General features: G+C 31.5%; 4 protein-coding genes across 8 annotated transcripts; all 4 read left to right on the plus strand.

Annotated features, from left to right (window-relative positions):
* Positions 1 to 12,155: 12,155 nt before the first annotated feature.
* Positions 12,156 to 23,589, plus strand: LOC107452846 (alpha-tocopherol transfer protein-like). Of its 2 annotated transcripts, XM_043047254.3 has the most exons (6): positions 12,156 to 12,314; positions 12,493 to 12,641; positions 15,425 to 15,661; positions 18,851 to 19,047; positions 20,703 to 20,810; positions 23,375 to 23,589. In XM_043047254.3, the coding sequence occupies exons 2-6, from the start codon at positions 12,515 to 12,517 to the stop codon at positions 23,540 to 23,542; spliced, it is 837 nt and encodes a 278-aa protein (XP_042903188.1). In that variant the 5' UTR covers positions 12,156 to 12,314; positions 12,493 to 12,514; the 3' UTR covers positions 23,543 to 23,589. The 2 variants fall into 2 exon arrangements, with proteins under 2 accessions (XP_042903188.1, XP_042903189.1); XM_043047255.3 differs by lacking the exons at positions 12,156 to 12,314; positions 12,493 to 12,641 and adding an exon at positions 14,586 to 14,701.
* Positions 23,590 to 29,792: 6,203 nt separating this feature from the next.
* Positions 29,793 to 58,572, plus strand: LOC139424818 (alpha-tocopherol transfer protein-like). Of its 2 annotated transcripts, none has more exons than XM_087163928.1 (6): positions 29,793 to 29,952; positions 32,427 to 32,577; positions 38,319 to 38,555; positions 52,147 to 52,343; positions 55,535 to 55,642; positions 58,390 to 58,572. In XM_087163928.1, the coding sequence occupies exons 2-6, from the start codon at positions 32,451 to 32,453 to the stop codon at positions 58,555 to 58,557; spliced, it is 837 nt and encodes a 278-aa protein (XP_087020054.1). In that variant the 5' UTR covers positions 29,793 to 29,952; positions 32,427 to 32,450; the 3' UTR covers positions 58,558 to 58,572. The 2 variants fall into 2 exon arrangements, with proteins under 2 accessions (XP_087020054.1, XP_087020055.1); XM_087163929.1 differs by lacking the exon at positions 29,793 to 29,952 and adding an exon at positions 32,138 to 32,265.
* A 5,809-nt stretch (positions 58,573 to 64,381) lies between these two features.
* Positions 64,382 to 87,098, plus strand: LOC107452845 (alpha-tocopherol transfer protein-like). Of its 3 annotated transcripts, none has more exons than XM_016069462.4 (6): positions 64,382 to 64,520; positions 65,395 to 65,544; positions 72,768 to 73,004; positions 77,607 to 77,803; positions 84,980 to 85,087; positions 86,811 to 87,098. In XM_016069462.4, exons 2-6 carry the CDS (start codon positions 65,418 to 65,420, stop codon positions 86,976 to 86,978), a joined length of 837 nt encoding a protein of 278 aa, XP_015924948.3. In that variant the 5' UTR covers positions 64,382 to 64,520; positions 65,395 to 65,417; the 3' UTR covers positions 86,979 to 87,098. The 3 variants fall into 3 exon arrangements, with proteins under 3 accessions (XP_015924948.3, XP_015924950.3, XP_015924949.3); XM_016069464.5 differs by having other exon boundaries at positions 64,393 to 64,520; positions 65,438 to 65,544; XM_016069463.4 differs by lacking the exon at positions 64,382 to 64,520 and adding an exon at positions 64,528 to 64,626.
* A 5,389-nt stretch (positions 87,099 to 92,487) lies between these two features.
* On the plus strand, positions 92,488 to 101,429 carry LOC107452842 (uncharacterized). Its single transcript, XM_016069458.5, has 4 exons — positions 92,488 to 92,620; positions 95,398 to 95,471; positions 97,341 to 98,009; positions 99,805 to 101,429. Exons 2-4 carry the CDS (start codon positions 95,408 to 95,410, stop codon positions 100,443 to 100,445), a joined length of 1,374 nt encoding a protein of 457 aa, XP_015924944.2. The 5' UTR covers positions 92,488 to 92,620; positions 95,398 to 95,407; the 3' UTR covers positions 100,446 to 101,429.
* Positions 101,430 to 110,805: the final 9,376 nt, after the last annotated feature.

The raw sequence follows: 110,805 nt of genomic DNA on the forward strand, positions 1-110,805 counted from the left end.
CAGTCGAAGACAACCTTAAAAAGCCCTCCTGTTGGCTTTAGATTTAATAACCAATTCTTCAAACAACTTAACTCATTGTTGGGGAGTTACTTACTTCGCTAATTAGAAGCTTGCTGACAGGAAATAGTGGCAATATTCAATTTTAATTTCATATTGCAATGAATTCAATTTGCATCGAAATTTAATTTTATATTGCTTGACGTGCTGAAGGGGACATATTTGTTTGTAAGCTTAGCATGAGCTTTTTTAAGTTACGACTAGGACTGGGCTATAAATCGATATATCGCGACATATCGATTTAACGCCTATATCGGCAAACCGATACAGCAACTTTCATTCCAAGCGATACATCAGAAATGTGATTTAAGCCGTCGAGTGAAGAAGACGATATAACGATATAGCGATACACGCAAGGACTTTCTCTTACGTTCCGATGCCAACTCGCGCTTTTGGAAGACGATATTGTTTCGTTATGTTGAGACGGCCTTGACTGATGAGCGGTAGAATCAGAATCACTTTTGAGACCTTATATCGTTATATCACATGTTCGTTTTCGCACCTTCGCGATTTGAAATCGTTTCTTGTAGATTATTTTCAATGGGATTAACTTCGTGATCGCCGTCGTAACCTTGTTCTGAACGCAATCTATTATTGAAAAGAATTTATAAAGAAAAGTTTCTTCATTAATTAAGTAAGTTTTTTATTTATTTTCTGACAAAACTTTTTTTATATTTTTAAATGTGAAAATTATCGGAAATCTAATTTAAGGCACCCATAAGGAATTAAATTACAAAGTAAATAAATTTGTTAGGTTATTTTTTTACTTTTTTTAAATTTATTAAAAACTTTTCGGATAAAACTTCTAATTATTTAATGGGCTTCTATTACTGATTTTAAATTTATAAATCTTGCGTTGTTTTTATTTTTAGAAACAAAGTTAAAACAAAACTTATTTTTTGGACATAAGTCAATAAACTTTATTTGTTCAAAAGAATTTGAAAAGTTTGCGAATTTTATTCATTTCTTTTTTTTTTTTTTTTTATCAATTACTACTTCGTTTTATTAGAGAGTAAAATCATTATTTTTTTTTAATTTTCGTTTTATATTATTAGTTAATTAGCTAAATATATTACCGAATATCACAATTCTTTTGTTTTTATTTTTAAGAATTTAATTAAGAAACTTTGCCTTACTTTGTTTTTCGTTTATAATTCGGTCATTATTTAATTTAATTTAATTATTTATATGAAATAATAATAAAAATAGTGTTTAAGAAGCATTTTTTTTCTAAAATTTATTTAGCTCTTTGTTTTAAGCATACAAATAATTTTTTAACGAACTTATTTTTTAAATTTTGTTCCTATGCTGTTAGGTAAATATATTGATAAATTTCACTTTTATTAATTTTTTTATTTTTAAACTAAGAAATCTTTTGTTATTTGCGTGATCATCTTTAGAAAATATAACAAAACTTGTGTTTACTTCTTCATTAAGAATTTGAACATTACGATCGAACTAAATAATTCTGTAATTATTTACGCATAATAGTACAAGCAAATATTGATTTGTTAAAAAAAGTTTCTTTTTTTAAAAAAAAAAAAAAATATTTTTAACACTTTGTTTTAAGTGTATAATGAATTTCTTAACAAACTTTTTTTTTAATTTTTTAAATTTTCTTTCAATAATTTCAGCTAGATATCTTTATAAAATTCCCTTTTTACTTTTAAACTGAGAAATCTTTCAGAGAACGAAAATTTTAAGAAATTATTACAAATCTTATGTTTACTTTTTAGTTTAAAATTCGAACATTTTTAATTTTAAACTTCGGCTTTTAGTCAATCTAACTTTTATTTTAATTAAAATATATTTTGAAATTTTGAAATCAGCTTTTGTTTAATAAAAATTTTTTTTTTTCATTAAGGGTGTTTTAGGGGTGAACTTAAATTAAGACTGCTTATACCTTATAAACGATAAAGAAGTGCAAATATTTCATTCTGTATCTACACACATTTTTTCAATAAATATTTTAAGTAAGATTTGTACATCTTAGTCAATTTATTTAATATCTTTCTTTAGCAAAACATATATATTTTCAAATTTATAAATTGATTTAAATCAATATGCGTATGAAGTCTTGATAGAAATCTGACTTTCTGTGCCTTAAAGTAAATGAAATTCAAAAATACTATATCGCGATACATCGCTATATCGCGATGCAAAACTGACGATATATCACGATATATAATTTCTAATATCGCCCAGTCCTAGTTACGACATCTTCAAAAGTACTTTTTAAGTACTTTTTTCGCAAATTTTTAATCAATTTTATCCTTCACATTACATTTTGCTTTGCTGCGTATAAACTACAAAACTAAAATTACAATGTGGTGTAGAAAAATGTGCAGAGAGTATAACGGGAAAAAAATTATCATTCGATAATTGATTGGAGAATAATTAACTGTAAACTTAAAGTAGGGGGAAAATGAGTGTTACACGCCACTCTTAGGGTTGATCACCTTTCTTACGGAAGTGCTATAGGATGAGCTATTCACTCCACTTTGGATTGATGACCTCTCATCTATAGAATGAGCGCTACTCACCACTTCCTCGGTATGGATGAGAGATCAATCCCACTGATAAGCTGTTAGTGGGGATGACGTAGCATGGCTCTTTATGTAGCATGGTTTGGACTAAACAAATGCTTCTTAAAATTTTTGGGTATTTATTTCTTCACATCTATGGGTATTTTTTGAAATATTTGAGGCTTACTTTGCTATCTAAATAAAGTTTCGAATTAATTTCTCATAGAAAAAGTTACAAAAAAAAATTAGCAAAGTATCCATCTTTATTTTTAAACTCATGCTCTTAACGTAGCATTGTTTGAACTAAAAATTGATTCTTAAAAATTTTGAGTTCATATTTTTTGTCATGTACAGGTATTTTTGAGAGAATTGACGCTCATTTTTTAATCTTAACCAAGTTTCAAATGAGTTTTTATTACAAAATATTATTAAAAAAAATTCACAAATTGTCACCCTTTTTGTCAATTATACATATTGTCTTAACGCATCATTGTTTGGAGTAAAGAAATCCTTCTTAAAACTTTTGATTACTCATTTCTTGATATATATGGATATTTTTGGAAAAAATGACGCTCACTTTGTAATCTGGAACAAGTTTCAATTGATTTCCTCATTGTAAAAAAATTATAAAATATTTGCACTGCATCCATTATGATAACTATATTAATATTCTTAACGTAACCAAATTTGAGCTAAATATATGCTTCTTAAGCATTTTGGGTACTTTTGTATTTATTTTATCTTATCTCAGGATATGTTTGAAAAATTTGACGCTTACTTTGTACAAGTTTCAAATTAAATCCTCATTGCAAAAAATTATAAGAAATTAACAAAATGTCCTTTATTTTTATATGTATGCTAATAACGTTGCCTTGTTTGGAATAAAAATTAAGATCATATATTGGACTAAGATCATATACATGATCGATATAATAAAGGGCACTTTGTGAATTTTTTTAATAATTTTTTGCAATGAGTAATTCATTTGAAACTTGTTTCAGATAAAAATTAAGTGTCAATTTTTATCAAAAATACCCATAGTTGTGAGGAAATAAATACTAAAAAAATTTTTTAAGAGACATTTGCTTAGTCTAAATAATGCAACATTGAGAACATACATATGGTTAACACAATGAAGTTTATTTTTCAAATTTTTTAAAATTTTTTGCAACAAGAAAAAAAAATTTGAACTTTTTTCCAAATTACAAAGTGGGTGTCTATTCTTTTAAAAATGCCCATATGTGTCAAGAATTAAGTATTCCAATTTTTTAAGAAGGGTTTGCCCACTTCAAGCAATACAACGTTAAGAGCACATTTAAAGTTAATTACACTTTGAGGACACAATTAGAGGACACTTTGCAATTCTTTCATTATTTTTGGAAATCCAAATTTTGGATTGCTCTGTAGACCAAACCACGGGAACCATATTTTCCAGATTGCGGCTAAACCCCTATAATTTGGGGGTCAGAAATGCGAATCCGTTGGAAAAAAAGGTATATTTATTCAGAGAAAATAAGTTTTTGTGTCTGATTTCGTAACTTAATATATTGACTGCACTTACTTGAAGTTGAGCTCTTCCCTGACGTTAGCCTTAATCGATCTTCTACCTGACCCTCAAAACATTAAGATTGTGTCTTAGAGTGAGAAGGAAAAGAAAATGTAAAGGCAAAAGTTTTTCAGGCTGGTCTGTCTTCCTTTTGGAGCACTGTACATATTAATTAGGCATCATCGATGAAAGGCGATTTCCTAGCGTTTTCCTAAGCGAATTTCCCATTAACATTTATCCATTCACTCTGCTTTTCATTACATAGCTTATTTTGTTTCAATTAATACATAACTCCGTACCTGGTTCGCATTAACCACAGTGCTGACGTAAAATATCCACAGTGGTCGATGGATCATGGGTTAGAGTCCCCTCGCCGTCAGGCTAAGCATGGGGAGTTTTCGCGGCTTTCCTTACCATGTAACGCAAATACTGGTTAGTTCCATCAAAAAGTATTCCACGAAGGCAAATTTTTCCCAGTACTTGATCCAAAAATTCCTTTGTCTTCTGGATTGGGTTTAAAACTACAAGGTTACGGTGTTGAACATTGGTAGTCGTAAAACCTCAATTGGGTCGGCTGTTCAAAGACGGTTGTAAATTAATACATATTATCAATATTAATTAAACATTAGTGTCAATAATAATAAGGAAATTTTTACTGTTCCCCAAATCAAATAAGTATCTTTTCTCTATTATTTTTACTTTTTAGTACATAAATTATTTTTTATTTACTTCAATTAATGCATATCACCAACATTAACAAAGCATCATTGTTGACAATGATAGTATGACGATTTCCAGACAAATAAATATCTTTACTCCACTGCTTTTGCTTTCTAGTATGTAACTCTTTTCTTTTATTTCAATATGCATATATTACCTAAATTAATTAAGCATCATTGGCGCCAGTAATAATTTGCCGATTTTTTTCGTTTCTCCTAAATGAATTAGTATCACATTCCCATTAATTTTTTCTTTAAATACATAAATACTTTTTTCTATTCCTTTGATTTTAAATAAAAAACTTTTTAGAAATACGTTATAAAAGAAATATTATAAATAAAAATTTATAATATATTATAATTAAGCTACTTGATAAAATATTTTATCAAACAACTTGAAAAGTATTAATTTAGTATCGTAGATCACACGTGCTACCACGTAATGTTGTTCATTGAATTTATCTGTCATAGCGAATAAAAGATAATTCGCGATCGCAACGCTCGAGTACGCCGTCTAGCGGGAGCCTGTAAATATCGGACATTAATTTATCACGTTTTCATTTAGTTCCATCAAAGTCATTGACTGAATCAGACGCCATTTTTTAGCAGCAAATAAGAAACAAAATTTCCCTAAGGAAAAGGCCGAAGAACTTGAAAAAAATCTCCAGAATATTAGTAAATCTTTCAGGAACAGAACACGCCTAACATTTGAAGAAAAATTCCTCAATAATTTGTAATTTCTATTATCAACAAACTTGCAACTGATGACTTCCGATTTCGGATACTGTTACAGATGTGTGTATTAAGGTAAAATGCATTTCTTCTGTCTTCAATTCATTACGAATTAAAGTGAAGTCAACATTGCTTTCGTCATTCCAGTGAATAAATATGAATTCAGAACATACAGAATTGTAATAGTTATAGCATATTCTTCTTCGTTATAGAATAGTATATATTTCTGTATCCATATAATTCGGAAAACAACAATAAAAAATTATTCAAGTTACTTGAAATAGTGCCATTTGTGCTGATTCTTAATTAATTTAAATCGTTTTCTTGGTAAGTTTTTTTTAATTTTGAAAGAATAAGTTCAACTAGAATTCAGCTATTCTGTTTTTAGCTACATATTCAAATTCATATCAATTATAAAATTTTGCTGTGTAGTATGTTATCTAAAAGTAATGAAGGTATAAACTATGTATCTATTATTTGCGAATAAAGTTTTCAAACAAGGAACTTATCATTTTGGAATTCTCCGGGAATCATAAATCAGGTAAGTGCAATGATTTTTACAATAAAAAATTTGCTTGTAAATATTTTTTTTTTCATTTGATGATGGTTCTCTACAGAATGGTTTTTTACGTCTGATTAAGAACTATAAGAATAATAAAAAAAGAAACAATATGAAAGTTTTTATTTCAATGTTAAGAATTCTTAAAATCGTTTTTTTTTATCCTAAGAATTCTTTATTTTCCGTTTTTTAGTTTACAATTTTTTGATAAAAATTGTTCTCAAAATACTTTTGAAAAATTAAATGGTATAACATTATGTGTTTATGTATACTTCTTGTATATTCCAATGTTTGAAATAATATGATTCAGAAAAGTATGGAATAAAAATTAGGTACTTACGTATTAACGCCACCGCCGCTACAGATTTGGCGGTTTTTAAATGCCGCCAATCTACACTTAAAATTTTTGCGACAATTCATAAAATAAAACACTTTATTTAAAATCAAAATAGTTAATCGGATTTCGGTGGAAAATGAGCCGATATAGAGTTTAGCATAGATTCAAAACAATCATATCGCCATATGAACTCTGATGAATAAGATTCCAAATGAAATAACATTTCCAAAACGTACGTTTACCAAGATAAAGTTTTATGTTGTGGGAATTGGTACATTTTCGTTTTTTCGGTAAAATATTTCCCTCCTGAAAAAATAAAATTGCATCTTGTTTTGTTTTTGGCAAATCCCAAAGACGAATATTCGTAGCACTAAAAATGGCGACAAAAAAGAATTGTTTTTTTTTTTTCGTCAGCATTCTTTATTTTACGTTTCTTAGTTTCTAAATAATGATTTTTATTGAAACTTGAAATTTTTTGATAAAAATTGCTGTCAAAAAACGTTGTTTACAAAATTAAATTTCATAAAATTATGAGGCTTATGTATACTTTTTGTTCATTTTAATTTTTGAACTAATATGATTCTTAAAACCATAGAATGTAAAGTTTAAATGGGCCTTTCATGTTATATCATTAAATTTAGTAATACTATTTCTCGGGCATTAGGTTTTAACTCTTATAAGAATATACATATTTTTTTCTGTTAATGTACAAATATTTTTCCGATGTGTTTTGGATGTTCCTTCTCTAATAAAAAGAGATACCATTTTGTTTTCGATTGTGCAAGAAAGAAGATCAAGCATTTTTCTTTTTTAAATTTAATAAGCCACATTAAAGAAGGAACGTTGCAATGCTACACGCTACATTAACGACGTCTCCAGAGTAACTGAATGACGGTTCATATAGAAATCGCAGGTATGCGTCTCATACAACAACGCCCCCTATAGTTCGTTGCGATCGCGAATTAAATATTTAAATATTTGCAAAAAATATTTTTTTGACTAAAGAAAGCTATAAGCTAGCAATAATCAATGATGTTATCGTTAAAATGTGTGAATATTCTATCGTTAATAGTTGAATTAAAAACAATGGGTAATTAAAACAATTTAAACCAATCAGAAATTTTCATTTCGTTCTTCGCTTATCCCACTCGAACGGTTAGTTGCAGAATGTTCGAATGCCAAGAGTTACCTTCCTCGCGCTTTGAACTATCTGTATGCCAAATTTCATCGCTTTCGGTCAGATGGTTGAGGAGTCTATAAAGGACGCAAACACAGAAACATTTTATATATATATATATATATATATATATATATATATATATATATATATATATATATATATATATATATATATATATATATATATATATATATCTAATATAAGGGCAACAACCCCTATATTTTGGTGGATTTATTTGTCAAGAAAGCAGGAATAATGAGAACATGTTGTGCACAAGATTTTATTTACTATATAGATCGTGAAGCCGAAGTCACATCCCCGCTCTCCCGGCTGGAGAGGGGGGGACAATGTTCCAGTCAGATCCGACGGAGTTTAGTTGGTAAACATTATACACCAAAAAGTCACGCAAAAACATTGCTCCTGCATTTTATAGGATGATTTTTTAGCTGTAAAGAGGTTCCAGTCATATGCCTTTTCTGTATTCTTACGCCTCATCAATTTATTTATTACTCAAAGCAAATCGTTTAATCTTTCCTTATATGGAAGTGAAAGATCTTAAAATAACTTCTCTTTTGAAGTATAAATCTAATTATTATTCATTGGCATGTTTTTAGCCTTGAAGTCCCAAAATAGAATTTCTACCCTTATCTTTTACTAAAGATATTTTATGAAAACGAATGAAGTTTTAATGCTTTTATTAATACAAAAGTATTTAATTTTTGTATTACATCCCCCCCAAAAAAAATTTTGGTAAGCCAAAATAAAAATTTTAAAATACTATGAATATATAAACTTTATGTTGACTATGACTGTCCTCTTTCTTACAAATAACCTTTTTTCAACATGTGAAAAAAAATTATTTACAGTCACAACAATAAAGCATAATAATAAAATTTATCTGTTTAGTGAACTAAACAGAAAGAAAAATTAAACATAAATTTATAACTTTTCTATTAAACTTTTCTTTTAAACTTTTCAAAAATTTTTCCACACAAAAATATACAAAATTTTTATGCAAAACGACCTGGACAACAAGTGTCATTTAATCAGAATTTAAGATTCTGTATGGTTAATGGGGGTATTTACTAGATGAAATTCTGTATTCCCCGTTAAAATGGAAGAAAACAGAATTTCATGAAGCACTGTGTAATTGAGAGATCCAGACTGGATAAAACAAAAATAGTTTATAAATTTTTTTTTTTCTCACTGTGTTGAGAAAAAAAATTCAAGTTTCCTCGCCAAACATCTCCACACGCGATTCGGATCTCTCAAAAATATTGGGATTACTTCTTCCTTTGAAGAAAGTAAAAACATTTATTTTGAACATTATTCATGCTTTAATTTTAACATTTGTGGGCTGTGATATTTCCTAGGCTTTGATACTTGTACTATTTCAAAATTTTGTTTTCTTACATTTTTATTTTATTTATTTATTTATTTTTTGTAATCTTGGTCATTCTATCTTCTTCCTATTTTTCCTTTTCTTTTTTGTTTTTGTCACCCTTTACATATTTTTTCGTCGGTATTAACCTGATAATGAACTTTTTGGACATTCTTTCTTTCTATTTTTTGATGTTTACTTTTACTGAAACATCCTTAACATTCTATTTTTCGATGCTTACTTTTATTGAAACATCATTCTTTTCTTTTTTCGATGTTTACTTTTTTGAAACATCTTTTTCACCATTTTTAACCTTAACATTTTGAGATTTCTGCTGTTTTATGTGCAAAGATAAGTTGTCACTTTTAGAATTAGCAGAGATGATCAGTCTCTTACCAAATAGAATAACAACTGGCCCGACACAATTAATAAACAAACAAAAATCTTTGCAAGTCTACAACCCTACTAAAGCATATGGTAAATCAGTATCAAGTATGAAAACTTAACTGAGTTAAAAATTTTCGCCTATCGTAATAAGGGAAACTCGCAAATTTTGTTAAGTGTTAACTGTCCTTTTGTTTGGGTAACATTTATTTCCTTACATTTTTTTTTATAGGAATATTTAGTTTTGACCAAGTCCGAAAAAGCAAAATTTTTACAAATTTCCTTAAAGTTTTTTTTTTTTTTTTTTCTCGATTTAATCGTGATAAATCATTTGGAAACAAAAGTTTAAAAAAAAACTTAATTTTGTTTGCCATTACTAATTTAATTGACGTTTGAACCGCAATTATTTCCTTCAAAAACATTTTAAATGCAATATGAAAACATATCATATTTTTATAAAAAATCAATATAAACACAAGAAATGCAATCTAACTCTTAAAAATATTCTATTCAATTATTCATAATAAAAAGTTTTACCATTACTCATATCTAATTTCAATAAAATATGAACACTCTACTCTCCAACGTCGACCTTCATCAATTTCGTTGAAGAGAAAAAAAAAATATCATAATTTAAAAATGAAACGAATATAAATATAAGAAATGCAATCCAACATTAATAATATACTCAATTATTCAGAATAAAAAAAATTTTGATCACTAAAATATGTAATCATAACAGTATCATAAATTTTGAGAGAAAAGAAGAAAAAAAAATTTCTATATCACTTTTTCTTCTTCAATATTTGGCGAAGAGAAAAAAAAAACATCATTCGCGCACTTCACTTTCTTTATCACTCGGTGCCGACTCACTACACGAATGTCGAACATCTAAGTAGACCATCGTAAACCATTCCGGAGTGTAATAACACTTCATCGACGATTAAATCCAAAGCAGTGGGGAGTCCAAGGGTGGTGAAATATTGAAGCTCAACTCTCTAGTTGCATCCTTCGCCTTCAGAACGTTAGACATAAAATGCAGCATACACAAACGGAAGGTAGTACACGAACGGAAAGTACCACTGGATGTAGATATCATTTAAACAAATGAAAAGTTTGACAATTAAAGAATTTGCCTTTTGTTGAAGATACTCGATAAATTATTAATTACCATGAGTTGCAGAAAAATTTGACTTTATGAATTTTCAACTGTCCATGCGAATGAGATATTCAATATTTTCGATGCATTTTTTCACCGCTGATTTTTCCGAAGTCCCAGCCGGGCACCGCTAATCTTAATTTTTGAGATAGAAATGCGTAAATTTCCTCCGCAAGCAACTATGCTGCCGACTTCTAATATAAGGGCAACAACCCCTATATTTTGGTGGATTTATTTGTCAAGAAAGCAGGAATAATGAGAACATGTTGTGCACAAGATTTTATTTACTATATAGATCGTGAAGCCGAAGTCACATCCCCGCTCTCCCGGCTGGAGAGGGGGGGACAATGTTCCAGTCAGATCCGACGGAGTTTAGTTGGTAAACATTATACACCAAAAAGTCACGCAAAAACATTGCTCCTGCATTTTATAGGATGATTTTTTAGCTGTAAAGAGGTTCCAGTCATATGCCTTTTCTGTATTCTTACGCCTCATCAATTTATTTATTACTCAAAGCAAATCGTTTAATCTTTCCTTATATGGAAGTGAAAGATCTTAAAATAACTTCTCTTTTGAAGTATAAATCTAATTATTATTCATTGGCATGTTTTTAGCCTTGAAGTCCCAAAATAGAATTTCTACCCTTATCTTTTACTAAAGATATTTTATGAAAACGAATGAAGTTTTAATGCTTTTATTAATACAAAAGTATTTAATTTTTGTATTACATATATATATATATATATATATATATATATATATATATATATATATATATATATATATATAGATAGATAGATAGATAGATAGATAGATAGATATAACATTTGATACAGTGAATATCTAATTGTATAAATTTGCTAAGTATTGGTTTTTCCGGTCTTTTTTTTATTTTTAAGGAAGAGTGTTCCAAGTGCATTTCGCATCCAACAGTCGACAACAACAACAATAAAAAACCTCTATTTTGGCAACATATTTAAACACTAATAATTCCAACAGTTTGGTTCAGTGTTGGGGATTTACAAACTTCGATGGCAACCAGTACAACTTAGTGGCAACCATTACATCAAACTCGATTATTATAAATAAATGTTACCTTAATCTTTATTTCCTAAACTTAAGAGGAGCTAAGTTACCGAATGCACAAATATGCCATTGAGAGTCATCAGCCACTTATTTCTTTAAAAGCTCAGCCACTTATCTCTTATTCCCTCTTACCTCTGTGCCGATAAGAGGGATGTTTCGAATATATCCCTCTTATCGGCACAGAGGGATGTATTCGAAATTGCTTTCATACTAAAGAAAAAACTTAATATCACATGAGATGGGAAAATTTAAACAAGATATTGAAAAAAAAAAAAGACTTCCTTCTGCTATTTTTTTCTTCTTATATTGGACAAAAAAAATTGTTATGAGCCGTATCACTGTTTTTTAAAATTGTTTTATGATAAATTGCACTTTAATGATGATAAAAAAAGACGGGGGAAATGCATACAAAGCTGTTTAATATATTTGAAATCAGAATGATTTTAGGAAAAAAATAAGAACGCTCTCACGCTTTTCGGATCAAGATTTTACCAAAACAATATCTTATGACGAAAAGATTACTCAATGAAACTGAAAGAAGAGGAAGAAAATTCGAAGTACGAAGTGAAAAATATTTATCATCAAACATTGTTGAAATCTGCAACGAAGTTGAATGAAAGCTGTAAAAATTATTGAAAGCGAGACAAAAGTAAGTAGATTTTTTAATACGCAAATAAAATTATTTTCCTTCTTTTTGCTTAAAGAAGCAAGCTCCAATTTTTTATAACTAACGAATTTTTTACCTGAATTTCTAAACAATCTTATGGCATGCAAGAATAGTAAGTTTTTTTGTTAGTTAGTAACAATCTGATCTTTTCTATTTAAAGGAATTAGTTAGATTTCTGAAACATGAACCTATTACCATATAATGCTGAACAAATGTCTAAAGAAGAAGAAGACAAGGCTTTAACTGCTATTAATGAATCTGAACTTTTAAGGAAAGCCTGTATGGAAACGCTTAAATACATGCTTAAAGGTATTGGTTCACGTTTATTATCATTTATACACTATTTACCGGAAAACCTGTTTTAGAAGTTTATGGGAAAGAAAGTACTTCTAAAACGGAAAAACTTTTTAACCGAATAGGCTAAAATTTAATTCTAAAAAAAATATTCAATGATGTATATTAGATTTATACGTCGTACTTGTTTACATCATTATATCATACACAAACTGAGCTTATACTTTTTGAAATTTACTTTGATATGAAAATACTAATTCGGAAAACAACAATAAGGAATCATCAGTACAACCTGAAATAGTTTCATTTGTGCTGATTATTAATAAATTTTTATCGTTTTCTTGGTAAGTATTTTTTAGTTTTGAAAGAATAATTTCAGCTAGAATTCAGCTATTCTGTTTTTAAGCTACATATTCAAATTCATATCGAGAGCTTACAATTATAAAATTTTGCTGTGTGGTATGTTATCTAAAAGTAGTGAAGGAATAATCTATGAATATATCATTTGAAAATAAAATTTTAAAACGAAGAACATTTCATTTGGAATTCTGCGGATTTTTAAAACAGGTGAGTGTTAAGATTCTTATAATAAAAAATTTGCTTGTAAATAATTTTTTTCTCTTATTTGATGATCGTTCTCTACAGAATGGTTTTTTACGTCTGATTAAGAACTATAAGAGTAAAAAAAAAAGAAACCATGTGAAAGTTTTTATTTCAATATGAATAATTTTTAAAATCGTTTTTTATCTTAAGCATTCCTTATTTTACGTTTCTTAGTTTATAATTTGTTGATTAAAATTGTTGTCAAAATACTTTTTTTTGACAAATTAAAATTGTATAACATTATGTGTTTATGTATACTTCTTGCATATTCTAATGTTTGAAGTAATATGATTCAGAAAAGTATGGAATAAAAATTCGATACTTACGTATTAACGCCACCGCAGCTACAGATTTGGCGGTTTTTAAGTGCCGCCAATCTACACTTAAAATTTTTGTGACAAATCATAAAATAAAGCACTTTATTTAAAATCAAATTAGTCAATCGGATTTCGGTGAAAAATGGGCCGATATAGAGCTTAGCACAGATTCAAAACAATCTCTATTTTCTTTCACCTGGTCGCCATATGAACTCTAATAAAAAAGATTCCAAACGAAGTAACATTTCCAAAACGTACGTTTACTAATAAAGTTTCATGTCATGGGAATTGGTACATTTTCGTGTTTTCGCTCCTGAAAAAATAAAATTGCATCTTGTTTTGTTTTTGGCAAATCCCAAACACACATTTTCATAGCACTAAGAAATGGCGTCAAAAAAGAATTGTTTTTTTTTTTGTTTTGTTTTGTAAGCATTCTTTATTTTACATTTTTTTGTTTCTAAATAATGATTTTCATTGAAACTTTAAGTTTTTTTGGGATATAAATTATTGTCAAAAAACTTTGTTTACAAAATTAAATTATATAAAATTATGAGGCTTTATGTCCTACTTTTTGTTCATTTTAATTTTTGAAGTGATACGATTCTTAAAACTATGGAATGTAAAGTTTAAATGGGCCTTTCATGTTATATCATTAAATTTAGTAAAACTATTTCTTAGTTAATAGGTTTTAACTCTTATACGAATACGTATACATATTTTTTTCTGTTCATTTACAAATATTTTTCCGATGTGTTTTTGATATTCCTTTTCTAGAAAAAAAAAAGAGAGATACCATTTTGTTTTCGTTTGCATAAGAAAGAATATCAAACATTTTTATTTTTTAAATTTAATAAGCTACAATAAAGTAGGAACGTTACAATGCTACACACTACATTAATGACGTCTCCAGAGTAACTGAATGACTGTTCTTATAGAAATCGCAGGTATTCGTCTCATACAACAACGCCCCCTATAGTTCGTCGTGATCGCGAATTCAAAATGCGCATAGTAACATCATAAGAAAATTTTCAGATAAAGATATCAAATATAATTGGATATCTGTAAGCGGAGTCACGCGTGTGCGTCGAACCTCCTTGGCTTCTGAATCGACAAGTGCCATGATTTACCTATGGTGCCATGATTTACCACTTGCAGGTATCCGATAATAAAAATTCCGTAAACAAAAGAAAAATGTTGGCCAATAACATTTGATCCATGAAGAGATTTTTACGTAACAACAATCGGAATACAGCGTCCAATATATTGGGCAACATTTTGTACAATTTTATCACTGAAAAATGATATTTAGAGATTTTTTGTTCTTTTTTTTATCCCTTAAAAATAACAAGTGTTACGCAAAACTATAATTTCATTTACATTCGTTGGTTAGGGTTTTTAATTACAATGAAAAATCGTGACAAAGTTAATAAGTTCGAATGAAGATTCCTTTTAGAAAGTTTTATGCCTTATAAATAGCTTATTACTTGAGTAAAGCGAATTTAGCTTCATGACCAAAATGTAATGAAATATACTATGAAAATAAATATCCTATAATTTGCAAGAAATTCTAAAACTTAAATACATTCTTTTTTACGCAGTAAAAAAATACAAAAAATGATAATTTAATTAAAATTAATTTACTTTTTTTTAAATTTTTCATCGCATTTATAAAATTAACTTTTCTTTAAGCAACGTATTTCTAGGTAGAATTAAGTTTTTCTGTCAAAAGTTTGTGTTTCAAGAAGTTAATGCACTTCGGAGATACATTAATTTATTGTAAGTAGTAAAAAACAATTTTTAAGAACTTGCAAGCTGGCTGATACAGAAATATAATTCAAAATGCACATACTAATATTAATAATGCTTTTTTTTCCTTAGCTAAAGGATTCAAACCATTTCCTGATGAGGAATTTCTCTTAGCGCATTTACGAGGGACTGAATTTGACTGCGACAGAGCAGCATACAAGCTTCTAACTTACAACGAAATGATAAGGAATTCTCCTGAATACTTTGAAACGAGTGTTTTGGATGCATTGACAAAATCACACCTTAATCCATTGCTAGTGTCACCCATTAGAATGAAAGACAACAGTCTCCTACTAATATCACGATATTGTAAGCATTCTTTTCTCCCTTAAAATATGTAATACAGTAAAAAAAAACTGTTTGTCCGTTTCTCATTTATACATCTTCTTTGTTTTTATACGTCGCTTCATTGCAGTCCAAGTTCAGTCTAGATTTTTGCATTATTATAATATTCCGTTCGTTTGTACGATGGAAATACATTAATTGTCTGCCAAGCGTTATTTTTTTCATGTCTTACTTAATAAAAAAATTTTCGAGAGCCACTAAGTGAGGCTCTAAATTGAGCTTTTATCCTCAAAGATTTTATGAATTTTTTTCCGGAAATCTAAATTTAAAAAAGAACCTTTCAAATACAGTAAAGCACCGTTTATATGCTTCTAGTTTCTACGCCGGTTTTGCTTGTTGATACGTGGCATTTGTTTACGTTAGCAACTGTTTTTCCCATTATATTTCGAGTAAGCCAAGCCCGTCAAGTACCGATTCTCTTAAGTGACACAGCCTATATTCTTCCTTTTTTCACAATATATTTACACAAATACTTAACACAAAGACGGGCACGGAGCTAAGTAGAACATAAACTTTTTATGCATCGAAGTTGCCAGGTACACAAAACAGAAATACTCCACGGTTACAATAAAATATATAAACAAATAATAAATCTAAATTAAGTTAAAGAAGCAGACGATAAAGAATTATATTTCAACTTATTCGATGTGCGATATGGCTCTGTGTTTAGTTAACTTATCGTTAATTAACATTCTAACTTATAGAGAGAAACTTAGCTCAACTTCAATACGCCATTTTGCTGATAAAGATTAGCTGGCGCTGACGTCATAGGTCACATGTGTGGGGTATGGGAGGTCTTCTTCTTCTTGAACTGCAAATACCCAAGTATAAGTATATTATCCAATAAAATACTTTTTTATATTAAAAAAATTTAAAAAGAGGAATGAAATTTTTTTATTATTTCTTTCATTAATAATCGTAAAATTAAGTTTTAGTGGTTTCCCACAATTTAATTTAATTTTAAATTTGTTTTTGGGTCATATACGTAAGCAATGAACAAATGAAATGAAACAAATAAGCGACATTATGATTTTTGTTGAAATGAAACCTATGAAAATTTTATAAACGTTGAAAGTGCTTATCTGAGAGATATATTTCATTTTTAATGAACGAATTTATTTATTTTACTTTGATTTGAAAAGCGCAGTGAGAAATATTAATAGAATTTTTTATAAATGCTGATTCTTTTCATAAATAAGAACTGCTCTTAGAAAAATATTATTTTTTTAAACAAAAAAGTTTGTTATTTCTTTTTCATTATCTTTTTACTTCAAATAATTTCATAAAACAACAGAAATATTAAATTAATAATAGATAATTATTATATACAAATGTAAATAAGGCTTTAAAAATCAGTACCAGGAGGTTAAACTCTCGGAACTTCTTTTAACTTTCCACGGAACCCTAGAGTTTCACCGAACACCATTAGAGAATTGCCCTTCTGAATGGTTCTTCGTGGTTCTACAAGTTATTCTTAAATGCATTATTAAAATAGTTCATTATAACCTTAAACCGAAAAATCAGTCACAGCTCAGCTTAGAGAGTTCAATTATTTGGGAAGATTTTTTTCATTCAAAACTATTTGCCAATACATGAAAGTTAGATAATGTATAAAATTATACAAGCCACCAAAGATCTAAAATTTTCACGTTAATGTGTTTTCAAGGTACAAAGAGAATAGCTATTTATTATAATTCTTATTCTGATACAATTGTGTGTTACCGGAGAAAAAAATTTTTTTAGACAAATATAGGTTAAAAAATTTTATATCAAGGAAAGAGTTTCAAGAATTTTAAAAAAAACAATAATAATTAAATAAAATGGCTTTATAAGAATTATAAATTAATCAAAGGAATTGTGGTTCCAAATGATACATTTATTTGTGTTATCAGTGAGTACAAAGTCTTATTTATTTATCCACGCAAAATGTATTACTTAGCTAATTTTAAGCACAAAATGCAATACTTAACGCAAATAATTTTTATCCTAATTTATCCTCAAAGAAATTTTACTGTTGAATAGTTACGATCAATTAAACGTATTAAACGTTAGATTACCTAAAATAAGAAAGTAAGTAAATTAGAATGTAAATAAAATTAAGAAAAATTTAAAAAATTTCGCGGAGAAATTTTAGGATCCTTTATCTAGAGCAGTGGTTACCAACTGGCGGCCCGCGAAGTCTTTTTTTGTAGCCCGCGAACTAAAATATATTGCTGTCGGTTTTTTTTCTTTTGTGGACAATTTTCATACAAAATCTATATGGTTTTAAAATACTTTTCATTCGTTTAAAGAAACTTAATTTCTTCGTTCCTGTAGAAATTTAATATAGCAACGATGAAAAAAAAATTTCTTTCTCAGGTTTTGCATCCAAGAAAATATATATTCAAATACAAAAATAATCGTGTATGTTGCTCTTTTTTTATTTTTATTTATTTATTTATTTTTCTTTTTTTGTATTTTCTGAATATAATTTAGCATGTGCGTATCAGAAATTTTCTAGAAGAAATTCTCCCATTTAACTTTTGGAAACCACTCATTTTGGACGAAATCATTTACAGTGGTCAAATTTAAAACGCATAAAAAAGGGAATAAACATCATGTTTTATTTAAATTCCTTGAATTGGATATCGCATGAGCAGAAAAGACAAAAAAATTTCAGATGCTCGAGAATTTTTTTGTTGTTGCTATGATTCCTAATAACTCGAAAAAAATCTTAATTTATCACAGAATTAAATTTAAGAGAAAAAAAAAACCTTGTCGATAAGTTTCTGATTAAGAGAAGATTCAAAATGATACGCAATGATATTATTTGTAATGCTTGTTATTTCGCTTCTTAATATTAAAAAAACTTTGATAAAAATCTGACAGTAATATTTAATGTTCCTTCAAACATAAAAGTATCCTATATAAAATTTTGATAAAGTTGTGACCCGCCATTTGACTGGTGTTTTTAATTGCGGCCTCCGGCCACATGTAAGTTGAAAACCCTTGATCTAGAGCTAAATTCATAAGAAAAATATTTTTAATTGCATTAATGTGTTTAAAACAATAAGGATAGAAAGGTCCAGTTTACTAGTATCTAATTCGAAGGTTATTAGTTTAATTAGAATTAGAAGGAATAAATATTTTATAGAGTATGTATATATATTTCAGTTGAAATCGATGTAGCTGAGTTACCTCTACCGGAAAAAGTATACCTGGATGTGATTTCTGGCTTTGACTTAATGCAAAATCCGGTCACTCAAATTTGTGGAATTACTGTTCTAGCGGATGCTGTTGATTTCACATTTTCTAAAATTCCCCAATACACTGACTACAAGTGGATTACGATAGGTGCATGCGTACTATTGGTAAGATTCTGAATTCATGCGTACTACGGGTAAATGTTAACTGATTTTATTTTATTTTTTATTCAAATTAGTTTCTTTGCAAACTAGAATTTCTATCAGTGAATAATAGTTAACATTAGAATGCAGTTAACACGAGAGAGACGGCTGGACCCATTTTTGTCTCTTTTTAATGTTCTGTAAGTCGAAAAATAACTTACTGAAAGTTTTGAGAATTTCTGCACTGGCCCCTTCTGACTTTCTTGTCATACAGCAGTGTTTAGTCTTTCTGGTATTAAATATTGAACACAAGCAAACGTTGAAAAGTTAATACCTTAATATTTGGATATTTTAACCACCAAAGTTTACGAATATATGACTTATATAACTTTCTAAAAAAAAGTTAATTGAAACTTTAGAAAGAATCACTTAAACATTTCAAGATTTATTTAATAACACTATACGGCATCAAAAATGTTCGATGCAAACATGGCTCTCTTTTATATTTTTGACCTAAAATAAAGAATTCATTTCCTGAATATCATGTCTAAAATTATGAATTATATTCCCGAAAATATTCCTATTCCACCCAATATGTAATTCCCCCCCCCCCCAAGATCGACATTTTAGATTGGCGACTTAAGGTATTTTAACAACACACAAAAACAATGTACCGGCAAAAGGGAACTTTCATTGAAAATGGAACCGTCACCATTTTGGCGCTAGTTTTGGAACAGTCACCTCATTTACCCTCCCGAAGTTTCCAAGCTCCAATTGCATTAGTAAGCTAAGTACCCCAAGCATTCACTTAGATTTCTGGATATCCTCAAATCTGGATATATATATATATATATATATATATATATATATATATATATATATATATATATATATATATATATATATATATATATATATATATATATATATATATATATATATATATATATATATATATATATATATATATATATATATATATATATATATATATATATATATATATATATATATATATATATATATATATATATATATATATATAAGTTCAAAATGAAGAATAAAACAAAGAAAAATTATAGACATATGAAAAAAAAGGGGGGGGGGAAATAATAAGTAAAAAAATAACAAACAACAGTTTATTAAAAAAAAAATGAAAGGTTAATTAAAAAACCGAAAAAAAGATATAATCTTTTCTTCAGCCCACACGATTATATTCGCAAAACAGAGTGCTTTCTGATATTGTATCAATGAAGCCAAAGCAAAATATATTAATACAATAGTGTGAGGAGCACTCAAAAAATTTTTTTATAAAAATAACAACAAATAAAATAGATCACAAAAAGTACAAATAACATGTAAAAACAGATAATAAAGAAAATAATAAAAAGAAAAAACATTAAAAAGGGGGGACTATTATATATATATATATATATATATATATATGCGTAATTATTAACTTTTTGTTAAAATTTTATGTTAATCGTATAAAAATTGAAACAGTTGAAAATTGTCTCCCACAAGGAATTATACATCATCGTCATTACAAATGTTAAAACATTTCAAAACTTTTCACATACTTTTAAAAAAAAATATGCATGAAAGCAAATATGTTTTTAGTTATTTACCTTTTGTTCACGAACCATAATTTAGCTTTCGCCTTTATTTTCAATTTTTAGAATTCTGCTGTGAGGATAAAGAAAATACACGTCGTAAATGTGTCTGAAGCATTTATATCTGTATACAACGCATTGATTCCACTCATGCCTAAGAAAATGGTTGATGTGGTAAGTGCAGTAAGGTGGTTTTTATCCCAAGAATTTACTTCAAAAAGCAATAAATTGCTCTAAACAATTTATAAAAAGAAAATCAGAGCATAAACATAAAATATATATATACCTAGACAACTACAATCGTTGACGGTGCAAATGGAACTGCATGTTACCAAAAAGAAAAGCGATGACGTCATGGAGAAAAAGTACTACGATAACTAGTTTAAGATAAATAAGTACAGTGGGTGATCGGTTAACGAACTGATCGGTTAACGAACAAATCGGTTAACGAACACTTTCACGAAAGATTTTTGTGTTCGGATAACGAACACATATTCGGATAACGAACAATTTCAAAAAAGATTTTTTGTGTTCGGACAACGAAAACATATTCGGTTAATGAACGAAACGAATTCTAACGAACACTTCTCGGCCTGAAAAAAATTTATATTAAACATTTGTGATCATTTTGCATACGAAATAAGATCACTGAGAGGAGAAATGTTTAAAGAAGATGAACTAACGACAGAAGAACTCCAAGAAATTTTGAATGAAGAACACCAAGAAACACAGCGAAATGTGTCTCCTACTCTTGATGTACTAATGATGAAAGAGGACCAATGCCGACATCTGCCATTAAAGATATTTTGAAAAAGTGGGAGGATGTCAGAGCAATGGTCTTAGAATGGCACCCAAACCAAGCTGATGTCAATAGGTTTGGGGATCTTTACAACGACAATGCTATTAGTTACTTCCGGAAAAATCCTAAAAAAGAGAGAAAAGCAATCGACATTGGACCGCCCCATAAGCATAAAATGAAATGGATTGATTAATATGCAAGACTATATGTATGTATAATTTTTTTAAAAACTTATTAAGAAATTATACATTTTTTAAAATTTAATTTTTAGGGTCTCCAGAACGAATTAATCGATTTCACATAGAAGTCTATGGTAAATCGATGATCAGTTAACGAACAATTCGGATAGCGAACATAGTCTTGGAACGGATTATGTTCGTTAACCGATCACCCACTGTATTCAATGAGCGAGTTCGAACTGCGAAGCAAACCGAAACTAACTGCAGAAGCAGTATCGGGAGTTTGGTGAGGGCAGCGAACATCATTTTGGTGTCCTTATAATTCTTATAAATATGACTCTTACAATAATTGGTGTTCTTATAATATAAATGATCCACAGAATTCAAGCCTAATGGAGTGTACAGAGCCTTTGTTGCTCAGAGGATAAAGGGTTCGCCTCCCAATGAGGTGGCCCAGGTTCGAATTCCATAGCCGAGGCCTAATAGGAATTCTGCACTTGACCCGCTCTAACCACAGTGCTGACGTAAAATATTTTCAGTCGTAGACGGATGATGGAAGAGAAGCCCCGTGTCGTCCGGCTAACCGTGTGGAGGTTTTTGGGGGTTTTCTCCTCATGCAACGCAAATGCTGGTTAGTTCCATCAATTAGTCTCTTACGTAGGCTAGTTTGCCCCAATGCTTGATCAAGGAATTCCCTTGTCTTCTGGTTGAGTTCAAAATGACAAGGCTAGGGCGTTGAACATTGATAGTAGTAAACTCAGAATTGGGGCAACTGTCCAACGCCGGTTATAAAGGTTTCTATTTTATTTCATAACCGTCGTTGAACACCCGATCCAATTTTGGGTTTACGTCTAATAATGCTTAACTCAAATATTACAAGGGATTGGTTCAAAACCCTTGTAATTTTGAACCAATCCAAAAGACAAGGAAACTCCTGGGTCAGAACCCCCGAAAGCATGATTTCTTAAGGGAACATGGAGGACTTTGTGACTCAACAGATTTAGCGTGCATTAGTCACCAATTACTACACGGGGAGTCTTCTGTCGACAGGTATTGATACCATGACCTTTTGGACATTGGCCCAGTGCCCTACCAACCAGGCTATCCCGGCCGGTGGTTAGGTTATAAAATATAATAAAATAACAGAGTGTACAGAGCTGCGGTGGCCCAAAGGATAGTGTGATTGCCAATGAAGCTGTTCAACGGTGATTATAAAATGAAATAAAACAAAGCGTACAGAGTCGGGATTGCTCGGAGGATAGAGAGCTCGTCTACCAATGAGGTGACCCAGGGTCGAATTCCAGAGGTCGAAGCAATGCTGAAGTAAAAAATCTTCTGAAATAGACGGGTCATGGGTTAGAATCCCCTTGCCGCCGGACTATCTGTAGGAGGTTTTTACCACCATATTACGTAAATGCAGGTTAGTTCCATCAAAAGATCCTCTACGACGGATAGTTTGTCCCAATACATGTTCCAGGGGTGTCTTTGTCTTCTGGGTTAAGCTCAAAATTACAAGGATACGGAGTTCAACAGTGAAAGTCGTGTAACCAACAATGGGCTGGCTGTCAGGGTGGGTTATAAACATTTATAAACAGAGTGTACAAATATTGAAGTCTGATAATATTTTTCAAAATTCCCTTTAACTACTATTTTGAAAGAAAAGTTAGACTTATTTTGTAAAACACTTAGTATTGTTTACTTACCTAAAATACTGAGTAAATGTTCAGTTGAATGTATAATTATGTGTCTTACCTTTTCAGCTTCAGTTTCATTCTGACAGCACTGAGTTTAAGGATCTTCATGAGTTCATACCTCCTGAAATTCTTCCTGAAAACTACGGAGGATGTTTAAAAGAATGTGAGCTTATAAGGTGCAATGATAATATACTACAAAAGGAAGATTTCTTCAGAAAATATTTTCCTCTTTAGCAAACGAAACAAAAATATAAGGAATAAAAAATGGTATATAAATGTCACTGTGTATTTCTTAATTTCCAAAATTGTCAGAAATTTGCTCTTTGCTTTTCTTTCCCATTTCTTTTATTTATTATTACAGTCAAACCCCGCTATAGTGAACATTCAAGGGACTGAAATTTCAGTTCACTATAACCGGGAGTTCACTATATCCGTTTCGCGAACAATTTTAACTTATGGTTCCGAACTCCTTCTTTTCATTATACATTATAAAAATAAGTAACCAATAAAATGAAATACAAAAATGAATGAAAAATAATCCGTAGTAACAAAAAATGCGTTAACTTGCTTTTATTTCTTATTAATCTTTGTCTGTGAACAAAAAAAATTAGTAAACTTTAGCTGATACAGGGAAAAATTTGTCCATACATCTGCCTGGGTAGGCCATTGTTTAGGGATGAAAAAGCGAGATAAAAGAAGTAAACAAGAAAAAATGCTTATTGCTGCATTTCACTCTATAGATGGTATAAGTATTTATTTTGAAGTAGACATTTCAAAATTATTTGAAGAAAATGAAGAAAAAAAACCAGTCGAAGACATAGAAAGTTTATAATATCCAACTTCCTCTCTTTTTTAGTTTACTATATCCACAAAAAATAACATTATGCGTGTATAGCAAGGCGAGGGACCGAACATTTCGTTCACTATATCCGAGAGTTCACTATAAACCGGGTTCACTATAACGGGGTTCGAAGTTATTTTAAGAAAAAGTTGCATAGGATCTCATTTGAAAAAGTTAAATGAAAAACTAAACTTATATCAAACTTATTAATTGCTGGATAAAATCAATTGCAAAAAAAGAAAAATTTACGATACGTAACATTTTATTAATAGGAAAAAATAATAATATAAATTCTACGCATTTCTTCATTTTGAAATGATAATCTTCGTGGATTATGGTTCTACATAACATTTCTGAAAAGATCGAGATTTCTCGAGGGAAGATCTTATTTCAGTTTTAATTATGCAGCGTTTGATTCAGTGGTGATCACATCGGATGAATGTTCTAAGTAACGAAAAAGAAGAGTGTTCCAAGTGCATTTGGCATCTAACAGTCGACAGCAACCTTAAAAATACTATATTTTGGCAACATATTAAGACTTTAATAATGTTATTGTTGTTACATATGGCTTTATTGGAAATATTAATCCATAAACAATGTTCAGCTTTAAGTGGACATAAACAAGGAGTAAAAAGGAACAAAATTACATTAACAAACAAAGAAAACACATGACAAACGCATATTAACACAAAAAGAACACAAAGATAAAATTAAAGTAAAAAAAATATACATATATATACACAGTGAAGAATGAGGAGTAGTCTTTACAGAGAGTTCATGTGATCTCTGGCATCCCAGTAAGGTTTACTGAGATCACCCCGGTCTTGAGATTGCTTGTCCAGTAAAGGGCATACAAGCAAGTGGTCTGAGTTCAAGGTTTCCGAATTGCAGATTTGGCACTCTCTAGATGGAAGGATACCTATTCTGTTGAGGTGGTCTGCCAAGCAGTCATGGCCTGTTGAGAGTCTGAAGTTTGCCGCAGCCTTCTTACGAGGACTGTGACAAAATTTCTTCCAACTGTTTTGGATGTTAAAAAACCTTAATAATGCTAACACTTTGAATCAATGTTGAGTAATTGCAGTTTCTATGATTTGAAGGTAACCAAGGTCTAGCCTTGGTTACCTTCTAGGTTCTTGGTTACCTAGGTTCTAGGTTCTTGGTTACCTAGGTTCTAGGTTCTTGGTTACCTAGGTAACCAAAGGCTAGCTTAATACTTATTTCCTAAACTTTAGAGCTAATTTACTCGAATGCACAAAAATGTTACTAAGATTCTTCAACCACTTTTTTCTGCAATAACTTTACTATAAATTAATCTTCTAATAAAAAATAATAATTTCAAAATCGAAACATAAATTATTTTAGGAACTTTAAAAAAATATGTATATCCGAAGAAATTATTTAATGAAATTTTGAGTTAACAGATTTCTCCGGTAATCAAATGATAGAATTACATGCTTTTAGTCTCACCTTTCTCGCTAATGAACTGTCAGAACTCTGTAACGTTTTCTATTTTTTTATTACCACGTTTATATCAACTTGCCTTCGTGTATGTCTGTTCGGATGGAATTTTGTAATCGATTTTAAACTAACTTCCCGACTAGCCATAGACTTCAAATTTGGCATATAGTTCAGAATTGGATGACAATGCATGAAAATGAAGAGAAAAAAGGCATACAAAGTAAAATAAAATTGAAATTAAAGAAAAATTTATATTTTCGCTATTGTCTTTTGTTGTCGATTCGATTATTTTAAATTAGTGTCACATGTCAGTTGAAAAGTTTTGTGTACAGTGAGTGAAAAAATTGAGATTTTGGAAGTGAGTACAAAAAAAAATAATAATAATAATAATGTTTTTAAAAACCACGTTTTTGTAGTGGAGAATAATAATTAAAAAAAAAATTGAAAAACGAAAAACGCGGGTCGCATGAAATACATAACAGTACATATACACATACACACATTTTCTTACTCATACACATGCACAACCACATACACATCCACATTCAGATGCAATTACAGATATACTTACACATATTCACATGAGCACACATACTGTTACCGTTATGTATTTCATGCGTCCCACGTTTGTCGTTTTTCAAATTTTGGTTTTTTAATTATTATTCTCCACTACAAAAACGTGGTTTTTAAAAATATTATTTTTATTTATTTTTACTTTTTTTACCTTTTTCTTTATATTAAGTCGCAACTTCAAGCGTACTTAGTTTTTTTTTAAATTTCTAAAAATATATATTCAGGTTGACCATGACGAAAAAATTCTGCATACTGCTCTGCCTGATAGTTTAAATCCATCATTAGAGTAGAAGCAAAGTAAGAATAAAATTGAATAGAAACTCCCAAATTCTCAAAAAAATTGGCATACACATTTTTTTCCTTTCTCTTTTAATTTTATTTATTTATTATTATATTGTTAATCTTAAGAAAATGTCTCAGCTGATAAAATAAATTTAAAAATTTTGTATCAAATTGTACACTGGTCGACAAAATTAAGAGATGGGAGACATTTTCCCAAATATCTCAAAAAATTCTGAAGATAAATAAATGAAATTTGGTATGGATATAGCTTATTCCATGATAATAAAGTATGCAAAACAAAAATGAAGGTGCCATTCACTGGCAAGACCTATTGCCAATAAATCCAATGTAGTCTGAACTTAAGGATAAAAGATGACAATAAAAGTGAGGCTTGTACAGTGTGTGTTGCCTCTAGTATGGTGTATGGTCACCCCTGACAGACAGACAGCATGCACAACGAGTATGCATGCTGTTAATAAGGGAGTTAAGGAGAACTTGTGGAAGACCCTCCCATTCTTCCACCAGAGCAATTTTCAACTCCAGAATGGTTCTGGGGCGAGGTTGGCGCATCGCAATAGCTCTCCCAAGAGCATCCCAAGCATGTTCAATAGGATTCAGGTCAGGGGATTTGGCTGGCCAATCCATTCGTTGAATATCCTCGCTTTCCAGATGCTCATCAACCATGAGAGCCCTATGTGGTCGCACATTGTAGTTCATATAAATGAACTCAGGGCCAACAGCGCCCCTGAAAAGACGCACATAGGGCTCTAGGACCTCCTGCCTGTACCTCTGGTCATTCACGGAACCATTGTCAAACACATGGAGTGGTGTGCGGGTATCTTGCGTGATCCCTGCCCTAACGATGAGTCCTCCACCAGCATAATGGTCCCTCTCGATAATGTTGCTAGGATGGTATCGGGTTCCAGGTTCCCTCCATATCAATAACCGTCCAGAAATAGCGTCATAGAAATGTGCGTCATAGAAGAATATAGCGTCATAGAAATGTGCGAAAATGCTTTCCATCTCTTAATTTTTTTCCACCAGCGTAATTGCCGGATAACATCAATTGCTAAAAAGAAATCTTACACTTTAATCTACAATATCAGAAAAAAATTTCAACGATGGACCATAATATTGAGTGAATTTGCAACAAACTTAATAAGGAGTCGATTTGAACCATGCTTTTGCTTGTACTTGACAATACTGTTGTGCAATCGAAGCTAAAAAGAACGAAAATAATGATCAAATCACTTATCTAATCTAAATTAATCGAATTTCAATCTACACTCTTAGAAAAATCGGTTCTGCAATGAATAATAATATCGTGCAAATTTGCTACAGCCTTGGTAAGGTGTTAATTTGAACCATCCTTTCGTTCGAATTGAGCCGAAGTATTGTGTAATCAAAGTTGAAAAAGCACAATAACATCGTTCAAATTTGATGATTCGTTCAATTTGATTCAATGAACTGCGTTTAAATCTACTCCCTCAAAGAAATTGGTCAGGTGATGAACCATAATACCGTGCAAATTTGCTACAAGTATGATATGGTGCTGATTGGAAGCATGCTGCTGTTTTATAGTTGGACCATAGTATCATGCAATTAAAGTTATGCACAATAACATTGTTCAAATTACTCTTTTAAAAAAAATCGCATTTTAGTGAAGTCGTTTAGTTAAAATTTGGTTTTCTTCAGGAACTTTTCGATCTAATTCGTTCAAATTTTGTACTTTACCTTATAAAATTTCGTCGGCCTTCTGAGCTCAAGTCTGTGGGTTCGATCCCCGGCCCAGACACCGGATTTTCAAGATGCAGAAAATCCTCAGCGGCCATGTCGTATGATTATGCGGCATGTAAAAGATCCCTGGAGTGCCTTATTGGCTCTTGGCATTTCCGGCAAAATTAAATTCCTAGTGAACTTTAGCATCCAAATAGAGTCTCGGTGCTGCCATCTAGTGTGGCAGAAACTAGACGTCCAAATTAACATGACCAACGGTATCTCACTCATTGTGGTGGTCCTGAAAGAGTGGATACCACTTCTGGAGAATGCACTAGGTCTGCTCATCGGGAAGACTGATTGAGCAACTCATAGGAAATTAAAAAAAACTTATAAAATTTCTTTCCTTAAAACAAAATAAAAAAATTTATACATTTCTATTTAAATTGTTTCATCTATTAAAATAATAAATAATTATTAAAAATTATTTTTTGCATGGAATTTTTTTTGGATAAACGATTATTATATGATTCGCTTAGAAAATTCTCTTGATACGATGAAAAACGCAAAAAGTAAAATTAACATGAACTTTGAACTCCTGTCCTGACCAATCTATAGGGATCGCGCTTTTCAGATTGTGGCTATCTCCATATTTTAAGGGTAAGGAATCCAAATACGTTGACAAAAAGGAATATTTATTCAGAGAGAGAACATTTTTGTGTCTGATTTTGTAACATAAATTATCTTCAGCGCGAATTAATAGTTCCTTTAAGGTGTCCCCTTCAAATCAATATTTCTAGAATATAGAGATCTGGTGATTAAATTAAAAGTTATTCAGAAAGTTCAATTTTATTACTTATTTCTTGCGCTTGGAAGTTTTCTTTCCTTTTTATTTCTATTTTCTTTCTAGGTCATACAGGTATCTGAAGGACAGATTTGTTGGCCACATTGTCAGCGGCATACCAGGTGGCTCTACGCTGCTTCCACAGTAAGGAGAGATAGTACAGAGAGTGAAAGAACATCCATGCCTTGCCCGGGATTCGAACCCAGAACCTTTCTGATGTAAGGCCAGTTCCCTGACCCCTATTTCAGATGAAATCAATCGTGCATCGATGGCGCTAATATCGCCAAATATAAAATATATTCTTAATTAAGTTTAAAATGCTAAATAGGTTTTCTTTTTGACGTATGAAATATTTAATTGAGTTTTCCTTATAAAATTTGATTAATTTTATTATTTGATATTATATGTTGGTAATTTACGAATTATATATATTTATCGGCACAAAGGGATGTATTCGAAATTGCTTTCATACTAAAGGAAAAGCGTAATATGTGGGAGAATTGGAGAAGTGGGAAAATTTAAAGAAGATATTGAAAAAAATGACTTCCTTCTGGGTTTTTTTCTTATATTGGACAAAAAAAATTGTTATGAGACGCATGACTATTTTTTAAAATTTTTTTTAATAATAACTTCTACGTTAATGATGATCAAAAAAGACGGGGGAAATTGTATGCAAAGCTGTTTAATATATTTGAAATCAGAATAATTTTAGAAAAAATGAGAACGTACTCACGCTTTTCGGATCAAGATTTAAGCATGGCATCATTCTCAGATTTCACTAAAACAATATCTCATGACTAAAAGATTACTCAATGAAACTAAAGGAAGAAAATTCGACGTTACGAAGTAAAAATATTTATCATCAAACATTACTAAAATCTGCAACGAATTTGAATGAAAGCTGTACAAATTAGCGAAAGCGAGACAAAAGTAAGTAGATTTTTTAATAAGCAAATAAAATTATTTTTCTTCTAAAATTAATTGCTCTAATTTTTTATAACTATCGAATTTTTTAAACTGAATTTCTAAACAATCTTATGGCATGCAAGAATAGTTTTTCTTTCCTTTCTTCCTTTTAATAAATTAAATTTCATTATATTTTTAATTCTGAGTAAATTAAACTTAATACTTTTAATTCTAAATTAAGCTATCTCTTTTTTTTAAGTTATTAGTTCAAAATAAGTTAAGTTATAAATTTTTAGAAATGCTTCATAACCGGTTTTTTGAAATGAAAGAATACTTTTTTCCATCCTTTAACTTAATTAAGCACCAATAAATTTTTTCAGCATAAGTAAATTAAGCTCTAATTTAACACTACATTGCCCAAAGAAGTCATTTTGATTGCTTTTTAATTTCAATTAGAAAAACAATGATGTATGTAAGGACACAATTTCGTAGAATTTTGTGACTTTTATAATTATTTTTATTCTTGATATTTACTAATACCTTGTTAGGGTAAACCAACCAGTGAAGGAACACTACCCAGTGAAGGAACATTTCATATATATTGATTAAAAATGAGAATTTGAAAGTTTTTCTTTAGATTGATTGGTAACAATAGCTTACTACCAAATAATAGGAAGTCATCTAGCAATGTTTTGGAATACCTGGTCAAATAGACTTCTCTGGAAAAAATTTTGAATTTGTTATTATCTCTGCTACACCTTCCTTCTTTGAAAAAATTATAAGGTGAGTGTTTGTATTTATATGTTTGAAGTGGAATTAATTGCTTGTAATAGTTTTATTTTTCTCACTGTGAAAAGAAGAATTCAAAACATAGTTATTGAAGTTACGTTTCAAATTTTTTTAAGCATCATAGCATAATAAAGTAGTGAGATAAGGGGATGTTTACTCACTAGATCACCAAACGATGAAAAACCAATGAAGGAACAAGTGTTCCTTTACTGGTTTTTTTTTCTAAGTTAATGAAAGTAAAAGATAAACTTTAATTTTCTTGTACCTTTAGTGATGTTCCGCATCAAAAGTATGTTAAAAATACGAAAAACAACTTCTAACTAGTGAGGGAACAGGCATGTTCCTTTACTGGGCATAGATTTCTCAGTGAATGAACAGTATGTGCTAATATGTTGACACTTTAATTTTCAATTCATGATTACAAAAAAAAGTTAACATTTTCCAAGTATTTATATGTTATAATTTCAAGAATAGGCTCGTTTTTAGATATTTGTATGGCATATAAATTCATAAAGAGCATTAAAAAATATCTAAAATTAAGTGTTCCTTTACTGGGCAATTTTGTGTTCCTTCACTGGAAAGAGCTGTTCCTTCACTTGGTCTTCTTACTACTTGTTATTTGAGCCTCCAAAACTTTAAAACAATACAGTGTAAGTTCTCTACAATTTTTTTACATAATTTGCAATTAGTAACAACTATGTTGACACTGTCATTTAACTGAAATTACGAATTTTGAAATTAATATGATTTTTTAAAAGGCAAGCGAAGCTTAAGTGTTCCTTCACTGGTTAGTTTACCCTATATACCTGAAAATAATATCAAAAATATTAAAAATTAATTTTAAATAAATTTCTTTATACATTAGTTACTCTTTCACAATGCAATCATTTTGACTGCTTTTGGGCAAAATAAGTATTTTAGTCTTTCCAGTGTTAAGTGAATTTCTTTCAGATTTTGTAATATGTAACTATGATTCTTTGTTACTATTCAGATTGTAAAAAGTAAAATCATTAAGGGGACTAACTTTTGGCCTCTGTGTTCCCCTAAACTATTCAGATCATATTTTTCAGATTTCGCTCTTCCTATATTTTGAGAGTAACGAATCCAAGTCCGCCCGAAGAAAAAATAGTGCATATTATTCAGAGAAAGTACGTTTTTTTCAACGTATTTCATAATCACATTTCATTTTTCATATCCTATTTCATAAGTTAAAATATCAGCACAAATATTTGAGCATATTTAAGGTTAGACCCTGCAACCTTTAGCATTTTTTTTTGCCGTATGCCTGTTTAGGCAGTGCGGTTGCGATTGTTTCTATTTTTCAGTGGCGCCATCTATGGCCAGGAATTCGACTTCTGCCACGCCATTCACACAACCACAACCCGTTTATAGGGCGGGTCACATTCACACACAAAGGAGAAAGGACATAGAACACACAGAGAGAGAAAGAAACATCCATGCCTTGCTCGGGATTCGAAACCAGGACCTTTCTGATGCAAGGACAGTTCCCTGTCCCCCACACAGGCCTGTCGGCACCTTTAGCATTAAGTACGTGAAAATATAATCATTAGATCAAAAGTTATTTACCTGTTCGGCTTTTTAATTTGTGCACTATACAAGTAATTTATTGAGCAACTACGTTTTTTTTTTTTTTTTTTTTTTTTTTTTTTTTTTTGCTAATTAGTAACAATCTGATCTTTTCTATTTAGAGCAATTAGTTAGATTTCTAAAATATGAACCTATTACCATATAATGCTGAACAGATGTCTAAAGAAGAAGAAGACAAGGCTCTAACTGCTATAAATGAATGCGAACTTTCAAGGAAAGCCTGTGTGGAGACACTTAAATACATGCTTGAAGGTATTGGTTTTCGTTTAATTTCATTTATACACTATTTACAGGAAAACCTGTTTTAGAATTTTATGGGAAGGAAAGAAAATAATTCTAAGACTGAAAAACTTTTTAATCGAATAGGGTAAAATTTGATTAAAGAAAGAAAAATATCATGAATGTACACCGAAGAGCCGTTACATTATGACCACCCTCCATCTATAACAATGGGCTCGCCCAGGTTTTCATGGTTTCTCACCCAGGAATAATGTTCTCATGGAACACATTAGGACCCATAATCCTCATAGAACAATCTTTGACGTCTGTAATCTACTTGAACATAATTGCAGACCAGGTTCACCCATTCATGGCAACAGTTTTTCCTGAGGGGATGGTGTTTACCAACAGGATAATGCACCATGTCATAAGGGTCGAATCGTCATAGATTGGTTCGCGGAACATTCCAGTGACTTTCAAGTCATGTCTTGGCCCCCAAATTCACCTGACCTTAATCCAATAGAGCATGTGCGGTCCTACTTGGAAAACCAAATTTGTGCTGCCATGCTACCCCCTCGCAATGTGAGGGAATTGCAGGACCAGTTGGTGAGCGCTTGGTACCAGATATCTCAGACTACCTATCAGCACCTTGTGGAATCAATGCCACGGCGGGTGCTAGCAGTTTTGAGGGCTAAAGGTGGTCCTACATGCTATTAGCAGGGTGGACATAATGTAATGGCTCTTCGGTGTATATTAGATTTATGTGTCGTTCTTATTTACATCATTGTATCATAGGCAAACTGAGCTTATACTTTTTAAAATTTACTTTGATTTAAAAATACTTAAACATGAGTAAAGAAAGTATGTGTGTAATTTTCTTATAATACGTGGCTTTTTAAATTAAAGATAAAAATATTCTCTTTTAAATAGTCAAGTATAATACGAAATCACCTCAGAGTTTGTTTTTCCCCCCAAGAAGCCAAAGCTTTTTCTTATATTTCTTTTTCTCTTTTCGGACTATTTTTCATGTTTTAAAAGAAAAATTGGTAGCTCGAGACAACTTTTTATTCGTGAGAAAGATAAAAACATGGTTTCTTGAAATAGTCAGTTGAGTATTGTAGAAATAGGAGACAAATTTTTAAACGAGTTTTACACTATTAAGTATTTTAAATAAATAAATTCGATTATTCCTCTTTATTTTATAGTGTAAATATTTTTGCAGTAATAAATACATAACTGTTTCAATTTAATTTTTTTACTTCATTTAAAACTTATTCATTATCAATTGAGTACTTGCACTTCAAGAAGAGGAAGACCTTCCATACCCACACTTGTGACCTCAATGACGTCAGCACCAGCTAATCCTTATCAGGAAAATGGCGTATTAAAGTTGACCTAAGTTTCTCTTTATACGTTAGAATGGAAATTAACGATAAGTTAATTAAATACAGAGCCATTGCAGTTAGCCATTGAAGGACTTTTTTAACAGATAAGTTAATTAAATACAGAGCCATTGAAGGACTTTTTTTTAACAGGTAAGTTAATTAAATACAGAGCCATTGAAGGACTTTTTTAACATTACCTTGAAGCCTGGTGAAACAATACAATCATACTTGACCAAATTGATTGAAATACACCGAAAACTGTCGAGTGGTGGAATTGACTTTCAAGAAACATTCCCTCCTGTGATCAAACTAAAATCTATCAGGATCTTATTGGCACTAGCTGTGGAATGTGAAACGGATATTCATCAAATGGATATAACTGTTGCTTACCTGAATGGTACTTTAAAAGAAGACGTTTACATGAAACAGCCTGAAAGAGCCATAGTGCCAGGCAAAGAACATCTTGTCTGCCACCTTAAAAGAAACCTAAATGGATAGAAACAATCCGGAAGAGAGTGGAATGCGTATTTCGACACCTTTTCGAAAGTTCTAAAAGTGATCCATGCATTTACTATCCTCCAAATAAAACACTTTACCTTGGCATGTATAGCCCACAAAGGATATGAGGGCAATGAGGAAGCTGATAGACAGGCTCTTAAAGTTTAAATATTGTAAGTTTGTTAAAGTTTAAAGGAAATAAATATTGAAATATTCAAGTTATGAAATTGAAACAATTAATAAATGTTAAGATTAAAAATAAGAATAATCTTAAATGACTAATAAAAATTAATGCCTAATACTCGTACAAGAGAGACAATTGATTCACAATTTAAGTACATGATCTAAGAAAAACCATAAAAATCGTGTATGTGGCAAGTCAAACCCACAAGAATGCATGAGGAATTAAAACAAATTAATATTTAAATGAATAGAGTAAGGTTAAATATTATACATTAAATTGCGTTAAAATAGGCCGAATTGTGGTGGTCCAGCATTGTTGAACACCGAATAACCCAATAGGTCCATTGGGTCAAAAGTTTAGAAATAGGTCAATAAACAAAAACAATTAATATAATGATAAGGAGAGATGCATGTAAAGAATATAAGGAAATAGCATTCTTGTAAGTATGAATATTATCTGTACTAACTATTAAGTAAATCATGGCTACTCACCCTACATGTCGATGACACAACGATTTGTGGCGATTGATAAAACAATCATGGAAAAACACACACAAAGAGTCGAGTAAATTCATTTCATTGGCAAATTCATTCATTTATTTCATATCACTACCAGAAACAGTGAAGATTCACCAACTAACATGGGGGTCGCGACACCCTCGTGTGAACGGGGAAGCTAGGTCAAAAAGGCTAAAGGTTAAAAATGACGATTACCGTCCAGTACGCAATTAAAAGTTCACATCCCGTTTGGGAAAAAAGGAAAAATGTCACGAGGCGAAGGGGACGAAACATAAAAATCTTAGGTATCTATTCTCACGGTTGACCAGCGGATGCAGCTGCAACGAAAATCCTCCCACACAGGTGGCACGTGAAAGAAATGGGGACCCACCCGAAGAGGGGAACAAGATGATGGGTGCGGAGATTGTATCAAATTACCCTTGGTAAAGGAAAAGACTGGGGAAAATTTCTTAAGGCAGTGCACGACTTAAAAAAAGTAAAAAAACAGTAATAGACAATTATAAATAAATTAATATTGCATAATTAAAATATAAAGCATAATAATAATCTATAAAAGTTAATAATTAAAAAAAATATGCAGTAAATAAACATGTACATTGTAAATTGATAAAATGATTTAATTGTAAACTGAACGTTAAATGAAGTTAAGAGCAGGATTTCGTAAGCAAGAAAATAAAAGTAAGATAATAAAAGTAAAGCAAATTTAAAAAAAAAAAAAATTAAGGAGGGAAAAAACTTGTGATGATTAACATTATCACACAGGCCAAATTAGCTTGTCAAAAATCAACAATAGATCTATATGACATAACATTAAAACAGACAACAAGAACAGAATTTATGAAGAATAACCTTTTAACATGGCAGCAAAGATAGGATAGTGATGATATAAAAGGCCGACACACTTACCAATTTATCCCAAAAGTCAGCAATCGAAAAATCTACTCCAACTTCAATATCAATCAATTTCTAACTAGCCATGGAGCCCAAGGTAGTTATCAGTTAAAATTGTTCGGGAAAGACCCGAACTGCAAAGTTTGTAAAACTTATGAAGATATCGGACACATACTTACTGTCTCTCCTGTTTATGATGATTTCAGAATTAAATTTTTCCCGAGATATTTCAACTTTGATACCATTAAAGGAAACTGGAACCAAAAGAAACTAAACAAAGGAATAAAAGAGATTTGTAAAAGACTTTTTGAAAACAGAATGGAGGATCTGGCCTAAACTGATCCTTCAACAGTATTCCCTGGATGCCCCGAAATGGGGGGGGGGCGGGACAGGGTAAAACCAAACTAACTGCCTTGGCATGTATGTTGATGACATGCTTATTGTTGGAAATCCAGAAGTCATAGATATGTTTAAACTTAAGGTAAAACAAGAGTTTAGAGCAAGAGATCTTGGAGAAGTAGGTGAAATTTTATCGATGAAAGTGAAAAGGTATGCTGGTGGATCCTTAACCTTAGATCAAACATCCTACGTTGAAGTAGTACGCAGAGAAGCATCAACTCCCTTTAACCCAAGTGTTAAACACTATAAGTTAACCGATGCTGAGTGGAAGGAAACTAAAGAAACATCGAACAAAATTCCATACAGGCAGGCCATAGGCAGTTTACTGTATCTTGCCTGTGGTACTCGCCCTGACTCCAACTAAACATATATTCTAAAGATTCCATCCATGCTGGGAAATGTTTGATCGAGGATATTATTCAAAACTCTCATTTTCATCTCCCGTAAAGTCGTAACTATTAGTCTTCTTAACAAAACATTTTTTAACAAAAACTATGTTTTATTTTTTCACGTTTCGGTTTACTACACTCCTTGGTTAAAGTGTAGAATCGGGGACCCATAGTGTGGCGACAAATTTCAATTGTAAAATTTTGCTGAAACTCAGTTGCTTTTGATGATATCAGCATCGGGTTACCACAATTTCTATTTACCGTTATGTGATTGGTTCTTGGTTTATTTTCAAATGTATATACATAGGCATGTTTTCAAATCAACAAATATCAGAGAGGGCCCCCGATTCTACACTTTTAACCCACTCCTTCACACATAATCTCAGTCTGAAAACAATCAATTTCAAAGAAGTTCCAAAAATGTCGTCTGCTTTTTAAAAAATAAATTATCTCGTTAGGCTGCTATTTATTATAGCTTATGTTAGCCTGATTTTTTTTATAACTCTTACAGTGTATAAAGAATATTATTCAAACTGCGCATAGTAACATCATAAAAAAATAGTGAGTGGAGTCACTCCGCGCGGAAGAAGTGAAACTTCGTAATGTGGAAATGAAAATAGGAAGAGGTAGAAATTGATTTTTAGTGAAATCATATTGTTTCTTTAAGACAAACTTTATTAACAATGCTTACAATTCACAATTGATCGCATCTTTTAATTATCATTTTCGAGTGGAGAAATATCCAAATCTATAACATTTACAGTGGTTTTTTACTTTTGGTTTATTACTATTTTTTCAATATTTCCCGCAAAAACTGCATCAATGGTAGTTACCCCTTTAGTTGTCGGATCATTCCTACCATTTATCATTTCCAATCCAAATTTGTCTTAAAGGAAGGTTAATAATGTTTCAGCTTCAGGTAATAAGAAATTCACGTTAAAATCTCCTGCAAGGATCACAGGCCGCTCATAATAATCAATTTCTTCACCAGTAACGTCTGCTAGAGCTCGTGAGCCTGCAGTGGATAGTGGCAATAAAGATTTTCCAATAAATAATTTAATATCCCTCATGGCTGCATTTGGTGAAATATAAATGGCAATTAGAAAAGAGAAAACCTATCAATCAATTGATATTCACAAGAGACGTAGTACCTTGACATAACCTTAAATCCGTCGCATTGTCCGTGGTATTGTTTTCACTCATTTTTTACAATTGTTATCCACTAAGTTTGAAAATAAAAAATACTACCCTATTAAATTATATGTGTATCAAATCAAACTAAAATATTTATAGAAAAACAATACTTTTATGACTTTTATTATTTTTATGCTAGTGAGAACCAAAACAATATAGAAATGAATGAGCGAAAACTGGATCCTACCACGTGATTTCCCGGATGAACCTCTCACGTGAACCTCCTTGGCTTTTTTAAAAACTTGCAAGCTGGCTGATACAGAAATATAACTCAAAATGCACATACAAATATTAATAATGCTTTTTTTTTCTTTAGCTAAAGGATTCAAACAATCTCCTGATGAAAGCTTCCTCTTGGCGCTTTTACGAGGGACTGATTTTGACTGCGACAGAGCAGCATACAAGCTTCTAACTTTCGAAGAAATGAGAAAGAATTCTCCTGAATACTTTGAAACGAGTGTTTTGGATGCATTGACAAAATCACACCTTAATCCATTTCTAGTGTCACCGTTCAGGATGAGAGACAATAGTCTCCTACTAATATCACGATATTGTAAGCAGTCTTTTCTTCCTTAAAATATGCAATACTGTAAAAAAAAAACTGTTTGTCCGTTTCTCATTTATAAATCTTCTTTGTTTTTATACGTCGCGTCATTGCAGTCTAAGATCATTCTTGATTTTTACCACGTTTATATCAACTAGCCTTCGTGTATGTCTGTTCGGGTGGAATTTTGTAATCGATTTTAAACTAACTTCCCGACTAGCTACAGACTTCAAATTTGGCACATAGTTCAGAATTGGATGACGATGCATGAAAATGAAGAGAAAGAAGACATACAAAGTAAAATAAAATTAAAGAGAAATTAATATTTTCGCGATTGTCTTTTGTTGTCGATTCTATTATTTCAAATTCGTGTCACATGTCAGTTGAAAAGTTTTGTGTACAGTGAGTGAAAAAATTGAGATTTTGGAAGTGAGTACAAAAAAAATCAAAGTAAAAAATAATATTTTTAAAAACCACGTTTTTGTAGTGGAGAATAATAATTAAAAAGCAAAAATTTGAAAAACGAAAAACGTGGTGCGCATGAAATACATAACAGTACATATACACATTTTCTTACTCATACACATGCACATCCACACATACATCCTCATACACATGCATATACACAAACATATTCCACATTCAGATACAATTACAGATAGATATACATACACATATTCTCATGAGCACACATACACACACTAATATAACATTACTGTTATGTATTTCATGCGTCTCACGTTTTTCATTTTTCAAATTTTTGCTTTTTAACTATCATCCTCCACTACAAAAACGTGGTTTTTAAAAATATTACTTTTCATTTTGATTTTTTTTTTTTTTTTGCATTATTATAATAGTTTGCTTATACGACGGAAATACTTTAACTGTCTGCTAAACGTTATTTTTTTCATATCTTATTTAATAAATAAATTTTCGAGGGCCTCTAAGAGAGGCTCTAAATTGAGATTTTACCCTCAAAGATTTTATGAATTTTTTCCAAAAATCTAAATCTAAAAAAGAACCTTTCAAATACAGTAAAGCACCGCTTATATGCTTCTAGTTTCTACTCCGGGTTTGCCTACACGTTGTTTCATTTCAGTCCAAAATTATTCTAAATCAGCAGTTTTCAATTTTTTCCAGCTGTGGATTCCTAAATGATTGAACTGTTTTCGGTGGAAACCACACTTTATAAATAATGTACATTAAAACAATGGGATACCTGCAAGTGATGTAGTGTGGGTATCTCGATCCTGATTTGTTGTTGATACGTGGCGCTTGTTTACGTTAGCAACTGTTGTGCCGAATTAATTTGCACAAGGCGCTTTGGCGCACATTCCAATGTAAAAGGAGCGAAGTAAGCAGCTACCGGCTGCCTCCTCTAAGTTTGTTGTAATACAGTAGTTGTAGTCGTGATTGTCATGAAAAAGGATTGCCTGCGGTCTTCCGCAGCTTGTGTGAACTTACCTCCGTTATGTAAATAAATGTTATTATTATTATAGTTCATCGTAGTTCAATTCGTCGTAATCGTGCACAATTTGGTGCATCGGCCGGGAAATGGCCTAAGAAACCACCGATTTATCATATTAGTTTTCGTCGTCGTTTTCGTTCGTCGTTTCGCTGCATGATTGGGGTAAGTTCGTTGCGTTTTCTTTTGGAATAGTTAGAAATGTTAAATTTCTTCATTGAATAATTTAGTCGTATATTTGAAGGTATTCGTTGAATAAGGTAATTTTGAATTAAGGTGTAGTTTGAGAATTTTGAAATGCAATTCGTATAGTTAGTATGTGTTTAAATTTTCGTTAAGAATAGGAATTTGTTATATTGTTATATTATTGGAGATATTTAAATTATTGTATATCTTGCTTTCGATTTGTTTAGATAAATAGTTTAGTTGGATATTTTGAATGAATAGTGCTTGAATAAGGTTATTTCGAAATAAGGCATGGTTAGAGTATTTGGAATGTAATTCGTTTTGATTTTCGATTTCGTTTCAGAAAAGAAATTTGTTAGAATGTAATATATATAGAAGTGTTATTTAAATGGTTGTTGGTTACACTTTCGATTTAGGATTATGAATTTCAGTGTTTATTATTTGTAATTTTGTTTTGAATGCGTTTTATTGCATTTATTGTTGTTCTTAGAGTGAATTGAGGTTGTGACTGTTATTTGAGTATTTGTTTTGTAATTGAAATAATAAGTTTAAAATGGATGCGGCAAAAAAGGCTTTGTTAGAAAGAACAATTAAAGCTAGGGCTGTTTCAAGATCGTTAGTAACGAAGCAAATTAAAAAACTTGAAGCAGAAATAGATAATAGTTCCGATAAAATAATTGTTAATGAAACATTTTTACAATTAGTTGCTAAATTTGAAGAGATGTGTAAACTTGATAAGGAAGTTCAGAATTTAATTGATATTGATAAGTTAGAAGAAGAAATCGAGAGTCGCGAAGATTATCGTGATAAATTTGTGTTGTGGAAATCTCGCGCTGAGCGTTATTTAGCTGCAAACCCGAATACAGCTCCTCAAAATTTGGCGGAAACTCAACCATTAACTACTACTACAATTCCTCAAACTAGCCCGGTTTTAATAAACCAACCCCGTTTGCCCAAGCTTACTTTGGAATCATTTTCGGGTAAGAATATTAGTAGTTTTCCTAGTTTTTGGGCTAGATTTAAATCTGCAGTGCATGAGAATTCGAGTTTAAATGATATAGATAAATTTTCATATTTAAAATCGGTTGTTACAGACGATGCGGAATTAGCAATACAAGGTTTAACATTAACTTCAGAAAATTATGTAAAAGCGGTTGAAATTTTGGAAAAAAGATTCGGACGCAAAGAACTTATAATTGATTATCACATGAATTGTTTATTAAATCTGACCCCTGTCCGGAACTCGTTTGATGTTATTTCATTGCGTAAATTGTATGATCAGTTAGAAGTCAACATTCGAGGATTAGAATCCCTTGGAATTTCACCCGATTCTTATAGTTGTCTTTTGTTTCCGATAATTATGAAGGTTATCCCTTCTAGTTTAGCTTTAGAGTATAATCGAAAATTTGAAAAAGGGGATTCTAAGATCACTAATTTAACTCAATATCTCAGACAGGAAATAGAAAGTAGAGAAAGAACTACTGCATTGTTAAAGAATCGAAATGAGTCACAAATAAAAAGTTCGCCTTCATTTTCTAATAAATATTTCGATACGGCGCCTCGCAGATACGCGAATATGAAACCTAAGTATCACTCGGAATTTCATCCCCCCTCTAATCATAACAGGCAGGCTGGGAGAGTATCGGCGACTGAATTAATGACATCTGCGGTTTTTAATTGTTTATTTTGTTCGGAAAAGAACCACTCCTCTGATTGTTGCGAGAATTTAAATGTTCAACAAAAAAGAGACAAATTAATTAAGGAAAGGAGATGTTTTTTATGCTGTAATATTTCTTGCAATGTAAAAATGTGTAAGAAAAATAATTGTTCGTTTTGTCAAGGGCGTCATGCACGTGCGATTTGTTTTAAATTAGAGAATTCTAAAAAACAAAATTTATGCTTAGATTCGAAAGAAACAGGAGTTGATGTTAAAACTACCTGTTCAAATTCTGTGGTAAATAATAATAAAGGTGGGGTTTTGCTGCAATGCGTGAAGGCAGAGATTATTGGTAGCTCTTCGTCAGATAAAATATTTTGTTTATTTGATAATGGAAGTGAAAAAACATTTATTAAGAAAAACTTGTCTCGTAGATTGGGATTAAGGGTGTTAGGCTCAGAAAGGTTAAAAATATATTCATTCGGATCTAAAGTGCCTAAAAAACAAACTTGTCGTAAGGTAGAAATTAGGTTGAGGAATTTATTGAATGGAGATGAGGCGATGATTGAGGCAGTGGAAATCGAAGAAATTTCTAGAGCTAATATTACCCTTCCAAATCCGGATACATGGAAGGAAATGGAGTCAATGGGAATTAGATTGACATTTAGCAATGATGAATTGTTTGAAAATTGTGAAATTTCATTGTTAATTGGTCAGGATTTTTATTGGTCTTTAACAAAACAAATTAAAAGATTGGATTCCTCACTGGTTGCTATTGATACTAGTCTTGGTTGGTCTCTTCAGGGTAAATGTGATGAGCAGAGTGTTTGTACGTCTGTAAATTTGGTTATTAATGAAAATGAATTAATTTCGGCTGAATTAAGGAAATTTTGGGAGTTAGAAAATTTAGGAATATTTGACAAGGATTCGGTGAATTTAGTTAATAGAGATGAAGAGGTGCTTAATGAGTTTGATAATTCAGTTAATTTTGTAGATGGTAGATACCGTGTAAGTTTGCCTTGGAGACCAGGAATGAGAGAAGTTTTGAAAAATAATGAAAATATTGCTCGTAAGCGTTTTGAAAGGTTATGTTGTAGGTTTGGGATGGATCCAGAGTTGCATTGTGAATATAGGGATGTAATCGATGGTTACATTAAGGAAGGTATAGTTGAGCATACTTCATGTGATACTTTGAGGGATAGCACGGGATTTTTTCTGCCCCATCATGCAGTGATACGCAATGACAAATCTACCAGTAGACTGCGTATTGTATTCGATAGATCTAGCCATGAAGATGGGTATGCCTCGTTAAATCAAAGCTTATTTACTGGTTCAAACTTACATCCTGATATTCTGGAACTTCTTCTACGTTTTCGGAAAAATCCTATAGCGTTTACAGCAGATGTAAAATCTGCATTTCTTCAAATTGAACTTGATATTCCTGATAGAAACTTTACTCGTTTTTACTGGGCAGATAGCTTGAATGGTAATCCCTACATTTTGAATTTTACCAGAGTTCTATTTGGCCTTAGGCCTAGTCCATACCTTCTTGCAGCGACTTTGAAACATCATTTTAGAAAATACAAGGAACAGTTTCCAGAGACATTTGAGTTATTAAATAGCTCGATTTACGTCGATGATCTAATTTTGGGACAAAATAATATTGAAGATGCTTTAAGTACTTCCAAGGAGTGCTTGCAAATATTTAGTGATGCGGGTATGTTGTTACACAAATGGACCACTAATTCGGAAAATCTTGCTTTGTTATGGAAACAAGAAAGTATTGAAACACAGCACTCTAAAAACACGTTGGCTGATTCCAAACCTTCAATTATAGTTTTGGGACTATCGTGGGATGCCGAAAGTGATCTAATATACACTGGTTATCATAAATTAAGGAAAAATCACAAAAATAGCGATAACTCTTTCAAAAGTAAGCCAAACCGTGCAAAATTTGCATATGTTGTCCACTAAGAGTAGCTGAGTAAAATTGCAATATGCAAATTAGTGGCGCTGCACTCGGCTTACGTCATCTGCCTGGAGCATAAAAGTCCAAGTTTGAGAGAAAGCACACAAATTTTACTGTGATTGCGACATTGAAAATCTGAGATAGCCAATTCGTAATAATGACCTCTAGGCATCATTTGCCTGAAGAACTACGATGGAGAGCCATCGGGAGACTAGAGGCAGGGCAGAGTCAATCAGAAGTGGCCAGATGGCTAAATGTGAGTCCATCTGTGGTTCATAGACTTTGGAGGCAATTTCAAACCACAGATTCGGCATCTAGGAGGTTCAGTCAAGGACGGCCAACTGTTACGACCAGTGCCGATGACCGATATTTGACATTAAGTGCACGCAGGAATAGAACCGCTACTCCGACACATCTTAGATCCTCTCTTGCTGCAGCCACCGGAAGGTTGGTGTCAACGTCAACTGTGCGCAGAAGGCTCCACGAAGGTGGTCTGTATGCGAGACGACCAGCCATTTGCGTGCCGCTCACATCACGCCATAGGAGAGACCGTTTGCAGTGGGCCCGACAACATGTCCACTGGACGTCAGATCAATGGAGGCCTGTTCTCTTTACGGATGAGTCCAGGTTTAGTCTGGAAAGTGACAGTAGACGTTATTTGATATGGAGAGAACCTGGGACCCGTTATCATCCATCAAACATCCGTGAAAGAGATGCATACGGAAGAGGCAGTGTCTGTGTTTGGGGAGGCATATCCTTAGGAGGGCGCACATACCTCCATGTCTTTCCAAGGGGAACCGTGAATGCTCAGGTTTATCGAGACAACATCCTTGATGCTTATGTGCGCCCATATGCCGGGGCAATTGGTGATTGCTTCCTGTTACAGGACGATAATGCAAGACCACACAGAGCTCGCATTGTTGATGATTATCTTCAACAGGAAACAATTACTCGCATGGAGTGGCCAGCTCGATCCCCGGACTTGAATCCTATCGAGCACGTTTGGGATGCTCTAGGGAGGCGTGTATCTGCCATCAATCCGCCCCCTCAGACCCTTGCCACGCTTGCAACTGCTTTACAAGAGCAATGGCTCTCACTTCCTATTGAACTGATAGACCGCATAATTGAAAGCATCACACATCGCTGTTTGTGCTGTATTGCTTCTAGAGGCAATCATATTCCATATTAAAGGTACTTTTTCTATTGCAAACCGATACTTCCAATTTGTTTATTTTATACATGTGCTAATTTCTATACTACTATTAATGTCTGATAATTTCTTTTTATGTTGTTTAATACCTTACTATGTGTTGTATATTGTGGGTAAGTTTCATAAAATTCCATGTGTAATTTCTTGAGTTATCGCGATTTTTGTGAATTTTCCTTAATTTATGATAACCAGTGTATTTTGATCCGAAGGACCTTTTAAAATTTCTGTCTCGTAAAATAGAATCAAAAGGATCAATTTTGCGTGTGGTCGGACGAATCTTCGATCCTCTCGGTATACTAGGTCCATTCGTCATTAGATTGAAATGCCTTCTGCAGGAACTTTGGTCTGCAGGACTTGATTGGGACTCGGATCTTCCCCCTGAGCTACACCGCAAGTGGCAGAAGTGGAGTAGTGAGGCGGAGGATTTGACTTATATTAAGATACCACGTTATTATTTGGGTGAACCGAATAAAAAATTAATGAATTTGGAAATGCATTGCTTTTCCGATGCAAGCAAAATAGCTTATGGAACAGTTCTTTATTTGCGCTTTGTTTCTTCAGGTAATAGCATAGAAACTAGTTTTATTTGTTCGAAAAGTCGTGTAGCACCATTGAAATCACTAACACTGCCACGATTAGAGTTGACAGCAGCCCTATTATCAGCCAGGTTAGCCAAACAAGTATCGTCTTGTCTTAAATTTGAAAGCAATATATATTTTTGGACTGACTCACTTATTTCGTATTATTGGATACGTGGTGATTCTTCAACCTTTAAACCATATGTCAAAAATCGCGTTGAAGAAATTCAGACACTTTCTAATCCAAATCAATGGGGACATTGTCCAGGAAGGGACAACCCCGCTGACATTATTTCACGTGGTACATCCGCTACCAAACTATTGCATAGTGAATTGTGGTGGAATGGGCCAGCATGGCTCAAACAACCACCAGATCAATGGCCCAACCTCCAACCCAATTTTGATTTGGACTTAAGTTCAAAAGAACTGGAACATCGCTCCAATGTCCATGTGGCTGTTACCAAGCAGAGAGAACCATTTGTCGACATAAATCGATTCAGCAGTTTAAAAAGACTCTTAAGGGTAACTGCTTGGGTGTTACGATTTGTGAACAATGCTCGAAATATTAATAAATCTACAAACTCGTGTCTCACGGCGGATGAGATACAAAATGCAGAACAATTTTGGATAAAAAGTATTCAAAACGAATTTTATCCAGAGGAGATATCGACTTTAAAGGACAATAAGCAACTTCGAAATAATTCTGAAATAAAAACTTTAGTGCCATACTTAGATGAGGACAATATATTGCGAATTACCAGTCGATTAAATGAAGCAGATTTGTACTTGGGTGAAAAGCATCCAATAATTCTTCCTCGGCGTAGTAAATTTGCCGAGTTGCTTGTGATTAGGGAACATGAACGTATTGCTCATTGTGGTGTATCGGCAACTTTGACTCAAATTCGAAAAAATTATTGGATACCTAAATGTCGTCAGCTAGCAAAATCAATCATTCGGCTTTGTCTCATTTGTAAAAAATATAATGCCAAACCAGCTGACCAATTAAGTGGACAGCTGCCTCAGGACAGAATTTCTCAATCTCCCCCTTTCCAAATTGTGGGAATCGACTTTACAGGAGCAATACTTGTAAAGGACAGACAAGACTTTCATAAGTCTTACGTCGCACTGTTTTCGTGTGCAGTCACGCGTGCTGTTCACTTAGAACTTGTATCAGATATGTCAACTAAGTGTTTTCTCCTTGCGTTCCGGAGATTCCTCTCCCGTAGAGGAAACTGCAAGATTATATATTCGGACAATGCGCGTACGTTTAAGGCTGCTCAGAAGGAGTTAGCGTATTTCACCAATATTTTGAAGGACAGTGAATTTCGACACTTCATCGCAGACAAGGGTATCCACTGGAAATTCATTGTTGAACGTGCCCCTTGGTGGGGTGGATTCTATGAACGATTAGTTAAAACCATAAAGGAACCCTTGAGAAAAATACTAGGCAAGGCTCTACTAACATTCGAAGAACTTTCGACCGTACTCGCAGAGATCGAATTAATTGTTAATAATCGACCTCTTACGTATGTCGAAAATAGTCCAGGAGAGCCTGAACCTCTCACTCCGGCTCATTTCCTCGAATTAGGATATGGACAATCAAAATATCCCCTCCATTTCATAGAACTATTAGATCCTACTACTGCAAGGGATTCCTACAGCAAAAGAAAAACTTACCAATCTCTCCTTGTTAAACAATTATGGAAACGATGGAAAGAACAATATTTACTTCAATTAAAAACTAATAACCAATTTAAAACTTCATCTATTCATAAAAATTTAAAGGTTAATGATATTGTTCTTATTGAAGGAAATGTTAAATCAAAATTGTTGTGGGAATTGGGGATCATTCAGGAAATATTTTTAGGTAGAGACAATTATGTCAGATCTTGCTTGGTTAAAACTTCCAAAGGCAGCTTTAAAAAACCTATACAGCTTCTTTATCCTTTAGAAATTAATTGATAAAATTTACTAATCTTGTTTCTATTTTGCAGATAAGAGTAACTTAAATAATTCACTTCTTTTTTAACCAGTTTGAAAGCCTTAAGTATGTATACACGTTTAAAAATATTTTGCTCTTTGTAATTTAGTAGAATTTTCTTATATATTCATTTTGCATCGTAATGTATGTTTATTGTATCTGTAATAATTTTTTGTAATTGTTTGTGAATAGTCTCATTATAATAACAGTTTTAGTTATATCTTTATTTTGATAAGTATTATTGTAAATGCTTAAATGGTATTAATTAGGTGAACATTCTGTTCACCGGTGGGGTGTGTGCCGAATTAATTTGCACAAGGCGCTTTGGCGCACATTCCAATGTAAAAGGAGCGAAGTAAGCAGCTACCGGCTGCCTCCTCTAAGTTTGTTGTAATACAGTAGTTGTAGTCGTGATTGTCATGAAAAAGGATTGCCTGCGGTCTTCCGCAGCTTGTGTGAACTTACCTCCGTTATGTAAATAAATGTTATTATTATTATAGTTCATCGTAGTTCAATTCGTCGTAATCGTGCACAACTGTTTTTCCCATTATATTTCGAGTAAGCCAAGCCCATCAGGTACCGATTCTCTTAAGTGCCACAGCCTATATTCTTCATTTTTTCGCAATATATTTACACAAATACTTAACACAAAGACAGGCACGGAGCTAATTAGAACATAAACAAGCTTATTATGCATCGAAGTTGCCTGGTACACAAAGCAGAAATATACCACGGTTACAATAAAATAAATAAACAAATAATAAATCTAAGTTAAGTAAAAGAAGTAGACAAGAAAGAATTATATTTCAACTAATTCGATGTGCGATATGGTTCTGTATTTAATTAACTTATCGTTAATTAACATTCTAATGTATGTAGAGAAACTTAGCTTAACTTTAATACCTCATTTTGCTGATAAAGATAAGCTGACGTCATAGGTCACATGTGTGGGGGTATGGGAAGTCTTCTTCTTCTTGAACTGCGAGTACCCAAGTATAAGTATATTATACAATAAAATATTTTTTTGTATTAAAAAATTTTAAAAAGAGGAATGAAACTTTTTTATTATTTTTTTCATTAATAATCGTAAATTAAGTTTTAGTGGATTTCCACAACTGATATCTAATTCAATTTTAAATTTGTTTTTGGGTCATATCGTGAGCGAAAATGAAACAAATAAGCGACATAGTGATTTCGTTGAAATGAAACCTGAAAAAACTTATATAAACGTTGAAAGTGCTTACCTGAGAGATGTATTTCATTTTTAACGAACAAATTTGTTTATTTTATTTTGATTTGAAAAGCACAGTGAGAAATATTATTAAAATTTTTTTATAAATGCTGGTTCTTTTCATACATAAGAACTACTCTTAGAAGAATATATATATTTTTTTTAAACAAAAAATTTTGCTATTTCTTTTTCATTATTTTCTTACTTCGAATAATTTCATAAAACAACCGAAATATTAAATTAATAATAGATAATTATTATATACAAATGTAAATAAGGCTTTAAAAATCAGTACTAAGAGGTTAAACTCTTGGAAAACTTTTTACCTTTCCACGGAACCCTAGAGTTTCGCGGAACACCATTAGAGAACTGCTGTTCTGAATGGTTCTTCGTGGTTCTACAAATTATTCTTAGATGCATTATTAAAATAGTTTATTATAACCTTAAACCAAAAAATCAGTCACAGCTCAGTTTAGAGAATTCAATTATTTGGGAAGGTTTTTTTCATTCAAAACTATTTGCCAATAAATAAAAGTTAGATAATGTATAAAATTATACAAGCCATCTAAGAGCTAAAATTTTCCCGTTAATATGTTTTTAAGGTGCAAAAGGAATAGCTATTTATTATAATTCTTATTCTGATACAATTGTGTGTTACTGGGGGAAGAAAAAAAAAGATTTATAGATAAATATGGGTTAAAGAGTTTTATATTGAGGAAAGAGTTTTAAGAATTAAAATTTTTTAAAAAAATACTAATTAACTGTAATGGCTTTAAAAGAATTATAAATTAATCGAAGGAATTGTGGCTCCAAATGATACATTTATTTGTGTTATCAGTGAGTACTAAGCCTTATTTATTTATACAATGCAACTATGCACAAAATGTATTACTTAAAGCAAATAATTTTAATCTTAATTTATCCTCAAAGAAATTTTTCTGTTGCATAGTTACGATCAATTAAACGTTAGTTTACCTAAAATAAGAAAGTAAGTAAATTAGAATGCAGAGGTTTTCTTAAAAATAAATATAAATAAAATTCGCAGAGAAATTTTGGAATCCTTTATCTAGAGCTAAAAACATAAGAAAAATATTTTTAATTTCACTAATGTCTTTAAGAAAATAAAAAATAATATTTTTAAAAACCACACTTTTGTAGCGGAGAATAATAATTAAAAAATAAAAATTTAAAAAACGAAAAACGTGGGGGGGGGGCTTGAAATACATAACAGTAATGTTATATTAGTGTGTGCATGTGTGCTCATGAGAATATGTGTATGTATATCTGTAATTGTAATTGTATCTGAATGTGGATGTGTATGTGGAATATGCTTGTGTATATGCATGTATATGTGGATGTGGCTGTGCATGTGTATAAGTAGGAAAATGTGTATATGTACTGTTATGTATTTCATGCTCTCCACGTTTTTCGTTTTTCAAATTTTTATTTTTCAATTATTATTCTCCACTACAAAGACATGGTTTTTAAAAATATTATTTTTTATTTTGATTATTTTTTGTGCTCACTTCCAAAATCTCAATTTTTTTACTCACTGTACACAAAACTTTTCAACTGATATGTGACACTAATTTGAAATAATCGAATCGACAACAAAAGACAATGGCGAAAATATTAATTTCTCTTTAATTTTAATTTTATTTTACTTTTTTCTCTTCATTTTCATGCATTGTCATCCAATTCTGAACTATGTGCCAAATTTGAAGTCTGTAGCTAGTCTGGAAGTCAGCTTAAAATCGATTACAAAATTCCATCCGAACAGACATACACGAAGGCAAGTTAATATAAACGTGGTAAAATAGTTCACTATAACCTTAAACCAAAAAATAAGTCACAGCTCAGTTTAGAGAATTCAATTATTTGGGAAGGTTTTTTTCATTCAAAACTATTTGCCAATAAATGAAAGTTAGATAATGTATAAAATTGTACAAGCCATCAAAGAACTAAAATTTCCACGTTAATATGTTTTTAAGGTACAAAAAGAATAGCTATTTGTTATAATTCTTATTCTTATACAATTGTGTGTTACCGGAGAAGAAAAAAAAAAGAGTCATAGATAAATATAGGCTAAAAAGTTTTACATTGAGGAAAGAGTTTTAAGAATTAAATTTTTTTTAAAAAAAAAAAAACTATTTAACTATAATGGCTTCACAAGAATTATAAATTAATCGAAGGAATTGTGGTTCCAAATGATACATTTATTTGTGTTATCAGTGAGTACTAAGCCTTATTTATTTATACAATGCAACTATGCACAAAATGTATTACTTAAAGCAAATAATTTTAATCTTAATTTATCCTCAAAGAAATTTTTCTGCTGCATAGTTACAATCAATCAAACGTTAGTTTACCTAAAATAAGAAAGTAAGTAAATTAGAATGCAGAGGTTTTCGTAAAAATAAATATAAATAAAATTCGCAGAGAAATTTTGGAATCCTTTATCTAGAGCTAAAAACATAAGAAAAATATTTTTAATTTCACTAATGTCTTCAAAAAAATAAAAATGAAAAATAATATTTTTAAAAACCACACTTTTGTAGTGGAGAATAATAATTAAAAAATAAAAATTGGAAAAACGAAAAACGTGAGGGGGGCGGGGCTTGAAATATATAACAGTAATGTTATATTAGTGTGTATGTGTGCTCATGAGAATATGTGTATGTATATCTGTAATTGTAATTGTATCTGAATGTGGATGTGTATCCGGAATATGTTTTTGTGTATGCATGTGTATGTGTATGTGTATAAGTAAGAAAATGTGCATATGTACTGTTATGTATTTCATGCTCACCACGTTTTTCGTTTTTCAAATTTTTGCTTTTTAATTATTATTCTCCACTACAAAAACGTGGTTTTTAAAAATATTACTTTTTATTTTGATTTTTTTTGTACTCACTTCCAAAATCTCAATTTTTTCACCCACTGTACACAAAACTTTTCAACTGACATGTGACACTAATTTAAAATAATCGAATCGACAACAAAAGACAATCACAAAAATATTAATTTCTCTGCAATTTTAATTTTATTTTACTTTGTATGTCTTCTTTCTCTTCATTTTCATGCATTGTCATCCAATTCTGAACCATGTGCCAAATTTGAAGTCTGTAGCTAGTCTGGAAGTTAGTTTAAAATCGATTACAAAATTCCATCCGAACAGACATACACGAAGGCAAGTTAATATAAACGTGGTAAAAAATAAGGATAACGCTGCCCAGTTTACTCGTGTCTAATTCGTAGGTTATTAGTTTGATCAGAATTAGAACGAACAAATATTTTATAGAGTATGTATGTACATCTTTCAGTTGAAATCGATGTAGCTGAGTTACCTCTACCTGAAAAAGTATACCTGGATGTGATTTCTGGCCTTGACTTAATGCAAAATCCGATCACTCAAATTTGTGGAACTACTGTTCTGGCGGATGCTGTTGATTTCACATTTTCTAAAATTCCCCAATACACTGACTACAAGTGGATTACGATAGGTTCATGCATAATACTGGTAAGATTCTCAATTCATGCGTAATACGGGTAAATGTTAACTGATTTTATTTTATTTTATTCAAATTAGTTTCTTTGCAAACTAGAATTTCTATCAGTGAATAATAGTTAACATTAGAATGCAGTTAACACGAGAGAGACGGCTGGACCCATTTTTGTCTCTTTTTAATGTTCTGTAAGTCGAAAAATAACTTACTGAAAGTTTTGAGTATTTCTGTACTGGCCCCTTCTGACTTTCTCGTTATACAGCCGTGCTTAGTCTTTATAGTATTAAATATTGAACAAAAGCAAACGTTGAAAAGTTAATACCTTAATATTTGGATATTTTAACCATCTACTCTATACGAGAAAGTTTACGAATATAGGAATATATGACTTATGTAACTTTCTAGGAAAAAAGTTTATTAAAATTTTAGAAAAAATCAGTTAAACATTTCAAGATTCATTTAATAACACTAAACGGCATCAAAAATGTTCGATGAAAATATAGGTCACTTCTATATTTTGGACTATGGGTCTCTTCTATATGGGTCTCTTCTATATTTTGGACATGATATTCATTTCCTGAATATCATGTCTAAAATTATGAATTATATTCCCGAAAACATTCCTATTCCACCCAATACCTAATTCCCCCCCCCCCAAAGATCGACATTTTAGATTGGCGACTTAACGTATTTTAACAACACACAACAACAATGTACCGGCAAAAGTGAACTTTCATTGAAAATGGAACCGTCACCATTTTGGCGCTAGTTTTGGCAACAACCACCTTATTTACCCTCCCGAAGTTTCCCGGCTCCAATTGCATTAGTAAGCTAAGTACCCCAAGCATTCACTAGATTTTTGGATATCTTCAAATTTGGGTATATATATATATATATATATATATATATATATATATATATATATATATATATATATATATATATATATATAAGTACAAAATGAAGATTAAAACAAGGAAAAATTATAGTCATAAGAAAAAAAGTTAGGGGGGGGGAGAAATAATAGTTTTTTTTAAAAAAGAAGGATGAAATTTTATTTAAAAACCGGAAGAAAAAAAAAAGTATATAATCTTTTCATCAGCCCACACAATTATATCCGCAAAAAAGATTGCTTTCTGATATTGTATCAATATTGCTAAAGCAAAATATATTAATACAATAGTGTGAGGAGCACTCAAAAAATATTTTTACAAAAATTACAAAAAATAAAATAGAACACAATAAGTAAAGATAACACGTGAAAACAGAAAATAAAATAAAAGAAAAAACAGTATAAAATATACACTATAAAGCAGGTAGCGAAATCAGAAGTACTTACATGTACGGAAAATTTTTCAAGAATGATTTAAAAATGTTTTCGCAACAAGATTGCCAGATTACAAAATATGAAAACAAAAGCGCAAATTGAGTGTAAATAGAGGGTTTTAAAGTGCCGTTCTTACTGCATTGCTGAAGTGATTTGTTATTCTGTGCATTGATTTGTTAGTTACCAAGCATGGGCCCGAAATGGATGTGAGCAAGGTAATATTATACTGGATAATTTAAAAAAGTTGACCTTAAATAATTTTAGAAAATAAATATTTATTTAAGAAAAAATATAAAATAGAAAAGAGAAACATAAATGGCCTGTTTTGCAAATAATTTTAGCCATGGATTTGCACATCGAAAAATTATATAAATTATCAAAGAAAAAAATTTTAATAGGTGATTTTAACACGGATTTGTCCGAAATAGATTTGCACATGGAAAAATTAATAAAGAAATTCTTAGTAAATAATTTTATCCACGGATTTACCCGAAATGAATTTGCACATAGAAAAATTATAAAAATTAACAAAGAAAAAAATTTTAGTAGATAATTTTAGCCACGGATTTGCCCGAAATGGATTTGTACATGGAAAAACTTCATAAATTAATAAAGAAATTTTTATTAAGTAATGTGTGTCCACGGATTTACCCGAAATGAATTTGCACATGGAAAAATTATATAGATTGACAAAGAAAAAATTTTTAGTAGATAATTTTAGCCACGGATTTGCCCGAAATGGATTTGTACATAGAAAAACTTTATAAATTAATAAAGAAATTTTTATTAAGTAATGTGTGTCCACTGATTGGCCCGAAATAGATTTGCACATGGAAAAATTATATAGATTAACAAAGAAAAAATTTTTAGTAGATAATTTTAGCCACTGATTGGCCCGAAATAGATTTGCACATGGAAAAATTATATAGATTAACAAAGGAAATTTTGTAGTAAAGGAATTTTTTAGTAAATAATTTTGACCATGTATATATATAATATTAATGACAATATAAACGCTATTCTAATAAATCAACGACATGTTTCTTATTGAGACTATTAATGTCTTGAGAAAAAGAACGTATGAGTATAAGACAAATCAGAAATTTTTATGTTTTCAATAAACTATATCTAAAGCTGTATTAGCTTGATAACTCTCGCTATAAGCTGGGCAATCTTGCAACTTTTGCGAACAGTATGCTATTTTTATAACTGCTGTGAGTTTGCTACAGATATACATAACTGTTAAATCAAGTTTAGCCTGTCTAAAACCTGTGCTGTCTACGCTTATTTTGAAAATGGTGCAAAAAGTCAATATGGAGAAAAGCCACAGTTTTGTAAAAATGAAAAGCTTTTGCCGTTTTTTACCACTCTCTCCTCTCTTCACTCATGTTTTAATCTATTTAACAAACATAATTGCATTTTTCAGCCATCTGGATGGCTATGACACCACATAATATCCTAGATTTGAGTTAATTTTTGCATTTTATTTAACTTTTATTATGACTTTATGTAGTTTTCGTTGCAGCGGAGATTCTTGTTTTTTGTATAACGTTTGCAGTTTTTAATAAATTAACTGATGAATTATAGCTTTAAAGCAATTCTTATTGAATATACCGCTAATCTTGCTTTTAGAAAAATAGTTCTATTGACTTTTTGTTAAATTTTTATGTTAATCGTATAAAAATTGAAACAGTTGAAAATTGTCTCCCACAAGGAACCATCCATCATCATCAGTACAAATGTTAAAACATTCCAAAACTTTTCGCACACTTTTTAAAAGAAATATGCAGTGCAATACGAAAGAAAATACGTTTTTTAGTTATTTATTTTTTGTTTATGAACTATAATTTAGTTTTCGCCTTTCTTTTCAATTTTTAGAATTCTGCTTTGCGGATAAAGAAAATACACGTCGTTAATGTGTCTGAAGCAGTTATATCTGTATACAACGCTTTGATTCCATTTATACCTAAGAAAATGGTAGACATGGTAAGTTTAGTAAGGTGGTTTTTATCCCAAGAATTTACTTCAAAAAGAAATAAATTACTTTAAACAATTTATAAAAAGAAAATCAGAGCATAAACATTAAAAAAAAATTATACCAAGACAACTACAATCGTTGACGGTGAAAATGGAACTGCATGTTACCAAAAAGAAAAGCGATGACGTCATGGAGAAAAAGTACTGCGATAACTTCTAAAAATAGTACTACGATAACTAGTTTAAGATAAATAAGTATTCAATGAGCGAGTTCGAACTGCGAAGCAAACCGAAACTAACTTCGGGAGGTTAGCGAGCGCAGCGAACAGTATTCTTTTAATTCTTATAAATAGGGTAAACCAACCAGTGGAGGAACATTTCATATAATATTGATTAAAAATAAGAATTTGACAGTTTTTCTTTAGATTGATTGGTAACAATAGTTTACTGCTAAACAATAGGAAGTCATCTAGCAATGTGTTGGATTACCTGGTTACATAGACTTCTATGGAAAAAATTTTAAATTTGTTATTATCTCTGCAACACTTTGCTTCTTTGAAAAAATTATAAGGTGAGTGTTTGTATTTATATGTTTGAAGTGGAATTAATTGCATGTAATAGTTTTATTTTTCTCACTGTGAAAATAAGAATTCAAAATATAGTTATTGAAGTTACGTTTCATTTTTCTTAAGCATCATAGCATAATAAAGCACTGAGATAAAGGGGTGTTTATTCACTGGATCACCAAACGATGAAAAACCAGTGAAGGAACAAGTGTTCCTTTTCTGGGTTTTTTTCTAAGTTAATGAAAATAAAAGATAAACTTTAATTTTCTTGTACCTTTAGTGATGTTCCGCATCAAAAGTATGCTAAAAATACGAAAAACAACTTCTAATCAGTGAGGGAACAGGCATGTTCCTTTACTGGGCATAGTACAGTATGCGTTAATGAACAGTATGTGTTAATATGTTGACACTTTAATTTTCAATTCATGATTACAAAAAAAAAGTTAACATTTCCCAAGTATTTATATGTTATAATTTCAAGAATAGGCTTGTTTTTAAATATTTGTATATCTTATAAATTCATAAGGAGCATTAAAAAACAACTAAAATTAAGTGTTCCTTTACCGGGTGTTCATTCACTGTTCCTTCACTTGGTCTTCTTACTACTTGTTATTTGAACCTCCAAAACTTTAAAACAATATTATGTAAGTTCTCTACAAATGTATTACATAATTTGCAATTAGTAGCAAATATGTTGACACTGTCATTTAACTAAAATTACGAATTTTTTAAATTAATATGATTTTTTAAAAGGCAAGCGGAGCTTAAGTGTTCCTTCACTGGTTAGTTTACCCTATAATTCTTATAATAATTGGTGTTCTTATACTATAAATGATCAATAGAATTCACAGAGCCTTTGTTGCTCAGAGGATAAAGGGTTCGCCTCCCAATGAGGTGGCCCAGGTTCGAAATTCATAGCCGAGGCTGTTTAATAAGAATTCTGCTCTTGACCCGCTCTAACAACAGTGCTGACGTAAAATATTTTCAGTCGTAGACGGATGATGGGATAGAATCTCATTGCCTTCGGGTTAACAGTGTGGAGGTTTTCATCGTTTTCCTCTTCATGCAACGCAAATGTGGGTTAGTTCCATCAATTAGTCCTTTACGAAGACTAGTTTGCCCCAATGCTTGATCAAGAGTTCCCTTGTCTTCTGGTTGGGTTCAAAATTACAAGGCTAGGGAATTGAACATTGATAGTAGTAAACTCAGAATTGGGGAGACTGTCCAACGCCGGTTATAAAGGTTTTTATTTTATTTCATAACCGTCGTTGAACAGCCGACCCAATTTTGGGTTTACGTCTACTAATGTTCAACTCCGTAACCTTGTAATTTTGAACCAGTCCAGAAGACAAGGAAACTCCTGGGTCAGTACCCCCAGAGGCAGGATTTTTTATGGGAACATGAAGGATTTTGCGATTCGACAGATTTAACGTGCATCTGTCACCATTTACTACACGGTGAATCTTCTATCGGTGGGGCTCGCTACCACCACCTTTTGTACATTGGCCCAGTGCCCTACCAACCAGGCTATCCCGGCTGGTGGTTAGGTTATAAAATATAATAAAATAACAGAGTGTACAGAGCCGCGGTGGCCCAAAGGATAGAGTGATTGCCACACAATGAAGCTGTTCAACGGTGATTATAAAATGAAATAAAACAAAGCGTACAGAGTCGGGGTTGCTCGGAGGATAGAGCGCTCGTCTACCAATGAGGTGACCCAGGATCGAATTCCAGAGGTGGAAGCAATGCTGAAGTAAAAAATCTTCTGAAATAGACGGATCATGGGTTAGAATCCCCTTGCCATCGGACTATCTGTGGGAGGTTTTTACCACCATATTACGTAAATACAGGTTAGTTCCATCAAAAGATCCTCTACGACGGATAGTTTGCCCCAATACATGTCCCAGGGGTGTCTTTGTCTTCTGGGTTAAGCTCAAAATTACAAGGATACGGAGTTCAACAGTGAAAGTCGTGTAACCAACAATAGGCTGGCTGTCAGGGTGGGTTATAAACATTTATAAACAGAGTGTACAAATATTGAAGTCTGATAATATTTTTCAAAATTCCTTTTAACTACTATTTTGAAAGAAATGTTAGACTTATTTTGTAAAACACTTAGTATTGCTTATTTAACTAAAATAGTGAGTAAATGTTCAGTTGAATGTATAATTATGTTTATTACCATTTCAGCTTCAGTTTCATTCTGACAGCACTGAGTTTAAGGATCTTCATGAGTTCATACCTCCTGAAATTCTTCCTGAAAAATACGGAGGAAGTTTAAAAGAATGTGAGCTTATAAGGTGCAATGATAATATACTCCAAAAGGAAGATTTATTCAGAAAATATTTTCCTCTTTAACAAAAGAAATAAAAATATAGGGAATAAAAAATGATACATGAGTGTCACTGTGTATTTCTTAATTTCCAAAATTGTCAAAAATTTGGTCTTTGCTTCTCTTTCCCATTTCTTTTATTTATTATTATTTTGTTTATTTTAAGAAAAAGTTGGATAAGATCTCATTCGGAGAAGTCAAATGATCAAACTTATTAATTACTGGATAAATTCAATTTCAAAAAAAGAAAAATTTACAATATGTAACATTTTATTAATAGGAAAAAAAATAATATAAATTCTACGCATTTCTTCATTTCGAAATGATAATCTTCGTGGATTATGGTCCTACATAAAATTTCTGAAAAGATCGAGATTTCTCGAGGGAAGATCTTATTTCAGTTTTAATTATGCAACATTTGATTCAGGGGTGATCACATCGGATGAATGTTCTAAGTAACGAAAAGGAAGAGTGTTCCTAGTGCATTTGACATCTAACAGTCGACAGCAACCTTAAAAAGACTCTATTTTGGCAACATGTTAAAACGTTAATAATGTTGTTGTTGTTGTTACATATGACTTTATTGGAAATATTAATCCATATACAATGTTCAGCTTTAAGTGGACATAAACAAGGAGTAAAAAGGAACAAAATTACATTAACAAACAAAGAAAACACATGACAAAGACATATTAACACAAAAAGAATACAAAGATAAAATTAAAGTAAAAAAAATATACATATATATATATACACAGTGAAGAATGAGGAGTAGTCTTTACAGAGATCTCTGGCATCCCAGTAAGGTTTACTGAGATCACCCCGCTCTTGAGATTACTTGTCCAGTAAAGGGCATACAAGCAAGTGGTCTGAGTTCATGGTTCCCGAATTGCAGATTTGGCATTCACTAGATGGAAGAATACCTATTCTGTTGAGGTGGTCTGCCAAGCAGTCATGGCCTGTTGAGAGTCTGAAGTTTGCCGCAGCCTTCTTACGAGGACTGTGACAAAATTTCTTTCAACTGTTTTGGATGATCTCTGGCATCCCAGTAAGGTTTACAGAGATCACCTCGCTCTTAAGATTGTTGCCCAGTAAAGGGCATACAAGCAAGTGGACTGAGTTCAAGGTTTCCGAATTGCAGATTTGGCACTCACTAGATGGAAGGATACCTATTCTGTTGAGGTGGTCTGCCAAGCAGTCATGGCCTGTTGAGAGTCTGAAGTTTGCCGCAGCTTTCTTACGAGGACTGTGACAAAATTTCTTCCAACTGTTTTGGATGATCTCTGGCATCCCAGTAAGGTTTACAGAGATCACCCCGCTCTTAAGATTATTTTACCCAGTAAAGGGCATACAAGCAAGTGGTCTGAGTTCAAGGTTCCCGAATTGCAGATATGGCACTCACTAGATGGAAGGATACCTATTCTGTTGAGGTGGTCTGCCAAGCAGTCATGGCCTGTTGAGAGTCTGAAGTTTGCCGTAGCCTTCTTACGAGGACTGTGACAAAATTTCTTCCAACTGTTTTGGATGTTAAAAAACGTTAATAATGCTAACACTTTGAATCAATGTTGAGTAATTGCAGTTTCTATGATTTGAAGGTAACCACTATAACCTAGTGGCAACCGCTACACCAAACCTGAGGGTTGTAACCAAAGGCTAGCTTAGTACTTATTTCCTAAACTTTAGAGCTAATTTACTCGAATGCACAAAAATGATACTAAGATTCGTCAACCACTTTTTTCTGCAATAACTTTACTATAAATTAATCTTCTAATAAAAAATAATAATTTCGAAATCGAAACATAAATTATTTTAGGAATTTTTAAAAAATATGTATCAGAAGAAATTATTTAATGAAATTTTAAGTTAACAGATTTCTCCGGTAATCAAATGATAGATTTACATGTTTTTAGTCTCGCCTATTTCGATTATTTCAAATTAGTGTCACATGTCAGTTGATAAGTTTTGTGTACAGTAAGTGAAAAAATTGAGATTTTGGAAGTTAGTACAAAAAAAAAAAATAATAATAATGATATTTTTAAAAACCTCGTTTTTGTAGTGGAGAATAATAATCAAAAAACAAAAATTTGAGAAACGAAAAACGCGGGTCGCCTGAAATACATAACAGTACATATACACATACACACATTTTCTTACGCATACACATGCACAACCACATACACATCCACATTCAGATACAATTACAGATATACTTACACATATTCTCATGAGCACACATACTGTTACCGTTATGTATTTCATGCGTCCCAAGTTTATCGTTTTTCAAATTTTTGTTTTTTAATTATTATTCTCCACTACAAAAACGTGGTTTTTAAAAATATTATTTTCATTTATTTCTTATTTTTTTTACCTTTTTCTTTATATTAGTTCGCAACTTTTAACGTACGTAGTTTTTTTTTAAATTTCTAAAAATATATATTCAGGTTGACCATGACGAAAAAATTCTGCTTACTGCTCTGCCTGATAGTTTAAATCCATGATAGTTTAAATCCAGAGTAGAAGCAAAGTAAGAATAAAATTGAATAGAAACTGCCAAATTGTCAAAAAATTGGCATACACATTTTTTCCTTTCTCTTTTAATTTTATTTATTTATTATTATATTGTTGATCCTAAGAAAATGCTTCAGCTGATAAAATAAATTTAAAAATTTTGTATCAAATTGTACACTGGTCGACAAAATCAAGAGATGGGAGACATTTTCCCAAATATCTCAAAAAATACTGAAGATAAATAAATGAAATTTGGTATGGTATAGTTTATTCCATGATAATAAAGTATGCAAAACAAAAATGGAAGTGCCATTCACTGGCAAGACCTATTGCCAATAAATCCAATGCAGTCTGAACTTAAAGATAAAAGATGACAATAAAAGTGAGGCTTGTACAGTGTGTGTTGCCTTTAGTATGGTGTATGGTCACTCCTGACAGACAGCATGCACAACGAGTATGCATGCTGCTAATAAGGGAGTTAAGGGAGAACTTGTGGAAGACCCTCCCATTCTTCCACCAGAGCAATTTTTAACTCCAGAATGGTTCTATGGGGAGGTTGGCGCGTCGCAATAGCTCTCCCAAGAGCATCCCAAGCATGTTCAATAGGATTCTGGTCAGGGGATTTGACTGGCCAATCCATTCGTTGAATATCCTCGCTTTCCAGATACTCATCAACCATGAGAGCCCTACGTGGTCGCTCATTGTCGTCCATAAAAATAAACTCAGGCCCAACAGCTCCCCTGAAAAGACGCACATAGGGCTCTAGGATCTCCTGCCTGTACCTCTGGTCATTCACGGAACCATTGTCAAACACATGGAGTGGTGTGCGAGTATCTTGCATGATCCCTGCCCAAACCATGAGTCCTCCACCAGCATAATGGTCCCTTTCGATAATGTTGCTGGGATGGTATCGGGTTCCAGGTTTTCTCCATATCAATAACCGTCCAGAAATAGCGTCATAGAAATGTGTGTCATAGAAGAATATAGCGTCTTAGAAATGTGCGAAAGTGCTTTCCATCTCTTAATTTTTTTCCACTAGTGTACATTAATTGCCGGATAACTTCAATTGCTAAAAAGAAATCTTTACTAACTTTAATCTACATTATCAGGAAAAAAATTTCAACGATGGACCATAATATTGAGTGAATTCGCAACAAACTTAATAAGGAGTCGATTTGAATCTTGATTTTGCTTGTACGTGACAATACTGTTGTGCAATCGAAACTAAAAAGAACGAAAATAATGATCAAATCGCTTATCTAATCTAAATGAACCGAATTTTAATCTACACTCTTAGAAAAATCGGTTCTGCAATGAATAATAATATCGTGCAAATTTGCTACAGCCTTGGTAAGGTGTTAATTTGAACCATCCTTTCGTTCGAATTGAACCGAAGAATTGTGTAATCAAAGTTGAAAAAGCACAATAACATCGTTCAAATTTGATGATTCGTTCAATTTGATTCAATGAACTGCGTTTAAATTTATTCTCTCAAAGAATTTGGTCAGGTGATGAAGCATAATACAGTGCAAATTTGCTACAAGCATGATATGGTGCTGATTGGAAGCATGCTTTTTTAGAGTTGGACCCTAGTATCATGTAATTAAAGTTATGCACAATAACATTGTTCAAATTGCTCTTCTAAAAAAATCTTATTTTAGTGAAGTCGTTTAGTTAAAATTTGGTTTTCTTCACGAACTTTTCGATCCAATTCGTTCAAATTTTGTACTTTACCTTATAAAATTTCGTCGGCCTTCTGAGCCCAAGTCTGCGGGTTCGAACCCCGGCCCAGACACCGGATTTTCAAGATGCAGAAAATCCTCAGCGGCCATGTCGTATGATTATGCGGCATGTAAAAGATGCCTGGAGTGCCTTATTGGCTCTTGGCATTTCCGGCAAAATTAGATTCCTAGTGAACTTTAGCATCCAAATAGAGTCTCGGTGCTGCCATCTAGTGTGGCGGAAACTAGACGTCCAAATTAACATGACCAACGGTATCTCACTCATTGTGGTGGTCCTGAAAGAATGGATACCACTTCTGGAGAATGCACTAGGTCTGCTCATCGGGAAGACTGATTTAGCAACTCATAGGAAATAAAAAAACTTATAAAATTTCTTTGCTTAAAACAAAATAAAAAAATTTATGCAATGCTATTTAAATTGTTTCAGCTATTAAAATAATAAATACTTATTAAAAATTATTTTTTGCATGTAATTTTACGATTATTATATGATTCGTTTAGAAAATTCTCTTGATATGATGAAAAACTCAAAAAGTAAAATTAACATGAGCTTTGAACTCCTCTCCTGACCAATCTATAGGGATCGCGCTTTTTAGATTGTGGCTATCTCCATATTTTAAGGGTAAGGAATCCAAATACGTTGACAAAAAGGAATATTTATTCAGAGAGAGAACACTTCTGTGTCTGATTTCGTAGCATAAATTATCTTCTGCGCGAATTAATACTTCATTTAAGGTGTCCCCTTCAAATCTATATTTTTAGAATATAGAGATCTGGTGATTAAATTAAAAGTTATTCAGAAAGTTCAATTTTATTACTTATCTCTTGCGCTTGGAAGTTTTCTTTCTTTTTTTTTCAATGCCCACCTGGAGAATGACCTAGGTCATACAGGCATCTGAAGGACAGATTTATTGGCCACATTGTCAGCGGCATATCAGGTGGCCCTACGCTGCTTCCACAGTAAGGAGAGATAGTACAGAGAGTGAAAGAACATCCATGCCTTGCCCGGGATTCAAACCCAGAACCTTTCCGATGTAAGGCCAGTTCCCCGACCCTTATTTCAGATTAAATCAATCGTGCTTCGATGGCGCTAATATCGCCAAATATAAAATATATTCTTAATTAAGTTTAAAATGCTAAGTAGGTTTTCTTTTTGACGTATGAAATATTTAATTGAGTTTTTCTTATAAAATTTGCATAATTTTATTATTTGATATTATATGTTTGTAATTTACGAATTATATATATTTATCGGCACAAAGGGATGTATTCGAAATCGCTTTCATACTAAAGGAAAAGCGTAAGGTTACATGAAGTGGGAAAATTTAAAGAAGATATTGAAAAAAAAGACTTCCTTCTGGGTTTTTTTCTTATATTGGACAAAAAAATTTGTTACAAGACGTATCACAATTTTTTTCAAAAATTTTACGATAAATTGCACTTAAATGATGTTAAAAAAAGACTGGGGAGATGTATGCAAAGCTGTTTAATATATTTGAAATCAGAACAATTTTAGAAAAATGAGAACGTACTCACGCTTTTCGGATTAAGATTTAAGCAGGACATCATTCTCAGATTTCACTAAAACAATATCTCATGACTAAAAGATTAATCAATGAAACTTAAAGTAGAGGAAGAAAATTCGAAGTTACGAAGTAAAAATATTCATCATCAAACATTACTAAAATCTGCACCGAATTTGAATGAAAGCTGTACAAATTAATGAAAGCGAGACAAAAGTAAGTAGATTTTTTAATACGCAACTAAAATTATTTTTCTTCCTATTGCTCTAATTTTTTATAACTATCGAATTATTTCTAAACTGAATTTGTAAGCAATCTTATGGTATGCAAGAATAGTTTTTCTTCTTTTCTTTCCTTTCAATAAATTTAAATTTCAGTATTTTTTTAATTCTGAGTAAATTAAGCTTAATACTTTTAATTCTAAATTAAGTTATCTTTTTTTTTTATAGTTATTAGTTCGAAATAAGTTAAGTTCCAAATTTTTAGAAATATTTCAAAACCTGTTTTTTAAATTGCAAGAATATTTTTTCCTATCCTTTAACTTAATTAAGCTCTAATAACTTTTTTTTTAGATTTAAGTAAATTAAGCTCTAATTTAAGTGAATTTCTTTCAGATTTTGTAATATGTAATTATTAATGTATTAATATGTAACTTATGTTATTATGTATTAATACGTAACTATGACTTTTTTGTTGCTATTTAGATCGTAAAAAGTAAAATTATTAAGGGGACTAACTTTTGATCACTATGTTGCCTAAACAATGCAGACCATATTTTTCAGATTTCGCTCTTCCTAAATTTTGAGAATCCCGATTCTAAGTCTGCCAGAAGAAAAAGTAGTGTATATTATTTAGGGAAAGTACGTTTTTTAGTCCTATTTCATAAGTTAAAATATCATCAGCACAAATATTTTAGTATATTTAAGGTTAGACCCTGCAACCTTTATCATTCAGCACGTGAAAATATAATCATTAGATCAAACGTTATTAACCTGTTAGGAATTTTTCTTAATTTCTGCACTCAACAAGTAATTTACTGAGCAACTACGTGTTTTTTAATAATTATTAACAATCTGATCTTTTTTTTAAGGCAATTAGTGAGATTTCTAAAATATGAACCTATTACCATATAGTGCTGAACAGCTGCCTAAAGAAGAAGAAGAGAAAGCTTTAACTGCTATTAATGAATCTGAACTTTTAAGGAAAGCCTGTATGCAAACGCTTAAACACATGCTTAAAGGTATTGGTTTACGTTTAATTTCATTTATATGTGACCGACAAAGTATGAAATGCCTAGGCATTATATATAATGCCTGACGTTTTTAGGCAAAGTATGAAATATGAAAAGTTTTACACACTTTGCCTAGGCATTATATATAAAGCCTGGGCATTACGAGAGTTGCTATTTATATTTCTGGACTAATAATGAAAAAACAAATATGTAGGATCGAAATTGGTTTTATTGTTTTTCAAAATATTCTCCATGATGATCAATACACTTTTGCATGCGTTTGAACCAATTTTCAAAGCACTTTTTCCAGTCCGATTGAGGTAACTCCAAAACATGCGTTTTGAATTCATCAACCGCTTCTTCGGGGGTCGAAAATCGTTGTCCACGTAATTTATTTTTGATGTGTTGGAATAAGAAGAAGTCATTGGGTGCCAAATCAGGGCTGTACGGCGGATGACCCATCAGTTCGATCTTTCGCTCCGTCAGAAATGCCTTTGTTTGAATCGATGTGTGAGAGCTCGCATTGTCATGATGAAGAATGATGCGCCTGTTCTTCTGCTTTTATCGAATTTCTCCGATGACTACTGGCAAACAAATGGTCGTGTACCATTCAGAATTGACCGTCCTGCGTTGCTCTAACGCCACTGTTGCCACATGACCGTTAATGCTGAAGAAACAGGCAATCATTTGTTTCGATGTGCTTCTTCCTCGAACAATTTTTGTTGGTTTTGCCTCGTCTTGGAAGACCCATACAGTTGATTGCTGTTTTGTTTCCGGCTCGTATGCATAGATCCATGATTCGTCACCTGTGTAGATGTTATACACAGCCTTTGATGTACCTTGACTGTATTTTTCCAACATTTCCTTGTACCAATCGACACGAGCCATTTTTTGAGCGTTTGTCAGATTATGCGGGATCCAACGCGAACAAATTGTTTTTACGCTCAAATGATCATGCAATATTTTATTGATGCTAGTCATACTAATGTCCAAAGACGCCTCTATCTCACGGTATGTCACATGGCGATCTTGCTTTATCAGTTCACGCACAGCATCGATCTTTTCTGGCACAACAACGGATTTTGGACGACCTGCACGGGATTCGTCCTGGATCGAACATCGACCACGATTAAATTCGTTATACCAATTTTTTACAGTACTGTAGGATGGCGCTTTATCGCTGAATAAAGAAATAAGTTCATTGAAGCACTCTTGTCTTGACAATCCACGTCGAAAGTTATGAAAAATAATAGCACTAAAATGTTCACGATTCAATTCAATTTTTTGAAAGAGAAGAACTTTTCAATTTACTGTCAACAACACAAATGAAGCTATAATGGTAAATCGTCTGCTGAATTTATGTTTAAAAATATCAAACTTTCGATTAAAATCGTCTGTGGTCGCCTAGCAACTCTTACTGTTACCAAGGCCAGAAATATAAATAGCAACCCTCGTTTATATAATGCCGCATGCTATTTAGGCAAAGTATGAAATAAACGTCTTGATGAGGTTATTATGTAATTGATGTGCATGTTACTGTGAATGACCGAAATCGGTGGTTGTTGACTTTCACCGTTGAATATTTTATATTATATAGCTTAATGGTATACTACAACATAGCTTAATAGTTACACTACAACATTTTATGATGTTTGTCATGCCTCCATGTCGTGATGGCGCTGTCATCAAGGTTTTAAAAGAAAGACAGAGAAGGGAATGCTCTGATTGAAAGCGGATGTGAAAAAAAGACCACGATCAAAACGTTGAATAAAAACATATATGGAGGCATGACAACACACATCTGTAACAGGGTGCGATCCCGAAATTGGAAGTTATCAGTTGCAAGTTTGTTGATAATAGAAGTTAAAAATTATTGAGGAATTTCTATTCAAATGTTTGGCGTGTTCTGTTTCTGAAAGATTTACCAATATTCTGGAGAGCTTTTTCAAGTTCTTCGGCCTTTTCCTTAGAGAAATTTTGCTTCTTATTTGCTGCTAAGAAAATGGCGTCTGACTCTGCCAATGATATTGATGGAACTAAATGAAAACTTAATAAATTAATGCTTGATATTTTCAGGCTCCGGCTACTCGATTGCGTACTCGAGCGTTGCGATCGCATACTGTTTCTGATGTGTGTATTACGGTAAAGTATTTTTTTTTTTTTTTTTGTTTTCAATTCATTACAAATTAAAGTGAAGTCAGCATTGCTTACTTTATTCCAATGAATAAATGAAATTTCAGAACATGCAGAACTGTAGTAGCTATAGGACACTACATATTTCTGAATCTATATAATTCGGAAAACAACAATAACGAATCATCTGAATTACTTGAAATAATCTATATGTATATTTCTCTTACACGGCAAAAAAAAGCCTCTATACAACTCCTCGAATGGCAACGCCGGAAAATCGACCAATGATTGCCGCTAAAAATATCACATGCCAAAGCTAGCTGAGGTAGCTCAACATATAGCGCTTTTAAAAACGGAAACTTAAATAACCAGAGAGAGCATTCTCACCAAATGTGGAGGTTTAACGAATTACATGTCATTTATTTGAATTCAAATTTATTTTAATGACTTAGTGTTATATGGGGTCTGCTGGGTATCAAAAAATAAAGAAGGTTAATTAATTAAAGCATTTTACACTAAAAAAGAAGAAGGCGCACGATATCTTGTAGTGGAAGTACATCTTGGAGAGGCGCCGCCCATCAAAAAGAAAGAACATAAAAAATCATACCTTCATATCAATCCATTGGAGAAAAGGAGACATCTAAAAATTAACGGCTCCGCTGCAACAGTTAAAAGACACAAGGAAAAGTCCAGAGTTCAGATTTTTGTAGTTTATTGATATGGATCACTTCTTTTTAAAAAATCGTTGGGGCAGCAGAATTACAAGCATGTCCAGTTAGGGGTCACACAGTTCAATTTTTAACAATGGCAGATAAGATTCATGGGGATCATCCTTTTTTTCATCTCTTAGTAGTAGCGTCAGTGGCGGCTGGCGGTGGTGGCAGTCGACAAAAAAATATGTCGCTTACTGGAAAGGTGATCCAAAAAAATTAAGATGGTAACAGATTTGCGTTCTTGTCAAAAAACTGCATCCTTGAGGAGTCGGCGGGCAGATACTACGCCATTAAGAAAGGGTTAAAGTTCCGTGCCTCAAACAGAGAGAAAACGGAGCAAAATAAACGCTCACTGCGCGAGCGAGGTGACGGAGAAAATCAGAGTATCGAACAACCACTTAGTCCATGGCGAAGGAAAACAAACGATCACAGCCCGCAAAAGGCATCCACGGGTGGGTGGAAGAAATGACCTCCATGCAATTTAACAAAAACAAACTCCGTCTCTCGAAGAGAGGAGGGGGTGGAAAAGAAAAATCCCTGTTAAGGGATCGTAGATTTTGAATGCTTACAAATCTCGAATGCTACCCGCTCCCAAAAATGGGCGGTATTTATATAAACAGCCAGAAGTGAAAGTTAAACTCCCTAAAAAAATGACTTGAAGTGAAAAGACTAACAGTGAAAAATTAAATTACAATTATTCGCAAACGGTGACTGCAGCTGAACGTTCTCCCACATGTTCACATCAAAGGCTGCCGAAGGTCACAGGCGTGAAGGTCGACAGACAGTGAGGCGTCACAGGAGAGGGGTCAGAGTTCGGTCTAATTTTTAGGTCACGATCCCAACAGAAAAATTAAGATTAAGTGACGCAATGTCACACTTAGTATTTACTAAAAATACGTAATTTTTTTTTTAAAAAAGTTGTTATATGGATTTGAATGATTGTTTTGAGTTTTTAGAATTTTGTGCATTTGCAATGTACCTAAGTTAGTAGCGAGCGAAGCGAGCTTTGTTTGCGAAACAAACCATATAAGATTGCGTAGCAATTTTCGGGGGTTGGCGAGCGCTGGCAAGGAAAGGGAGCAGCCCACTAGTATCATTTATATTGCTTATTGATAAATTTTTATTGTTTCCTTGGTAAGTATTTTTTAATTTTGAATGATAAATATCAACTAGAATTCAGCTATTATGCTTTTAAGTTACGTATTGAAATTCATATCGAGATCTTGCAATTATAAAATTTTATTATGTGGTATGTCATCTTAAAGTAATGAAGGGATAATCTATGTATATATTATTTGAGAATGAAGTTTTCAAATGAAGAACATATCATTTTGGAGTTCTTCGGAATTATAAATCTGGTAAGTGTTATGATTTTTATAATAAAAAATTTACTTGTAAATATTTTTTTTTTTTAGTTTGATGATAGCTCTCTATATAATGGTTTTGTACGTCCCAGTAATAATAAAAGAAAACTTTATTTTAATTTGGGGAATTTTTAGAACAGTTTTTTTTTTCTTTCGTAAGCATTCTTTATTTTGCGTTTTTTAGTTTACAAATAATGATTTTTATCGAAACTTAAAATTTTTTTATAAAAATTTTTATCAATAAACATTTTTTGCAAAATTAAATTTTATAAAATTATGGGCTTATGTATATTTTTTGCCTATTTTAATGTTTGAAGTGATGTGATTAATAACTCTATGGAATGTAAAGTTTGAATAGGTCTCTCATGTAATATCATTAAACGGTTATTTATATTAAGTAAAATGATTTCGCAGGCATAAGGCTTTAACTATAGTAAGATAATATATATTTTTTGTCCTGTTTATTTACAGATATTTTTCCGATATATTTTGGATGTTTCTTCTCTAAAAGAAGAGAGATACCATTTTGTTTTCGCTTGCATAAGAAAGAATATCAAACATTTTTCTTTTTTAAATTTAACAAGTCACAATAAAGAAGAGACGTTACAATGCTACACGCTGCATCAAAGACGTCTCCAGAGTAACGGAATAACTGTTCATATAGAAATCGCAGGTATTCGTCTCATACAACAACGCCCCCTATAGTTCGTTGGGATCTCCTGAAATTATCGGGCATAAATTCCATCATAATCATTGGCAATAACGGACGCCATTTTCCTAGCAGCAAATAAGAAGCAAAATTTCCCTTAGGAGAAGGTAGAAGAACTTGAAAAAACCAACCAACAACATAACTTCGGATTTTATGATTACCTGCTGTTACAGATGTGTGTATTATGGTTAAATAATTTTTTCCGTCTTCAATTTATTATAAATTAAAGTGAAGTCAACACTGCCTTCGTCATTTGATTAAATGTGAATTCAGAACGTACAGATCTGTAATAGTTATAGAATATTCTTCTTCTTTATAGAACAGTAGGGGAGAGTGGAGTCAATTGTAACATTTTTTACTTAACTATTTTTAACTAACAAAAAATCCAATATATTATTAGTATTAATTGACAGACGAGTAAAGTAGACTATCCTCTACTAGAAAAAAAATAAATACCTGATTTTAAATATTATTATATTAGTTATTAACAATTTTTGACAGTCGTGCAGTTGTTACAATTGTCCCCACTTACGGGGTCAATTGTAACAGTTCATAAATTCAACTAAAACATAGTTAATTATACATATTATCATAGTTGTGATATATTTTTTTATTGATCAAAATAGTAGTGATATTTTAGGAGTAAAAATAATAATGAGAAACCTAAAGGGTTAAACTTTTAACTTTAAGGGGTTAAAAATTTTAATTTATGCTGTGAAAGGTGATAAATAAAATAATGCACTTGCAACATAATATAAATGATATAGGAAACTATTGGTGGTTCTTAAAGAGTTAAGTAATGGTTTGTAAACATAAGATTATTTATTTTCAGCTGTTACAATCGTCCCTTTACTTATTGTTACAATTGTCCCCAAGACGCCATTTCAGCTTCATTTGTTAAAAACAATGCTAGTTAATTAGCAAAACTAATCTTTTTTTTTTATTGAAATGTTAATTAAAGTGTCCACTTACATATTCGGTTACTAATTTTTATTTGTTTAAACAAAATTACTTTGTTACAATATAATATTCTAATACCAAAAAAAGTACTTGCGTGGCGTGAAAATATCTTTTGTGATGTAACTCTTTCAAAAGTACATAAAAATGGTTGCCATCAGGGGTGTACATGTAGATTTATTAAATACACCTTGTGCGCCACCTAGGAACCAAATCTAGAACCCGACACTCGAAATTTTTGCTCTGTTACAATCGTACCCTGTTACAATTGACCCCACTCTCCCCTATATATTTCTGTATCTATATGATTCGGAAAACAACAATAAGGAATCCTCCGAATTACTTGAAATAGTATCATTTGTGCTGATTATTAATAAATTTTTATCGTTCATATAGAAATCACAGGAATTCGTCTCATACAACAACGCCTCGCATAGTTCGCTGCGATCTCGAATTATTTTTTGACTTCATGTTTGACAAACATTCTAAATATTTAAGAAATTGGGTACTTGTAACTCGAGACGACAAGAACTGATTATGCCAAACCATGTGACTTAAATCAAATTTATTCGGATACCTGTAAGTGGCGTCACGCGCGTGTGTCGAACCTCATTGGCGTCTGAATCGACAAATGCTATGATTTACCTACAATGATGTCACATAAAAATTCCGTAAGCAAAAAAAAAAAATTTGGTCTATAACATTTGATCCATTAAGAGATTTTTATGTAACAATAATCAGAACCCAGGGTCCAATATATTGGGCAACATTTTGTACAATTTTACCACTAAAAAATAATATTCAAAGATTTTTGGTTCTTTTTTATCTCAAGTGTTGGGCAAAACTATAATTTCATCTACTTTCGTTGGTTAGGGTTTTTAATTACAATGAAAAATCGTTAAAAAGGTGAAGAGTTCGGCTAAAGATGTCTTTTAGAAAGTTTAATGCTTTATAAATAGCTTATTACTTGAGTGTAGCGGATTTAGCTTCAAGACCAAAATGTAAAGAAATACACGATAAAAATAAATATCCTGCAATTTGAAAGAAATTCTAAAACTTAAATATATCCTTTTTTATGTAATTAAGAATTACAAAAAATGATAGTTTAATTAAAAGTCATTTACTTTTTTTTAATTTTTAATTGCATTCATAAAATTATCTATTTTTTAAGCAACGTATTTAATTAAACTTTTCTGTCAAAAGTTTGTGTTTCAAGAAGTTAATACGCTTCAGAGATACATTAATTTATTGTAAGTAGTAAAAAACAATTTTTAAGAACTTGCAAGCTGACTGATATAAAAAATATATAATTCAAAATGCACATACTAATATTAATAATGTTTTTTTTTTCCTTAGTTCAAGGATTCAAACCATTTCCTGATGAGGAATTCCTCTTGGCGCATTTACGAGGGAGTGAATTTGACTGCGACAGAGCAGCATATAGTCTTCTAACTTTCAACGAACTCAGAAGGAATTCTCCTGCATACTTTGAAACGTGTGTTTTGGATGCATTGACAAAATCACACCTTAATCCATTGCGAATATCACCATTCAGGTTGAAAGACAACAGTCTCCTGCTAATATCACGATATTGTAAGCATTCTTTTCTCCCTTAAAATATGTAATACAGTAAAAGAAACTGCTTGTCCGTTACTCAATTATACATCTTCTTTGTTTTTATACGTCGCTTCATTGCTGTCCAAGTTCATTCTTGGTTTTTGCATTATTATAATACAGTCAGACCTCTATTTAGCGAAGACGGTAAATCACGATAATAAGTTCGTTATATGTAAAATTCGTTAAATAGAAAAATCACCTTTCGAAATACAGTCAAACCCCGCTATAGTGAACCTTCAAGGGACCGAAATTTTGGTTCACTATAACCAGGAGTTCACTATATCCGGTCCACAACCAATTTTAACTGTTGGTTCCGAACTCCTTTTTATTGTAGTTTATTTAAATAAATGACCAATAAAATGAAATACAAAAATGATTGAAAAATAATACGTAGTAAAGAAAAATGTGTTGACTTGCTTTTATTTTTTATTACTCTTCGTCTTGTGCACAAAAAACAAATTCACAATCCTTAGCTGATGCAGGGAAAAATTTGTACATAAATCTGCCTGGGTAGGCCTCTGTTCAGGGATAGAAAAGTGTGAAAAAAGAAGCAAACAAGAGAAAATACTTATCGCTACCTTCCACTCTACAGATGGTTGTAAAAATCGGTACAAGTATTTATTTTGAAGTAGTTACAAAATTATTGAAAAAATTTTTTAAAAAAAAATCAGTCGAAGACAGAAAAAAGTTCATAGTATCCAACTTCCTCACTTTTTAGTTCACTATATCCACAAAAATCAACATTATACGTGTATAGCAAGGCACGGGACCGAACATTTCGTTCACTAAATCCGGGAGTTCACTATAAACCATGTTCGCTATAGCGGGGTTTGACTGTATTTAAACGACACAAAACAGGTTTTAAATTCATAAACACTAGATATAATTAAAATAGCAATTGATACACCTTTATCTTATAAACTAGTATCTGCTATTTATTTCATGAATCTTAACCATAAACGAAATCTGCATGGAAAGCAAGAATGGAGCAAAACATTATCCTGTACATGCTACATACATTTTCAACTAAAAAAACTAAATTCATGTATAAAATTATAGCTGCATTTATTATAAAAGTAATTTTAAACATGCATTACCATTGCGTTCTTAAGTTTAATTGCTACTGATAAAATTCGTTAATTTTGTTTGAGTTTTTTGTTTGAAATACAAAGAGGGAAATAGATTTTTACTGCTTCCTCTAAAAGTTAAGTGGCTACGAAAAACAATATAAGGTCATTTCCTCCCTTAAAATTCGTTAACAAGTTTAAAATGTTTTGAAATATTTTGGGAAATAGGGAAAGTGGATCTCAAAGAAAAGTTTGTTTAAATAGAAAATTCACTTCGCAAATTGGAAGTTATTTCACGAAGAAATTTCCAAAAAGTTCTTGGTTCCTCGAAAAAACTCGCAAAATAGAAAAATTCGCAAAATGGAAGTTCGTTAAATAAAAAGTCCGACTGTATTTAGTTCGTTTATACGACGGAAATACATTAATTGTCTGCTAAACGTTTTTTCTTTTCATCTCTTATTTAATAAATAAATTTTCGAGCGAGCCACTAACAAGGGAAACTATGGAAGTGTGACTCGCCAATTTTGAAATAAACTAATGGGATGTATGCCTTATGAAGAATAATTTTAGGGATCCACATTCATTTCGGCCCATAGAAGGTCCTGTGAGAGTTAAAAAATAATTCAATATATGGAAAAATCGGTATTTTATTACTTCAATGTAGACTATTAGTTATTGTAATTATCTCATACTCCAATAAAATTTGTGGTACTTTCACGTGCTATATAATGCATATTTATTGTCAAAATTGATTTCGAAAATTTTATATATCTGTAGTTTATCAGAAAAACCTGTTACGTTAATTAAAAAAAAAAAAAAAAAAGAAATTTACATCAAATATTTTAAATTTTTTTAAAAACATTTTCCAAATTAATTGGAGTATGTGATTGCAAATCAATTAATTAATTAATAATTAATTAGCAATTGATTAATAATTAATTAACAATTAATTAATAATGATTTAATTTTCTGAATAATTTATTAATTAGCAAATTAATTATCCAATTAATTACAAATTAATTGGATCATGAGACAATTACAATAACTAATAGTCTGCATTGAAGTAATAAAATGCCGGTTTTTCTATATATTGAATTATTTTTTATCTCTCACAGGACCTTCTATGGGCCGAAACGAATGTTGCCCCCTAAAATCATTCCTCATAAGGCATACATCCCACTAGTTTATTTCAAAATTGGCGAGTCACACTTCCCTAGTTTCCCTTGTAAGTGAGGCTCTACATTGAACTTTTACCCTCGAAGATTTTAAGAATTTTTTTATGAATTTTTTCCAAAAATCTAAATCTAAAAAAGAACCTTTCACATACCGTAAGGCACCGTTTATATGCTTCGAGTTCCTACGCCGGTTTTGTTTACACGTTGTTTCATTTCGGTCCAAAATTATTGCAAATCAGCGGTTTTCAATTTTTTTTTCCAGCTGTGGATTCCTAAATGATTGAACTGTTTTCAGTGGAAACCACACTTTATAAATAATAATGTATATTAAAACAATGGGATATCTGCAAGTATCGTAGTGTGGATATCTCGATCCTGATTGGTTGCTGATACGGTAGCATTTGTTTACGGTAGTAACTGTTTTTTTCCATTCTATTTCGAGTAAGACAAGCCCATCGAGTACCGGTTCTCTTAAGCGACACAGACTATATTCCTTTCAACGCTACCATTTTTTCATAGTATATTTACACAAATACTTAACGGAGCCGTGTAGAACATAAATAAACTTACTATGTATCGAAGTTGCCAGGTACACAAAACAGAAATATATCACGGTTACAATAAAATACGTAAACAAATAATAAATCTAAGTTAAGTAAAAGAATTAGGCGAGAAACCACATATTTCAACTAATTCGATGGGCGATATGGTTCTGTATTTAATTAACTTATCGTTAATTAACATTCTAACTTATAGAGAGAAACTTAGCTCAACTTTAATACGCCATTTTGCTGATGAAGTTTAACTGGCTCTGACGTCATAGGTCACATGTGTGAGGTATGGAAGTCTTCTTCTTGAACTGCAAGTACCCAATTAAGAGAATATTATCCATTAAAATACTTTTTCACATAAAAAAAAATTAAAAAGAGGAATGAAACTTTTTTATTATTTTTTTCATTAATAATCTTAAATTAAATTTAGATGGATTCTCACAACTGAGACCGAATTTAATTTTAAATTTGTTTTTGGGTCATATACGTAAGCGAAAATGAAACAAATAAGAGACATTATGATTTTTGTTGAAATGAAACTTAAAAAAACTTTTTTAAACGTTGAAAGTGGTTACCTGAGAGATATATTTCATTTTTAATGAACGAATTTATTTATTTTATATTGATTTGAAAAGCGCAGTGAGAAATATTAATACTATTTTTTTAAAAAAAAATGCTGGTTCTTTTAATAAATTGGAGCTGCTCTTAGAAAAAAAAAATTTTTTTTCAACAAAAAATTTTGCTATTTCTGTTTTATTTTTTCCTTCTTCAAATAATTTCATAAAACAACCGAAATATTAAATTAATAAGAGATAATCATTATATACAAATATAAATAAGGTTATTAAAATCAGTACTAGGAGGTTAAACTCTCGGAGCACCTTTCACCTTTCCAGGGAACCCTGGGGTTTCGCGGAACACCATTAGAGAACTGCCGTTCTTCATGGTTCTACAAGTTATTCTTAGATGCATTATTAAAATAGTTCACTATAACCTTAACCTTAAACCGAAAAATCAGTCAAAGCTCAGTTTAGAGAATTCAATTATTTGGGAAGTTTTTTTTTAATTAAAAACTATTTGCCAATAAAGGAAAGTTAGATAAGGTATAAATTTATACAAGGCATCAAAGAACTGAAATTTTCATGTTAATGTGGTTTGAAGGTACAAAAAGAATAGCTATTAATTCCTATTCTGATACAATTGTGTGTTACCGGAGAAAAAAAAGAGATTTATAGATAAATACTGGTTAAAGAGTTTCATATTGATAAAAGAATTTTAAGAATTAAAACATTTAAAAAAAGAAACTAATTAACTGTAATGACGTGACAAGAATTATTAATTATTCAGAAGAATTGTGGTTCCAAATGATACATTTATTTGTGTTATCAATGAGTAATAAGTCGTATTTATTTATACAATGCAACTGAGCACTAAATGTATTACTTAACGCAAATAATTTTAGTCTTAATTTATCCTCAAAGAAATTTTAATGTCGAATAGTTACGATCAATAAAGCGTTAGATTACCTAAAATAAGAAAGTAAGTAAATTAGAATGCAGTTATAATCGTAAAAATAAATAAATAAATATAAATAAAATTCGCCGAGAAATTTTAGAATCCTTTATCTAGAGCTAAAAACACAAATTTTTTTTTTTTTAATTTCATTAATGTGTTTAAAAAATAAGGAGAGAAACGTCCAGTTTACTTGTATCTAATTCATAGGTCATTAGTTTAATCAGAATTAGAACGAATAAATATTTTATAGAGTATGTATACATATTTCAGTTGAAATCGATGTAGCTGAGTTACCTCTGCCGGAAAAAGTATACCTGGACATGATTTCTTGCTTCGACTTAATACGAAATCCGATCACTCAACTTTGTGGAATTACTTTTCTAATAGATGCTGTTGATTTCACACTTTCTAAAATTCCCCAATACACTGACTACAAGTGGATTACGACAGGTTCATGCGTAATATTGGTAAGATTCTCAATTCATACGTAATGTTGGTAAGATTCTCAATTCATGCATAATTTTGGTAAGATTCTGAATTCGTGCGTAATATTGGTAAGATTCTCAATTCATACGTAATATTGCTAAGATTCTCAATTCATACGTAATATTGGTAAGATTCTCAATCCATACGTAATTTTGGTAAGATTCTCAATTCGTGAGTAATATTGGTAAGATTCCCAATTCATGCGTAATATTGGTAAGATTCGCAATCCATACGTAATTTTTGGTAAGATTCTCAATTCGTGCGTAATATTGGTAAGATTCTCAATTCATACGTAATATGGGTAAGATTCTCAATTCATACGTAATATGGGTAAGATTCTCAATTCATGCGTAATATTGGTAAGATTCCAAATTCATGCGTAATACTGGTAAATGTTAACTGATTTTTTTTATTTTATTGCATATTAGTTTCTTAGCAAACTAGAATTTCTAACAATGAATAATAGTTAGCATTAGAATGAAGTTAACATTAGAGAGACAGCTCTTTCAATGCCTCTTTTTAATGCTCTGTAATTAGATAAATAACTTACTGAAAGTTTTGAGTATTTCTGTACTGGCCCCTTCTGACTTTCTTGCCATACAGCAGAGTTCAGTCTTTCTAGTATTAAATATTGAACAAAATCAAACACTGAAAAGTTAATACTCTAATATTTGGATGTTCTGACCACCTACTCTATGCGGGATAGTTTACGAATATAGGAATATTTGATAAATTTCAGAAAAAATCACTTAAAAATTTCAATATTTATTTAATAACACTAAACGGCATCAAAAATGCTCGAGTAAAATATGGGTTTTTTTTTCTAAATTTTTGACTTTAAGTAAAGAATTCATTCCCTAAATATCATGTCTAAAGTTACAAATTATATTTCCGAAAATATTCCTATTCCCCCCCAAAGATCGACATTTTAGAATTGCGACTTAACGTATTTTAACAACAGACAACAACAATGTACAGGCAAAAGGGAACTTTAATTGAAAATGGAACCTTCACCATCTTGGCGCTAGTTTTGGCAACAACATCCTTATTTACAATCTCGAAGTTTCCAGGCTCCAAATGCATTTGTAAAGCTAAGTAACGGTACACAAAAAGATGTGAAAAGAAGAATCAATGAAAAATGTACATAGCTAGGTTTTGTGAATATTCAGAGATCTATTGTAAATAATTTTTAATTTTATTGTTTTCACCTCATTTTCTTATAACAACTTGACAAAAATGTTTATTGATCATTGATAATATAATTATGTCATTTTACATTTGTTTTTTTTATTAGTATTCAATATGACAAAAAAATTAAATTGCTTAATTTAATTTGTCGAATTTCAGTTACATATGTTTTTATTATATACGAGGGTTGTAATTTAAATAGTGGCAACTTAACATTGAAACTCACAGAAGGGCTGGCATGCGCAAATAGGATATAGGAGCGGTGAGGTGACGCTGTTGTCGATGTGTAGAGTGCAAAAAGCAGTCGATTTGCTTAGAAGAGTAGTTGTTGTGTGGCGTTAAAATGAGGAGTTTCGCTTCCATCGCTCTAAAGCATGTTTTCAAAAGACTTAATGACGAAAAAAGACGAAATGCTGGAACCCATCGTGCTACTGTCCTAGACGGTAAAGCATTTGCGCCACAGGCTTCCACTAATTCTCGATAGCATTCTGTTGCATTTTTTGCCGCGACAAACCTCCATTTTAAGCCACGACCGCTGATCACCTTCTGAAAACATGCTTTAGAGCGATGGAAGCGAAACTCCTCACTTTAACGCCACACAACAACTACTCTTCTAAGCAAATCGACTGTTTTTTGCACTCTACACATCGACAACAGCGCCACCTCACCGCTCCTGTATCCTATTTGCGCATGCCAGCCCTTCTGTGAGTTTCAAGGTTAAGTTGCCACTATTTAATTTACAACCCTCGTAATTTGCTTTTTGTCTGATCTAAACTATAATATTTTGTCAGTTGACAGTATTGTAGTTAATAGGGCAATTACTTGCAATGGGTTTTGCTTTTGAAATATTACTCAGCATCAACTTATTAATATTACATGTTTTAATTTGTTTGCCATATTTTAAAGTTTTTCTTCATTAGATTTTAATTGTTTTCAGTTTAGAATTTAAATAACTGGGGGGGGGGGAGATGAAGCACCATATAGGGAGCGTCCGGCATCCTATAAGATCAACAATGATTTGAGTTAGCAGGGGTAAAAATGTACTCGAGGGTGCCCCTTGGCGAAATTGGCGACTTATGTTTGGCGCCATTCCTGCCTGCGCGGAACACCGTGCTAACAGGAATGGCTGCCAAAATATAAAGATATTTCAATAAAACATCGACCAAAACTTTATGAAATTGCGATGAACCCGATATGAGCAAAATTAATAAACCCAAGAAAATGCATTTTGAATCGAAACAAAAATTAATGGAGTAAGCACAGAAAGAAAAGGAAAAAAACAACTAACTTCTTCTTTATGCTTGAATATCCTCAGATTTAGGTGCACCAAATTCTCTAATAGCAGTTAGATACTATCTAAATTTATCATGAATAGAATCTGTGTACCTCCATCGCCACATAAATTCGGCGAAATACGAATAGAAAATTTCGTCTGTGGTACCGAACTGGAGATGACATTTCTTTCTAAAGTCCCTTTTTATGACTGCCCACATGCACATACCTTCGATCTTATTGACCAGAAGTAAAAGTAACCTTACCAACCGGTATCCAATTTAGAACTAACGGACCTCTGAAATCACGTGTACCGTTGAACCTTTAAAAATAACGCTAAAATCTAAACCAATCAGAATCAGGATTGGGTTTCAACATCGCAAAGCTCGGTGATCAACCGCGAAAACAACTTGGCGAGAATCAAGAGGCACCCTCAAATATAGTCATCCCGAGTTAGGCTCTGCCACGTGTACTTCGAATACGAAGATTAATCTCCGGCTAATGCCCTGTAGTAATTTGTTAAATAATATTGCTTCCTCGCTTTGGAAAAGTTTATATTATTGTTTGTATTAAAATTGCTTTATATAAGTTTATAATGCTGATAACAAGGACCTCTGACATATTACATTCCCATCATATTTTTTCTATGTGATGTTGGTGCAGAAAAATTGCCAGCTAATCCCCAGGAAAACGATTTTAATTTTGTTCGCGAAGCGAACAAAATGTAATTGCGTAGCAGTTATCGGGAGTTGGCGAGCGGCAGCGAGCAGGGGGTGGAGCCCTCTAGTATATATATATATATATATATATATATATATATATATATATATATATATATATATATATATATATATATATATATATATATATATATATATATATATATATATATATATATATATATATATATATATATATATATATATATATATATATATATATATATATATATATATATATATATATATATATATATATATATATATATATACTATATATATATATATATATATATCATAATGTAATGGCTCTTCGGAGTATATATATATATACAGTCAGACCTCGATATAAGGTCACCCGCATATAAGGTCACCCCGCATATAAGGTCTCTTTTCCAAAGTCCCGGCTCACTGAATAGGAATTCTTTGTTACAGATTATCGGATATATGGTCAAGATTTAAAAATCGTTATCGCTTATAAGCTAGGTCATTTTTATCTGAGGCGTAGCATGGTGTCCAACACATGCATAGCAAATTGTTTTCGTAATGCTGGTTTTGTGAGTTCTCTGAATACTGTGGATGACGAAACCGAAGAAGAAGATAATCTTTCTCTATCTGTTCTGATGGAAGATTTGAAAAATCGTGGCCATGCCAATGAAGAGGAAGCTGAATATGGTTTGATTGATAAGGAAATTGCCACTTCTTCTGAAGCTACGATTTCTGAAATTGTTTCACAAGTTGTTGACAGTGATCCTGTGACTGTAGCTGTATTCCAACAGAAAGCCTTCAATACAATAATTGCTATACGATTTTTTTTACAAACCATGAGGGAGCTGAGGAGCATTTTGAGAAGTTACAAAATCTAGAAAACATTGCTCGAAAAATGAAACAAAAAACGAGACAGACCTGCATAAATGATTATTCTGAATAAGGAAAGGTGTAATGTATGTATGTATACACTTTGAGGAAATTTGTAAACAGCTTTATTTTAAATAAAAAAAAAATTTAAAATCTAACTTTCTTTAATTCTCTACTAATTCTGTTAAAATTTATTGACTTAAATATTAAATTTACGGCCGATCGTTTTCGTTTGTCTTACCATTTTTAAAAAATCCTAATGTGTACTATTTACGTGCTTAGTCATGAACTGCTAATGAGCCGGTAAAAAGGTCACCCCGCTTATAAGGTCACTTTTGCGATGTCCCTTAGGGTGACTTTATACACTGCTGGACAATTGCTAAGGACGGATAATACTATCATCCATAGCAACCACAAAATGAAAGGAAGCAAAATGTGGAAAATAAGAATAAGTGCGGGATATAGTAAGAAAAGGTATGCGTATGCAAATTTTTTTTTCCACGTCTGCTCATCACGTGATAGCGCTGATAAGGGCTTTAAAGGTTTTGACGCGTGTGGAGAGTTGTTGTTTCAAGTCAAAGTTTTACAGGAAATATTTAGTTGACGTACTTGAAATTTTCGGCATGTCTTCCCGATATCACTTAGATGATTTTAAGCGTAGCAGAATTATTGGAAAGTTCGAAGAAGGGCGAAAAATAACAGATGTTGCTAGGGAGTTCGACATCGCTCACAGCACTGTTTCACGGCTGTGGAAATCCTTTAAGACTACTGGAACGTGTAGTAGGCGGCACAGGGGAGGTCGTGTTAGAAGTACGACGTCTGCAGAAGATAGATACATCGTCCTATAAGCGAAAAGGAACAGGCTCACCACAGCTCAGCAGGTGGCAAATCAGTTTCTTGCTGCCACAGGAAAGCAGATCTCCCGAAAAACTGTTGCCAGACGTTTGAGGGGATGAGGATTATACACCCGCAGACCTGTTGTGTGTGTCCCATTGTCCAGACAGCACCTTACTGCCCGTTTGCAATGGTGTCGTGGGCATCACAATTGAACTGAACAGGACTGAGCATGCGTACTGTTCTCAGATGAGAGTAGATTTTGTCTGTCATCGGATTGTAGACGCCAAGTGATCTGGCGCGAGAGTGGTACTGGTCATCGCCCAGAAAATATCCAGGAAAGGGACCATTATCCGATATGCAGTGTCATGGTGTGGGCCGGCATCATAATCAATGGCCGCACGCGCCTATATGTGGTTGCGAATGATGCTATGACGGACCAACGATGCATTGATGAAGTTCTACTTCCTCATGTTCGTCTTTTCCGTGGTGCTGTCGGTGATAAATTTGTTTTTATGGACGACAACGCAACATGTCATCGAACACTCGCTGTTCAGGATTGTCTAGACAGCGAGGGTATTCAGCGCCTCGTATGGCAATCACGTTCTCCAGATCTAAACCCCATTGAAAATGTTTGGGATACTTTGGGGAGGCAACTTGCTGGTCGAAACTATCCTCCGACAAACAAGAACACCCTCATCTGTGCACCGTCAGAGTAATGGGATAAATTGCCTCAACAACTGCTGGATAATGTTGTGCGAAGTATGATACGAAGTGTAGAATGTTGCATTACACTCCACCGCAGACATATCCCGTACTGACACCTTTCTTCGAGTTGCCTGCTGACATTTAGATGCATTGTTCCATTTTTCTGTACGCAGCATCAAATGAACAGTTTTTTTCTTTCAGATGTTTCATAGCTTTTGTACTTTCCAGAACAATAAATATTCTTTATTCTAATGTCTGAACAGTGTGGCAACTATTTTTTATCCTACTAGGCCTCATGTCTCGCTTAATGTTATGCTACAATGCAATTAGTGATCCGTCCTTAGCAATTGTCCAGCAGTGTATATATATATATATATATATATATATATATATATATATATATATATATATATATATATATCGTGCTCGTAATAAAGGGGTCTTAAGGCTGGTGTGCAACCAGTGGGGGGGGGGGTCTTGGGAGGTCAAATGATTGAGTTTACTTAAAATTTAATTAATACTTACTTACTTTAATTACATTAATTAATTTAATTAAATACTTTTCTTAATTTAATGACAACTAACGCATTTCTTATCATTCTGAAAAAAAGATAAGACAGAAAGATGAGAAAAAAGATTGCAAGACAGAAAAATATTGCTCGCTAAAACCGGGTCTTGCTCGTTAAAAGCAACTTCTGTTCCATAGACTTAACATTGAACCAACGAAATATTCTCGTTTCCCTCGGTAAATCCGAGTTCGTTATAAACGAGTTTGACTGTATATATATATATATATATATATATATATATATATATATATATATATATATATATATATATATATATATATATATATATATAGTTTAAAATCATCGCATTGCTTCAAGAAACCAAGAAACGGCGTTACCAAAAACTACACATCTTATTTTTCTGTAACGGATTTTCTCGAATTCTTACAAAAATTCGACCTGACTTATTCAATTCCAAAACAGTTTTAAAAAATGCCTTCTTTAACTATCTCGTTGTGCTGCTTTTTGTTATTGCTTTGCATGATTTTTTACCACTCTCCCCCTACTTTTGAAAATTTTAATTTATTTAAGAAACATCTTGCATTTTTCAGCCATCTGGATGGCTATGACACCAAATAATAGTCCAGATTTGAATTAATTTTTGTATTCTATCTAACTTTTATTATGATTTTATGTAGTTTTCGTTGCAGCGGAGATTCTTGTTTTTTGTATTTACAGATTTTAATTAGTTAACTGATGAGTTATAGCTTTAAAGCAATTCTTACTGTATGTACCGCTAATCTTGCTTTAAAAAAATAATTCTATGTGTAATTATAAACCTTTTGTTAAAGTTTTATGTTAGTCGTATAAAAATTGAAACAGTTGAAAATTGTCTAAAACAAGGAAATCATACATCAGCGTCATTACAAAAGTTAATACATCCCAAAACTTTTCGCACACTTTTTTTAAAGAAACATATGCAGAGCAATATGAATGCAAATATTTTTTTACTTATTTACATTTTGTTCATGAACCATAATTCAGTTTTTGCCCTTATTTTCATTTTTAGAGTTCTTCTGTGAGGATAAAGAAAATACACGTCGTAAATGTGTCTGAAGCATTTATATCTCTATACAATGCATTGATTCCACTCATGCCTAAGAAAGTGGTTGATGTGGTAAGTGTAGTAAGGTGGTTTTTATCCCAAGAATTTACTTCAAGAAGCAATAAATTACTCTAAACACAATTTGTAAAAAGAAAATCTGAGCATGAACATAAAAAAAAATTATACCAAGACAACCACAATAGAACTTCATGTTACCAAAAAGGAAAGCGATGACGTTAAAAAAAAGAGTACTACGATAACTTCTTAAAAAAAAGTACTACGATATTTAGTCTTAAGATAAATAAGTATTCAATGAGTGAGTTCGAATTGCGAAGCCAATTGAAACTAACTGCGGAAACAGTTTCGGGAGTTTGGCGAGGGCAGCGAACATCATTTTGGTGTCCTTATAATTCTTATAAATATGACTCTTATAATAATTGGTGTTCTTATAATATAAATAATCCACAGAATTCAAGAACAGTCCCTGATGGAGTTCTCAGAGTCATTGTTGCTCAGAGGATAAAGGATTCGCCTCCCAATGAGGTGGCCCAGGTTCGAACTGCATTGCGGAGGCTGGTTAATAAGAACATTAATAAGGCTGGTTAATAATAATAAGAACACGCTCTCGGCCCACTCTAAACACAGTTTTCGTGATTTTCCTCTTCATGCAACGCAAATGCGGGTTAGTTCCATCAAATAGCCCCTTACGAAGGCTAGTTCGCCCTATTTGTTGATTGAAGAATTCTCTTATCTTCTGGTTGGGTTCAAAATTACAAGCCTAGGGCGTTGAACATTGATAGAAGTTAACTCAGAATTGGGGAGACTGTCCAACGCCGGTTATAAAGTTTTTAATTATATTTCATAACCGTCATTGAACAGCCGACCCAATTTTGGGCATTCGACTACTAATGTTCAACTCGCAGCCTTGTAATTTTGAACCAATCCAGAAGACAAGGAAACTCCTGGGTCAGTACCCCCAGAGGCATGATTTTGTTATGGGAACATGAAGGATTTTGTGATTCGACAGATTTAACGTGCATCAGTCACCGTTTACTACACGATGAATCTTCTATCGGCGGGGATTGATACCACGACCTTTTGGACATTGGCCAAGCGCCCTACCAACCAGGCTATCCCGACAAGTGGTTAGGTTATAAAATATAATAAAATAACAGAGTGTACGGAGACACGATGGCTCAAAGGATAGAGTGATTGCCCCTCAATGAAGCTGTTCAACGTCGATTATGAAATAAACTATAACAGAGCCCACAGAGTCAGGGTGGCTCAGGGGATAGAGCGCTCGCCAACCAATGAGGTGATCTAGGATCGAATTCCATCGGTGGAAGTAGTGCTGAAGTAAAATACCTTCTGACATAGACGGATCATGAATTAGAACCCCCTTTCAGTCGGACTATCTGTGGGAGGTTTTTACCACCATATTACGTAAATGCAGGTTAGTTCCATCAAAAGATCCTCTCCGACGGATAGTTTGACCGAATACATGTTCTAGGGGTGTCTTTGTCTTCCGGGTTAAACTCAAAATTACATGGATACGGAGAAATTACATGGAAAGTCGTATAACCAACAATGAGCTGGCTGTCAGGGTCGGTTATAAACATTTATAAACAGAGTGTACAAATATTGAAGTCTGATAATATTTTTTGAAATTCCTTTTAACCACTATTTCGAAAGAAAAGTTAGACTTATTTTCTAAAACTCTTAGTATTGTTTATTTACCTAAAATAGTGAGTAAATGTTTCGGTTGATTGTATAATTATGTGTCTTACCTTTTCAGCTTCAGTTTCATTCTGACAGCACTGAGTTTAAGGATCTTCATGAGTTCATACCACCTGAAATACTTCCTGAAAAATACGAAGGACATTTAAAAGAATGTGAGCTTATAAGAAGCAATGATAATATACTCCAAAAGGAAGATTTCTTCAGAAAATACTATCCTCTTTAAGAAAAAAAAATATATAGAGTATGAAAAAAATGGTACTTGAATGTTACTGTGTCTGAATGCTACTGAGGTTTGAATTTGTCCTAGCAAAAAATTTGAAATTAAAAGGAATCTTGCTCTGTATTCATTGTGATTTTGTTTCGTATTCGCGTTGATTTTATTTTTCTTTTAAATAATAAGTTGTTGCTGATTATGGTTTAAATTTGACCTATTAAAAAATTTAAAGTTTAAAGGAAATCTTCTTGACATTAACGCTGCTTGAAATAAATAAATAAAATAATACGGACCATTTTCACAAATTTGAACAATAAGAAAAAAGATTCAGATTAGAACAAAGGCTTCTCAGAATGTTTTTTTCTTTTAATTACTATTATACTCACAAACTAGGCTAAAACTTATTGTAGTTAAAGATTAAAAACTAAATCTAAAATAGTGATCTGAAAAACTGCATTATTTTTGTAGTTTATTGCAACTGCAACTACTTTGTTTCAAATGTAGTTAACTACTAATGTAACTACTTTTTTTAAAATGTAGTGACTACAAACGTCTTTCGAAATGCAGCTACTACTTCTCAACTTTAAACTCTAAAGAAACGAACTTTGTTGGTGAAATTAATTTGCATCTATGTTCAAAATGGTTTTTAATTAAAAAAAAAATTGGTTTATATTAAAAAAGAGGAATTATTAAGAAACGTTTATTCAAATTTACATGAGCCAGTTTATTATTCTAAAGCATTTTTTTTTTAAATTTGTTTATTTAGCTTTCAACTTTTTATGCCTTTCTCGTTAAGCGTTTAATGCTTATTCAATTTTTTCTAGAAAATTAAGTACATCGAAAATGTACTATCATCCTTTGAAATAACATCGATGTTTTACTAGTATACATTCGTATGTGAAAATGTGACCGAAGTGATAAATTATCGAATTCGTAATGGGTACTTTAAATATTAGTTAACCGTGATTCTAAATCAGTGGCGGATCCAGTGGCGGGGGGGTCATAGGTGTCGTGACCCCCCCCCCGCAAATTGGAAGAAAAAAACATAAAAATAATAATTTTTTTAACAGTTTACAAAAGAAATGAAATATTTTAAAAATTATTTAAGGGGGTATATACACCTAGGTGGGTCGGAGAAATCGATTTTTTTTCCCCATCTAATTATGTTCTTCACTGTTTCAAGAATCATAATCCAAAAGATTAAAACGAAATTCGTCATAGTTTCATTGTAAACATTAATAATGTTGAAGCGCGCTTCAACAGGTTTAACCAAAGATTGTATAAAGGTGAAAATAGGAAACTTGCGAAACTCGCAACTAAAATCTCGCACCATGCTTGAATTATTCATGTATTGTTCTATTGTTCATTATGAAAAAAATAAATGAGAAGACTAGCATTAAGTACCCGCGTTTTTTTTCATTTTTTTTTTCAAAAAAAATATTTAAAAATTTTTTTTTTATAAAAATTCCCCCCCCCCCCAGGAAGAATTTCTGGATCCGCCCCTGTTCTAAATACGCTATTCTTGTTAAGTCACAGTCATAAAGGCGTTTTCATGTCGTCCGTTGACGGACCCAAGAAGATTTATACTTTTCAAATGCGAAAAATTAACTGCGTTTGTACCGTGCGTACAGTTGTAAAGTTAAAGATCAGGCGACAAAGTGAATATGAAAATTTAATGGATCGTACAGTGAGAAAAAAAAGGTAAAATTACTAGAGCAAAAGATTAAATTTGCCATTGAAGTACAACTAGGTTCAAGCCGAAAGAATCAAATTTATTTATAAAAAAAAACTACTTGCCTACAGCTTTTAGTGTACACACATGTTAAAAAAGAAAATTTTACTCCCCCCCCCCTTTTTTTTTTAAATTTACCTACACCATATTAAATAAAAAAGAAAAACATACTATTCCATTAAAAAGTGACTCATACATTTAAAGGTGAAAATAAATTTATTGAAGTTTAATTCAGCATATTTAGTTAAAATAAAGGATAATTTTAGATAATTAACAAATTTGAGGTTCGGTGATTAGGTTAGGTGGTGGATGCATACAGATCGAAAAAAATTGTCCTATAACAACTTTAAAAAACTCACAAAGGAGTAAAATACGAAATCATACCACGTGCCTCCATGGCACAATCAAGATGTTAAATTTACATAGATGTTGGTGCTGCATAAGATCTTATAAAGCCTGTGATGGTCACATCATCCAAGAGACACTCTGGATGCTTCCGTTGATATTTTCCACTTCCTGCAAATATTCTTCTGTGCTCCCATGACATGATGTTCCATCAACTTTCTCCCGACAGAACACAAAGAGAAACGTCCGTGATTTCAGCTACAGGACAACATCAAAAGAGAGACACTCTAGACTAGATATAAAGTTGTACAAAGTGCCTGCCCTCAAAGCGGGCATCTGACTTCTTCATCGAATAATGTTTGCCCTTGGGCGACTCAGACTTTTGGCTTTAGGCTTAGGGAGGAGAGAATGGAGTACGGGGAAAGTTAGAATGATTGCGTAGCAATTTTCGGGGGTTGGCGCGCGTTAGCGAGCAGGCGGTGCAGCCCATTAGTTATAAAGAATTTCCACCAAAGTCTTAATTCCAGTTCCACCAAAACAAAGGAAGGTTTATTCAGTGTTCAACTGTCTAACGAAACGGCACACTGGTAATAATTTCGCCACATTCCTAATTTTAAGTTTGATAAAAATTTGTATATAAAGCTATATCACCTATTTGTATATAAAACTATATCACAATTTGTATATAAAGCTATATAATAATAAATTAACTTTAAACAAGAAATTATGATCCACTTTTTGCAACTTATATGTTCAAGAAAAGAACCAAATAGTAAACATTTCAAAATTTATTGATTCAACATTGCCGTTTTGCTTAGACATTAATGTATGCCTATTAGCATAGGCGTAGCGTGAAAGAAATAATTTTTTTTTTTTTTTTTTTTGGAAAGAGGGCACCAGGTTTTCTTTGAACGAGATAATTTTCTGTATACATAAATTTGGATTTTAGAATGAATAAAATGTAATAATTGAAGGGAAAAAAAGAACATTCTAAAAGTTTACTTATATAGTAAATAAAACAATTGCAATTTCAAAAAGTGATAAATTAATTTACCTGAGAATAAGGTAATCATTTAAAAAAAAATTTCGGTGCCAATGTGACTCAATGAATCACCATATTTTGAAATCTTTGTCTTTAAAATGCCAGATCGATTTTCTTCCCTTGAAATAACAAAGAAAAACGGAAGGTTGAAATTCTCTATCGAGTACAGTGGTTTCATTATGAGGACAAACATTATCGTGATATGTGTGTTCTATTATATTTATACCTCTATGTATAAGACCAGTCATTAGTTTAAAATTACGAATTGTTATCAACTCTTCAGAAAATATTAAAAGTTTCAAATATCTATTCGAAGTAAATGTTATGTCAGCGTAGGGACATTTGATCAACTTTTACTCTAGTACAAAAGTTATTTCGATAATAAGTCAAAAATAAGTTTTGACTTATTATCGCACAGAGCTGACTTAAAATATTCTCATTGATCAACGGATCATTTGTTATAATCTTTCGTGGTTTACCGCTCCGTTTAACACAAATGTGAGCTAATTCCATCAAAAAATCCTCCACACTGAGAAAATAAATATGGCCGAAACTATTAGAATACGGTAACATTTATCGTGTTTCCGGCTGTAGGGTAGCACCAAACCGCTCGGTGATTTTGACCAAACCGCTTTGGTAATTATTTTGGTAAAATGAACAATAAAATATGGTTTTGTAATATGCGATGAAATTTGATATATGTGGTAAAATTTGGTAATTTTATGATGATATCTTGAAGCATGGCATATAAGCTATTTAGTCGGTTAACGGTAAGCCGTTTATTTAGTTTTTATTATCAGAATTATAGTTTTTATTTATTATTATTTTTTTACCAGAATTACCATTACCAGCAATACGGTAATTTTACCAGAATTTCTTCTCCGGTCATAATGGTTAGTTCGCATTATGCCTGGTCTAGAAATTCGATTATCTTCTGGGCTGGGTTCAAAATTACAAAATTTTGAACATTTGTTGTCTTAAACTCAAAAATGAACTGTCCAACGCTGTAAAATATTTTGCCTAATGTTGTGAAACCTTAAACTTAATTTTTCAAACATTAGGCTTAAAGCATTTCGAGGAAATTATTTCATTTTTATTTATTATTTATAATTTTTTTTATTTTTGAAGTCGCTAGTTTTGCAGGAGTTTATATTTCTTTTATTGAGTGAGTATATCAATCGTCGAATGCAAAGGTTAATTTATGATAATTATTTTTAAACAGTTCTTATGACCTCTAAATAAATTAAATATTTTCCCTTAAAACAATTAGATACCAAGTAAAAAAAAAGAATAGAGCAAAACAATTTTAAGATTTATTAATTTAAAGACGCCGTTTCACCGAAATAAAACTTTTTTAATGATTTTCTACAATACAGTATTCACTTCTAAATTCATGGAATGTGATATCTGGCTTTTATTAAATTTTCCATCCAAAATTGCATCATTGTGAAAGAATTAAATTATTTTTAAATTTAGGATACTTGAAAACTTATTTAAAAATTTGAGGATCTATTTATTGCAACATAATAAATAAAAGAATAAAATAGTTAACATTTACAGATTCATTTATGCAAAATTGCCATTTTTCAGAAATATATTTTATTGATTTCCTATAATAACGTCTTCACATTTGATTTTATAGAATGCGATATTACTTTTTTTTATTAATCTTTCGAATAAAATTGTATAATCATGAAATAATTAAAATATTTTTAAATAAAAACTTTCGGATCTATTTTTTATTTTATTTTTTTGGAAATTATATAATGACTGAAAAAATTAAGTTATAAGCATTTTAAGATTTAGTAATTTGCAATTACCATTTTGCAGAAATATTTAACTATTTTATGGAATTCCTATAACGTAATTACATCTAAAGGGCTGAAATATTTAACTTTTTTTATTGATTTTCTGTAATGTATTTATACAAATATTGCTGAAATAGTTAGCTGGTTTATTGATTTCCTACAATTGCTTACCTATATTGATTTCTTATATATAAATTTATTGGAAGTGATATTAAATTTATACTAATTTTTCTCATATATTCCGCAAAATAATTATTTTATTTATCAATAAGTAAATTTTCTTTTTTCTTTTGCGTTTCTTTTCTTGCGTGTATGTCATCCATTTTTTTCTTCTGCGTCTCTTTTTTTTATCATTCAATAGTTTTTTTTCGAATCTTTATTCTCCGTTTAAAGGTGAATTAGAAAGTACAAAGTTCTAGATTAATGCACAATATGTATATTTTGGTGACGTCCTGTTATAACCTTTGAATTCTAATTTCTTTTCTAATGATATCAAATATATTTACAATTCCGGTCTAAAGATAGCATCCTGAAAAACTAAACTTTGCCCACTTACTATATTTAGGGATAATTATAATGATAAGGGAGTGATTTTAATAATTTCCAGATTTCAAGGGGCACTTAAGAATCTCATATAAATATGCCTGAATATTTACCTCGTTCCTTACAATCCTTGCAATCTTTTACTTCTTGCAATTCTTCATTCTTTGCAACAATACCTTTGGTAAGTTCTTACATACATTTGTTGATATTTTTTCTACCTTATTTTCATGTGTAAATTTGAATGATATTAAATACTATTAAAAATTTAATTTTTCTAAAAACTTACCGTTTTGTAGCAATTTAATTTCGATACCTAGTTTTATAATAGGGGATAAAAAATACTAATTTAAATTATTAAATATCAGTAAAATATATTTATGCATTTGTTGATAATTTCTCTTCTTTATTTAGCTAGTTATTGTGTTTATTAGGTATTGTGTGGAATTATTTAGGTAATCGTTTTGCTAGTTATTGTGTTTAATTACTGAGCTTATTATTTAGTAGCGAATTATAGTATTCATACTAAATTATATTTTATTCGAGTACATTTTTACAATAAAATAAAACTCAGATTTAATTCTGATGCAACTATATTTTAATATTCAAGTTTCAAGTTTCTCAGAATTTTGTTTTCATTTTGGGGCATTTTTTCTACGTAAAATAGCCAATCTATACATAATAATAAAAGCGGCTGTGTGTGTGTGTGTGTCTGTAATCACAATATATCGCCCCAGAAGCCTCGCCCAGGCTCGAAACTCGACACATAATTGTGTTTTGACATAATGAAGAAGTATTTTTTTTTCTTTTTCAAAAATTTGGATTAGTTTTTTAGTTATCAGTCATTTTGTAAGAAAATCTATGCTTTTTCGTCTTCAAAGAGCCATATTCAAAAAACTATTAAAAAATGCATATCTCTTATAAATGTATGCTAATGCGAACCTTACAAATGAAACATTAATTTTCGACAACTTAAACCAATAATATACGAAGGAATTAATAATTTAATTGTAAGGTTCGCATTAGTTTACATTTATCAAAGTGGATAAAACTTTAACTTTTGTACTAAAAATGTGGCAACATATTAGATACGTAAATAGAACGCTACTCTTTGATATATTTATCGCTGTTCATAATTGTTATAATAAGTTTTTCTTCTTCTTTCCACTCTCTTTTTTTTTCTTAAGCGAAGACGATAAGGGAAAATTATACTTGAGGATGCCCCTTGGCGAAATTGGTGACTTATGTTTGGCGCTATTCCTGTTTGCGCGGAACACCGTGGTAACAGAAATAACGGCCGAACCATAATGATATTTCAAAAAACATTGGAAAATTTCAACAAAACATCGGATAAAGCTTGCAATGAACCCAATATAAGCAAAATTAATAAATCCAATAAAAAGGATTTTGAATCGAAGCAAAAATTAATGGAGTAGGTGCAGAAAGAAAAGGAAAAAAACAACAACTCACTTCTTCATTAAGCTTGAATATTCTCAGATTTAGGTGCACAGAATTATCTAATAACAGTTAGATACTGTCTAAATTTATCGTGAATAGAATCTGTGTACCTCCATCGTCACATAAATTCGGCGAAATATGAATCGAAAATGGCGTTTGTGGTACCGAACTGGTGATGACATTTTTTTATAAAGTCCCTTTTTATGACTGCCCACATACCTTCGATCTTATTGACCAGAAGTAAAAGTAACCTTACCAGCCGGTATCTAACGAAGAACTAATGGACCTCTGAAATTACGTATACCGTTGAACATTATAACGCTAAAATCTAAACCGTTGAGAATCACGATTGGGTTTCAACATCGCCCAGCTTGGCGATCACAACTTGGCGAGAATCAAGGGGCACCCTCAAATATAGTCTACCTGACGTTAATTTTTGTAGCGATATAGAAATAGAAATTGATACCATAAAAAAATTATAGAGAAATAGATACCATAAAAAATTAATTCGTTTTCGTGTTCTTTTCATGTATTTAAAGCAACTTTTGTATGCTTTTACAATTTCTGAGGCCTTTTTTTAAGAAAAAAAAACAAGTCTCCACCTGATAGTTATATTATAGGCTAGGTTACCATAGCAAAGTTACATCTTCAAACATCCTCAAGAGCTATAACACATCTGCAGCAGAACTGGACATGAAGACAAAATTGCAGGACAGAAACACTTTAATTGTCCACTAATCTTCAGATTTCCTGCTATGTTTTAAAAAACTTTATTTGTGGAAACCTTTAGCGTGGCGGACAGCTGGCCGCCTTTGCGGCTAGTAGTAAATAAAGTAAACTTATATACTAAATGATTAATTAATATCAGGTAAATATTTCTAGTCAGAATTTTCCTCTCTCTGCTTAACTAACTGCGTGTAAATTTTATTTATTTATAACTTATAATTATGATAAAATAAACTTTATTCTTGACTTATTATTTTTTTGCTAATTATTGTATGCATAGTAAATTTATCCGAATATATTTTTACGATAAAATGAAACTCAGATTTAATTCTGATGCAACTATATTTTAATATTATTAAGCACTATTCAAGTTTTAATTTTCTCAGAATTTTTTATTTTATTTTGGGGTACATGTTCTTACATTAACCGATAGTAAATAAAAAAAAATAGTAAATTATTAGTCAATATCAGGAAATATTTTTTCTTCAGAATTTTTCTTTCTCTGTATAACTAACAATTGCGTGTAGATTTTATTTACTTGCAACGTATAATTATGATAAAATAAACTTAAGTTTATTATTTAATTAATATTTATATACTATTATATGTTATTCAAAGTTAGTAGTTTTTAATAAATTGTTTATTTGGAAGAAAAATATACAATTCTAAACTTCATATTTAGATCTTAATTTTATTTAGTTATTCGAAGTATTGAAATTGTAGATTGTTTTTCTAGGATTTAGTTATCTTATTTAAATAATGATGCTTTCTTTTCAGAAAACTAATTATGAAAATGAAGACTTTATTGATTCTGATTGGTTCCATTTCGGTTGTGGCTAGTAGTCCTCTTGGTAAGCTACACTCTTTTTTTTAAATAAAAATAGTAAATAGTTCTCTCTTTTTTTAAATTAAATTGTTTTAAAATTGCACGCTTATTCATTGTTCTGGTGAAATATTAAGAAATAACATTTTATTTCAGATTATAACTAATATTTTGTTAAGTAATTTTTTTTCCAAAAACGTTTTAAAAGGTTACTAATAGAGCATCAGAATTGATACAAAGTTAAATTAAAATTGGGAGATTTTTCATTTATCAAATTGTTGGTTCATTTTGGTAGAATATAGTAGTGTGACTAAGTGCATTAAGAGTGAGAAATATTTTACCTTTTATAATTGTAAGAATATTCTTTTTTCTTTATAATCTCGCATAATTACTAATTTTGTTCTTTTCTTTGTTGGGCTTGAAAATTATTCCTAATAAATTAATGAACAATTATTCCTAATAAATTAATTTTTTTCACTGAAATTTAGGAAATGCAATTGTAGGAATGCTCTTTCATTAGAATTTGATATAATTAAAACTTTTAATGTTTTTAATTTTTTATTTTTGGGTTCCAAAATTCTAAAAGTGTGCTAGTTTTACGACTTTTAAGCAAAAATATTTTCGTTATTTAGGTCGAAAGTTAAATAATTATTATTAATTAACTAATTCGCCATTATTTATAATATATAATTGTAGGGATACTTTTTCTTTATAATCTAGCATAATAATACTTTTGGATGTTCTTTATCTTTTTGTCTAGCATTCCAAATAGTTTTATGACTTTCAAACAAAAAATAATTTTCGCTATTTAGTCAAAAAATTGGACAATTATTATTAAAAAATTAGTTTTTATTCTTAAAATTTAGCTAATACAAATGTAGAAATTACACATAATCACAAATTTTTTTTTTCTGCTTTGCGTTCCAAAATCGTAATATCGTACAAGTTTTACAAACAAATAATTTTCTTTGTTTGTTTTGAAACTTGTACAATTATTATTAATAATCAATATTATTTGCTAAAATTTACTGAAAACAAGTGTAGGGATAGTCTTTATCACAACTGAAACATCTATAGATAACAAATATGGATAGCAGAATACAGTGTACAGAAATAGAATTCTTACAAACACTATTAGAATTTTCATTCTGAACTTACGGTAAAATGATAAGCAGTAGTCTGCCCATCCGATTAACCAACCATAAAGTTTATGGTAAGGAATTTTTTTTTACCTTTACAGTTTTGTAACCGTTTGCAATAGGTACGGTTTGAGAATTCAAAATGCGAATTGAAAATGATACGGTTTTGTAACCATTTACAACTAGCATAGATTCTTAACCATAAAAATTAAACGGACAATAGAGCTCTGTGGGAGCTGCGCCATTTATGGGTCCATGATAATTTCATATTCTAATAGTCCAAGGTCACAGAGGGAAGGGTGCAGGACACTGGAAACTTTTCATGTATTGATGAAAAGAAAGTCAGGAAAGAAATATTGTAATATCGACTCTCGAATTTGAAGCCCTGTTTAGCCGGTCTTTAAATTGACCGATTAGCCCTCTTAGCTACAGATGAACCTAGTTCCACAGAACAAAATGGATTTTAAGGTGGGCCTATATAGTTGGCGCTGATAGAATTCTGGTTCATCAACCGTATTAGGTGAAAAAATCAATAAACGGTTTTTCTCACACTTAACAGTTTGTGTATCATCATTTTTTATGATTATTTGACTGTTTTGGCTGAATACTGTAAACTAACAATTAAATAAACTGTTATTTGACCATTTTTGACCAAAAAAAGTCTTAGCAGTGTAATTTACGATTTTGATATCGTGTCATTGAGTGGAGACAGAGTTTCAGTCACAAATTAATTTCAGACATACATATTTCTTTTGTAGGAAGAAGCAGCTACATAGATGCTATCAAACGTTGCAATACATATGTGGATAAATTACTGGTGAACGCCACGAAAAATAATAATTTGGAATCATTTCCTATTTACGGAAGAGAACTTAACTTTAAGAAGAAAGTAGTTTTATATCCATTCAAATGCTACGCCAACTTGACAGAGGGTCACATTACAGGATTGGGCAATCTTCATCGAAAGGGCGCATGCTCCATATCGTTTCACGACAGAAGACTGAAAATTCACACAGAAATCGAAACCAAAGAAATTAGTTTCAATTTTACTGGAAAAGTTTCCGTTATCGGTTCAACCGCTGACGTCCTGATAGAGGCTGTTACCTCTCCTTTGAAAATCGAAATGGATTTCTCATTTAATGGCTCCTCAGGTGAAGCTGGCAAGTTGGACAGCTACAGGCCAACCGTCATATCTAACATGAATGTTTGGATTGATGGTCTGGGTATGCTGGAATGGATAAGGGAACCCATGGAAGAAAACGTGGAAGAGTTGTTCTTTAACTTAATTAATACACTGACACATCACCATCTGAAAGAAGCGTTTAGAGAGGATATTCAGAAGAATCCTTTTTCTATAGAAGACTTAGAAGATGTTTATGCATCTACAATTGAGCCAGTCACTGAAGACCATGGAACAACACCTCGTGGTAAGCAATCAAAATTTATTTCCATAATGTATCATTTTAAATATAGAAGTTCAAGACTTAAGAGTATCTTAACTTCCATCATGCATAAATCGATTAATTGATGACCGATACCAAAAAGAATGAATGGGGACGATGCATTAATGTTGTAAGTTCACCTGATCTAGTTTAGCCAGATAGGTGGTACACCACTTTTCTTCGTAGACGTAGCAAACTAATTTTGTGACGTAGCAAAATTAATATTAACTGATCTTATAGCCAAAATTTAAATATTAGCCTAATTCTTGCTCCGTATAAAAGAATATCCCTTACCATACGTACATAGGGACAGATATTTTTTCTTCATACAAGAACAAATAATACTTGTTACGTAACAAAATGAGTTAAAAAAAGTTTTATTGGCAATTTGAAAAAGTTTAAAAAAGTTTAATTATTGAGCAACAAGAATGAATGGGAAAAATGCATTGTTGCCATTACTTACCTAAGCTCTTTATTTCGTTATAAAACGTGCGTCTTCTTCTTATCAATAATCCTACAATCTTTGGCTTAGGATCTGAGATCCACTAATCTTATAAACTACTTTAAGTACTAAAACTTAGTACGCGTCTCGTCCATTTTCAATTTTTCCTATTGAGTTCATTTTCTATTGTAAGGTGTGTTTGCTTCTGCAAATAGTGTTTCGTTCCTAATTTTAAAAGGCTAAAAGATGTTGGCATTGTTGTCATAAACAGCACCTAATTCACCTGATCTAGTTTAACCAGATAAAAAGGATAACACTGTTCTCTACAGACGTAGAAAATTAATTTTGTGACGTAGCAAACTAATTTTGTGACGTAGCATAGTCAACTGTTAACTGATCGTATAACCAGAATTTAAATATTTGTTTTAATCTTGATCAACATAAAATATCACTTTCCATATTTGGACTGGTATTTTTTTTCTTTCATACACGAACGAGCAAACTCATTGCGTAATAGAAGCGGCTAAACTTTTCCCTCGCTAAGATGTAGTTGTTGTTGTAGTTCATTTACGTCGCACTAGAGCTGCACAATGGGCTATTGGCGACGGTCTGGGAAGCATCCCTGAGGATGATTCGAAGACACGCCATCACAATTTTGATCCTCTGCGGAGTGGAAGGCACCCCCGCTTCAGTAGCCCGACGACCTGCGCGCGAAGTCGAGCACTTTACGGTAGAACAGTTTAACGAGAACCAATACCCCGCACCCTCGGTCCCTACGAAAACTGATTCAAGTGGTCACCCACCCGCACATTGACAGCAGCCAGTGATGCTTGACTTCGGTGATCTGCTGGGAACCGTGTCTTAACGATCAGTCCACTGCGGGATTTTCCCTCGCTAAGAAGATAGAGGGAAATATTTATATTTTTCTCAATCTTGATTTTTTTTTATCATGCAGCAAAATTTTCAGCCATATTTTTCAATGTTTTTTTTCCTTCCACATAGCACTCAATAATTAATAGCCGTATTAATAGCCGTATTAATAACCTCCTTTGTAAGTATAATAGCCGTATAAAAGTTACGCGATTTACCCACGCTCCATATTTTTTTCCTTTCCTTTACCATGGTTTCAGTAAATTTTGCATTTTCCCTACAATGGTATGTGTGAATCAGAAAGTGGGATATTCTAGCGAAGATAAAGAGTAAGATTTGCTTACGATGCCTACTTCCTTTACAAGGAGCATAAAACATGAAAATTACCTTTAAATAATTTTTTTAATTTTTAAATGTAATTGGTTTTTATACTATTTAGCTTTAATAAAATCCCATTTTTTCCTGTAGGCAAAGAAGAATATACTATAGAGGATTCTAACAGTTACATCGATTCTGTTCTCACCAACCGTTTTTTGTTCGAATCGAAGTACAGCAAGTTGGATCCTCTCGTTTTGAGTAGCACTCTCTTGGAGAAAGTTTTTGTTCGAGATCCTCAAAATGAAGATGCAAATTTCCTCAAACTTGAGAAGGGTGAACTTGAACACTTGTCCAACGTGAGGAGGAATTCCGAATGCAGCATTCCCGAATTCATTGAAAGAAACATTACTTTTGAATGCCCTCTTGGATTCGACGAATTAACTCTGAAGTACCAAGCCGAAGCTCACAATGGTAGTGATGTTTATAATTTCCAGCTCATCGTTACAGTCAAACAAACGAAATTATCGTTAAAGGTTACATCTACCTTAAGTGACAATGTTCCGACAATCCTTGACTATTCAGTTGACGATGTCGGCAAAATCAGTATAACAGCTGCCATAGATATCGTGGGTGCCCAAACGAGGTCACCCTCTTCGATAGAAACTCTCTACAACAGTAAAGTCATCCTGGCGTACTTTTTCGAAGAAGTAAATAGCATTTTGAAAGGACGATTTAAAGAAGTCTTGAATTACAGCATTTATAAAACACCTTTGCATTTCTTGGACTCTTAAAATGTATCTTTTGTTAATAAGTTATTGTTCCGTTACCTAAAATGTAGGACAACTAGCTAGGTTTTTAAAAAAGGGGCTAAAGACACAAAATTTCGAAACTTTTTCAGTTTAAAATTATGTGAACATTCAATATTTATTTTATCTAGAAAACATGATCTGCCATAATTTCTATTCTTCTTTGTTACAAAAGAATTAGTTAGCAATTTTTGGCATCTGCAGAAATCTGCACAAACGAAGCAGCTGATTTGTTACAGATTTTTTTTAAGGCAACAACGTATGATTTGTTTTTATTTAATTCTTTTTTTTTTCAGAATACATTGTAAGACCAAGCGATATATTTTGAAGAATTCTTAACAAAAATGAGGAAAATACTGTATTCATTATGGGTCTCAAATTAAAGAGGGGAACAAATATCAAAACTTGCCAAATTATAAACGAGAAGGGCCAAGTTGAAAGCACCAAACCTTGTTTGCTGACTGAAGAAAGCGAAAAGGCAGTAAGCAATTACAGAATGATCTCTAAATTTCATACAAACATTCTTCACATTTCGATTGCGTTTTTGTTTTTAAATAAAATGTCTACATTTTGGACAAGTGTTCTAAAAATAGGAATGAAGAGTGATGATTTTAGGACACTCTGTATAAAAAATAATTTTGAGCGAATGGTACACAAAATTTCTTCCTCAAACTATTACAAAATTGTTTATTTTTGAAAATAATTTTTTGGGTTCTATCCGAAATTGGCAATGCTAATTTTTATTCAATTTTATTAAAATACGTGAAATATTTTGATTTAAACATTTTCCCCACATTAAGTATTTGAACAGAATAAAATTCAATACAATAAAATAAACATTTAAAAAAAGTATGTAATTGCAATGCCTTATTTTTACAGGAGAACTGCATTTGAATGTATAACTTGTAAATAATAGAAAATCTTGTATTTATTAATGGATGAAATTGTAATAAAGTGTACATAGTAAAATAATTTGTTTAGTGAATCTTTTACTTTCATGATTTACATTTTATAATAAGTACAACTAGGGTATTTTGCTTTTACTCGCTGCCACTCTCAACTATTACAACGCAACAGCAGCTTGGTAATAGGTGGGAGTAACAGGGAGTAGCTATTTGTGTTTGTAGCAGGGGAGACTTCAAAAAATATTACAAGAGGTATTTTTTTTTTTTTTTAGGATTTTTTTTCAACAATAAAAAATATTCATTAAAATATATCCAAAATCATGTACTGTGGAACTCCATTATAATGAATGGTTTACGGATCCAGCTATAAGTCAAGTATAAACAGTAGTTCACTATATCCAAATTCTTTGAAAATGACCTTTCAGCATGTGACAATAGCATTATTGTAAAAAGTTATTACGGTAGTAAGCATTTTGTTTTTAAATTAATAACCAATTAAATAGATAATACATCAAATATAAAAAAGGAAAATGAATGAAATCTGTTTTACTTTCTGGGAAAGAAATCAGTACTTTTCGATTGACCGTACTATTTGATTTTCAGAAGTGCTTACCAATTTTTGTATCAACAATTAGTTAAGAATTCAATATTTTCTGGTTCTCATTTGGAAAAAAATTTGAAAACATCCAATCAAGGGCACCGTTAGAATAATATGAAAGAGGATGCAACCCTCTAACAAACTACCCCCCCCCCCAAAAAAAAAAATTTATATATTCCGTTATTACATTTTATTTCTTATTACATATACTTTCATCTGTTAATTTTTTTCAAGATACATTTCTTTATTGTTAACAAGATATTTAAAAAAAAAAAGCACGAATTTCTTGTACTTGCAAATTTTGCCACGAGAAACTGTATTGATGGCCCTGGCATAGCTACTGACTTTGAAACACAAATAACTACAAACCGTAGTTTTGTATACTAACGTGTTTGTGCACGCTTAAGCTTATCTTTGGTATTTATTGTCTTGATGAAGTTTTACAGTTGTGAGAAGTCAGTTTGTGTTATACACCTTTGTTAAACTAAGTAACTAACAGAAAATATAATATTCTTTATATTTTATTAAATGAAATTTAAAAATATAGCTTAGATATCAGCCAAGTTTGTACATGCTCAGTGTGCATAAGAAAAGAATCAACGATGACTCAGAATTCATTGAAAAAATTATAAACAGATTTGGACAGCAAACAAGACGATTAAAATTCTTGTTTGATTCAACAATTTTTTAATTGTTATGTATCAATAATTACTTAATTATTTGTTTTTGAATAAAAATATTTTTAATAAAAAATTTTTATAACAAAATTGTTTTTCTGTGTTTCTTTGTTTTTAAAAAACGCCAGGGGGGTGCAAGTGCACCCCCTTGCACCCCACTGCCATCCCTCTTGGATAGGATATGCATTAGCTATAATTTTAGTATTTAATGCTCGAAAATCTGTCACAAATCTATATTCAACATTACTTTTTTTAACTAGCATAACAGCAGAGCTATAGGGAGAAGTTGAAGGATCTAAAATTCCGGCTTCTAACAAAATATTTAGTTGTTCATTCATTTCTTGTCTTAAATGGTATGGTACCTTATAAGGTCTCTTACGAACAGGGATATCATCCTTAAGAGGAATTTTATGCATTAAAGTAGTACAGCCGGGCTAATCTTCAACAGATTTTGCAAAAACAGCCATGTTTTCATCTAAACATTTTTAAAAGTTTTTCTTTAACTGGTTCTTCTAAATGATCAATTTTGAAATCCTGTTGGAATTCTAATTCTACCTCTTCTAAATCGCCTATTTCCTCTTCATAATTATTAAGAAGCTCCTTACTACAATCATTTGAAGAAATTGCACTGGTAAAATTAACTAAATTACAATTCTTATTTACATCTACACTAAAATTATTTGTATTCATTAACAAAACAGGAATCTTATTTTTATTTTTTAAATTTACTACTGAACGAGCAAATAAAAAAATTAAATTCTCTTGTAACAGGTTCGGCTAAGAACAAACCGGGTAGGAAATCTCTAATATTTACAAAAACAAGTTTTTGTGACTAAGGTGGTAACTGTGACTAAGGTGGTAACTGAACTTACTTAAATATCCCTTAATCTTAGATATATCTGATGTGTTTTGTTTACATTCTTCCTTATTTACATTAACCCACTCTATTTTTTCACACTTAACATATGAAACCTTCTCCCCATGATCAAGATTTGCTCTATTATCAAGAAAAAATTCATGACCCAAAATGACATCAAAATTTTTAGAAATAGTAGAAGGTGAAACCAAAAATTGTCAATTACATTTAATTTTCCCTATAGTGATTTTAAGTTTAACTTGTTTAGAAATTTTAATAGTATTACTTAAAGTCTTAAGTTCTGTATAACATGGAAAAGTCTTAACATCTTTAGGTAAAATAGATTCTTCTATTATATTTACAGAAGCACCAGAGTCACATAATGCCAAAGCATGCTAACCGAGAACCTTAATTCTTATTTTTGCAATTGCAGGGTCACATCCTAAATCTAATTTTTTAACTTTTTCCAGTCCCGCAGTGGACTGATCGTTAAGACACGGTTCCCAGCAGATCACCAAAGTCAAGCATCACTGACTGCGGCCAGTGTTCGGGTGGGTGACAACTTGGATCAGTCTGCGTAGGGACCGAGGTTGTGCGGTATTGGTCCTCGTTAAACTGTTCTACCCTAAAGTGTTCGACTTCGCGTGCAGGTCGTCGGCCTACCGAAATGGGTGTGCCATCCCCTCTGCAGAGAATCAAATTTGTGATGGCATGTCTTCGGATCATCCTCAGGGATGTTTCCCAGACCGTCGCCAATAGCCCATTGTGCAGCTCTAGTGCGACGTAAATGAACTACAACTACAACTAACTTTTTCCATTGCCTGCGAAATAAATCTATCAACAGGAGTATTAATGTCATGCTTAAAAGACATAAAGTCAAATAAAGCTTGAGACAGAGAGATGTTCTCCCCAAAAGCTTTCAAAGGGGCATTTTTTAAATCGTCATAAGTTTTAACAGATACTCTAATTTATTCACTGAGCTGTCTGACTTCATCAAATAATCTTTCCCTCAAGACAAATAATTTGTCACCTTCTGACCAGTTGAATTGAACTGCATAATCCTCCAAACGTGCCAAAAATTCTTTAATTTTCATACCGTTTTTCCCACCCCTAAAAATTGGCAAAGGCATATAAGAGAAGAAGCTGTTGAAGCCACAGGTATAATATTAGCCATTACGTTTGGAAGGCCAGGCAGATCAGTATTCTCATCAGTATTCATGATTGTAAACAATAAACATACAATACAATTAAATACAAATGAAATTAAAATAAAATTAAACTGGCATCACCTGATCACCCCTCACAAATAGAGTCACTCTTTAATAAAAATACAGCATGTGTACATTTAAATTTCTTCGTCAAGCTTTTGCAGTGACACACATACACCGAAGAGCCATTACATTATGACCACCCTGCTAATAACATGTAGGACCACCTTTAGCCCTCAAAACTGCTAGCATCCGCCATGGCATTGATTTCACAAGGTGCTGATAGGTAGTCTGCGGTACCAAGCTCTCACCAACTGGTCCTGCAATTCCCTCACATTGCTAGAGGGTAGCGTGGCAAGTAGGACCACAAATGCTCTATTGGATTAAGGTCAGGTGAATTTGGGGGCCAAGGCATGACTTGAAAGTCACTGGTAAATTCCACGACGATTCGACCCTTATGAAATGGTGCATTATCCTGTTGGTAAACACCATCCCCCGCAGGAAAAACTGTTGCCATGAATGGGTGAACCTGGTCTGCAACTATGTTCAAGTAGCTTACAGACGTCAGGGATTGTTCTATGAGGTTTATGGGTCCTAATGTGCCCCATGAAAACATTGTTCCTGGGCGAGAAACCATGGAAACCTGGGCGAGCCCATTGTTATAGATGGAGGGTGGTCATAATGTAATGACTCTTCGGTGTATATAATGATTCCGATCAGCAGCTCCTAATACTGATAGAGGTTTCCAGCATTAGGACGATCAAACAGTAAAAACAAAACAATTAAAGTATAAATTTTTTAAATAATTAAGAATGTATAATAATATTAAACATTTCTTAAATATATGATCGAATATATATGTTTCTTTACGTTCATTTAAAAAATGAAGGGCTGAGATAGCCTGCTTGGTATAATTTTCGGCTCGTGTTCGTGCGAACTGGAGCTCGAATCCCACCGGTCGTAGAATTGCCGTGTATTAAATGGTGGCTGGTGTACGTAAAATCTTTCAGGGTTACAAAGTCCTCCAAGTTTCCATAACAAATCAATACCTCTGAGGATACTGAACTGGAAGTTGATCGTTCTCTGGTTCAGGTCAAAATTACGATCTGTGTATGAATGAATGAAGCATGATTGGATCCTCCCTGTAAAACGGGCTGTGACGTGTGTGTGGCTGAATTCGTATTCTTGGACATAGATGGAGCCACTGAAAACACAAGAAACGCACATTCTGCCTTGAAAATTTGCTTGATTTTAAGCAGGCTTGCTGATTGGTAAGTAGCATAAGTAACAACAACAAAAATTGAAATGTCTACTGAACGATGGCGAAGAAGAATTGTACGAACAAAGATGCTCCCCAGTAAGGAATCAGCTAAATCATTTTGGCAAAATAAATTGCTTATCATTCGTGAATAACATTATTAATATTTTTTTATTATTATCAATTACTTTTATTCAGATTTTTATGCTTCAAAATATATCATAATAATCAATAATTTTATGCTTATTTTAGAAAATTATGAATTAATATTTCTAAATCTATGCAGCTTTCCAGAAATATTTCACTGAAACCATGTTGTATTTCTACATATATTTTTAAAAAAATAATAATAATAAGCATGCTTACAAATTCGATAATTAAAAGTCATTGTTCTAAAACGAAGTATTAATAAGTTGATTATCAAAGCATTTTAATAATTAATAAAAATTTTAAAAAAATGGAAAAGAATAACGTAAGTTAATGAAATATATATTGAATTTCAATACTTTATTTTTATATAAACGGGAAAAAAACCCACAAAGAGTAACTTATCTTAGTAGTTCTAATGCTGTAAAATAACGAGTCAAATATAGTAAAAGAAAAAGGTAGATACTAAAGTACATTTTTTTAGGAATTACAGACAAAATAGAAAAGAAAATATGTTTAATTCTTTGTAACTTTAGAAATACTTGTTCTAAAAATAAGGATAATTTGTGCCGACTTGGCGAAATAAAATAGTAAAACCCTTTTCAGGAGATACTTAAATTCCATATCTAAACAACTTTTTTTTAAACGAATGTTATTCTACACTATAAACCGACAAAAAATGTAAAGAGATGAAATTAAAAAAGGGACATGATTTACAACTTCAATATCTAGTTACCGCTTTCGAAAATAACATTTCATGCATCAACAACATCTGTACACCTGGTTCTTTTCTGAATAACAAAAACCAGTCATAAAAATATAATTCGACATTTTTTATTCCTCTTCCTTCTTCAAACACCTCCGCCCTCCGCAATAGTATTATCGAGTGTAGGGAAGGATGGGGAAGATGCTTGTAGTCCCCTGAGTCACGTGGAGCTATTTCAATGCACATTCCCTCAATCCCCTGCGTCCGGTCGAGAGCATCCCGAGGGGGCTCTCAACAACCCCTCTCCTTCCCTTCCTTTTCATCCTTTCATTAGGGAAAACTTCGAGCACCGCTGCTAATAAGGAAAAGGGAGGGAAGTCACCCTTATTAATTTTAGATTAGAAAGTTATTGCTTTTTCCCTATAGGGAAAACTGAATTTTTAAAACTTTCGTGAAAACTTTTTATACAGACAGGTAAATTTCAAAATGGTTTACAGGTCTAAAGAAACTTTAAATTATGTATCTATTTTTAATTGATATTTAACAAAAAATCTACGCATTCTCACAGTCAAAAAAAAAAAAAAAAAAAAAAAAAAAAAAAAAAAAAAACTACGAGTATATTGAGCATAGCCAATTGGTTCTGGAACACATCTTCCTCTTCTTATTGTATGGCAAGAGAATTCCAAAATTATTTCCGTTTACAGGTTTAAGAAAATTAGATTTTTTAAGTCTTTTGAACGAAAGTTTTAAAAAAAAATCTACGAATTATCTCAGTCAAAAAAGAAAAAAAAAATACCAAAAGAACTTTTGTAATTTCTTCTTAACTACCGATTTATCCTCTTCTTATTGTATGGCAAGTGAATTTCAAAATTATTTTCATTTACAGATTTAAGAAAATTTTGATTTTTTAAGTCTTTTGAACTAAAGTTTTAAAAAAAATCTACGAATTATCTCAGTCAAAAAAGAAGAAAAAATACCAAAAGAACTTTTGTAATTTCTTCTTAACTACCGATTTATCCTCTTCCTATTGTATGGCAAGTGAATTTCAAAATTATTTTCATTTACAGGTTTAAGAAAATTTTGATTTTTTAATTCTTTTGAACCAAAGTTTAAAAAAAATCTACGAATTATCTCAGTCAAAAAGAAAGAAAATACCGAAGGAACTTTTGTAATTTCTTCTTAACTACCGATTTATCCTCTTCTTATTGTATGGCAAGTGAATTTCAAAATTATTTTCATTTACAGGTTTAAGAAAATTTTGATTTTTTAATTCTTTTGAACCAAAGTTAAAAAGCAAAATCTACGAATTATCACATTCATTACCTTTTAAAACTGCTATGAGCATAAGCGAATGAAGTCTGCAACACATTATCCTCTTCTTACTGTATGACAGGTAAATTTCAAAATAATATAAGTTTACGAGTTTGGGTAATTTAATTTTTTTAAACTTTATTTTCCAACTGATATTAAAAAATCTACAAAATATCACGTCAAATAAAATTCTTTAAAAGAAAAAAATTTTTTTTTAAATTTATTTATTTTATAATTGTTTTTCTAATGAAAAACTACAGTGAGCATACCTTGACGAGGTTAGAGCATATTATCCTCTTCTTTATGATAAGCTTAGGACAATTTTAAATTTTTGCAGTTGGAACTAAAATTTAAAAAAATAATCTATGAAACATCACCATAAAAAAAACGAAGAAAAATAATTCAAAGAACTTACTTATTTTTTTTTAAATTATTCAGAACATGACAGAATGAGGCTGGTACACGTAATCCTTATTATTATTTGACAAGTAACTTTCAAAATAATACGCATTTACAGGTATGGGAAAACATTGAACTTTCAATTTAGATTTTAAATAAACTTACGGATTATCACACTAAAGAATCTTAGGAAACTTCCGTAATTTTTAAAAATACTAAAAGCAAAACAAAATTAGGCTAGAGCACATAATCGCTTTCTTATTTTACGAAATAATAACAATAAATCTTACAAGCAAACGATAATGATCTCGTAATAGTCTGCTCAACATTTTAACAAGCGACTAAAAAATTTCTAATTGGAAAATTTCTGTCTCATTAGTTATTAGTAATGGGGTGTTTTCGATCTATTTGTTTCTCTATCTAAATTGACAGCACTACAGTCATCTATAATAATAATATATATATTATACGATACTCTAGTTGTGATTCGAGAGGTGTGTTAGAAAGTAGTAAAACATGCAATAGAGTATTCGGATGAGTTTCTTTTATTAATTTTTTTTTTATTATCATATCTCAGTATCTCAGAACCATAGATTTTTTTTTTTTTTTTTTGAAAACTGTTCATTTTTTTTAAATTTCACCTATGCATATTTATTTTATAAATATAACAAATAAAAAAACTTCTTAGTGAAAGAAATAATAAATTTAAATTATACAGCCAAAAGAAAAATTTAGTTTAAAATAAAATTTTCAGAACTTGAGTTTAGAAAGATAATATTAATACGTAAAAGTTAGTATCAGTATAATCATTATGCATCTTCCTGTACTTTCTTTTTTTAATTTTTTGTTTATTATTCTATTTTATATGTTTATTTATTTTGATTCTGTGTTAGACCAGGCATTAAGCTTACGGTATTTCATTTCATTCTTATTGTGCCACATTACTACATTTTCATGTGCTCTTAGATATTTTATTTATTTATTCCTCGTAAATAATTATCTTTAATGTAAAGTTTTACTTTTTAGGATCGAATCGAGTGAATACTCTTTATTAATTGTTTGACAGCTCACATATGAAGACAGTCAAAAATATAAGTCTAAAATGACGCAAAAGTGGTATCGAAATTTGTAAAATTATTAATGAGGAAAGGCAGGTTGAAAAATATCAAAAGCAATTTGGTTTTAAAAAAAAGTAAAAAGTTAGTTAAATAAAAAGAATTTAGCTGTAGGTCAGCTATTTTTTTATTCTTATTTATATAAAATGAATGCCCAAGTCCTTCTTTTCGTTTAAATTAAAAATATTTTTTTGAAAAAGTTTAATAGCAAAAATTTATCTATTTTGTAATTTTTTTTTCTTATTATTTATGTTAAACAGAAACCCCAAGCTCTTCCTCTCATTTTAACAAGAAAAGTTTGTTTTAAAGTTATATAAATCGAATTTAACAACAGGTTAGTTTTTCAGTCATTCATTTAACGTAGGACAGAGTCAAACAAAAATATTAAAAAAAATTAAAAAAAAGAAAAGAAAAAAAACCTTATATAACAAGAAATCTTATTCTTACTGACTCAAATTGTACGTTAGTAAATATGAAAAGTATCATTGAGAAGAAGAAGGAAAACAAATGAACCAGTTCAAGATTCTTTTTATTTGTATTTTGTGTACTGTCACTGTTTCAAGAACATTTACGGATATTTTTATGTATGCATATTTAATTTATTATGTTAAAAGGAAACAAATTTCTAATAAGAAATCGTTGTAAATCCAGAATACAATTAACTATAAAAGAAATTTAAATGAAAATTTATTTTTAAAAAAATCTAAAAATTTAAAATAAATAATGTTGTTTTTAAATTTTATTTCATGGCCATATAAATTTAATATTTTCAACAGAATTCTTAAAAAAAATGAAAATTTCATGACACTTGAGAAAAAATAAGTCTTAAAATAAAGAAGTGTTGATAAAAGGAAAAACGAGTTTTAAAACTTGTTTTTTTATTACATATTTTAATTCTTATTCCCAAGAACTAATACACATTTCCACCAACTTTAGAAATATCATTCTGATGAGGCATGCGCAACTCTTTAATGTCTTTTCACTTTTGTCTATGGCATGTGTTTTAAAATTTAGCCACATATATAGTCTAAAAAGAACTATAAGCCTACATAAAAATATCCTAAATTGACTTTTCAACCTTAATAAAGTAGAATAATCTCCAAATCATCAGGAAAAAAAAAATAAAAAAGAATATTCAACAAACTAATACATTCCCTTTTATGCG

This window comes from Parasteatoda tepidariorum, chromosome 5 (genome assembly GCF_982258835.1).
Source record: "Parasteatoda tepidariorum strain Cologne lab strain chromosome 5, Ptep-v5.0, whole genome shotgun sequence".
Taxonomy (NCBI): Eukaryota; Metazoa; Arthropoda; class Arachnida; order Araneae; family Theridiidae; genus Parasteatoda; species Parasteatoda tepidariorum.

Coding starts and splice junctions, on each gene's coding strand:
- LOC139424818 (XM_087163928.1), top strand. CDS start 32,451: ATGAACCTATTACCATATAATGCTGAACAGATGTCTAAAGAAGAAGAA. Junction 32,578..38,318: donor ACTTAAATACATGCTTGAAG/GTATTGGTTTTC, acceptor TTTTTTCTTTAG/CTAAAGGATTCAAACAATCT. Junction 52,344..55,534: donor TAGGTTCATGCATAATACTG/GTAAGATTCTCA, acceptor TTCAATTTTTAG/AATTCTGCTTTGCGGATAAA.
- LOC107452842 (XM_016069458.5), top strand. CDS start 95,408: ATGAAAATGAAGACTTTATTGATTCTGATTGGTTCCATTTCGGTTGTG. Junction 95,472..97,340: donor TGTGGCTAGTAGTCCTCTTG/GTAAGCTACACT, acceptor TTTCTTTTGTAG/GAAGAAGCAGCTACATAGAT. Junction 98,010..99,804: donor CCATGGAACAACACCTCGTG/GTAAGCAATCAA, acceptor TTTTTCCTGTAG/GCAAAGAAGAATATACTATA.
- LOC107452846 (XM_043047254.3), top strand. CDS start 12,515: ATGAACCTATTACCATATAATGCTGAACAAATGTCTAAAGAAGAAGAA. Junction 12,642..15,424: donor GCTTAAATACATGCTTAAAG/GTATTGGTTCAC, acceptor TTTTTTCCTTAG/CTAAAGGATTCAAACCATTT. Junction 20,811..23,374: donor CTAAGAAAATGGTTGATGTG/GTAAGTGCAGTA, acceptor TTACCTTTTCAG/CTTCAGTTTCATTCTGACAG.
- LOC107452845 (XM_016069462.4), top strand. CDS start 65,418: ATGAACCTATTACCATATAGTGCTGAACAGCTGCCTAAAGAAGAAGAA. Junction 65,545..72,767: donor GCTTAAACACATGCTTAAAG/GTATTGGTTTAC, acceptor TTTTTTCCTTAG/TTCAAGGATTCAAACCATTT. Junction 73,005..77,606: donor CCTGCTAATATCACGATATT/GTAAGCATTCTT, acceptor TACATATTTCAG/TTGAAATCGATGTAGCTGAG.